Genomic DNA, 121,896 nt, shown 5'->3' with positions numbered 1-121,896 from the left:
CTGGGGAATTACGCAACCATAATATAGCGATTGTTTTTGATTCTATCGTTCTGAGTCACGTTGAGAAGTTTTAGAAATAAAGACCTAAGAAAGAAAGAAAGAAAGAAAGAAAGAAAGATTCTTAAGATGTTCTTAATGCTCTATCTGCCAAAAAGCCTTCAGACTTTGGAAAGATTTTTATATCGTGTGGTTGGAAATGCTAAATTGCCATGTCTAAATGTGAGGTTTAAGGATTAGCTTTGTTTTCTACTGTATATTGGTGTTAAACTATATTGGCAACCCCTGCAGGGTGTTTACCTGCTTGCAGCCACATGCTGGGATATGCTCCAGCTGCCAACAGAAATGACTGGTCTCATAAAAACAAATGAAAATCTACCAACATGTTGGCAAAATTAGCCCAAAGGCGTCCAATAGCTAGGAACTACTCAACGCGTTTGAAAGCATCACTCTTAAACACAAGAACGCTATGCTTCCTCATTGCACCTAAAGGATTTCTACTTATGAACCTTAAACCTCATAAACCCCATGAAGCAAGGTTAAGCCTATACCCATCTGCAAATGCTGTTAGGCGTCATAAATGCAGCTTAAGTGGCCTTTAATAATGGTGGGCTTTACATGCCTCTTGGGCATTTTCTCATAAAAAACCTGGAAGGTTTTTGGCAAATCGTTGTCTCTTATGGGCTTGTAAATCCTTCGCATGCTCCTCTGACCACAATGACAATAATGTCTTTAGAAGACTTTCTAGGCCTTCAACAGCCTCATAACCCTTAGATTATTGGCCTAGGATGATGCTCTGTCCCAAAATGCCCTGTTGCCCCTCCACGTTTTTCCTACAGACCCTTGTGTTCCTCTTTGTTACTGCACATCTAGGAGTATTTTTGTAATCAGCTTGATTTGATCAGCGAAGAAAAAACTGGAGAAAGAAAGATTCTGTGAATAACTTATGAGTGCTCCCAGCTCAAAACTGAGGCATTATGATACGTATATTAGTTCCACTGTTTTCCCATTCTGTGCCCGCTGTCAAGGTGGGTTATGCAACTGAACAGACTGAGACAAAGCAACTATTTTGGGCAGAACGCATGTGTTTGCCTCAGAGCCACAAAGGAGACAATGCCTTGCTTCCGCAAAAGTGAATAAAGTGACGTAGGAGAGGAATAGGATGCTAGGTCTCAGTGGCAGAAGGCTGAGAAAGGAAGCTAAGAAATCCTTCTTCACATCCTCAAGCTCTTCCTAGGGCATCGCAAGGGGTTTCCAAGCCAACCCAGATATGTAATCCCTCTAGTGTGCTCCGGGTCTGCTCAAGGCTCTGACCACACTTCAGCAGGGAAGCAGGAGAAAGTCAATCATTTTCCCAAATCACCTCAACTGCTGACTGTTCTATTCTGAGATATCCCTCAGGGACAGTCCAGATATCCTGCTAGGAAAGATCATTTTGTTCTTTTTATTAAACAGTCTTGTTGTCAGATACTATCCATTTGCCATTACCTACTGCCACTGCCTCAGTGGTCTCTGAAAAAGAGATGGAGAGTGTATCCAACAAGATCTCTAATGATGCCTCTTTTGCGGTGTGTGGGAGTTGTGTTAGGAAGTCTACAGAATTTTTTCTTTCCTCTACCTGACTATATCTTCAGCTGGGTTCAGTAGTTCTTGTCTCCTGCTGAGAACAGCCTTGGCAAGGCTCTGCATCCTTTTCCTGAGTCATCTGGTGGTTTGCCAAAAAGCAGCCCATCTCCATAGCAGCCAGAAACTGTAGCAAGGCTCAAGTTTTCCACATTTGCCGCAATCTACCAATCCTCAGATTACCTGGGAATCTCCCTAGAATACCCAAGTCTGAAATAACAACTTTTTCAGATTGATGGTTTTGTAGATACAGGAGGCTATTCCTCCTGATAGAAAGATGGTTATAGTTGTGAGCGGCTGCAAACAGGCAGCATCACAATAAGAGATGTGTTTAAATTGGCCATTTTCCAGGACATATTAGGTGCAAAAGGACACTGAAATTAAACAGTGTACATCATTGAGCAACTAATTCTCCTGCTAAATAATCCAGGATTCATTTTCCGTTGGGTTTTATTTAATTGAAACTTTTGAGCTGACTGTGGAGGGCAGTAGGAACCCATCCAAGATATGATATGATTTTAGATCTCACACTGTGGAGCTGGAGCGGTAAAAGTCTACCATTAATCAGTTTATTCTGGAAATGAATCAATTAAATGAATAATCCACAAATTTATGCCTAATGAGAAGAAACGTTGTGGTCAGAAATGTCCACGAATGACTCCTTTTTAGCAGTCTTAGCCACAACTGACATCTACTCAGACAGCAAAGCTCTGCAGCGTGTCATTTGGATATAATGTATGAATAAATATTTAATTGAAGTATTAACAACACTCTGAGATCTCCATGTCATTATTCTTGGCGTTTTGTTAAATTAAAAAAAAAAGAAAGAAAGAAAGAAAGAAAGCAAACATTTTTATTCAAAGGATAACTAAGGATAATAAATACTAAATTCATGTCCTCCAGGTATAAATCAACTGAGTAACCTCCACCACACAGCTAAGCAACACCACACAAATGAATAAATGACAGAAGGACAAAGAGCTACAAAGGGTAGAAATCACAGGACTGCTGAGGTGCTCTGGGCTGAAAGCAGTCTATTTCATGCTTTCACTGATGAAATATAACTCACCTTTCAGAGCGATGATAGCCTGCATTTAGAGGCAGGTCTTTATTGCAGCCATTTATGCATGCATACTTTTATAGCCTATCATATCTGTGCTTTCATGAATACCTCAAAGCAGGAATGGTAGATGCGCTAAAGTGCTGCTTATAATCTTCAAAAACACCATGGGAATGAAAGGCATGGGGACTGTAAAGTACATCCAGGGATAAGCTTGTTGTCGTTCCTTCAATTTTTTTTTTAGGGGTCCCTTAGCAACAACGGTGACCCGGCTGTTCAGGTTATACATAGATAAGTCTCAGAAGCTCCGCTATCGGTGATGCCAGGGTCACGAGATACAATCTGCGGGTCTATCAGTCAAAACAAGTTTGCTGCCTCTCCTCCTCCTCCCTGTACTGCCGCTTTAGGAATATTAAATATGCGAGGCGTCCCCCACTGCAGATGCAATGCTATTGATTTGGTGTCAATCCTCAAAGCCGCAGTAACATGATTTGGTATCAGCAATGGCTAAATGAGACTTCTCCCAGCAAGAATGGGAGGAGAGGTGAAAGGTTGTCAGGTTTCTCATTTGGAATGACTCCTTGTTTACAGGTAGCTTGATATTTGTCCATAGCCCTTTGGTTAAGGATTCAGTTGGTTTCTCATCTTGAGACAGCTGAGGCTGATTTTACATGGCATTTGAGTACATAGCATAACCTTGGCTACTTGGCTGTGTTCTTCTCTTCTCAAAAAAAAAAAAAGCCTTGAGAGTATTGAAACTGCAGAGATGAACCAGACATTAGAAGTGTTTCTCTAATTCTTTTAAAGTTACACCAGGTCCTGGCCACATCCCACTGGGTCTCTCTGGAGAAAGTCAAATTTTCTTAAAGCAATATTCATCATAACTGATTCTCCTCTAATGAGGATTCCAACCCCCTACAGTGCCCAGTGCTTCACCAGAGTCAGCAATGATCTTAATGCAATTAAGGCTGCAGCCTGACTGAGCCGCTTCGACTTTGCGACTGTTTGCCCGGCTGCTTTTTAAAAAATGTCGACAGAGCCAGATAAGCAGCGCTCAGGCGCTCGAGGCGCTTTCGCTGGAACCTATTTGACTTGCTTTACTTGGCATCAACTTCATTTATGCTGTTTGACTTTAAAGATTACTTTGAGCGAGGGACATCTGTGGATGCAATTTTAATACATACGTGGTTTCTTTGAATAAAACACATGTACTCACTCGTTTTTCTCTGCAGAGACACCTGCAAACTGTGGGGTGAAAACATATTAGACACAGCTAGCATGTGTCTGCTGAAACGGTTCTGAGGGTATTTTATTTATTTATTTATTGCTTGTCTGTGTGCAGATGAATAAGAAATACAAGTATAAGTGACTGCTTATAAAGAAGTAGCAGTCTATTTTATTTACAGTATGTATCTTCTTGGGCAGTTTTAAAAATGTTATTTTATTTCATTTTATTGCATTTTATGAGACGAAACATATAAAAGGCAGAGGAATCCAGCGCCGTTATCTGCATTGTGATGCTGCATTGTGATTCACCATGAACCCCTGACAGTGGCTCTGTTTTTGTCACATCTCTGGCACGGTTCCCACCTCACTGCTAGGAGCCCTACATCGCTGCGTGCTCTATTACAATAGCTCAACATTGCCACCAAGTGGTACACAGCAGCCATGACCCCGGTTTGGCAGAAGGTTAACAGCTCCAGATGCTTGCAGTCAGTGCAGCACAAGGGGACGGCGCTGCAGATGCAGGTGTCACTGTGGGGCTCAAAGAGACGAGCAGACGTCAAATAATCACAGAGCTTGGCTGCATTCCCAGTTTTTGATGAGCAGACATGGAATCAATGATCTGTTCATTAGTCCTACATGAGCAAATCTGAGAGTGATCTGCTGCCCAAAAGAAGCAAAAAAAAATCGATACTGCATGTGGATACTCTTTGCGCCACATCCTTCTCTCCATACATGATAATCTTTTATCTCTGGCAACTGAAACGAATAAATGCCAATAACTAGGAACAAATATGCCTCTATAGTCTATCAGGGGGCTGTGGGTCGAATCTTTGTCTAATTGAACATCAGCTGGGGGGGGGGGTCTTAGCTAGAATGTGTTTTAGCTTTCAGGCCCTCGAGTCTTTTCTTTCCTTGCAATCAAGGTCACAGTGTGAGAGCGTGAACAATGCACGAGGTTATTTCCCCCCTGCCTTCATTACTATACAATTAGCTGTGGTGCTATTCAATTTCCCTCATTTCAGACTTTGTAGATCGATATTGTTCAGGCTCCTGGCTAAGTAGCTGTGCTGCTGGTAGGGCTTTTCAATAGCTGAATGGGAGGCATCAGTCACTGAGCTAAAAGAGATGTTTGAGAGCTGTAGTCGGCGATGGCCACACACACACGCACTTTGATGAGCGGTTGTAGAGACTTTGCAAAAACAGTCTCACAAATACGGGGGACACTGGGTGATTTTTAAAGAGGAGATTGTGCTAATGTCAAGTTTGAACAATGGTTTCACTATCATCATTATCAAGGTCATTTATTTGCTTGTGTGGGGTCTGTTGAATTTTGCTTTGAGTCTCCTTTCTTTTCTGTATTTCATTCATTGCTTTAGTTTAAAGGTACAGAAAATGGGTACAAACACTTTTTTTGGTTTGAATATCATTAATTGGACCTTCTTGCTGGTGGAACAAGTGGCTACAGAAGCTGAATGTATCACAGTTGCACGGTAATGTGCTTAAACTTGAATGCAGCTACAGTACAAGGCGGTATTTGCCCCTTGTCATGCTTAAATGTTACAGACTATCAAACAAATTATATTATTTCCACTAGCCACACCCCAGCCTGATTATTGCTAGACCTGTTTGAATCAAGAAATGACTTAAATAGAACCTGTCTGACAAAGTGAAGAAGGCTAAAAGATCTCATAAAGCTGCTTTTCAGTAGCTGAATGGGATGTATCAGTCATTGATCGACATATGTTCGAAGACATCGTGCCACAATCTAAAGAAACTCAAGAACCAGTCTGAAAAGGGTTAAAGAGCCATTTCTAAGCCTTTGGTACTCCAACAAACCAGAGTTAGAGCCATTATCTGCAAATGTAGTGCACTGGTAATAGTGGTGAACCTTTCCAGGAGTGTAAACGTATACAAGAGCGCATCAACAACTCATCCAGAGGTCTCAAACGCAAAACAACATCTAAAGAACTGCAGGCCTCACAGTGTTCATGATTCGACAATAAGAAAGAGATTGGGTCAAAATGATCTAATACTAACACAGCATTTGGCAAAAAGAACATCATACCAACAGTCAAACATGGTGGCGGTGCTGTGGTGGTCTGGGGCTGCTTTGCTGCTTCATTACCTGAACCATGACTGAGACCATGATGGACCTGGACCATGATGAACCCATGAATTTGGCCCTCTACCAAAAAATCCTAAAGGAGAATGTCTGACCATCAATTTGTTCCCTGAAGCACACCTGAGTTGTGTCGCAGGACAGTGAAACACACCAGCAAGTCCAGCTGTGAATGGCTCAAAGAAATTGATTGAGATGTTTTAGCATAACTCCAAACTGGCCATTCAAAATCTTGTGGTGTGTGTGGCTGGATGAAAACAACTCTTCAAAGAAGCATGGGCCAAAATTCCTCCACAGCGATGTGAAAGACTCATTGCCACTTACTGCAAGGGCTTGATTGCAGTTCTTGCTGCCAAGGATGGCACGACCAGTTATTAAGTTTAGGTGGCAATTACTTTTTCACATAGCTTAATAAATTAGATCATCATTCAAAAAATTCATTTTATTTTTTTCTGGATGATCTCTGTCTCATTTTTTGATTTTGATTTTTTTTTGAGGATGTGAAATATTTAAAGGTCAAAGAAATCCAGATGGCAGCAAATACTTTTTCGTGACACTATTCTTGTGCGTGATAGACCAAGGTCAAAAGGCCAGGTTATCAACACATCACCTCTCCAATTCATCAGCTCATTTTTATTTGGCACAGTCCCTCATGAGAGCATTTAGCAGCATGATGACAGGAGGGATGAGATATGAGCCGAGCCAGTGGCTACAGAAAGTCTACAGAAAACACGGAGCAAGGGCTGTGCAATTAGATGCCACAACTGACTTCATCTCAGAGAATAATTACATGTGGCACTGACTCCGAGGCTCATTCAGGGCTGGTTATTAATGCCTATAATGGACAGGCAGCAGAGGGCACTGGATCATGGTCACATGAAGGGTGAATGAAATGTACAGTAGTACAGTAGTATCCTGTTTTGTTAAAAAGGACCTATTGTGCTCATTTCCAGGTCCATATTTTTATTTGTAAACTTGACTTGGGCAGCCAAATGAGCCATGGCTCATCCTTATTTACCTCACACCGGGGTGTGGTGCAGGCCATCAGTGTGAATCGAGTGACTTTAGCTCACAACCCTTTCCCTAGCCAACTGACAGAACGAGCTGTGTGCCCAAAAATGACCTTATTAGGGTTATCCACTGACGTCACACAGAGTCAAGAGTAGAAAATAAAGCTTTTGAGTCACATGGGTTGCTTGTATATACACTAATTGTATATATCCAACAGTTTATGCAGTACATTAAAAAACTAGGACCATAATAGGTGCAATATCTCAAAGACCTTTTTTTCAGTTGCTGTTAAACTGTCTGTTGGAAAACACTTGAATTTGGAATCGTAGAAAAAAGTTGCATTGATATTTTAATGAGCTGCAGGCCATACATGCTAAATTAAACTGGGCCGTTTTGTATTAAATGTGAGAAAGTGTTCTGAAGTTAAGCATCTTTGCAGCTAGTGTTAACTAAATGATTTCACACCTCCACTCTGCTAAACCTCTTTGTCTGTTTTATTGAGCTAAGCTCCTGTATTTTCAGTTCATCTTGAATGGACAGATTCAGACAGGGGAACAAAGAGCTCCCTTTTTATGAATTGTGAAAGAATATCTTTGATGTTTTACTTGACAGAATTGTTCAATTTAAAAGAAAATAATTTCTTCTTCACCAAAATCGCCAGCTTTCATTATGAAACATTATCTGTATTTATAGTAACAGCACAAAGTTTAAGTAAAATCAACCATCTTTAAGATCAAAGCAGCTGCTTTAATTTAAAGTGTTCTCTGCTCAAGTAAAAGTAGAGAAAGATTTATGTGAATACACCTTTGATTCAGCATACAAAGTGAAAAGAGGACTAAAGCAAGACAAATTTTACTGTTAGTATTATTATTATTATTATTATTATTAGTCACAGAATCTCATAACAAGAACACATATTAGAAAGATGCCTGCTGCATTTAATACTGAGGAATCATGTAGAAACAGACCACGAGGAATAGCATGACATCGTTCCGAATAACAGCAAACATCCAATCGTCAGGCAAGGAGTGGCACAGGACAGGCATATTTGGTTTTTTTTTCTTTGTTTTTTTACCATAAAAATAAATACCAGCAAACTGAGGAGCCTCATTCAGTGACAAACTGGCAGTTGAAGCGAACGCCACTCAAAGTCTGAAGTCATCTCTCCACAGGCACCAAGAGACAGAAACATTTCCTCTGTGTGGAATTTCAACACATCATACTTGCTAAATAAACGAAAAGTTGGCGTGCTACGTAAAAAAAAAATTACAAATTTAAAAATAGAAAAAAATATCTGTCAGGAGAATACGAGCAAGAAGGAAGAAGCATGCAGATTATAAACAGCGAAAATACAACTTGCATGGAAACTTCTCAGGAAAATGTTTTTAGAAGCTGCTGTCAAATAAAAACGGCTCCAGTTCTAATCTTGTTCTTTTGATTATTTCATTTATTTTTTCTTTAATGCTCTCAATGCATTTACTGGGAAAGAAAAATGGGCTTCTTCATCTGACAGCAGCATTCCTGTTTCTGCTACATTCACAGTACTGCAGGAGGATGGGTCATCTGTCACTGCACTGGTACAAGACAGTACTCTATACTGAAAAGAACACCAACCGCAATAACTATAGTTACTGATATTCAGGTAAACGTGACGAAGAACAGAACATTAATTAAAGTCCATCCTAATTACAGCCATCGCCACGGTTCTTTCAGCTGTTTCCTTTGCTGCCATTGTCATCCACTTGGTCCGCTGAAATGTATTTCAAAACAACAAACAAGAGGAGAGGGGGGGAAAAAGTTGAGCTTCCCACTTAAAGGAGACTGTAGCTTAGTCTGGGTGGCAGCTTTACATTCTTGGCAATAACAGCACCTCTTTTATGTTTTAAAGAAAAGAAAACTGCGCCAATCTGCAGTGTGCTCAAATTTACACTCCACTGATGTGAACATTTCACCAAGAAAATACAATTTTGTGGATTTTCTTTTAAATATATATAGATATAGATATATATAGAGAGAGAAAGAGTAAGTATTTAGTAAGTATTTTACAGTAACACTCGTGGCCGACACAGAATCAAAATGCACATCTTTTTTTTTCATAGAAATCATACAGAGACATTCAGTTCACACTGGTCGTCACATTCCTGTGAGTCGGGCAGAGAGGAGTGCTGCTGCAGCGTGTGTCCACCGTGTGGCAGCATGTAGGTATCCTGGATCGTGTTCAGTGCAATTTCTCCTCAGCGCTGCAGGTTGTAAATCTGACACACTGTAGCACATTCTCCGTCTCGCTCTCGAAAGGGGCTGATTTGGCTTCTCGAACACCGACCGTAGGAGGGATTCTAAAAAAGAGCCAAAATCTGTCACCGGCCTGTTCATCAAAACCACTCTTCAGTTCAAGACTCCTGCAAAGATTTGTCGTACACTGACAGTCAGACGATGCTGTGTAAAGGCTGTGGGAAACTGTGGTAACGGTGAATAATTGCACTGTCTCTCTTCAAGGGAAGACCACGAGCTAAGCAAATCAGGCACGAGTCTGACATTCCCTGTGTGTAACTTGGTGTGAAATACTGTGGAAATGTGCACGATTTTATTGCACTACATCTGTAACGTCAAAGACGAGTGACCTTACAGGAGTAAATATTATCATTATTATTTCAGTATTATTAATCTCCACATATTTGTTTACTTCTCACAGAGATCTCCAGGATGATCTCCAATACCATATCTGGTTCTTTTTTATGCACTCTGATACTTTCTGTTTTTGTCAAACTCAAACTAGTTTCACTTCTGTGGGAATAAGCTGAGAAGAGAAGTGAACTTTCATTTGAGGTTTCAAGCAAGAAAGAGATTAAACGACAACACACTGGTGTGTTTTCTGTGCGGTTGCATGGGTTACGTGGCTTTAACAGGAAGAGAAATGAGTTATGCCAGCAAACTGGGAAATATGTACGCATATTTGAAGGTAACCAGCAACTCTGTAGCTAATTAATTAATGCCACACAATTTGTTATTTGTGAAAGAGCTACAGGTTGATAGCCAGGCTTTTAATGATTACTGTGGTAGCTGACAGACTGTGTCAGGTCCTGCTGACTTTACAGACAACAAGAATTCTTCCAGGTCAAAATGGAAGCTATGAACTCATTTAATTAATTAGGAACACAACTAATCAGCGAAAACATATAAAACAATTATCTATTAAACAGCAAATAAGCGGTCAAAGTGCACCTCTCTCACCTGGTTATAGATGGACATCAAATACTCCTTCCTCCACTGCCTCTATATCCTCCTCAGCAATTACTAGTGGGAACAGAGAAGGGGAGGGCAAAGAAATAAGTGGCGGTTTGGTCAGCCATCTGGAAATGCAAAGCATCGCCTAAAACCCAGAAATGTGCGGCCTTTGTCTATTTACCATTCCCAATTCATTCGTCTGGCAGCATTGTGCTGCCCACTGATGGAGCAGGTTTGCACTGATACAGAATTGAGCCAGGCAGGGCGCCACTTTTGCTAATGTCTGATGAAAACACTGCCTTTATGAGTCACTAGCCTCACTGTGGTGGACCATTTACATTTCCATTGCAAATTACACTCTATTGTTGGAAGAAAACCCTCCAAATGTCAGCTCTCCATACACTCAAAGGAAGACAAAAGCCCCCATCAAAAAGTGGAGGTGTTGCAGTGGTGACATGAAGTCAAAATTCCTCCAGGCTACACTTGTTTATCTTTGATGCCTGCGATGGGAGATTCTATTTTATCAGCACGAGGGGTCAAACTTTAAGGTCTGTACACATATCAAGCTAGCTGGTACTGTATTCATTCCTGTGAGAAACAAAGATTCTAAAAACAAGTAACTTGATGCTTGAAAAATACACTTATTCTGTGGGGGCTTTTTGCTTATGCCTGTAGGCCACAGCCAGCAGCAGGTAGTTGCATAAGGACCATAGATATATATATATATATATACACACATACATACATACATACATACATACATATATATATATACATATACATATACATATACATATATATACATATATACATATACATACATATATACATATACATATATACATATATACATATATACATATACATACATATATGCATACATATATACATATATACATATATATATATATATATATATTTGTATATACTAGAAATAGGAGGGCTAAATACGTATTTAGACATGTGTAGGGGTCCATTTCAGCAATCATCCTCTTGGAAACATGAGGGATGCTAGCTGCATGTAGATGCATCTTACCAGTGTTCTGCAGGCTGGGTGGGGTGTTAGCAGGAGGAGGGAAGCTGTAGGATCTGGCCTGGAGAGCTGGCGGCGCTTCATGGCTGATGCTCTTGGTCCTCTTCCGGCACTCAACAGCCAGCCGGCTTCGGCAGGCCTTATGGCAGTTGACCCCGCAGGCTGCAGTGGGAATGTTCGCACGATGGGAGAAAGATGGAGGCAGGGACAGGTTTCGGGAGAGGAGGAGAGGACGGGGGGATCGGAAGGGAGGGAGGGACAATCGGCGAGAGAGCAGGCGAGACAGGAAGAAAGGATGAGAGGGCCAGGGGCGAGAGGAAGATGGAGGTGGAGAAGAAGGGTCAGACAAAGGGACGGGTGCAAACTGATGAAACGGGGCAAACGGGAGAGCTAACGGTGACAGTAAAGTGCTTCGACATGCTGTACAGACACACGAACACTGGCACATGCACACGGTAAGGCCGACTGTGCCCGACAACAGCTCTGTCAGCTGTGGGTAGTCTACAAGGAGAGGAGTGATGGGTCACCCAGCAAGGCAGCAGGAAAGCACCTGAGTTACTGGAATCCACGGCAACAGAAATCTTTCCTGGTTCATTTCTTCACTGTCACTGGTGGAAGTCACCTGACTTTAAATAACTATAAAGTGTGCAGATAAGCATCATATCAAGAGAAGAAAACAGTAACAACCTACATAGTGGCAATATAACTAATTTTGATCATACTGGATTTTTTTATAATGCTTATTTCTTTAACTCATTATGAATTTTTCATTCTAAAATAATTATCACAGATATTGTCAGTTCCCAAATAATGACACACACCTATCAGTCTTTACTTAAACTCTCATGTACTCTCATGTCTTTCCAATGTATATGAACCTATAAATGTTGCTACTTTTCCCAGTCTTTATGCTGTGGTGAGCAAAGCAGCTGGGGGATGACAATTCAAATTTAGCAGGAAGATCTTAGAGCAGTCTTAAGGTCTAAAGCAAAAGAAAGAAGCTTACTTGCTAAAATGTCAAACTGATAGAAAGAAGCAAAGATGTTTCTGTGATATGGATGTTAGAATGCTGGCATGAGCACAGCCCCACATCTGTTCAGACAGTGAGAGGTTTCTGATTCAAATCTCAGTAGCTGACATCTACTACCCCATTACACACACCAGACAACCCACACACATCAAGAGCGCTCCTGCACTGCACTGCACTGCAGTGGGTGATTCATTTCAATTATGCGCCTGCCGGTCTGTCTACCTCCCTGAGTTTGGGCTAACAATGGTAATGGGGATGAATGGCTGTGGGGCTCTCTCATTGACTTCCCCTGGTCTCATTAATGGAACAAGCCAGAACTAAAACTCTCAGTCAGGCTCACAGAATGCACTTCTGTAGAGTAGAGAGGACACGGGAGAGTGTGAGGGTCAGTGGTATGTATGTGTGTCAGTATACACAGAGAAATGCATCAATCTCTTTGTGTGGATCTGCTTGTGTTATTTTTTAAAGCAATCACATGCTTGTCTTTTAATAACAAACACAAGTTAAAGATTTAAAGCTCCTTACATAACTTGCCTCATTCACGCAAGCACTTTTTGCTACACTTTTTCTATGTACCAGTCACACAACAGAGAGCAACTTGGTGTTAACATCTTCCCCGAGGATGTTTGACATGTAGACTGGAGCAGCTAGGGATTGAACCACCAACCTTCGGATTAGCAAATGACCTGCTCTACCTCTCCTGAAGTACTAATCCAAGTCTCCCATCCAAGTACTAACCAGGCCCGACAAGATCGGGTGTGCTTAGGGTGGTATGGCCGTGACCTAGTCAACATGGCGTCATCATGAAAAATAAGAAATTACTATGCCTTAAAGCTGTTACACTAATTCAAACACAAATACCTGTATTTGTTAACACAGGTGTCCTTTTGTTCTCCTACTTAGACCTCCAAGGCTCCAAGAGAACAACAAAGCATTACATCCTGCGATACACAAGGACTCTGCACACAATACAATACTACTGTGAGGTTTCTCAAGCTGTCATTGCATTAACACAATACTTAACTTCTTCTAAAGAATGAGATATTCACGCTTGTGCAACCAAATAACTGAACAAACTGTGTAGGCAAGGCTGACTGAGAAATCTTTGCAAAAACCTGACATGGAATTTAGTTTATGCGACACAGAAAAAGCAGGGAAATGCCATCTATGAAATATCTGCCCTAACTTTTCTCGCTCAGATGTTTGAGCTGTATCCAATCACTCCTTAAAAGACTACAGCAGATGGAAACTAGGTTTATTTGCATTTTAGATCTGGCATCATGTCCAAACCTTTGCTTGACATCTGGAGAGCAACATATTTGTTGCAAATTATTTAGAGAGTTTAACGTCTGCAGATCATCACTCTGCTTTACAACATCAGCACGGACCACCAACAGCATGTCCACAGAAGCGGGGTGGACAAGCTGCAAATGTGTTTAAGAAGGTAGCCGGCCTCTGTGTATGTGCATTTGTGAAATGAACCAGCTTCCTCAAACACAGGTCCACTTGGAGGCCTGAAAGGGCAAATAATTCTCCATTGTGTATAGTGTGCTCTCCGGTGATGGAGTTTATCCAGCTGCTTAAGCAGAGGGCTTTGAATATAATTAAATGTGTGATATGTTTGATGACATTTACTTAGCACTCAAAAATCTGTGGAAGGTGCAACAGATGGGAATCGATGGCTTCAAAAAAAAGGCACTAATTCCTTGAAGCCTGTACCCTTCTAGCTAGAACAAGTTTATTTGTGCAGAAAACAGCGAGCAAAAGCTGAACGAATTCCTCTCTTACCTTTACATTTGTAGCCTTGCTTGTAAAATCCCCAGATCTGGAAAAAGAAAAGAAAAGAGAGGGGAAAAGGAGTGGGGTTGGGCATTAATCCTGATTTTATTTTGTTTAGGACGCAAGGCACTTTATATAATGAGGTGAAGACCCTACAATAATACAGAGAAAACTGCAACAAACAGGCAACTATGAGTAAGCACTTGGCAAAGCGTGGCAAGAAAGAGGTACAATGAAGCAAAGAGACATGTAAGGTGTGAGAGCGAGATAGAGGGAAAGAAAAGGGGGAGAGAGACGGGAGGCCGGCTGGACAGAGGGGGTGGAGGGGGACCGAGATCAAGCGGGATGCAGGGAGCGCACAGGCAGTGGGGGAACAATGACATGAAAGAGCTGAACTGGAGATCACACACCGCACTGGCACATCTGAGGAGGCACAAAATATCCTGACCTCTTCACGTACACACATACAGACACACACAAACCTACATGAATGACAGCAAAGCCACATACACTTGTAGGTGCACATTGACACAAAGAAAGTCTCTCTCACACACACACACACACACACACACACAGCCAGAGGCTTTAAAACAAAGAGAAGTTAGTTCTGAGCAGAATATCCAAACACAACTATCATCACAGCCCCGCCTACGCTGACTGACCTTTAAAGCCTCTGTAGACGCTAAAACACAACACACTACAAACAACAGCTGGAAACATGCTGGTTTTAATTTAAGCTTTGCCACCTCTACTGGCTGTAGTTACACATTTGATATTTAAAAAAATGCACTGGGAGACGTTTATGTTTCTATTTTTGAAATCATTTCTAATGCCTCACTGCTGAGTTTTGAACCAGCACTGACAAGCAGTGTGTATTTAATTTCTCAGGTATTTTAAGGCAATCAAATAGGAAAGTTCAAATAAGGAGAGACAATAATATGTTGCAGAAACTGTGCTGTCTTTAATGCCCAGACTGTAACAAAACTCAAATGTCATTCTGTTCCTGCTAAATTGCTTAATACAAAAAAAAGTGACAGAAGGTAAAATTTGGCTTTTATACGCCGAGAAAAGTTTCCATTTATCATTCTACTGAATTCCCATGAACCTTTTTTTGTTATCGCCATTTTATTTTAAGTATTTTCAAATGAGAGAACAAGTTGTTTTCTAAGGACACACTGACATCGGCCATTATTGTGGAAGAAATAACAGAAGAAAATGTGCAAATTTGGAATTGGAATCACTTTATCTAGACAAGCTCAAAAGTACCCTATTTTTTTTTTTGTCTCTAGTGGAGGACGGGGGTTAACTGATCGAACTAACATTTTAGTCTGTCAGACAAAACAATTTGCAGTAATGTATGTAATGCACATAAGTAAAAAAAGAGCACACATCCCACCCTTTCCATGTGCACACATGGAAAAACAGGGACAGGGAGAGCAGCAGCATGACCCTGTGCAGGACGCAGCAGGCAGGAAAGCCTGGTGGACGGGCACACCTCTTTCAGTCGCTGTCAATTATGTTTAAGGCTGTGAAATCATTTGCAGTAAAGCATCACTGTTCACTGTAAATGATTCTCAGAGTAGACGCGTCCTTCTCGGCCTCTTGCCAATATTTTTTATTTTACATCTTTCAGAATCAGGCTCAGGACTGGGAGTTAAATTGTACATGTAGTTTTTAACATCCATTATTATTTTTCAGTTTGTAGACCTTTATGTTAGTTTAAGAACCTGTAACCATATCAAACACATAATATGAGGTCAATATACAATTAACCCTGCAAACCAAAAGCTCATCGACAGCTCCAAACACTTAGTTTCAGACATTACATACTCTTACCAAACTCTGCAGTCCAGCAGGATAAGGTCACCCACACATGTCCATACTACGCTTGTTTAGAAATGCTAGTTTGCAGTATGAGCATACATGCATGTACAAAATCCATAAAAGGAAGACTTTTGCGGTCTGTACCTTGGAAATCAAGTATATACTGCATAAGACACACAGCCTGGAAAAGATCTGTGACTGTAATGAGATATTTTTATCTTTTGTCACAAGGTATGAACACTCTCATAACTCAAAACAGAATAAGAGATGCAGCACGCGTCAAAAAGCCTCGATGCATCACTCTGTGTAATTTCTCTTCTAAAACATGTTTGAATCTTTTCCAGAAGCTTGCTGTATCCTCCTGAGATGGAGAAGCTTGCACACGGTGCATTGTCGGCCTGCTTCTGTAATCTGTAAGCCAGTAATTAAAATAAAAGACCAAAGAAGAATGCAGGCACCACAGCATCCTTGTGTGAATACCGGTCACTGGACGCTGGTGTTTACAGAAGGCCCGGCTGGAATTGTACAGCATGTTTGAGGCAAGTGTTGAAAAATGTGCTGCAGGAAAATATTTTGTTTGCACAGGAGCCAAGAGGAAAGCAGACAGATGAGGAAGTGGTTGGTGTACAGTATCTACCTCTGCCACACACACACAGATATATCCAAAGGAAGAGGCAGACTGCCAGGGTCCTTATCTTTCCCTGCTCTGTATTCTGAATTTCCCCCATGACGATTTAAAAGTAACAGACTTTCCCCAGAGTTTAACATGCTGCTGTGTACATGTGTGCATGTTTAATTTTAATGGAAACACATACGGTTGGCCGTACTTCTCTCTCGAGAATTGGCCCGCTTATAATGCAATATAAAGAAATTAATGTGATGTCATCTCAGTGTCTCTACTTCAACGTTAAAGGCCTGTTCTCATTACAGCTTAGTCACTGTCTGTGTCTCAATAACACAGAGATCCTTGGGGGACTTTTGGGAACGTTGAGGGCCAGAGGACGCACACTCACACACCCTTAACACTGCCACAGACGAGGGTTATCATCTCACCCAGTTAACTTCCTCTCATATTTCCCAGAATGCAACTTCAGCAGTGTGTGGCTGCATGCAGCTCAAAGGGATTGCACTACCCTGACCTGACAGGAGGAACCTTAAAGAGTTGTGCTACCGCGGCTTGACAGTAACAGCCAAGACAAATAATGAAGTGCATGACACTGGGGCATTTATAAATCATACAGTTGAGTCAGTGCCTAAAATCAAGTTTTTCATGGACTGTGTTTCATGAACATTTTAGGATGGGCTGAGGTCAAAAGCAGAATTATACACAAGCTGAAAAGATGGCTACTGTTTAAGTTTTAGGCATAGATGTTTACTCACAAAGCCAGCACAGTGTTCACAGAACGTGGGCTTGACATAGGTGGTCTCGGTAAAAGTGTGGATGAAACCCATCTTGCAGTTCAGCAGAGAGCTGGCTTTCATAAAGTAGTCTATCATCTCTTCCCTGCTGATCTTCCCGTCTCTGTAAGAGGACGCAGAAAGAGATGAATGTCATAGAAAGCAGATTGTAAGTTGGCTATAAAGTGCTTATGAATAAAGCTACAGATTCTCACTGGTTCTTGTCCAGTTCTCCAAACTTGCTGAGGTATGGAAAGTTGTTCCTGATTGCTTCAAATTCATCCCTGGAGATATTGCCATCGCCATCTGTGTCAAAGTTCTTGAAGACTGACTGAAAAGAAGAAAGATGTCAAGTAATTAGGCTGTTTTAGGGAAAAGTGATTACTGTGATTGCCTGAAAAATAACACAATAATTTATGTATTTAAAATTTAGATCCATAGATTTGTCCATGCATGAGCTCTGCACCAAGTTTCACAACATTTTTCTTTTCCATCTTTGGTCATATATCTGCATTTCACTTGTTTATTGTGTAGTTTTGATAAATTAGCAGTTCTGATACTAACACCTATAACACCTCTCAGAGCAACCTAAAAGTATAGGTATAGTATAAGTATTCCCCTCCCTAAAAGGCAGAGAAACCCACAGCATCACAGCAGGTCACATTTATTAAATAATGTTGATTGTCTTTAAACTTTATAAATATATATATATACAGTAGATAGAACAAAGCTAACACTTTGACTGGGTGACAGCCAACTTAACACATCTGGAAAAAAACATTTGCTGAAACAGAATTTTACAGACAGAGTAGATCTGTCATGCAACTCATTTGCAGATGTGCATTTGTGGGAAGAAGTTACCAAAACACATACGCCCTTTTTATGGTTTGTGCTCTTATCAGAAAGCAAGACTAAAAAAATACACTCTCTTCTCAATCTTTGACAAGCCCAATAAAATGTAGTAGATCAGACTCATGCAGTCTAAAAGATGATTTTATAATCCAGCAGTTTGATAATGAAGAGCACTGGTGAGCGTTATTGTTTTTAAATTAATCATTTTAGTGGTAAAAGCCTAGAGATGTATCAGTTTTTTAACTTTTGATCTCTGACAGTTGTGGTGGTGAGTACAGCCACAGCTCATTTTTATCCTTATCCTTGTAGCACCTCTCAGGTTCTGAGAGATGTGAATATGAAGGGAGCAGAGAAACTCACTTCCACCATCTTCTCTATGTGTTTCTTGATGATCGTGGGGTCAGCGCTGGGCTTCACTGAAACGGCCCACTCATCAATCATACTGGGCTTGGGATCAGGTGCGGGGGCAGGGCTGGAGTTCTGCTACAGTTGATGAGAAATCAGAGCCCATGAGATCAATATTAAACCAGAGAAGTGAAGCAAAGAAAGCCGCCACGCAGGGCAGAAGTCAGGAATAACCTCGGTGGATCAGAATGAAAATACTTTTTGAAAAAGATTTCCAGCGTAACAATTCTGATATTTTAATATCTTAAGATAAATATTGTCTACAGTATATTTGTCTGAAATGCAGGCAATTTTAGACTGAGGTTCAGAAGGTATGCTTAAAATCACCATTATCTATCATAGCAAGTCTGTAGAAAAGCAATATTAGTGCATGAGAGGTGAGGGGCTGGGGACACACGGGATGAGTATATCACCATGCTGCTTACCACTGGCTTGCGTGGTTCCCTCTGTAAAGACATCTGATAGATCTCCTCTTCTGTGTGGTATTGGTCCAGAGACACCTGCACAAACAGCCAATGTGAAAAAGGCGCATGAAAAAATTCAAGTAATTTCCATTTATCAGGTAAAATCAGGTATTAACACCAGCAGTTATTTCAAATAAGAATACTTTTATTTCTTAAATGTAAAATACTTTTTCTATAAACATCAAAAGTAAAGATTTAAAGTTTTTTATAGAGTTACATTTTGGTTCATACCTTCCAAATCAGTCCTACAAAACCTAAACTAAAGGCTAAAATATTGTTTGCTAGCTAAAAATATGACATTTTGAGACATCAGTGGTGTACGCTAGCAGCCTGTGTCTAGTTAGCTATTAAAGTATGAACTGTGTTAGCAAGCTACTGGAGTTAGCTAAGGCACTATACATATTTAAAATGGTAAATGGCCTGTATTTTTAAAGCGCTTTACTAGTCCCTAAGGACTCCAAAGCGCTTTACATATTCAGTCATCCACCCATTCACACACACATTCACACACTGGTGAAGGCAAGCTACATATTTAAATGTAATGAGAGGGGAAGACCCAAAAGTCTTTCACTTTAATGTGCAGAAACATCATAGCTTAGAACTAACATTTGAGTTTGGAAAGCTTATATAAATTTACTTTTTGGTTCTTTGATCTGTTAGCAATTTGCTGCAACACTTAGCAGCCTGCAGCCATTTATTGTTGCTAGCTGACGGAACTCAAAAGAAGTCACCTAATATTTCAGCTGCAAACCATTTCAGAACACTTGTCACCTGCTATATATAGTGATATAGAGTAACTGCATGCTTTCGTTCTGAAAAATATATTGCCACGTTGTCTGAGCGCACACCATTTATTGCAATCTTTTGCTAATTACTCCCCACATACGCACATTGAAACCTTTTATTTAATGGGCATTGATCCAGTTTCTTGTATGGTGCAATAAAATATTGGATTTTTTAATGGAGGCAAAGGTTGTCATCACTTGACTTGTGTTAACTCTAAAGTCACATGATGTCAGCTGAAGTAGCTCCATTAAGTGACTTACTGTCAGATGTAGTTCAAAGCTGAGGATAGTCAATAAACATGGATCTATATGCATCTGTTAATTTGTAAGTTTAAAGACAATATATAAGCTTAATTACTTTATATTGTGAAAATTTAAAACAATAGCAATAATCCAAACACCTAAATCCAGGCATCTCATAACAGCAATTTGTTGAATATAAATGTATTCACATATAGTTTCTGAACACATTTGTCGAGTATTTAACACAAAGACCCTTTCACACAGAAACATGTTTCTCAGAAGACCTGTTAAGCAGAGTCATGTCTTGCATACACAGCCATTATAGCAACAAGTGAGAGAGCAGCATCTATTTTTTGCACTTGTAAACACCATAGACATGTGGCATATACGGTCTATGGTTAACACATTTAGGTCTGCTGCTACACGTACTCGTCTACTGCATCCACGCTTGGCCTCGTACACTTTTGTTTTCCTTAAGTCCTACTCTCTCACTGTACTTGTGTGTCTTGTGTTTTAGTCAGCTGGGACAAAATTGCTAAATTATTTTCTTTTTATTGAACCGTGTCATTTCGAAGAATTTCAGACATTTCAGTGAAAAGGTTCAGTTGCAAAGCTGCAGCAAGTACATTTGAAAAGCTGAAGAGAAAAATAACCAGCGTGGTTTGCTTATTTTACCTGTCTAAAATAAGGCATGCCTTCCCCTTTTCATTATTTTGAAGGAGTTATTGACTTGCTTTCCATCTTATCGCTGCAAACCCAGCAGGCCTCATGCTAGATCAACTCCAATAAGCACTGGCATAAGATAATTGGATATTGACTCTGTCCAGCAAACTTTTCTCTTGCCTCTCAGCTCCAGAAGCTGTTAAGTTATTTTCTTTTATTTTCACAGGAGAAAAAACGAGAAACCAGCTGCAATCTCACAGCAACACCTGCTACCAGTAATTGATCTCCTAGGATTGTTTAAATTCAGAAAGTGCTCAAATTCAGGAGATTCCTGTCTGCATCTGCCAAAAATACTGACATACACACACTGGGTTGTGAAGTTGTAAAATGCCACTACCACCTCAGCTTTCAAACTAAAGAGCAGGTAGCAACAATTAAGGTATCATTCTCACTCACTGTTACATGATATTACAGTACATCCACTTTATTTCAAGTGGATGTGTAGTAAAATATTTGCTTAAAATATATTTCTTTATACTAACTTATTTAGTCATTGAGGTAAATCCAAAACATTGCCTTTTGTTTAAAGTCCAGTTATATTTTTGGCTGAATGCAAAGCAGTTTAGTCTGTTTTCCCTGGGTAAATAAAAACAGCTGATGATATCCTCACTGCTGTATATTTCCTGTCTGCTACTGTGCTCTCTAAAAACCCTCTCATTTCTCTCTCTATCAAAATGTTTGTCAAACCACAAATTATGAGCCATTTCCTTTTGTTGTTGCCGAGTGCCACTAGTCAAAGCAGATGTCACTGACTGGCACCATGGTAACATTGGTTACAGTCTTGCATTAGCCTGGTGGGGAGGTGTATACTTTTTACTTATTTTTTTTTTTTTGGGGGGGGGGGGGGGTTTGTCTTTATTATTGTAAAACTACAAAACAGCCCAGTCCAAATGAATTGCTCCTGGTCTCAACTAGTTATGTGTATAAAGCAAACCTGTCCACAGAGTCTTCCATTCCAGCCACTCTGCCACCATGGGCCAGACCAAAGATCTGTCAAAGGACATCAGGGACATGATTGCAGCCCTGCACATGGCTGGAATGGGCCAGAAGACCATCAGCAAGAAGCTTTGTGGGAAGGGAAAAGCTGTTGGTGCAATTTCTCAGAAATGGAAGAAATATAAAATTACCATCAGTCGCCTTTGATCTGCAAGCTCATGCCTCACGGGGTGAGGATGATCATGAGAAAGGTTGTGGATGGGTGAAGATGGGTTGTGAATGGGTCTTCTGGCATGACAGTGACCCAAAATATAGTCTCCAGACCTCAAACTGAAAAATTCAGCATTGGTTCAAACAATTAATTCCGCCACTGTATTTCTGTTGATCTGGATAACCAAGTAAGAATCGTATGAAAATGAGGTTCAAACTACAAGTCATGTCACAATGTCACTATGTTACAATTTTAATTTAACTGATCCTAAGCAGGCCTTAACACAAAGGTCTTTGTTGTTTCTTTTTACCCAAGCTTCACCTCTTCACTAAGTTTTATTTAAGCCTTTGTATCATCTTGCTGGCAAGTATAGCAATACACATGAAAACAAACAGCAGTGAACGCATGCCTCCTCCTCAGTTCTTCCCTCAGTAAAGGAATAAATACAGCTGAGCTATTAGTACAGTGATCTCTTAGGAAAAGGGCTTTCTTGAAAAACTGTTCAGATTTCAAAGAAGAGACTGCTGCTACTGAGATCCCCTTGGGTACTTTCAAAGCTAAAGCAACCTGACAGGGAAAGCTTTTTAGTCTAAAGGAATAGACATGAGGTTTCAGTGCAGGTTAACAACTTAAAGTTCAGTGAAAACGATGCTGCAGGGGTTACAACTCTCTGTCCCTGATAAAGAACAATGAGTCACTTTAAACAGTGGAACTGGGCTAGCAGTGTTACGAAAGTGAAAACAACAATGCTGACTTAAATGCCCTCTTTAATGTTCTCTGCACCCAAACGTTAGCATTAAAGCTAATGTACGATGTCTTTTTCTTTTTTACCCATTTAGTTTTGTGAATTTTGCTCAGCCTGTGACACATTTATTTCTTCTCCCGCCTGTACGGCTGTACAACATCATGTAAGTGCAAATGTAAGTAACCCAGTTTGTCTCGCTTCTGCTTTATCTTGCTTTTCATTTTCAGTGCATTTCCAATCAAACCCTTAGTAACCATTTCTCTGTTATGCCACTGTGGACCACATCTGTGAATCCCATTTGCTTTGTGATTGAAGGTTCATGTTTTGAATCTTTTCCTCTACACATGATCTCTGACTTTTGTCTGTGCACAGATTTTGTCCCAGCTGGCTACAACAGTCTGTCTGACCACGAGCCAGTCGAATCACAGCAGAACAAAGTCAAACAGACTGCCTGCTTCACTGGCTGGAAATAAAATGCTTCCTCCTACTACCTCCTCACAGCCGTCTGGTTGACAAACAAATGCCACTTCATCATGACTAACTTGATTCGGGACCTGATTTGTCTCTTATTACCCCTTTAACTGCTTTCAGTAGAGGTAGGTAATTGAAGCCAAACATTTCTCTTGGGCTCGGAACAAACTTTATACCCACTGTAAGTAAGTTGAGCAGGTCTGTGTTGGCATCGACGTTAGGTGGCGTGGCCTGGATGAGCGCCAGCTCTTGAAGGATAGCGTACAGCTGCTGGGTTTTTGCCAGGTTGACTCGTGTCTTCTCTTTGTCGGCCCAGTCTGGCAGTGCCACATGTACGGCTATCAGATCTTTCAGGTGCACGCCAAGAATTGGGAATCGGAAGCCGGAGCATTCAGAAAAACGCTTGCGGTACTGACTGTAGTTGCCACATGATGTCACCAGTTCAATTAAGTTGTTAAAAACCTGTCGTAGAGTGAAAGGAATATAGGTTTGAGGAGCAGAAAAGATTGATTTGGAAGCATCACAAATGTTGTCGAAAACTTTGCTCCAGATGGACTTACATAACTGTAACTCGCCCAACTGTTGCATTTAACTTTCTAGTCATGTGGCTCAAATTCATAGTTCTAAAAAGACACTGTGTAGGAGTAATGGGCACAGACAGGGAGCTTGGTACCGCTTACACAGAAGATGCTGAATACTCAATCAGGAAGCATTATCACTTATTAGCTCAGCGCACAGACATGCAGCGAACATTGAATTTGTCTGGTAGTGCCTGGTTGCGGTTGCCAGAAATAGATGACAGATGGCTGCAGCTACTGCACCTTGTTGGTCTCTGCACTGATGTGGGCCTGCGTGTCTTTGAGACGAGAGATGGAGCTGTTGCTGAGGCCGCCCACTACCGCCATGAGTGTATTGAAGTTCTGCAACTGTAGCAGCTTCTGTGAACGGAGGAGGAAGAAATATTAGGAGTGAGGGTGAAAGAAGAGATATTTTATGAATGTGCAAGCCACTGCCAAGAGCAAGCTGGCCAATTTTTTTTTTTAAGGCGGAGAGAGAAAAAGATAAAGAAGGGTGGTATAAGTTAGGAAAAAAGACTTACAGGCAGTCAGAAAGATGCAGCTATGGAAATAAATGGTTACAGGGTGAAGAGACTTCTGGGTTAGATACTGAAAGAGTTTAGCAGGCCAAATACACATCCACACATAATCTGAATACCGAGAATTTAGTGAATGCTCTAAGCTGTCTATGTCAAAGTTAGTCTAACTCTTTGTGAATGGCGCTCTGTGGGGCTGCTCGCTGCCCTTCAAACTGCTGGCATCTCAGTGAAAATCAATGAGGTCGCTGCTGCGTGGGAGGGCTGCCAGAGGGGATCATTTGATTCAGCTCAAACAACCTTTAGAATCAATTTGCAAAGCAGTATGGAAAGCAGGCCATCATCTGCAGAGTGTAGCTGCACCACGCATACATGTGTTCATCAGTGATGCCTGGGAAAGGTTTCACTGTCAACATGCCACACCTTTCCCTGTCACCTAAGAGTTAGCACACAGTGGACTGGTGATGCGGTATGCTTATCAAACGCAGGTGGAACATTCACAAAGAACACAATGTGCAATAAACTGAAGGCAGCCACGTTTACAATTGAATTTTTAATGCAAGTGTGCAGTTGAGAAAAAAACACTAATGAGCATGAGTCATTTGTGATGGGCTCCCAGTAGGATGCCGAAATGGGACACAACCAGCAGAGGGAAGCTTTAGGAAATGTCAAGTGCAATAAGACTGCCTCCTGTGCTGCCTCTGAATACATCTGAAACCAGCATGTGTTTGCCCTGGGATACATCAGAGAATATCAAAGTTTGTGGCATTTTAAATGGGCGGAAAATGATTGAGGAAATTTTGTGGAGGGTTTGATCTTCTCAGATGTGTATGCTCTAATTTTGGCCCACTCTTAGCCTTATTGGAGGACTTTGGGGCATAAATCGCCATTTAAGGTCATGCAAAGCATCTTAATCGAATTTAAGTGCAGTATAGTTTGTTTCAGTCCTGCATAATCCTGCACAAAGTGTGCTTGAGCTTCAGTGCACAAACTGATGGCCTAATACATTTGACTCTTCCAAAAGGTTCAAATTTTGTCTTGTCAGTCCACAGAATATTCTCCCAAAAATCTTTGGGATAATCAAGATGTTTTTCAGGTTTTTTTGTTTGGTTAGTTGGTTGATTTGGGGGAGGTTTAGATAAGTGAGAAATCGGCCTCTGTGTTCTTTTTGGTCAGCAGTGGTTCTACCTTAGAGCGCTTTTTTTCACGGCTCTGTACATTCAAGTGAGGAACTAGATTGTGTTAAGCTTTGCTGATGCATTGGACACATGTTTGCAAACTGGCTTCATTCACGGCACTGCCCCAGAGTCTGAATAAAAAGAAGTTGAAATGTGTGGAGTTGGTGTAAGGTGTTTCATGGGAAAGATAGTTACTTTGGTTTTAATCATTAACTGCATAGACAGCCATGCACAATCATCCTAAGAGGACCAAAAAAAAAGGGAATTTAACACTAAGCATTGGCTTCATTAAAATGTCTGCACAGATCAGCTGAAGGTCTGTATTCATGAATTCATTCTACTTAATAGAGCCACAAATTAACCTTCACCAAACAGGGTTAGCTGTGCAGCTCATGTTACCATGGTTATCTGCTCTGGTTGAAACTGAGCCAGCTTTGTATGTGAGGATGTTCTCAGGCACAGCGGTCCTTTGACGGTCAAATCAGAATCAAGCAGCAATTTCCAGGGATGAAAAATGAAGCAAATGGGAAATATGAAACACTGCAGTTCCTATAATGGCCACTTGAAGCTGGCTCTAAAAGTCAGATTTTACAGAATTAAAAAGCATAGCCTGGGACAGAGAACTGTTTTAACCTCTGCGAATCATTTCTCCATCATAATAACTGTAAGGAGGGTGAACAGCTTCTGTTAAGACTGACAGCTGGGCTTGTGGATACTTTGATTAACAGGTGTGTTAGTACTTGTAGTTGGAGATACTCAGTCTGTGGTGTGTTTCACCTCCTGTAATTCCACTAGCTCAACTTGACATCTGGGTGATGTGAGTTTTGATTAATCTAGCTTTATATACACACTAGCATTCTGAATGTGTATACATTTGAGCAAAGTAAGTATAATTGCATTATCTAACAGCCAGCAAAAATAAAATGAAGCCTAATGGCAAGTCATTCTTTTCAAATAACTGAAGAACAAAGAGTTCTCTGGTGATGGCAGTGAGTCAGCAGTGTGGGGATCACCACCGTTATTATGGAGGATCTCATAACAAACGAGAATATCCACCTAGCAGCTGGAAGGCTGTTTCAATCCACAACCACAAAGGCCAATGTGTATTCAACACAACAAATGTCATCAGAGCACATTACAATTCATCCAAGGGATGCACACTTCAGTCACTGCACTGCTTTAATATTGTGGATAAGGAAACACGCTTTTTATTTTTGATTAGTATCAATCCAAATTAAACCACTGACAAATATAAAAGAGTTTAATTGGTGCACAGAACATCATGTGACCAGTCGAATAGGTCTAGTTATGCTAATGTTCTGCGTACTGCTTTTTGAGAATCAGAATGGCAGGCTGACTGGCCAATAGACACTGCTGTTTGATGCCGATCTTTGGATCGGGCTGCACAGAAAGAGCTCATGATCCACCTTCTGCACAACCGAACTTTAGTTGTTCATCCTGTCCTCACCTCTAAAGTATCCAGCTCCCTGAAACACTCAAACAACCTTAAGTGTTCAGTTTGAAACACTTGGGAGAGCTCTGCTGGGCTTCCCCTGATAAGAACCCTGCAGAGGTGTTAGATTGCTGGCGTACCCCAACAGAGAACATTATGTGCGTCTAGCATGTGTTCTGCTGAAGATGAAATAAATGGAGAACGGGAGTAGACCTAAGTGACTCATAAAGATGAAAACAAACCCACACTAGACTTGCAGTAAGTAATGAGCATGCATTCACAGAGCACTGCAGGCTATTAAGATGAAAATTCTTTTTCTGCACTTTCTATGGCTGACTGAAGCTTCCTCTTAACGGCTTAGATGACTGAGTTGTTGCGTAGAGGGAAAACTCAGCCCATCTGGCAGACCGAACCAAGCGATAACATCAAGCTGAACTGAAATCAATTACAGAGAAGCCCGGGTGCCACTTAAAGACATGCGTCTGTAGTGAAAGGATGACAGCCTCCAGACATATGGTTGGAAAACCATACAGGGCAGCTAGCTGGCAGTTTCTTCCAGGAAATTGTGGAAGTATTAAGATTAAGTGAAGATTAGGATTAGAGCGATCATGACATGCAGACAACCATAACGCTATAGCGAATGAGTACAGAAACAGGAAGGTGGGCACAGTTTTCAGTCATATTTCTCTAGTTGGAAACTAGATTCCTCCACTACAAAACATCATAATAATATTAATGAGGCATCTAAAGAAAAGCAATTTTAAAAAAAGAAATAATTGCAATAATTCTGTCAGTCAAGTGTATCTACAACTGTTTTGTGTCTGTTGTCTTTTTTGGCAAATGAAAAATGTTCAAAATACAAGTTTATGGAGGTGGTAAGAGAATCTTTAAGCATAACTGTACAAAGGTAAACAGAAAGAAAAATCAGTTGTCTGTAGCATATGTGCAAAATAAATATTTCATTTTTAAATATCACCATTACCATAAATATCATATTTTCCTGAAACCCCCTAAACTGAAGGCATGACTATAGGGCAACAGGTCAAGCTTTATGCTAAAAACTCTGCTGCAATTTTTTCTACTCTGTGTGATGTAAATATGAGAGGATATTTGCAATATGGTCATGTCAGACACGCAGCTCTTTTTGCATCACAGAAGCCCACCCACTGTTTCCAGGGGTCAGCCAGTCAGAAGTAAGCTGACTGAAGCTTGTTTCAGACGGTGGATGAAGTCATGGACTGCACCAAGACTCAGCATGAGATAAGTAAGGATTATTTGGTACTGTGAGTCACAGAGAACTACTCTGGTAAACTACAGGAACAAAAAAAACATAGATAGCTAGAACTGAGCCCAAAGATCTCTTTTATTTTTAAAAGATGCAAAATTTTCCCCTGGCAGCAGCATTATCTCACTGAGCAGGGAGCTTGGAATGCTAATACCTCCAATGCCTTTTTTAAATTAATGTTCCCTTTTTCACACAGTTGTGCTGCTAATGGGAAATCCTAGTATATTTTGCATTTGTTTGCAAGTCATAAGAGATCCTCGGTGACTTTTCCACTTCTCTCTGCGCCTCCCGGTTTTCACAGTTGCTTCTAAATCACCTTTCCTGCTTTTTTCTCTCTGCCCCCAACAATCACCCACTAATACTCTCTATCCATGAACCCAGAACCGCCAAGCTTTCCCGATTGTAACAGACCCAGCAGACAGACCTGTGCCACTCGGATGAAATGGGAGATAACAGCAGCTCTCTGCGGGGCGGTGGGCTTGCTGAGCACCATAAGCTGGATCCATTGTGAGACGCTGTTAAAGAGCGTGATGAAGCGCTCTAAGATGGGGTTATCCACCGTGCAGCCATGCATCACAAAGCTGTGGTAGTCCTGAAACTAGAAGGAGAAGTAAAGCATTGAAAGTCTTTATCTATTTAAATTACAGTACATCATATTCACATCCCACAGCAATTCTGAATTCAGCAACAGAAAATGCCTGACAACAAACATATATGCATAGGCCATTCTCTTGTTTTGTATATATTCCTCTTGATCGTAGACATTTCTCTGTTTGTTATTTCTGCTGCCTTACTATTTATATTTTACTCCTGCACAGTTGGTGTAGAGCACCCATAATTCTGTTGTACACGTGCAATGATGATAAAGGGCTATTCTATTCTATTTTATTATTTTCTATTAACTGACTGATTATTATGCCCTCCAGTTTTATTGAAGTTCAACAATAAGGCACCTTTAAAGGTGTAATTTGAAATGCTACTTTCAGTCCACAAGGGGTGATCACAGCAGGTAGTTCTACATGTTTGATACAGCAGAGTTTTTGACAACCTTCCTGGCAAAAATGTCTCCTATGTCCATACAGTAAACCTGGATATGCAGTTGGCTAGCTGAGCACAGAACTTTAAACAATGAAATAACAAGACTGGATACAAAATACAGACACAGTCTGAAATGAAAAGTACCGTAAGCCTGCATTATTTCTAATAGTCAAAGCAGGCGGAGACTCATCTGTTTCCAAAAAGAAATATTATACAGTATTTATAACCTCAGCAGATACTTTCCCGATTCATTTATGGTCTGATTTGTTAGTTTCAAGTGTCTAATAGAGCTGCATGTCCAAGTCAAATTTGGATTAAAATTGCCACGAGACAGAAAACAATTAAGGTATTGACAACTTCCTATCACATGAGCATCTAATGCTGTATCAGTCCGATTAGCCCCACAAACACTGGATGACGCCATTACGTCTGTCTAATACAATCTATGGGAAACAGCAAGCCTGGTTTATGAAATTATATTATTATATTAACTGTCTGTAATCAGTCAAATACAGACAAATAATATTGTGTAATTACAGCTGTACTCGTTGTTAGATCCTCATTAATTCAATTTTTTGTTTCCTTTTAGGCAAAACTCTATTTTAGCAGAGCCATGAAGACAAAGACAAAAGAAACGCCATTACCACTGTCCCTACTGTGCCACGAGCATCATCCCACTGGAATAAATTATCAACAAAAAAAATGCGTTTAATTCTGCACAGACCCAGTCATTTCTTTTGCCTCCTGAAATAGCGCTCAAATTGAACACTATTTCCAGTCACTAAATATAATTACTGCCCAGTAAAAGTTGATTTTAACAACTATTGCTTAGCAACTGCAGTGAGCCTTGAATCATGTAAACACAGAGTTACTGGAGAATTTAAGAGCTGTAAACATCACAGTAAAAAAAAAAACAGAGCCATGGTCACACTGACCAGGATCTTGCAGAAGGATTTGTATTCCAGATAGGTCAGGTGTTCAGCCAGTTCACAGGAGTCGAGGTGATCAAACAGCAGGGACATTTTCCTCTTTTTGGACACAGATGGGACACGCTGGGTCACCTGCCGCTTCCATTTATATGACGGCCTGAGAAGGGAGAAAAAGCACAGTTGTCTCTTTTAAGGTCTTTTGGAACTGCACCATAAAAAACTACATAAGGATCACTTTTATAGCTGCTGCAAAAGTTACAGCTGGCCTTTAAGGGCTGTTGGGGAAAAAAAGGAAAAACTACCATGAGAAAATGATGATAGTACATTGTGTCTACAATATAAAAAGCCCTGAGAAACCTCATATTTGTAGACTGAACTACAACTCTCCAACTATTGCTGTAGAAGTTATTTTTAGAAGGCTATTCCCCTGCTTATTCTAAGATATTCCGGCATAGAAATCAAATCAGCTCCACAAATTAATTTCCTTGGAGCAATAAAAGAAAGCGGAGCCATATAGAAGTGGCATTTCTCAGAAAAGGACAGGTCACTGGCCCTGCATAGCACAGCTCAGCAATTTCAAATAACAGGCAATAAAGGGCTTGCTGACATAAACATCGGCAGATGGGGACACTCATTCAAACTGTCAACAACACACGCAGCATTCAGTGGCCTATTCACTCACACGCTGTCCAAGTCAATGAGCTGACTCTGCCTCTCATTGCCCTCAGTGGTCAAGAGGTCTTTATAGTCTTTGATCTGGTCTGCCAGCTCCGGGTTCAGATTGAACTCTGCGGGAAACTCAGAAATCCAGTACCTGGAAGAAAGAATAAAGGGAGAGAGAGAGAGGTGAGCGTGATGGCATACACTGAAAGGACTGGGCTGTGGTCAACTCATAATTTAAAATAGCATTATAGTTTTGGTATTTGATGAAACAAAGCACCTAATTGGAGCACATGAAGAAGACCATAGAAAAAACTAGAAAGGATAAAAGGATAAATGGAAATGACACTTGGAAAGATCAAAGATCTCTTAGAAAAAGGCAACGAGACGAGCAGGAGTCAGAAAAGATGGTTTGTTACTTGACGAGGTGGCATATTTTTGTTCGGCGCTCATCGGTGCAGCCATCCTCTTGAGATCTGATGCTTAAGTCAAGGTGCAACTGAGCTGCTCCTCGCAACACTACAACAACTTCTTCAAAAATCTCATTTAGATTTCACAGAAGGGGAACAAAGTCTGGCACTATTTCCATTGCTCTGTGCATTATGTGTGAAAAAAGATATATTCATAGGCAGCATTCTTAGAAAAACACTAAGCAAAAAAAAACATTTGTCACTGATGTAAGAACACTCAGAGGTGAAGGATACTTGAGCACCAGCTTCTTGGCCAGGTCAGCTGAAGGGATATACCAAGGGTGCATCATGAGGAACATGCGGACCAAGGATGCATCCTTCAAAGTGCCCTTCTCATCTATGAGGAAAAAACAGGGAGTCACCTGTCATTAAGAAGATACCTCAGCATGTTCAATTTGTGCTTGTGTTTTTTTATTCTACTGCCTCCCTTTACAAACAGATGAATAATTCATATAAAAGAAATAATACTTAAATAACCAACCAAAGGCTTTGATGCAGGCTTCCACCAGCTCGTCCACAGTGGCAGACTGTTCCGATAATATGGACTCCATCGTAGCGGTCCTCTCAGTTTTCCCCCTCGTTTACCTCTCTGTGGTTTGAATCTGTTGGCTCTCACTGAACACAAAAGGAGATGAAAAGAGAGGGGAGTAATTATGAAGTAAACACAGGGGAAGCAAAACTTACTCTGGCTACTGCAGCACACTTAAAATAGCTGTGTGGTTAGTTCTTCTATATCCTGTTCAGCACTGCAGAGTGGCATATTCATTGACTGTTTGCATTGCATCTAGGGTAAGGATGATGGCATTGTCAGTAAGTTAACTGGGACATGTGCCTGTCAGTGTCATCTGATATGATGGTTAAGTATGGCCAAAACACATTCATGGTGTCAAAGTGCAAAATCTGCAATGAACTCATTCTACTTATAGAAGCACCTTTTAAGTGACCCAATTTTCGGGGTTAACAGTTTAAAGTTTTTGCAGTCTGTTAGTGTTGTGTGTAGGGAAATGAGTTGGTGAATTAGGGCTTTAGTTTACAGGGAACAGTTGCACCAATCAGTCTTTACCAAGCCTGGTCCTCACTGCTAAGGCCAGACTTAGAAGGATCTTGATATCAGGACCAATCAAACATAAACCTAGTCTTAACCACACCTATAGTGCATTACTGAATATGAATAATTAGAATATCAACATATCCTAATTAGCAATCCAAGCTGGCAGCACTGAATTTAAACAGAAGTAAAACTTTTAACTTTTAATTCGTACTGCCAATCCTGACTCCCTAAATAAGTCGTACACAGAAAACTGATCAGGTTCTATCCATGATTGTGTTTTTTAAATATTATGCTGTATTCATAGTGATACCTGCATGGATCTACTTTGCTAAGAACCAAAACAAATCCTGCTTTTCCTGCCTTTGTCTGGAACCCACTAACTCGAGAAGGACATCACTTCCAAACAAAGGTTTCTGGAATGCAGTACAAGTCTTAGCTATTTATATGAAGGCTCATGTGACTATCATTATTGTCTAACAGCAAGCACTGTGTTCCAAATTTGTCATATTTGTGGCAACGATGAAGGAATAAACAAAAAAAAGAAGGCAATTTTATACCAAGAAGCCAGGGATTATACTCCATTTGAAGTTCTCATGAGACATATACACACTTGAGCACAAAATACCTTCAGCTGAAGAGCATGAAGGCTACTTGTGTAGATTCTCACCCACAACAAGAACACAGACTTCTATTAGGGCCATTAGCATCTAGAATGCCAAGATATGACCCACTGCTGCAACTGCTCCAGTGGTTGGTCATTTGCTTCTCATTGGCCAGACAATTGCTGTGATTACTTCTATTAAGCACTACATAAAAGGCCTTCCAGATGAATCCATAATTTTTTGCAAAAGAAGCCACACTACTACCTTTGAAACTTGGGTTTGGGGTCAAAACTACATCTGAAATAATAATTTCTTGTAGTCTGTTCCAAACTATTTGATGAGCGAGTTTTTAGCCGTTCATCTTGCAAACTGCAAATTCACAATAGTAGATTCCTGCTGACCAACGTTATCTTTGACTACAGCCTCATAGAAAATGTTTTATATTTTGATACACTGGTGGCAAAATGCAGAAACAATAGGTATTTGGACCCATGTGTGTAGTTTGTGATATAATCATTTTTAACAAAGATCTGATCAAAGCATGCAATCAAAGAATAAGAAAGCAAAAATGGACAGAGCAGCTGTTTTACTGTCATACAACACAAACACGCATGTCGATATTCAATTTCAGGTTTGAGGGCCATTCTTTTTTTTTCAGAGTTGGAAGATTAGGATTGTACATAAACGTACACTCACTGTATTCTTTTTTGCAAAGATTCACTTAAATCTTCTTTCTTCCCCATTCTGATGATAATTTTCAACTTCAGCAGGTCATCTTGACCAAGCTGGCTCATTAGATAGTCATGTTAACAAGCAATTAAACATGTTTACCCAAGGATACAGTCCACTGCAGCGAGTAGTCAAATGGCTGTTTACACCGTTAGTAGATGACCAGCTCTACTTCCTAAACTACAGACGCCCAATTTTTACACGATTGATTATAAAATATGACCCTTTTAAAATTGTTTTGCCCAGAAGTTTACATAAATATTTGCATTACATCTTAACCAGCTGAACAAATTACTGCTTCGATAATAAATTGTTTTCAGACTGCGGCAATGCTAGTTTTGTATCAGTAAAGAATCAGATCTATAATACTGGCTGACTGTTTCGTCAAACTAAAATCAGTTTTTACATTTACACACCAATTCTATGCTTTATAACTGCACTTTGGAGCCAAGCATAATAAACAGTTTTCACCGATGTGTGTGGCTTTTCTATCAGACAGATACTAAGCCACAAGCCCAATCAGCAGGAAACCACTATTTATCTTTTCCTGACATGCTGTATTGCTGTCTGCAGCAGGCTATAAAAAAGTTTGATGAATATTTACGACACAATAGCAAATATTTTGACATGCGTTTCATTCTATCACATATTCATAGGAAACAAGCTAAAAATTTGCATCTGTGCTTTTCTTGATTTGGTAAGGTCTGGCTCCAAGTAACCATGGTAACAACAACTTAATGACCAGTTACTTTTTAACAACATATACACACACCTGAGCACAAAATACCTTCAGTAGAAGAACAAAAAAACAATTTTGGAGTAATCCCATATTCTTTACTTGTGTCTCGATCAGCAAAATATACCATCTTCCAAGTTATGACATGATTAATTGGTCAAATGTATCCATCCATCCATCCATCCATCCTTCCATCCATTCATTAAAAAAACTAGTAATTTTGATTCATTATTTTCAAATTTCAGTTTAAATTTTTTATATAGCCCCAGATCAAAACATTGACGGTCCAGTGCAGTGAAAAAAGGATTTGCCTTCCCTCCTGATTTCTTACTTTATTTCATATTTGTCACACTGAAATGTTTCAGCTCATGAAAGATAATTTTAGTATTAAATAAAGATAACCCAAGTTAATCTAAAATGCAGGCAGACAAAGGGCTCCAAACCTACCTGGCCCTGTGTGAAAAAGCAGTTGCCCCCTGAGCCTGGTTGCACCACCCTTGGCATCAAGAACTCCAATCAAGCTTTTGCGATAACTGGCGAGGAGTCCTTCACATCACTGTGGAGGAATTTTGCCCCACTTTTCTTTGCAGAATTGCTTTCATTCACCCTCATTGGAGAGTTTTCAAGCATCAACAGCTTGTTTAAGGTCATTCTTTGACAGTCAGATTTTGACCAGGTCTCTCTGAAATCTCTGTTTTGTTTTTTGGGAATTCTTTGAGGCTTTCTTTGGGCCTGAACCTCCAGGCGCAAACTGATGACAGTCTCCTGCAGGATTTTCTGGTAGCAAAATTCATGGTTCCTTCAATTACAGCAAGGTAATTGAAGGAACCACCTTCCAGGTCACGAAGCAGCAGTGGACGATCACACTTCTACCGTGTCTGACTGTTGGTGGGATCTCCTTTTTATGAAATGCTGTGTTATTTTTATGTCAGATGGTTCTTCCCAGTCTCTTTCTTATTACTGAATCATGAACGCTGACCTTAACTGAAACAAGTGAGGCCTGCAGTTCTTTTAGTTGTTCTGGGTTCTGAAGTAATTTTGGGATGGTTCATCAGGATCTGATATCTCTTAGCCTATTTTACTGTGTCAGACTCGACTCAATTCAATTGAAATTATTTCTAAATTAAAAAATAAAAAAAGGGTGTGGCTGTAATCAGGCCTGGGTGAGGCTAGTCAAACTAATTTCATGATAAATATTTTTTATCACATAGGGCCCAATAGATTTGAATAGCTTTTCTTTCCTGACTGAATGAAATTATTATTTTAAAAATATTTGATATTTACTCTGGTTGACTTTGTCTAACAGAAAAATTTGTTTGTGGTCTGTAACATGTAGGTGTGAACATTTTTTCATGACACTATAAGTGTAAAAGTGACACTAAGGTTAAGCTCAAGTAACAAAGTTAGGTAACAAAATCCCCAACAACACACTGTGCACTGCTGTAACTTTATTTTAATGTGGTGGCTCTGTGAGTGTGAGAAGGGTGTGATGTGTATGTATCCATTGTGCCTGACACAATGAAGCCTTTCACTGCACTGTCTCTGCCACAACGCGGTGGGTGGACACACTCAATTACAGGCTTCACAAGCTGTCTCAGCCACGTTCTGCAGGGATGGTGGGGGAAGCAAACGTAGAGAAAGAGATAGAAGTATAATCCTCAACCGCAATTTAAATCATCACATTGTTAGGGCGATCAGCCACAGTGCTGATCAGTAGGCAAGATTAAACTGCTGAAACGATATGGTCAGATTACGGGAAGATAAATGGCGAACAACTAAAAAGGCTTTTGTGTTGCTGTAAATAGATATGAAAGTTTCAAGGTGGGTTGCTAAAGTCACCACAGGAAGTAAAGCAGTGTTGCATGTGAGTATTAAAACCTCAGCAAACAAACACCAAGACCTGTGATGCCTAGCTCAGAAAAAGGAGCCTACACTCCATCAGTATCGGTTCTGTGCACTGGCAATTACGTCTGCTCGCATGTCATGAATATAATGAGAATGAAAATTGCCTTGAAGTCAATTGTTTCCTCACTGCAGTAGATAAGCCTGAGGATCATCTAGGTTTGAGCTGAGATGGCCTTGCCTGTGAAAAAATGTGCTCTTCTGTTTCACTTCTGCATTTTCAGTGTTTATTACAAAACTGTCCATCCTCAAAACTGAATGAGGACCTAAAACCACTTTCTCCTTCTGTGCGGGGCCCATCTCTCAGGGGCTAAACAAAAAAAGAAAGAGAGAAGCAGAGGTGTTTTAAAGTGTCACCAACGCTTTAGCAGAGTCTAGTCTGGCGCTGCTGAACACACTGTGCCCATCCTGATGATGATGGTATCTTCCCAATTAAAGTGAATACACCATTCATCATCCTGCTGACAGGAATGCTTTGCCATTACCCAGAAAACAATTTTCTCTAAGTTTTTATATGAATTAAGACTGATTTATCTTAAACAGGATCCCTCCTCCCTTCTTTTCTAGACATTCTTTAAGTGTTTTTCCAACAGCGTCTTTCTAATACAGTCCCGATATCTGCAAAGCGGTGAATTGATTGTAAAGAAGCACACACTGCGAGAGCTTTAGTGTCATCCTTGGTTGCCTGGTGACGAGGACCCGGGGCCATCGATCAGGCAGATTAAGGGGTGGATGGGGCTCAGCGGGGATAAAGGGAAGTTGACGGGTGCCTGGTCAATCCTGGCCATGCAGAATCTGCTGTGTGCTGCTGGTTTACTGGGCAGTGAAAAAGGTCACATCCTCCGGCTAGACGCAGTCAGACCCCCTTCAGACTACTGCCTCTCTCGTTTTCAATATCACGGTCACAGAATAACAGGCGAGCTGCTTTTCAGCTATTTCTCAACTTTACACCAATGCTTTTGAAGTTTGACCCATAACAGTGAATTCACGCTGACATATCATTGTTGCTACTGTTTAATAATTGATGACTCCTGTTGGACACATTTAAAAGCACCTGAAATATACATATAGTTAAAATAATGAGGTTAACATAACTAATAATAACAAATAGTGGTTTTATAGGATGTCTGTGAAAACTGATATTCCAAATATGACCGCGTCTCTTCTGCTGCTCAAATGCAGAGTTTATGAGCTGACTTAAACTCTTAAAGCAGCAGAACTCTTAAAAGGAGCTTATGCTAAACGCACACATTTTTTTCCAGCTATAGACATTAGAAGAAAACCGAGAGCTTAAATCTTTATTGACTTTCCCGTCTTAAAGTACTGACTGATGATAAGGCATTGACAAACAGGCAATAATCATGTCCATCGTCTTATCGACATTCCCATAATGGACTCAATTCCATGCTGATAAATGCTACATGCTAATTCACAATCATTGATTTAGTTCTATCCTCTCTCCTTGGCGTTTGGGAAAAACAAGTTTTTTGTGGATAACAGTTATAAGAAAAGAGACACAATTTTAACAGAATTTGATTCTTTATTCAAATTGTCAGTGCCATAGCAAGACTGATTGGACAGAGTCCCGTTTTTCAAGTACATTTGGGTGGATTACTACCAAATTGTACATTTTGGGCCTCATATTTTGTGTGCTTACAACTTTTGTCACAACTTTCTTTAAGCAGACACACAAAGATGACCTCGGCTCTATGTTGTGTTTGGTGTGAAGCTTCAGATATAAGCATGTGACATACTGAACACCATGGCAGACACATTATTAATTAATGGAGCACATTGTCATGCTGATGCTGCTTATAGCTGTCAGTCTTGTATAAACCTCAGTATATGAAATAAATAAGTCTTCTACTAAAACTTTAGCAAATATATAAGAGCTCTGAATTTGAGGCTACCGTGTAATAATTGTATATTGATGTTTCTTACTATTGTGTGGAAGAAATGCAAAAACAACAGTAAAACATAGTTTGATAGTCTGGTCACATACTTTATGAATGACTTAAATAGCTACCGCGTTTTAAAGAAGAAAAAAAAGAGGCCAGATTTCCTATAAAACCTTTGATTATTGACACCGCGCGGGCTTTTCCTCTTATCCGCCTCCTTTTTACTTTTGCTGTTCCATTTTCCATTTTTGTGAACCACTTACTGGTGGGTAATGATGCTAAGACAGTTTTCCTTTCATCATATGTTACAGCTAGAAACTGTAATAGCATTACGTTTAGATTTCCACTAACAAATTTGGCCATGTAAAATGTAACATAACAGCAGGCGCAGGCAGACAACCTTTTCTAATGATATTAGCTTTAAAAAAAATGTATATGATATTAAATCATATCTTCCTGTCTTTGACAGACTGTAATACGCATGCAAAAACCACTTCTTCATACACACCACCCTTGTTTATTCCCCTACATCCCCCAGTTGTAGTAAGGGTGTTGCATGATGGGACAGATATAGTTCTTCAGAGTAGCTGGTGGAAGGCTTCTATTTAGAGACCGTAGGGTACTGAGAGCAGGAAGGGAAACATTTCCCTTTCCCTGGACACGCAGAATGCCACATCAGTGGGGGGGCACCGGCTGCAAACTGAGATTAGCAGCTACAGTTGCTCTTTAGGGAGGGAAGGGGTTGAAGCAGAGGGAGGAGAGGAGGAATGTTTGAATGGGTGATAAAGAGAGAGACTGGGAGGCAGGAAGAGTGTGCTTCAGCTCAGTAAAACACAAAAAGATACTGTTGGCCGAAGGAGGAAAGAGATTAAGTATAGAGGGTTAGTACTGACAGAAGACACAATGAGATATATGAAATTAAAGTGTAACTGGGAAATTTCTATAGGCACATGGAAGCACTCATGCTAATGTTTCTCAAAAGATTGAGAAAAGCAGCACTTCTTCGTAATCTTAAAATAACAACGAGGGGAAAAGGAGAAAAATATGTAAATGTCCTCCCGCTGGGAGACAGCAGCTACCCACGTGGGATGTTGTGTTGTGTCCTTTAACAAATAAAGTCACGCATCCTGCTCCAAATCTGGCTCAAATTAATATCTTATATCTCCCATTTCTGACTTCAAATGAAAAACGTAATGCAGGAGACAGAGAGGGCATCATGGCTGATTTCATGTGTTATAATGTATGCCTCCTGCCACCACCACAATGCGACAATGCATCATTGTGTCAGATTGTTTTCACTGCTTTGTGTTCAAGCTTCCTGCTCAAATATGGGTCCTTTACCAGATGTAAAAGTTTGCTTCACAACAAATACCGGAAGGGTGTGCTGCTATGTGTATGTGAGATGTGGCAACTTCTTCTGTTTGTCCACACTTTTCTCTTTTTTTGCTACCTTATTACAAACACACTTGTACAGAGCGGGCTTGAGTAAGTGCTATGAATAATTTTTTTCACACATATTTCCTCTATATGCTAGAGTTTTTCCTCACTCTGTCATTTATCTCTCTGACACACAAAACTTCCTTTTCAAACCTCACTGCGTGATGAGTAAAAGATGAGGCCACATGGTGTATTGTGTGAAAGGCCCAATGTACATCATTTTATGGAATTCTGCATTTGGGTTTGATTCCTGCCAGCTGTCTATTAACTTCAGAGCATGCCTCGGTCAGGGTTCGTGTTCTAGTGTTCTGCTGAAGTCAGGGATAGCACTTCCTGTTGTTGCAAAGTGTTCCATCTCCAATGGCCAAATTTTAAATTAAAAGGGAAATACATTCATTCATATATTTGCCAAGAGGAATTTGCTCTATTTGCATGTCTCCACAGTTAATATGAGGATATTGCTACCTATAGTTAGCTTACAAGGGTTTAACTTTTTATGACCTTGAATGCAGCCAGGCTAGCCTTTTTTTACTGATCAGAGAAGTTCTGAGTCTTCTAAACAGGCACATTTGCACTTTTGTCAGACTTTTATGTAAGAAAAACTTTATGTGAAGCGGCCCCAAGAAACTACTTAGCTTAGCATAAAGAATAAAATAAAACAAAGAGCTATCTTAACAGACGAGAACCTCTAAAGCCAGTTAGTTGTGTGATTGTGTTTTCCCTTTGTGCAACACACAATCGTGTAATCCCCTGTTTGCCAGGCAATACTGTCCATCTTTATTCAAGGCTATGTAGCTGCAAGCTGTTACATACTATATTTACCTTCTGGAGCAGGAAAATACGTTTGTGGTTAAGGCTTTCTGTATTTTTTACATGAGGTTAAAGTTAAACCCTAGATTAAAAGATGTAAAACATGGGTGTAGTCACAGTGATAACACCCTCTGGTTAGTGCATAAAAGCCTCAACCTGGGTGTTTTTGCTGTCACTATCTTTTCAGTGAAAGTCATTAGCCAATAAGCATAACCATGCTTTTTCGCTCTAATAGTAACCTTAATTTGCAATATGAACTTATGAACTTTGACCTGGAAGTAGTGACTGAGTCTATTGGGACAAAGTTTGGTGGTCACTGGACAAGGTTAGTTTTGCATAGACTTTTAGAGAGCCGGAAGTCTTGTTGCAAAAAGAGCAGTTGCCCAAAATCTAAGAAGCTTTCCTTCATAAATCCTGTCTAACACAAAGCCTTGAATGTAAACGTTGACCAACAGTCAGTAGTAATGTGCTATACTCAAGCAAGAAATCATCCAAACAAAAGAAAACTGAAAAGTATTTTTTAAGCCGCTTCACCTTCACAATATAAATCTCAGCTACTTATATTGCCCAAAGGTGCTGTTTTCCACCCTTGACTCAGAAACAAGGAGGCACAGCTGTGCAGCTGCTGTAAAAACTGCTTCTGGTTAGGGCCACATACCAAGTGATGCTGCATGTTTTAATTCTCACAAACTCCGATCTTCGAAGAAATGCCTGCGGTTTGCAGAATGAGGCACAAACTGCAGTTCTGGAGGCCAATTTGTTCTGTTCGCAGTGTTTATCTGCTTCATTTCCTCCTGCCTGTCAGAGATGTGCTCACTGAGCTGCACAGTGGTTTTATACAACAGTCATTTTGAACTAGTTGTGAATGCTGGGAGTTTCACATTCAAACAGCCACCCTCCTTTTTACCCCCGCAGGCTTTTTAACAGCCCTGGCTAGTTCCTGTTTATGTATTCCTCCCTAAAACAGCACACATCCATGAGCACACCACAAAGCCCTCAATTTCCTGTAGTCATAACACACCAAATATTATGCACATTCAGACAAAAAGCTTGACAGATTACAGACTGTAAACAGAATGAGTGGGAAAAACAAAGGTAGAGACTACTTGATAGCAGATGTGGGATAGCAGGCACTTTCGATTCCGTTTCTGAAACTGAGGCACGCCTAACACCTGCTCAGTGCAGAGCGACCCCACTCAGCCCAAACTTCAAATAATGGTGATATTGTAACCACCTGCTAATTTCTCTAGTAATCAGCTTTGGATTTGCCCACAAATGCCTTTCACCCTATCTGATTGAATTCAAAGCCTCAGCTTGATTTATAGCTCTTCAGGTCTGACACTTTCCCACCCCCGCTACCTTCCCCTCCTACAGAATGTCTCCCTCTCCTCTGCTGCCGCCTCTCTTTCCTGTGTTCCTGCCATACCTTTTTACAGAGTACGTGGCCTTTGCTGCAAGCTGAAGAGTTGAGTAGGGAGCAGAGGAATCCAAATATCCCAGATGACCGCTTAATTATTTGCAGACCATTTGCAAAACAGTTTGTGAAGGCTGATACATAATTAGAAGTAACCCTGTTCACATCTATTCACAATTAGATCCTTAGTTGTCACAATTTTGGGATTGCTGTTCTTCTGCCAAGTTAGTAGGAGTCGTACCAAGTCTGATTCCAGCTCTGCCTACGCCGCGTGCCTTTAAATTCTCCTTTCAGGTATTTAAATCAGTTAAAAGCATCACCGAACAAACAGCTCAAAAAAAGACTTCAACATTCAGGCGGCCTCCGTGGTGGTAATCAAGGAGGATTAAATTGAATTAGCTAATAAAAAGCAAACTCGAGAAGGTAGAGGACAGACAGAGCACAGGACCATCCATGATGGCAAATATCCAGTGCACATGTCTGAGCTGCTGCTCATTGTCTGCTCTCTGTAATTATTTTCTTCTCAGCTTGATTTTCCTCCATTCTCTCCCCCCCCCCTTCTGTTTTAGTTCTTGCCTTCCTCAACTCACCATCCCTTCCTCCCTAATTTGTTGCTGTCGGTCCTTTGGCATAAAGCAGCAAAGCTTTTTACAATACAACCAATTATAGCTGGCTTTCCTGATAAGTGCACCAGCACTGCAGGTTGAGGTGGAAGGAGGCAGCTGGAAGTGATGCTAAATATCAAGGGTGTCTGCTCCGCAGGCCAGAAGTAATTGCACTGCAGCAGCAGAGGAGAAAACGAAAGAACAGAGATGCAGAGATTTCCTATTTTAATCTCTTCCACTCAGTTTTTTCTACACTCGGTTTTTTGGAGGCACTTTAATCCTTGAAATCCCGTCTTTTTAAAGCGCTCTACCTTTCAAGTCAAGCACCACTTCAGTGTTTGTGTACATGAGATCACAGAGGCCATGGGTGACTTTGAGGTGACTGATGATCAAATGAGCCAGCATGTGACAAAATGGACTTTGGACTATTTTTTTTTTATTATTGATTTGTTGGTCGCTGACAGAAGTGTGTAAGTGGGAGCCACACGCATGATGGTTGATGCTGAATGTCTGCCTCATTTGCATTCTCTGGATGAGCAGCTGCTAATCTGGATGAGCAAGTGCACAAAAGCAGGCTTGTCCAATATTCAAAATAGCAGCGGGAGCTACATCAGCAACGTGTAGCTCCAGCCAAATGAGCTACACACTGAAAACACTGAAGTGACTTCTCTGTTTTAGCCTCTCACATGCAGCAAAAAAACATCAGTAGGGATTCCAGCTTACAAGTGAAATCCCACGGCTCTGACACCACGGCTCGGGGTGGATAAAGCTGGGGTGAACTTGGCGAAGACGCTGCAGTGTGAGTAAGCGTCCACACACTCCGAGATGCCTCCTAATCCCTGCTGCTCTGCACGCATTGGCACGAAATCACCTTGAATCATTACATTTAAGACAGCTGCAGTCTGCATAAGAAAACAAGTAATGAAGAGGTTGACTGAAGGCTGAGAAAGCTACACCTGACCTGTCACTCGTTTGACTCACCACTCGGGCCTGCTGAATCACAATCAGCTGGGATGTGGCCTACAGTGTTGCGTTACAGTCGAGGTAAATTCCTTTCAATGCAGGTATTATTACATCCGTTGGTTTAGTAGTAAGCAGCCAGTAATCCTGAGACTCAGTGCATGTACAATATAAAGCACACCTCACTGTGCTGTCAGCTCTGAAAGATGCATAAGGTTTAAAGAGAAGAACTCAGCTAGAGCTTTGGCATCTTGAGCTGTAACTGTGCGTGCCAGCAGACCTCTGTTAACCATCATTCTCATGCCAGCTGAAGCAGGACAAAGATTTCAGATTTTAGAAATAGGCATCCCTCTACCCCCACCCCAACCACCGCCAGTGTAGCTGCAGCTCTAAGCATCTCAGCTTTATATTGTGGTTATAGTGAGTCTATTAATAGCCACAAAGATAATGCATTTCTTCATTCATTCTTACACACAGCCGCCAACGCTTGTTGTTTGCAAGCTAGATATACACAAACACACAAGCACACAGTCAGTCATACACTGGGCCCTGTGAATAGCACCATCACTGTCTGAACACTGTTCAACAGGTAGATGTATCTGCAGCTGCAAGTCTGAGCCCAGCAGCATTAAGTTCACCTCCTTTTTTCCATAATGAATCAACGTGAAATTATCAGACAGACAATGCAGTTGTTGATGGTGCAATCAGGCATGCCCATGCGCAATTTCACTGTTGCAAAAGAAGTAACACTTGCACTCATGCATTAGTCAGCCTATCGAGGTTGTGAAAGGTTTGCAACAGAACCAGAAAAGGACGTGTAACGTTTCACGCTGGCAGATTTCTTCAAGAAATAGGTGCCTTAGTTGAGCTCCACCTTGCAGATTAAAAAGGGGAAAAAAAGTGGCACCAGTGTTGTATTAACAAGTAAATAGGAGATTTCTTACCTTTAGAGTTTGAAGCGTCCCATGCTCTGAGAGGAGAGGCTGGAGTGACAACAGTTGTGGAGTGAGCTCTGGTATGGGAAGCGTTACATCACCGGAACACTGTCGAACTCACAAAGTCTGTTCGGCGACCGAGTGTTAGAATCGGCAAAGATGGGAGCCCGCAAGAAGTCATCAGATGATAAACAACTGGGGTCCGACTTCGGGGGGTTAATGCTGCTGCTGTGAACGGGCCATGCGGCTGTCTCCAAGTTCTCTACTGGCGCACTCGGAAGCACGTTGTGGATGTGATGCGTGTTGGTGCAGCGGAGGCAGCCGAGCTCAGTTATCTGCTCGCAGCTGGAACGCGTGCCAGCCTTCTAGTGTTCCAGCTGTGCAGCTCACAAACACTGCAGAGCCACAGTCCCGCCTATTGGTAGTATGACTGCAACACCGCCACAACCTGTCCACGGGGCTTTTCATCGTCTGATCGCTTTTCTGAGAGATCGAGGCGTCCTATCATCCGGGATCACATATTTATTAAATGTGGACGTGTGTTACCTGAAAAAAAACTCATGAAAATGTAAATGTTTTGGTGAGTGAGTGCTTTTTAGCAGATGATATATGATGTAGTTGGGGTTTTTTTTTGCATTTTGGTTTATGCGTCGAAAGGTCAAAAGTCCTCCCAAAGAGCCTTCAGGATATTTGTTATTTTATACATAAATGTATTCATTGAATTATTTATTTTAGTCACATTCCTACAGCCCAGCTACCTGTTGCTGTAGATCACAGTTGTGTCCCTTCATTACGTCACGCGTTGCATTCAGGTCGCGCAGGAATAAGTATAAACAACAGAGAAAACATTAAATACTAAAAATACAGTATTTTGCTGAAGTAATTTAAGCACAGCCACCAAAAAAATTGTTTATTTGATAAGATTTTTTAGTAATATTTTAAAAAAATCTGTTAGACAGTATTTTATAAATAACCGGGACGACAGGTATAAATAATAATATAAAAGTAATTTTTCGTTTTCTTCTTATAAATAGAAAAATAATCAGTTAAATAAATCATACCACGTATTTTGATGTTAAGTCTAACCTACTTTCTTCATGTTCGGGTTTTACAGACCAAGGTTTAAATAATGCAACAAATATCGTACGCTCCGGGGTACAAGTTTGATGTTTCCGAAAACTATGAAAGCAGCATTTCATGATTCCGCCCCACCAGGAAGACGCAGAGAGCAAGAACTAACCATAGATGCGTTTAAAAAAAGAACTTTTCATACATTTTACATTAAAAGAAAAGAGATAAATACTTCGAGGTTAGCCACACTTAACCGAGGTGTCTAATTACGAATGTATGCTAATTAGCTGTAGGCTAGGTTACACTGAATAGAGCAGAAATACTTTCTGTGGTTGGGTTTTTTCAAAAAGCAGAAATGCATTGTATGGTGTATTGAAATAACATACGTACAAGTATATCATATACATATATATACATATATACACATATATATAGATATATATCTATATATCTATATATATAGATATATATATATATAAGAGGCTGAAGAAGTTGCTTAGATTAGTAACCAAACGTTTCTCACACTGAAAATCTTACGTCCAGATGATTGCGCATGCGCCAACACAACATATGAAATTGCAGTTCGGTGAATAGTGTATGTTTTATACTCCTTCCAGCTGAAAGGTAACATTCGACTTCATAAACCAAAAATAACTTTCACAATGATCTTTTATATATAGTTTGAAATCCGACATATTATTGAAGAATTTCAGAATATTCTTACTGAACTAAACTTAGGTCCGTATGCATTCATTATTATGTGTTATAAGCAAATTCTTTAAAATGAACTAGATGAGGAGTTTTTGAAAAGTTCTGACAAATTAGGCCGTTAACACTATATATTTAGTCCCCTTTTAAAAGTATACAAGTTCAATTTCATCACGCGTTTTGTTGATTTATTTGTGTGTTTGTTTTTTACATTTTTATCGTAATGTTAATGTTTTAAAATATTACAAACGGGCCGGATGTGGAGCCGCTCTTTCTCAACAATATTTCAACAGTATTGTCATTTCATGGAATTTCCCTCTCTTGGATCACTCTCTTACAGGAACAGGGGTGAGGAGGCCAAGAGAGAAGGATTTTTTTTTTCCTTTCCGAAAACAGCTAACTGCGTCTGTTTGCCACAATGGACAATCGAGAGGTGGGAGATTTACTGGACGAGTGCCTCGGGGCAGCAGAAGCAGCAGGTCGGCAGTCCACCGGGGTTTCTGAGGCAGGGCCCACCACACATGAGCGGCTGAATTACTGCAGCTGCAGAGGTCAGACACAAGATGGTGCTGTTTAGTGTTTTTTGAGCATGTGAGATACTCAGAGATTTGGGTCAGGATCAAAGGTGAGGTGGAATTATGCTTGCATAAGCTCTGTACAGCTCTGTAGCTTCCATGGCATGAATTTGACACTTTGTGGTGTTAAGCATGTGCCTTTAACTAATGTGGGCTGGTGTCTTGCATCTTATAGGGTCAACACACACATACTGTTACATGTCACTGCTAAACAAGGGACGAAACATGCTCCATTTCACTTAGATTTTTCATATAAATGATGTTTTGCTGCTTATTTTAGAATCTTAGACCCAAAACTGTCCAAGGCAGCTTAAACTAAGTCTAAGTAGATTAAGTCTTCCTTTTGGGAACTTCCTGTTATTGGTTCAAACAGCAGTACATTTCTAAACAGCAATCCATCCAGCTTTCCCTTGTGTTGCGTTGCGTTGATGTGAATCTTTCATGCTTTTTTTTGTATATACTTTTTCTAATGGTGGATGCTAATATTAACCATGGTCAAAGTTCCAAATAAAGAGGTCAGTTTGTGTACTAGTAATCCCTGTGTAGCTTGAATGTAGTCACTTTAGGTAAAGATATTCTTTTGTGAATACATTTTGAAAGCATCAGTGTATATTAAGCCCAATACTGTTTGCTCAGCTGGATTTTATTTCCTGTAGACTCGCTGTGTGCTGAACTGGCCTCCCTCCTGCAGGAAGCCATGGACATGAAATGGCCTTTTGCACCGGAGAAGTGGCAGTATAAGCAGTCTGTCAGTGCCACTGACAAAACCAACCTCAATGACCTCATCAGCAAACACTTGTCTCAACTACTGGTAATAATTAAATAATAACCTATTCAGCTTGGCACCCTGTGGTGTCATTGTAAATAAAAACATAAGCACAATCCCAAACGTTGTGTTTACTGTGTCTGCCAGGATCTCCTGAAGGCCTGCATCAGAGCTGAGGAGGCACACTGTGCACTGGCAGTTGTCTTCTTAGTGGACCGTTACCTCTACTGGACTGATGATTCAAGCCGTCTGCTGAAGATTGCCAAGCTTCTCCACAGACGCTACCCCGAGACCCCCATAGCCCCCCAGCTGGTCATACGGCAGGCCAGGGTCTATTTTAACTCGGGTACAGTGCAGTGAAAGATTGGGATCGATGCTTTTAAAGTATTTTTTTGTCTTCTCATCTCTGTGTGATATCAGTGACACGGGATTTATCTAATATGGTAATTTCAGCTACGCCGTGAGCACAGCTGTTCAAATCTTTTGTCTCCAGGGGGCAACAGATCAGTTTGGCATGTAGGGAGGGGTGAAAGAGCTAAAGCAGCTTTTTTTTTCAGACAGTGCTGGACTAAAACAAAATAAGAAAAACATAATTTTTTTAAACCATAAATCAAAGCCGTTCTTGGAGAGTGAAATAATAGCAATTTGGAGCTGGAAACGACTATATAAACTCCTGTTTGATACATGTTAGATTATTGTTTGGAGAAATTATAGTGATTGACGTAAACTCATAACCTGGAAATTGCACATGAACGGCTCTCACTCCTTAGTTATTTTTGCCACATTTCATTAAATAGTTATTTTAAGTAAGGCTTGTGCAGACCTGGGTAAATAATCATTATCTGCCCCACAGGAAAACTGCAGAAGGCAGAGTATATCCTGAGCAGCCTGATTAACAACAGCGGGACGACAGGTAGTTTCCTGTCTGTTCCTTTTCACGGACATTTATTGAGGATTAAACTGAGTCCACAAAGTAAACAAATAATGTGCCTTTATCTTTTATGTGCAGGTCATTGGATATACCACTCTGAAAGTGACCAGGTGCTCGTGCAGGCTGTGAGTGTTCAAGTGCGTGGCACGATTTTGCAAAAGCTGGGTAAGATCACTTTTGGGAAGTGAAAGATAATTGTCATTATTTTGTGATCATTTTTTATTGTCTTTGTGTTGTGTTTTAGGCCTGTGGTTAGAGGCTGCAGAGCTAATATGGGCTTCCTTGGTTGGGTACTACTCGCTTCCTCAACCTGACAAAAAGGTACCACAGACAATACTATCAGCTGGTTGCCATAGTTGGCATAGTTGGTTGAGGTTTAAATCAGGGATGTCAAACTCATTTGACATTGTGGGACACTCTGCTTTATGTCAGCTTAAGTACACATTTTATCTCTGGGATATTTTAATATCAGCAAAAGAAGTGTAACTTCTACATGATGAAGAAATGCTGCTGTGTGCTTTAATTGTAAGAAATAAAAGTGTAAAATTACAGAAAAGATTCTGTTAGCTCATTGGACAAACTTTCCTGTAATTAAAAATGGAAAATCTTTGTTAACTGACAGAATGTGCTTTGTTTTTATTTTTACTCTGAACACACTGTAAAAATACTGCATTTCTATAGTAGATAATGATTGTGTCATTTAAGTGTTTATCAGATATTTGTTTTACTTTGGTGTTGTATAAATGGCCATGATGAAGCTGTAAAATCTATGAAAATACATTTAAAATATAAAATTTTTGTCCTCCTTCACATTTTCCAAAGCCATTCAGTGGACCAGATTGAAGTCTTTGACACACTGATTCTGGCCCCCAGGCCTTATGTTTAATGTTTGACTATCCTGGTTTAGATGTTAGTCGGCCCAGTTTACACACTGTGATAAACCTCTGACCTGCAACTCTGTTTATTTTATAGGGTATTGGAACTTCCCTTGGTATACTGGCCAATATATTGGTATCAATGAATAATGAGGACTTCCATGCCTTTAGGACTAATCCAGATATTGATTTTGTAAGCCCGCCTCACAATCTCCATTCATTAGTTGGTTTTTCTAAAAAAAAATTTGCTGCATTATTTATTCTGTCCATTTTTTCAGACGTTACTTGGGGATGGAAATCATCGTCTTCTCTCAGCAGCCCAAGCAGCTAAGATGGCAGTGGTATACAGTCAGTATACTTCACTGTATGTTTTGACTAATGTGGTAAGTTACTTCTACTGAATAATCTCTGTCTAGTTGCCTGCAATTGACCTTTAGAGTTCTAGTTTATCAGCATAGATTACTGACGCAGATAACTGAAACTTCCCCAGCATACCTAATTTGAACTAAGTTTTATTTCCTGCAGTGACAGAGAATCCTCATAGTCCAGCAAAAGTTTAATGTCTAAGCAAGTAGTTATCAGGCAATCCTCCACTGAATGTGTTTGCTGTTTTGTTGATAAAATTGAAATTTCCTTCCTGCAGACTTATTTTTTTGAGTCTGTCTAATTAGAACCCCGCTCAGGCATGAAATTGGTACTGCTGACTGATTAAATAATAGATAAATAATAATGACAATTATTATTATTGTTATAAATAACTATGCAAAAATAATGTATGTCAGATTTGTAGATAGTCTTGTTACGGCTCAGTTACACCAGAGTAGTCTAACAGCAAACACCTTATGAATTTTTTACCTCCAGAGATGACCCTAAGTGACTGTGTTAACTGTCTGATCACAAAACAATTGCACAAGTTGCCTGGTGGGAGGCAACCTGTCTCCAAACAGTTGCGAACAGACTCAGACTGCCTGCAATCACTTTCAGACACACTGTCAAAGGTCTGCAAATAACTGCTGTCTAACTTATAAACACAAACAGCCAAAATGTTGCAATCAGTATGAGTCAGTCTGCTCTGATAAGTGCAACTTGTCCTGACTCAACTCAGCTGCTTGTATTCTGGTTGTAATCTGATGATATTCCTATGTAAAGGTAAGGTTGCAGAGCGCCTTTGTCATTTTGCAGTTAATCTGCCACCCTGCAGCAACTGCGTCACTATTTGAGGAGGAATTTCCATTAGGTTCTGGTTGGACTCTTAATGTTAAGTAGTTACTGCAAAATTCTGGTTAACATGAATTTCTGTACTTATGTACTAAGGTTGAAATTCATTGCAAACCATGGCACATGTTTGCAATAATTTTGGTTGTTTTGTGGTCTTCAACTACTGTTTTCTCTAGTGTGACTGCAGGATTAGACAACGTATCCCCTTGAATGCAATTCTCCATCAAAAAAAGGGATTTTTAAAATGTTAATTAACTTCTTAACGATTTTTAAAGCCTGTATTTAGCCTGTGATAGTTTTTGTTTTTGCGAAACTAAACGCTTAAACGATTTTGAATTCAGTACCACATTAGAACTGAGTGTTAACTACTGTGGTTAATCAGCTTGTCTTTCAACACTACCTGTGTTTGGGAACTGACGTGGACGGAAAATAATTTTGTTGCTTGATAAAGCATTTTACTTTACTTGAGCAAGACGGAGTCACCTTTGCCATATTTTATGTTTGATAACGTGTCAGGTGATTCTATTAGTGACAGCTTAGGACTCTTAGCATGCCAGTTAAGCAACCACAGTGCTGCACTGTGCCGCTGACATACCTGAAGAATGTGGTTTGGCCTTTTCATTCTGAAATAAGCGAGGCCTTCCTGAAAAGCAATGTGTTGCTCCAAAACCAAAAATTATATTGGTCCATACAAGGGATGTTTCAGTATTCTTTTACTGATGATAACCATGATATTTAGAGATGAATTTGACTAATGCTTCTTAATCTGTAATTGTGGTTTTTAGCACTGATAATAACAGAGTAAAAATCTGGTGTCTGACAGCCTTAGTTCAGCATAAATGAGGTCATACCAGAGATGCAAGTTTCACATGTGTGTAGCCATGTCATTGCTTTGAATAGTGTCCAGATCGCAGGCTGGATGGTTCCTCTCCTTTTAACCCAAAGGATGCAAAGTCAGTGATTCAGTCAGAAGATATATCAGAAATATAAATTTTGATTAGTCAGTCAGACCACAGGAAAGTTTTCCCCTTTGCCTCAGTCCCAGAGGTAGGGGATATTCTGGATCCTGGTTTTCATGCATAGTTCCTTAACCCAGACAGTGGTTTCTGCTAATGTGTAATAGTTCAAAGATCACAATCATTCAGTACTGGTTTCGACTTTTTCTCCCAACTTTTTAAAATGACCTTATTTTAATATCATCATTTTGTTATGTCTTGATATGATATTTTCAGGTAAATAGAGGGTTTAAATGATTTGTCAACTGTTGCATTTTGAGTTTGCTTATATTTACATACAGTGACCCAACTTTTTTGGGGATGTATAGCACTGCGCAAAACTCTGAAGCCACCCCTCATTTCTTTATATTTTACTATGAAAATAGGAAAACCTGCAGTGAATTATTTAAACACATGTAAACATACATGGCAATATAGTACAGAGGGCGAAACAATACAATTCCACATTTATTCTTCAACACAGCCTGCACGCAGCTTTTTTCTAATTTGTTTAAGGAATTTTCGGGAACAGCTCTTCAGCGTTCTAAAAGGACGTTCCAAAGCTCTTATTTGGATGCTGGATGGCTTTTGTTCCACTGACCTTACAGTGTTTCAGTAATCTTGAGGTTTGGGTTCCATTATTTTGACAAGCTCACCAACACCACTGGCTTAAATGCAGCCCCAGCGACAGAGCCTACAGATGGCTATAGACCCTCGCTGTTGTACCTCTCTCCTGGCCTACTCTGTACAAATTGATGACAATTTGAACCAAAAATTTCACATTTGGATTTGTCACTCTGGTCGCCACTGATTTTCAGTGCAGTTTGTGTGTTATTTCCATTCCTATTCCATTTCCATTTTTGATGAGCAAACAGTAGCTGGATCCACTAGTGGGCTAGATGTATCCCTCAGCTCCTATGTCAACTTCTTGCTGGATTTTTTCGTATTTCTTAAAGATAAGACGTTCAGAAAAAGTTCATCCACTGTAGATAGTTTTTTAGGCCTGACACTTTTTCTCTTCTCCTCCAATTCTCAGTTTTTTTAATCACAAATCGCACACCATGGCAAGATATGCTAAGTAAAATAATAATATATGCCTGTCGAGCTGTGTTATCTTTGGCCTTTTTCGCAGAATTAACCAAAATAATGGGAACAAATTATGTGTTTTTGTGACAGACTGCTAATAACAAAATGCCTAAAGATACAAAATTGGTTCTATGATCATTTTTCTGTTATGTGTAGACACAGTACTAGTACATGCATTGAGTTAGGTTCTTCTTAATGCTTGAATACTGTCAGGTACAAGAACGGCACTGAAAATGAGTGAGTAAAGAAATGAGGGGTGGCTAAAGACTTTTGCACAGAATGTAGGATCGTAAACGAGATCTTTCCTGTGGTTATGTAATTCTTCCTCTGTGTTTTTCTTTAGACAACCCAGGGTACCTGCTTGCTATCATACAGTTTCTCTGTGGAGTGTCCAGATTCTCAAAGACAGTCATTTCTCCAGCAGGCACAAGAAGCATTTACAATTGGCCTTCTCACCAGAGCAGAGGGTGATCTGGTAACCAGCAAGCAGGAGCTTCATACCTTTCTAAAAGCTGCCTATTCCCTCACTGTCACTCACAAGTGGCTTGGAACTCCTTTGGAGGTTGTAGCACAGGCAGTTCAAGCTTGTCAAAATGCTTTATCTAGTTTTTACAGTTACTGCCATGCTGGTACCCAAGACAAAGACAGCCTGTGCACTGAGATCATGCACCTGGTCACCCAAGTCAAGCTGCTGCTCCGAGTGGAGCCTTTCCTTAATTCAGACAAGGGGTCTTTTGTCCCTGACAGCTACAGAAATGTCAAAGACACCTCTGTAAATTTTACTCTTGCAGGTTTCGCTAAGATAATGAGGCGGTTCCAAAAGTATCACGAGTCACTGTGTGAGACCACTAACACACACTGTAGGGATGCTAAAGATGAGATAGAGATGGACAGAGGAAGGCTGTGTATAACAGCGCTTTGGACAACCACTGGCACACTCAACACAGAGGCTCAGGAAGGCTCACATACATCCAGAGTGCATATGCCTCAAAAGCCTGAAAGCACAGATATCCTTGGCTCCTCGTGGCAGGAAGTGTCCATAACAAGTTCAGGCTCTCCTCAGCCCAGCAGAAGTTATACAGGAAGCAGTGCTATTGGACATAGAGAGGGAGCGACCAATCAGAGCTGTCTACCCACAGAAGATGATGAAGAAAGGTCAGACGACAAGTCACAGTCTCCCCATGAAAACAAGAAGCGAAACTTACAGGGTTGTAACTCTGGTGTCAGTTCTGCACTACCTGCCACTTCCTCCTCCAGCATGAGCAGAGATTCAGAAAACTTTCAGATGATAAAAGCTGAAATAGAAACGCTGACCTCTGAAGAGGACGTGATGTCTGATGCTGCTGAGGCAATAGCTGAAGGAGTAGTGCAGTCCTTATCCCAGCTATCTATAACATCGTCTTGCTCCCTTGGGGACAGTTTCGGTTCCCAGTCATCATGGGAAAAACTTTCAGCTGATCTGAATTCTCCCACATACAGGAAACCACAACCAAGTAGTATTTCCAAAGCAGGAACTTGCCAAAACAGCGATTCACCAGATTCAGATGGGAGCTTCTTCATTTGTGAAACGGTCGATTTTGAAACAGATGATTCCCCTTCTGATCACATGAGCAAAAACCAGAAAATACATGCTTTATTAAAACCACAACCGATCAAAAGCCCCAAAGTTTACCAAAATGCGGAAACTGAAGTACAACCTGCAACAAACAGCACTTTAGCAATGCAAAATAATCAATCTCAAGCTGTCACAGAACTGTTACCTGACACTGAAACCTCTACAAAGAGTTCATTTGGAGTCCTGGAGGTGAACCAAAGTTGTTGTCAACAAACTGAGGTGCAGAATGTGCCCCAGAAGAAGAACTCCATGTGCTACAGCTGCCTAGACCCAAGCACTGTAGCTGATGCTGTCCCTATGAAACCATTCTTGTTGTCACAATGGGATTACCGAGCCCTTCTGGCTGGCATTTGCAATGATTGTCTGCTGAAGAGGTTGCACAATGATGAGAAAAAATTCAAGTTGGAGCAGTACAAAACTGCCCACAGTAAGTTTACATTCCTGCTATTCCTTTGTCACCATCAGTACTTTCGTTGAGCTACAGAAGAACTATGGCTCTAGGGTGTCAGCATCATTCTGTCACTCTAGATAAAAATATCTTAAATGTAAAATATATTATGTATGATCACGCGTTGGATGGATTACTGTGAAATTTTAAACACTCACATTCCCCGTCCCCAAACGATATATTCTACTGTCACTTTCCCTGTAGTGATGTTCACATTTGCTGTTTTGAGTATGGTGTCTCAACAGCGACTGGATGGATTCCAGCAGAGTTTGGCACAGATATTTATGTTCAGCACTCGTGATATTTCCATTGCTTTGATTTCGTTTTGCACCATTTTTTTCCAGCTCCCCTTTTAAATTTATACTTGGAATCTGATTCTATAGTTTTGCATGATTCACATTTACGACATTCCTTATTTTCTTTCTACACTGGGCTGCGCCTCACTTCATACATAGCAGTTCTGACTCCTTTAAGCCTCCCTCACTTTCTTCTGATTAGCTGCACTCTCATAAATAGGAGGTTTAAAACCATATAAGTAGGACTTCTGTGCTCACACCCAGATCTATATGCTATATATATCATACAGATCTGGCTATATAAGAATTAGACCAATTACCACCTTCACAGATGGCTTGGCTTTAGTTTCTTATTCAATGGGCTACATCCATCCATTTTCTTCCATTTATCTGGAACCAGGTTGCAGGGGCTGCAGCCTAAGCAGGGAAGCCCAGACCCCCTCTCTAGCTACCTCCTCTACCTTATCCAGGGGAAACATGGAGGCGTTCCCAGACCAGCTGAGAGATATCATCTCTCCATTGTGTCCTGGGGCTGCCCCTCCCTCCGGAGCTCACCCAGGAGATGCCAAGGAGGCCTCCTTATCAGGTGTCCAAAGAACCTCAGCTGGCTCCTTTCGATTATGAGGAGCTCAGTCATCTAGGAGAGGCTCTGATTAAACCCGCTACTCTTCCACATCGAAAGGAGCCAGCTGAGGTGCTATCTCTAAGGCAAAGACCAGACACCCTACAGAGAAAGCTTATTTCAGCCACTTGTTCGTTCAGTGTCTACCCAGAGCTCGTGACCATAGGTCTATGTCCCCATTTAAGGGACTGAGATGATCATTTTTTCCATGAAAATGAGCACCAATGAGTTCAGCAGGCGGGTAGCTTTTATATATCAACCCCAGCCTCGTCTTACAGAACAAAAAAGCTTGTAATTGTCTGTTGATCTCTATCTAGGTGCTCTCCATTTAAAGTTCTCCAAGGCCACTGGACTGTGGACAGCCATGGAAACTTGTGTTTACATTGGTGACTCAATGGGGGAGAAGGGCGCGCAGAGAACAACAATATGGGTGCAGTTTTTACACCAGGAGGAGCGGCTAAGCAAGTATGGTAGCAATCTTGGTTCAACCTAAATATGGTGACTTGAAGTCTCATCTTTTTCCTGTATTTGTCCTTAGTTATGTGGGGAAAGATTACTTGAAGCCAAAGCTGATCCAGTTTCCTCTGAAAGATGTGGAGCGACAGATGACAGCCCAGTACTATGTGACTGAATTCAACAAAAGTCTCTACGACAAAGAAGTTATGGCTCAGATCTTCTTTATTCCGTCAGAAGCATTGTTGGTGAGGGACTGCTGGTGAAGAAACACTTATTTAAAGGAATTCAAGATAACAAATGTTGCATTCAAAGTGCTTAATTTGTAAAACATCCAGAGTGTGGTACAACCTGCAGCAGATTGACATGTAATACTTTCAGTTTAAAGCTAGAAATCTGTTTTTGTGACAGTAGTCGAGCCATTATTCTGTTGGTTATTAGTCTAGGAAGCGCTATGATCTGCAAATTTTTAAAATTCAATTCTGTGTGGAAAATATTTATTAAATTGGGCCAAAGACAGAGAACCTTAATCATTATTCACTGAGTGTAAACCAGACTGTATACTGCCATTTATCTTTTTAAACACAATATAATAGTACAGCAGTGTGTGTGCTGAGAGGCAATCACAAACCCAAAAGACACATAGAGCCAATGGATTACTGAGATTAGTAACATTTAAATACAATATTGTTACTACCAATAGAATCCAAACAGTCTTCAAATGTTACAAAATGTCTCTCTTGTTTTCCGGTGATCAGATTTTGGATGGAGATGAGATTGTGGGCTGTGTAACCGTGGAGCCCTACATGCTTGGAGACTTTGTCAAACTGACCAACAACACTGAAAAGAAGGAGAAGATGTTCCATGCTACAGAATATGGCCTCGCATTTGGACACTTCACCTACCTGTTCTCTGGTGGCCAGGAAGTCGTTGTAGATTTACAAGGTGTGTGACATCTGCTGCTTATCACTGAATGTAATATTGTCACATGACAAAGATTAGTAGTCATCCATTTATTTTTCCACAGGATGGGTGACAGCCAACGGCAAAGGACTGACCTACCTCACAGACCCACAGATTCACTCCACCAGGATCCCTAAGGGTCCTTCTAACTTTGCTGCCAGAGGGCTCAGTTTGTTCCTGAAATATCAACATGGACCTGAGTGCAATCAGATTTGCCACCTGCTCAAACTACCTCCACTGGACCCAAACTCAAACGTTTCTCCTCAAAAACTTTGAGACCTTGGACACTATTTATTGCTATCCACAAAAAATTGAAAATTAATTAAGGGGCTTGTTTTGGCAAGTTTTTGGAACTGACTTTCACACTGCTTTTCTTTTTTTAAAATGTACCGATAAATGCATTGTGCACCCTTTTCTTGGAATACTAGAAGTGTAACAAATTTACAAAGAGCTTTTGGGTGCTACATTTAGTTACAAGAGATAAGAGATCATCCTTTTATAAGAGAATGATCTGAAAAGATAAATGCAACAAAATTATTTATGTGGTTTCATTACTGTCAGCCGATTATCAAACAGTTAACATCTTAGGCTCTTTTCATCAGGTGGTCAAAGATCTCACACCTGACAGAATTTTCTTTTATTGTACCTTTTTTTATTATTATTGGAAGTCACAAAAACCATGTGACTGCAGTCACAAGGAAACATGATTTGATAAGAGAAAAAATATTTTTTAAAATATGTTATCCATCACTGTCTCCTCTCTATGAGTGGATTGCTGCCTAACTGGAAAGGGAGTGAATCACCTGATGCTGTTTGAAGTCGTTTTGAATGCTATTATGGAAGATTTTAAGTAGTCTGTCCTTTTACTGGGATATAAAAACATGTCATGTTAGCTGTTAAGCTTATTTGCAAAAGTAGTTAGCACTGTCGGCTCATAGCAAGAAGAGTCCTGGGTTCGGATCCAGTCTGGGACCTTTATTTGTGGCGCTGTCCCCCGATCCACTCCTTTTGGACTGAAAAATGATCCAATATCCCAGGCTGTAAAATCCCTCTATTGCTGTGCTTGCTCGGTAATGTTGCACAACTTGACAAAATGTCTCATAATGCACATCCGCATAACCACACAATGCGTTCATGCACATGTGACTCCCACACAATTCTAATGACATATAAAATATGCAAATATGTGCAACTGTTGTATTGTCTTCTTTTCTTGTTTGTATCACTGCACATTTTGTCCTTTTGTAACAATATAGATAAAAAATTAATTAACTTTGATGATAGAAGCCAGCAATGTTTAGTGAACTGTAAAATCTGTGTAAACAGGCTACATGAAGATGATTATTGTGCAGTCTTCTCTACTGAAATGTTTTTGGTGCATATGGTCCAGTGAGCGAGTGATAGATAGATATTTGAAATAGATACTTTATTGATTGCACAAGGGAAATTGTGACACGATGAAGGGTACAGTCTACAATAAACAGACACATGACCGCTGCAGGTCTACACCTGTAGGTCAGACACCCTTGTAACTGTTGGTGTTAGTTCATTTTCCAAATGGAAAATGATAACAGTAGAAATGCTCTGCTCGTACACATTAAAAACATCTCACAAGGTGCATTACTGAGTCAGCCAAGAGTAGAATTATTAAGATGATGACAATGATGAAAGCAAAAACAATTCAGAGAATCTACACTGTAATACTACACATAGCATAACTTGCAAAGGATGTGTGTGTGGGGGGGGTGGGCTGTTGAAATTAATTGCAATATTAGAAACGCCTTCTTGTATAGGCTTATATATGTAATTAATGCATTTTAAAATAGTAGGTTTGTAAGTTTATCTAAAGCTGTCAGGTGGTTAGGTCTGCTGACAGGAATCACACACCTCTACAGTCACATGACAGTGATGTCATTCGTGAGCACATGTTAACCCGTCCCCATTCGGCCAAAATCCTGTTCGGGCTTTATGAGCTGCCCTCTTTTGTAAACACAGCATGCTTTACCCTTGGCCCACTGTGCGCAGCATGACACAGTATCACTAAGCACTGTTATGAATATTCGACTGGAAAGCGGTGTATTTTTGAAGTTTGTCCTCACTGTAAGTGCACTGTATGAATAGAGTGTATGAATAGAGTTGGCATAACATTATAAGCACCTACAGATAGAAGAATAACACCGATGGTCTCTTCATTGTGGCAGCCGTTAGTGGGTGGGATATGTTAGGGAGCAGGTGAACATTTTGCCCTCAAAGGTGTGTTAGAAGCACGAAAAACTGCAAGCGTAACGATTAGCGTGAGTTTGACGAGCGCCAAACTGTGACTGTTTGGAGACTGAGTCAGAACATTTCCAAACACTGCAGCTCTTGTGGGATGTTCTCAATCTGCGGTGGCCGGTGTGGGTATCTATGAAAAGTGGTCCATGAAGAGCAGTGGTGAACCAGAGACTCGGTCATGGACAGCCAAGGCTCACTGATAAAACGTGGGGACGAGCAATGGACGAGCTGCCGTAACTCAGATTAAATGTGGTTCTGATAGAAAGATGTCAGGATCAGAGCTGGGCAGTAACGCGTTACTGTAATCCGATTACTTTTTTCAAGTAACGAGTAAAGTAAGGGATTACTATTGCAAAAACGGTAATTAGATTACCATTACTTTCCCGTAGGAACGCTGCGTTACTGCGTTACTAACACGGTGATTTTTTTGCGAGAATGTCTCATGACAGTGACGTAAGCGAGTGCTACGTTTGTGACAACAGCTGTGTGCAGATCAACAATGGATAATATATCGAGTGCGGGAGAGAGTATGAGCGTGCAGCGTTTAAAGCGTGGAAGTACTGACCTTACTTTGAGTTTGATTCCATAAAAAGTGACAAAAACATTAGTGTCCGTTGTGCGTGGGAAGAAAACTTCTTTTTACAGCGAAAAAAAACCCTAAACTTCCAAGCAAGCACTGAGTGCGCTACCATGTAATGGGAAACTCACAGAGAAACTCGCGGATTCTTCCACTGACCGCCGCGGCACACCTGCACCAGGGTAAACCTCCGCCTACCCAACTCCTGCTTTACAGGTGAAAATAGAGCAAAAGGACCGCTAGTCTTTGATTTTATTTATTTTCTGCTGTGTTTTACTTGCATCTATTTGAAAGAGTGAGTGTAAACACACACACAAAAAAAAATTATGTGCTGGAATGTGCACAAAATAGGTTTAAATATTAAACAAATTTCTTCCAGTCAGAGAATGTTGCATATAATTAAATTTTTGCTTGATGCATAAAGTTAAAAGATTAAAACTAATAAAACAAGTTTTAAAAAGGGACTTTTCCATTTGATTACATTTTGTATGATGGATTATGTAGAAAAAGTAGAATTGGGCTGAAAGATCTATCGCTTTATCACCTACTCAGGTTGTAAATCGTGTTTTTAAAAAGTAACTAAGTAACTAAGTAATTAATTACTTTTGAAAATAAGTAATCAGTAAAGTAACGGGATTACTCTTTGGGGGAAGTAATCAGTAATTAGTTACTGATTACTTTTTTCAAGTAACTTGACCAACACTGGTCAGGATACAGAGTGCATCACACAATATTAGGCAGGTGGTCATAATGGGGTTATGTTTCACTTTGGTTGCAGAATTTGTACAATTGTAAGCATTTACAGTCTACACACACTCTGCTGTATGAGTCTCTTGCCCTTGAAAAACATTAACCAGCTTTTAATGTACAAAGATATTTCCTTTTATGGGCTTACACTGCGACCTCACCCTGACGACACCCAAATCTGAACTTCAGCCCTCAGATGTTGGTTGAAAATAAAACCCGGAGGCCTCTAGGCCTGTCTGGTCATCTGTCAGCATATATAAGGAAGTGCGGCTCTAGAGCAACAGAGACTTCGCAACTACCTGTGAGAAAGTCTGCGGATTCCTTGAAGATGAAACTCTTTGTGGTGTTAGCGTGCGTGCTGGCAGGCTGCCTGGCAGAGAAACCTCGCCCATGCAGTAAGTAAAAAAGGAAATCGGAGACGAGCTCTGTTGTGGTTACAGTGATAGCTCACTGTTGAGTTCTCATTGCTGTTTTCTCTTGCTGACTTGTAAATATTAATAAATAATTCTGTTTTCTCTTATTTCACGCAGAAAGCCCTCCCCTTCTGACTGGAGCCCTCACTGTTGTGAGTTTATGCTTTGTGTACTTAAAACTTTTGCTATTGCTATTAATTATGAGGGGGGAAAGAAGCCTCTGTTGTTGTTGTTGTGCATTAGCAATGTTTGATTGAAACATAAAATATTACCCACTGTTCACCCAAACATGTTTGGGTGAACAGTGAAGAAGTGTGAAGAATAAAAGTGTGTCAACCAGTGCATCTGGGATAGATATGTGATGAAAGAGCATGTGGACACAGTGCAATATGAGGGGCAGTGGAGATGACAACCTCTGTCCATCTGTTTGTTCTGTAAGCAAATTGATATTGGTCAGAGTTAGGAATGAGGTAGTCTTTGCTGTGTTGAGATACAAGTTCAGACATTTCCGTGCTCAGGTCAAGGTCCAGTAGCTGCTCTTACGTTAACCATCTTCAGTGCACGCTTTGATTGATGTTTATGGCGAGTGAGCATGCCTGACAGTGTGGAAAGCAAACAAAGAAAATGAAAGTTGTACTTGAACCAAACGTGCAACCACATTTAATTGTCATTCAGATTCTGTGTGAACGAGAAAGATGTCAACAATCTTGCAATCTGTTTCTCCAGTCCACACAGAATGAAAAGCTGTGGGTTTATGCCAAATACCTGTACGATGCATGGGGACAAAGGGTCCGGCTCATGGAGCTGGGGAACTACCAGAACAAGTCGTTCACCTATGACGCCCTGCTGCTCTTCAGAGAGGTGACCAAAGCAAACACAAGAACGTCTCAAATATTTGTTTTAGTGTGCAAATCACTGCTGATATGATTCTACTGAAGTGGAGACGCATGAGGCCAACAGCACAACATGTTATAAGAAAGTATTTTCTTTCCTTAATGTTTTATATATAATGGGAACTTGTAAGCATGTGCAACTGACGCAATAAAAAGCGGGCCATATTTTAAAAAACAAACAAAAAACCTGACAATGACAGCATATTTAATTAGTTTAAGGTTAGCACATCTTTCTCTTGATTAGAATAGATATTATGGTATAATTTTGGGTGTGAGCACCCATATATGTTATTTCTGTGCTAGGTTTTGATTGTTATTTCCATCTTCAGCAAACAGAAGTTACTGAAATAACCATCTTCTTTAGATTGAATCATATTGTATGTAACAGCAAAAGAAATTCTCATTCTTACCCCACAACTCATGCACCAGGCTGCCATGTATGAGATCGACGACAAAGCTCGTACATGCAAGAAAAAGCCTCTGAAGGCAGACTTCCATCCTATGGAAATCCCAATAAATTCAACTCTGGTGGACCAAGCCATCCTGGGCAGCTCATCTGGACCCGGTGAAGGACTCCTGGTCAACACCTGGACTGGAAATCTTCCTGGAAACACAGGTGAGTTGGCATCTAATGTTCAGAACTGTCATCCTGACTGTTTATCTGCACTCTGTTTATGGACACATTTCATCTCTGTCCTTCCAGGAAGGTACCTGACCACCTTCACTGAATTCGGATGCATTCCAGTCAACACTATGTACCAGACACAAGAGTATGGATGGATGGTGACAGGGTTCGTTTCCTCTCAAGTCTATAGTGTGAAAAATGTAGAATGAAATACGTTTGCGTGCGTCCAAGTAAAAGCTGTGTCACTTTCTTTGTGCTCACCAGCTTCTTCAACAACGTCGTTGGGATTTCTGACCCCGGTCAGCTCAACCCCCCCGACTTCTGCCCAACAGAGATGACGGTGAATGGAGAGCAGCCTGAAGATTTCACCAGCTTGTTATTTAAGCTGCAGTGAAGGCTTCGGCAGGTTTTTACCTTACGCAGTGCACTGAGATCACCAATGTTGTAAATTGGCATTATATAAATAAAAATGAATGGCATGTAATTGCATGTAAAATGCTGTCTCCCCCGTATTCCTGTTTGAAACATGGAAGACAAGTTTGGCCTCATTGTTCTTTATGTGTATCTCTAACCGGGATGAACTTTGCAATCTTTTTGGCATGCAGAAAATGATAAAGCGGTTCGACAAATCATCTGGTTTTGTTTTGTTTTGTTTTTTTGTTTTTTTGTAACAGGTTATTGCCTGTCATATTTGCTTTTCTTACTTCCCATTTTCTAACACTGTGTTGTGGCCACATGTTGCGTTCATCAATACAAATGTAACACATGAATGCATGCGGTGTATTTCTTGTTTCATGAGAAAAGGTATAGAAGGATGTATTCTCAAAATCTGTCTATTGACGCCAAAAAAAAACCCATATTAATTTGACCTAATCGTTTCAGGAGAAAAAAAAAGTCCTGGAGGATCAAAAATCTTTATGTTTAATGCCCACCTTGCTGGTTTCCAGTTGTTACTTGCTTTCTGGGTTGGTTCACCAGAGAGGTGACACTAGTCACCTTTACCAGCAGACATAGTTTCTAGCTTATTAAAGTAGTTTGTGTACATATGAGGTGGGAGTGGTTAAGGTTACAAATGCTGCTTTTTTACATCTACATGCAGTCTATCCTCTCAACTTTCTCTTCAGTCAGCCTTCTAGCTCCTCCCCTTGGTTTGTTAGTTAGGGGTCAAAACAGCTAAAACGCAGTTTCTACTATTAAAAGACATTCCCCTTGACTTTTATTCTCACATAACTGGTGTATTGAGAAATGACAAACAAAAAACTTGGCAGCGAAAACAGAATGGGAGTATCACCTGCTTGTTTTTTAAGGAAGTGATATTTTTGAAGCAGTATCATATGAGCAGCTGTTGCAGAGGAAAACATTCAGATCTGCAATCGAACAGCATGAAGGTCCTCGTCCTGCTTGTGTGCCTGTCCGTGGGCTGTCTCGCTCAGAGACCACGGCATTGCAGTGAGTACGCAAACTTTCTTCAGATGTCTCCAAATGCAGCAGTTCTCTTGCTTTAGCATCAGAACTGATGGTGACAATTTGTTTTTGCTTCAGTGTAGAATGACCAAGTTAGCAATGTAGCACATCTGTAGTGTAAATCCTCCAAAATCCTTCTTTAATTTTCACAGGATACCCACCACTGATGAGCGGAAGCCTGTCTGTGGTAAGTCTCCTCTCATATCCCTCTATTACATTTGAGTGTTGCAATAACAACTGATACTTAATGCAGTTGTTAGTTATTCAGAGTAATCTGTGAGAAGTAATCTGCAATGACGAACATTTGCCTCTGTTTGAAAGTCCACTGCAAATCAGAAGCTGCTGGCATTCTCCAAGTACATCTATGATGGACTGGGAGAGCGCATCCGCTTCAGACAGTTTGGACTCTATGACAATAAGACCTACCACCTTGATGTGCTTCTACTGTACAGAGAGGTAGCGACGGCACAGCAGTAATATTTGCATTCAAGTTTATCCTGGATACCATAAATGACTGTGTAATGGTGCCCTGTCCTCTAGGGTGTTATGTACAAAATAAACAACAAGAACCGCACATGCACTAAGCAGCATCTGAGCCCTGACTTCCACCCGCTGGCAGTTCCAAGAAATGCCACCCTGATGGGCCAGGTTGTGTTAGGCGCCTCCTCTGGTCTTGGACAGGGAGTCCTGGTCAACAGTTGGTACGGGGAGCAGAAGATGAAGACGGGATCAGGTACAATAAGAGGAAATGAAAGCGAAAAATTGCAAAGTCATGTGTTCGTTTGTAACACATGACATTCTCTTACATAAGCTTGTGTTGATCACAAACAAACCTGCTTGTCTGGTTGCGCTGCCTCGGCTCCCATGTGATCCACTTCTTGTTTCTGCAGCCAAGTACTTTACCACTGTCACCCAGTTTGGATGCATCCCCGTCAGTACTCTGTACCACACCAGCAGCGGTGACTGGGTGGTCAACAGGTCAGTGGGCAGAAGGCTTTTAATATTGTTCTAGAACTTTAATGCATGTTTCCAAAACTATTTGTCACGTTGTGTTTTTTTCCCTTAATATTTGCCAGTAAACACTGAACTGGGTCCCTCAGTAGGGCATTGCCTTTTTCTCACACTCTAAAGTCTCTGAGAATCTGTGATCCTGGTTGAAGAAAACTGTTGGCATCCTCTGATTCATTTTGCTTCATTTTTTTCTGGTTTTCAGCTTCTATAACAATGTCATTGGATTAGTCGATCCCCAAAAACTCAACCCGCCATTTTTCTGCATGAATGCTGAGCAGGGGGATGAAGACGAGCCAGTAACATTTCTCAGCTTGTTTAAAGAATGATTTTACAAATGGTGGTGACAATGATGATTCACTGAACTGCATTGCTGCCATTCATAAAGAAGCTTCATTTGGTTAAAATTCATGCTAATATTTAATCAGAGTATTTTCATACATATTTTATATTCATCAGATTGAGCAGCGTTTCCTCTAAAATCTATTTTTAATCACACTGTTTCTCTTTTTTGATATTTTCCCACAACAGTTTATCGGTTAAATTAGTGTTTTAACATTTATGTCGTAAGAAAATAAAAACAAATTCAGAAAAGTCGAGCCTGATACTTTGTTCCTGATACTTTTTTCACTGATCTGTACAAACTGCAGTAGGAGTGTGGCAATAATCAATACTCACAGACTAACAACGCAAAGACTAAAGGCCACTGGTATGTCCCACTGGGTGGCATGTTGGCAAAGTTCAGGAGTATCACACCAAAGAAGATCCTGAAGCTGAAGAAGCATTTTGTCATTCCCACTTCAAGAAGACTTCAAATGAATATTTTAACCTCACACCTTCCACAACAAAACTGGACAAATCGAGAAATAAATCTATTGGCATACAATCTGCTACTTTCCAGATGTTGCAGAGCATGGTGTAAGGGTATTGCTACACCGTGTCATCCACTGATTGACTGGGGGGGTAGGCAAACTGAGGGCTATCGGCAGTGTCTTGGGCCATGTGGTTGATGTGTGTGAGAACCAGTTTTTCGAGGCATTTCATGGCAATTGGTGTGAGTGCCACTGGCCTGAAGTCGTTTAAGGTGGACATGTCCGGTCTTTTGGAGACTGGTATGATGGTGGAGGATTCAAAAATACATGGGACTACTGCCTGACAGGTTGAAATTCATAATGCATTTGCAATTTAGGCACACTGTTACCTCCAAACAAGCATCCCTCATCATCATTTCTTTGTGGCGTTTCTCTCTGTGTGTGAGTACTCCAGCTTCTTCCCACAGAGGCATGCGGGTCAGTGGGGTTAGGTTGTTTTGCCCATAGGTGTGAGCGGTTGTGTTTGTGTTAGAGAGACACCTTTTCCACCCACCCACCCTCCCAAAAAACTAGAATTGGAAAAGTGGAACAAAATAGATGACCGAATGACATTTGTAATGTATTATGTAAAGCTGCCAGGTATTTAGATATTTCTCATAAATAAATCTGAGTAACATGAATTAATAAATCAGAAATAATATCTGAATGCGGGAGATCCATCACTGCCAAAAAATATTAATTTAATTGGACACCATTAATGTGTCTAGCTGATGTTTTTTCTTCCCTTTTCTTTCTTCCCTATTGTAGCGCACTGTAACTTTGGTACTTTGTACCTAGAGCTACTCTTCTTTTTAGAAAGAGGAAATGAGCGTTGTGGTCGCCACCTGGAAAACACACTGCCACAACATCACAACAACTTTGCCTACTTATCTCTCTATATATAAGTTAGATATATATATAGAAGTACTTCCATAATATGATCGCCCAAAACTACTGGACTTTAAACATTACTAACGTGTACCTAAAACTGCCGTCTCCAGGCCTGGAAATGTTTCTACTCTACTAAGCTGCATGTCTTTTAAATATTTCTCTAAAAGAGGCATATGTGTGATGTAAGTATAGAGAACATTTACTATGCAAATTGTATCACAGTGTTGTGTTCTGCTGGATGGGATTGAAATCCTGGATGCTGGGTGCCTGCTGGCCACTAGATGGCAGTGTGTGACAAGTAATGAAAGAGAGAGACTTCCAAATCTATGCAACTCAAACATGAAACACTGATTTACAGTTCAGAGATGATATTACACATAGTTTACTCATAGAGATTATAATACCATATCTATGCTATATAAGTTATTCTACAGCATGGAATATTTCTACTTATGTCTTATGAGAAGAAAGAATTATATTAATGACAATTGTGTTGTATTATTTTATTTATTTATTGGAGTAAAAAGTTACAGTTATAGAGCAGGGTGAGGGGTCACCTGGTAGCAGTAGTAATGTATCCCCCTTAGCTCTCCAACTTCCTGCACCCCAACATCTGCTGTCATCACTCCCGGATCCTGTGCAGCCGTCTCCAGCCAAATAAGCCTGGAGTCAGGGTCCTCATCAGAAAACTGGAGCAAGGACCCTGAACTCCGCAACACCCTTAAACACTGCTTCAAGACCAGGCTGGCATTTCGCTTCCCCTCCCTGGACCTTAACAAGGCATCAGTGGTCCCCTTGTCAATTATAAGGTCCACAGTACTAGGACTGAAGCGTTTATCAAGCTGTGTGCAGTCCAGCTCTAAGAACTCAATTTGAGAAGAACAGCTGTGAGGTTGAATGGCTTTAGCTTGAATGTGTTCCTGCATTAGTTTGACAGCTATGGGGGAAATGTCAGCACAAGTGACTTGGACGGAGACAGGAGAGTGCCTGTAGATAGAGGGTCCCAGTGCTGACGTACCACAGCCCATATCCACCACCTGGAGCGCAGCGTTTGGGCGAGACATAGTTTGCAAGAGGGGCATGATGAAGTCTCGGACAGAATCGAAACCAAAAAACCACTCAAAGTTTTTGAAGGTGGCTTTCCCGCTGCTGGTCTCGGTGTAGAAGCGGTCCCAGGTTGCTTTCTTATCCATGTTTTCAATCAGTTCAGCTACAGTGAAACAAAGATGAGACACAGGAGTTATCAGTAATACACAAAACATCGGTTATTTTAGCATGATCATGATTGAGCTCTTTTCTTAGGTTATAAATAGACACTAATAGTTTCTTTTGAGGAAGTTCCCTCAACTTTAATGTGATTTCCAAGTTTATACAACAGCAGTGTGTATAAGATACATTTATTCATTGCTGATATTGTTGTTAAGATGCACAAAATCTTTCAGTCAAATCCATGTGATAAACATGCTTTACTGTTTGGTTCAGCTTTTCGGAAGCTGCAGTTTATGATGTTGTACTGACAGGTGTTTGACTAAGTGTTGCCCACCCCAACTATAACAGTGAGGGGGGGTCTGCACAATTGTTTAGAATACACACTGCGGCTATGATTAGAGACTTAAAGCACATCTTTCTACACAGCTACGATGACCTTTAATGGGCTTTAATGTGTAAACTAGCAGCCGACTGTACTATAGGACTACCTCGTGGTACAACTGCTTTTTTCAGTGAATACGTCACTAGCTTGCACCCCCGTTACAGCAGAGTCCTTCGTCTCTGTGAATGGCTAAGGTGTTGTAGCTAGTTAGCTCATTAGTCTTCAGTCACGTGTAGCATGAAATGTCATGAACACATTTCAGTCAGGCTAGCCTGATATTAAAAAAATATAACATGTTTATACATACCAGTTAGAGAAGAATGATACCGCAAATAAGCCCCCAAAACTCTTCTGCCGGACAAAAACGACTTTAAAAACGGAGACATCTTGCCTTAGTTTCACTCTAACCTTTAACGTAAGAGTTCTCACTTTGGTATTTTTTCTTGGTACCAACAGGACTCAACGTCCATAAAATGCTAAAGAGCAAAGTATTTGCTACGTTATAGACGATCTTTGGTTCGGTTATGCTGCAGTGACGGAACTGCGCATGTGTGTGAGTGCAAGCGTAAACAACATACACCCACTTCGCCATCCTGTCAAAAAGCAGCTGTCCATGTACATCACTGACATCTGTATATTGAAAACTACATATCAAACTCTTTCTAGGAAACCAAAAACCTTTTAACATGTACGTTTTCTCTTGTAGGTCATATACAATTTATTACTGTATAGTCCCATATTCTTCTTTCTCCTCTCCCTCTAATTTGACCTGCAGGAATAATGTAATAATGCTTTCAATTCAAGTATGGTTATACCAGGTTCCTACAGATGGATGCAGCACAGTACTGACATCAAATATCCATCAACGTGCAGTGTTGTTTACACAAAAAGACTTAGAACGCTATTCTCAACTTTCAATATTTAACTGAAAAACAAAAATCATACTGACACAAGAAATAAGATGTAAATTGCTTTAATAAAACTCAATGAAACGCAGTGTAACAAAGGAAAAGAAACAAACAAAGCAAGTAGATAACATTTACAACCACAAAAGAAAAAAAAACCCTGTACAACTCTAAATGGTTGGAGTCACTTCTATATTTCCAAAGATTTTTTTTTTTTAATTTAATCATTTTGTCATGACTGAAGGTAAATTTGGGGGTTTGGGGCAAGAAGGGCAAATGAGGCAAGTAATGTGATTTTCTCTCTCTTTTTCGTTTTTTTTCCAAATACACGAGTGTAATCTCATACACAGATGTATGTTTCATCAGCATGGCTGCTGGTAGGATTTCTTGAATGCGCTGCTGCGGCACACAGCAGGAGATGCATGAGATGGGCTGTGGCCAGGAGTGCTATTTGTACAAGATGTCGTAATGGCCAGGTCTATACAGGAGGAAGATGCGGGGGTCTCCGCCTTCGGGAAAGACGTGGTGATTGACTGTTCCTCCCTCTCCTCTATCCATATACTCCACCAGAATGGATACGTCCAAGGCCTGAGCTAAGGCGATGATGTGAATGTGGTCACTTTCTTTAGACATTGGCTCTACCTCCTTGGAAAAAGAGAAGAAAAAAGCACATTAGGTGCGAGTTTCAGACAATAAAACGTGTTTTTTATACCAGAATGGCAAACAGTGTACTCTTTTACACAATAATGTCTGTCATAACAGTTCAACAGTTATGTACATTATATTTAAATTTAAAAGCAGGAAAATGATCTATGATCTATGTAGGGAAAACCTTCACCTGCTGGCAGAACTCCTTGACAGTGCGCCCACCCTCTATGAAATGCTGAAAGAAGGTATGCTGTCGCTGCAAGTAGCCTGAGGTGAGCAACCGCAGGTACACCACCACATAGTCTGATACGTTCTGGTCATTGAAGGAGCTCAGCAGCTCCTGCAGGCTCGGCTGTTTCTCACATAGTTCAATCAGGTCCATGAACTAGCAAGAAAAACAAGATTTACATATTTAGACTCATGTACTCAGGCCTCAGCTTGCCAACTTTCTATTTAACTGGCCAAAACATGTGCTCTGGCAGATGACCATCTAAAATTGGCTAGTCAATAAGGAAAAATCATTTGCACCTTAACCCTTTAAAACCGGTCAGAGCGGGCACGCTCCGTTTTGCGTAACTATTTTTAAATCCCGGTAGCTCTGCAACCACGTAAGCTAGCGCAATAATTTTTTTTGCATATGAAACCGGAGGAGTTGTACTTACATCTTATGCCATCAGCTTGTCCTAGGTCACAGTTTCTTTCCACATATAGCTTTGCAAAAACTGCATAAAAAGCACTTGCAGCAACAAAAACATAATATTCCAGAAACACGCTTTGCCGATCCGATCAGCTGTTTGTAACACTTCCTACGTCCATCAGTGTGAACTATCGCATGTCCGCCATGACCTGCCCGAAACCGGAAGTGACGTCATTTTCGCGGAAATGTAGTTTTTTACCATCAAGGCCTCATGATGGCCTATACTGGTGTTTTTAAAAGTTATGTTTGACTTTATGACTTTCTGTGTCGTTTCTGGGATGCTTAGGACTCATATTGAACTGCTGGAAATAGTTTATTTTGATGCAGATGCTGCTTTTTTGCAAATTTGCACTATAATATTTATTTTCGTTTTTCCTGCAGTGTATTGGTGTATTTCAAAAATAAAACTATGAAGACACTCAAAATAAATTTCCTGTTGTTGTAAACTATTTTGTGCAACTGTTTTGTATTTACAGTTTTGAGGGATAAGCCTCTTAAATTTCTCTAACTAGAAATATATGTTAAAAAACAAAAACGATTTTCAATTTTTTTGTAGTTTATTGCACTTTTTTACAATTTATGTAATTACTATGCACTTAATGCAGACATATTATTAAAATTTAGGCTATAATGGTTGTATTGATGTATAGCAACTTGAAATGCTCCCAAAAATGGCTCCACAGCATGTAAAAAATATAATATAAGCTCTGGCGGAATTGGTTCTATGGTAGATCTTAAAGGGTTAACCAACATAACAAATGATATGCTGTCAGTCAGGTTGAGGGTTTTACACCTCTTTTTTTAAGCTTATTTACAGCAACAATGCAAAAAAAAAAAAACAGACAATAAAACAAATGTATCTAACTAGATGGCATCCATTTGCATTTGCAGCAACTGCACAAAAACAGTCATTTAGGTTTGCCAGAATACTCACAGTATTGTGAAAATCTTCAATAGTAAACTCAGTGAAACCTTCGTTAACCAGATCCAGTTTACTTTTAGCTGCAACTGCTTTGAACCTGATGAGACAAAATGTGTATTTAAAAAGTAAAAATTGTAAATATTACAGCCGCCTATGTGCTTATCCAAATTTTAAAATATTGAAAACAGAACACAGTGTACTGCTCACACACACTCATACATCCGATGAACAGACAGAACAGCAGCAGAACGCATTTAAATCGTCTGAGATGATGATGAAGTGTGAATTTGAGTATAGACACTAACAGCCAGCAGAGCACACACAGTAACCACTCTGGCACTCACCTCTGAAGTTCTTTGCTGTCATCTAGCAGGGACTCGAGATGTGCAAAGCCAAAGGCTCTGTAGAAACAGTTTCCATCTGGTCGCGTCTTGCGAATGTACGAGTATTTTTTGTGCAGGTCCTGTAATAACAATAATTTTAAAAAATCTGTAAGACCAGATCCAAAACAGTTTTTGCGAATTTAAACAGAGAAACTTTGGATTGACATGTGGCTGCAGTAACCTGAGAGGTGCTGCGCTCTGACTGACCTTGATCTTGAGCTGATAAACCGTGTCATCCTCAGCGTACTCGCTCTGCAGCACCGACAGGTCCTGTCTGTCTGACACTAAAGGGTTACTGTTGGCTATCTGCACAACCACAGACACAAAATTGCAAATTAGTCATTGCAATCCATCTCAATACTTGTTTTTAGACTTTTTATTAAACAGTATGTCAGTGATTATGCATTAGTGACGTTTCTTTTTATGCTAATCATAAGCTCACAGCTGTGCACATAAAACCTGTTACAGGTCAAGGTCGGTGTAATTACTGCACAGATAGATTCTCAAAGAAATGCATCTCATTTGTGTTCAGAGTGCAAGTGATGCTTTTATAGCCCTGTCCACATGTCATCTGAGATTTCTGAAGTTGTAACTGTGAAAAAAATAAATAAATAAAGACAGTGGAATGTGGAAATTTGCTCATCCGGATCCCAAGAATAACGCGAAGTCATCTTTATTTCTTTTTGCTGTCCAAACTAAAGGCTTTCTTACCTCCTGCTGAATCCGGTCCTGTTGAGCAATTATGGCCTCATCATATGCTAGGCAGTTCACTCCTGTAAGACAAGGGTGACATATTTAAGAGGCTTCAGGAGTAGAGCAGTACTTAAATGACATACTGGCCGACATGGAGGATGGTAAAGCTGTGGCATTGAGATTTTAACTGCACATCAGACTAGAAGCACTATTTGAAACCGCAGTGTTCCAGTGATGCAAGGTGTGTACTTTAGATTTACAATACCATAAATGTAGTAGCATTTATGGTGCTATATACAGACAATAGCACTGTAACAGTTCTGAAACTGAGACTGAAACTGCCCTACAAACATCTACAGTATCAAAGCACAACTCCATCTTCCCAAACTGTGCAAGCTGTATGGAGGTGTTAATGTTTCGTCAAAGGATGCTAGTCCGAGAAAACTCTAATGTTTAAAAACTGATTAGGGTTAACGTCTTTAGTAGAGGGACCCTAATGTGATCTACTGCCCAGATCTGTGGTTTTAAAAAAATGAAAAAATTGAAAAAAGTACGAACTGAAAGCTAGTTCCAGCTTTTAGTGTTTCAGAAAGTTAGGATGCAAGCATTTGCTACTAGGAAAACAACTGTTGCACACATTCAATATTTGGATTGGATATTGATCAGATACCAACCGTGAAAACTGGACCGGCTATCAGTGATAACGAGCCAGCCCATTCGATTCATTTCTGTGTTGCTCTGTGTTTACTTTGCCACGTGTATCCTAGGGCTGTTTTCTTTTATTTCACTAAGAAATACCAAAAATTGTATAGAATTATATTTATTTATTCCTTTTTAGTTTTTTCAAAGTTAGGAAATGTTTTAAGTTGAGTCTAGTGTTTCCTGAAACATAAAAGAATACTTTCCAGTCTCTTGCTCACATTGATATAGATTATTCATTTAAAACTGGTATCCTATCGCTAGTCAGTATTAGCAGATAGCAAAGCTAAGGTATCGGTATTGGATGGGATTCAGAACAAGCCTATTTGGGCCATCTCTGACTGCATTCACTTTTACAATTGGTGTGTTTAAGCAGATGTGACCTAGTGACACTGTCAGTGTACCTGCATTGCACCTGCAATGCTGTGTGACAATGTAATACCCGAACAAGCCAGGGACTAAAACTGAAATAACTTTATATTACTTGGTTATTCTAGGATATTTTTAAAAATGCCTAGCTTGGATTTAGCAATCACAATTAAATGCGACTACATTATCTTGGATGTAAAAATAAATAAATAAATAAACTCGATTACCCGTAATACAGTGTAGGTAAGGAACTAGTTTCTTAATAAAAGTAACGGCGCCAGGTCCAACATGTCGTTTTGCTTTAAAGGTTTGTCTTTTGTCAAAAAGCCCTTTTAGCTCGGTGTTTTCCTTCTCACTGGCGAAACCACTGATTTTGTTATAATGCCAGACAGCTGCATGTAAACAAAATGTAATAAAATCTGGAATAAATCAATTGACAAAGACACACTTCCCCTTTCCGTTTTCATCACCTGCCGACACCAATAAGCAAACAAGAGCGCATTTAGCCCTTGGTCAGCATTTAACATGAAAACAAGTTAACCTACAAGCTAACGTCAGTCAGCTAAACTTGGCTAGCGCGACTTGTGCGAAAACAAAACAAATTTTAGCCACGACGACAGTCGCAGTTTTACAAACTAAAAATACGACGTCTTTTCTTTAATATTAAGTACACGTTTTAAGCATTTCCAAAAGTCAAAACCTCTGGAACTGTCACTCACTGCTGCCCTGACATTAACTAAACAAGCTTTTTTTTTCTTTGTGTAGCAGTGGCAGCTAGCTAACGTTAGCCCAGAAGCTCTGGCCTCTGTGTGCCCCTCACCGCTGCACATCAGCCAGATTCAGCACGGAGGAGGTAACGGCTGAAACGCTTTACAGATGCTCGTGTGAATAAGAGCTTTGTTTAGAAGAGAAATGACAGCGCACTTTGCTTGACATTTGTTGGTGTAACTGTTTCTCTCACCCTCCATCTCTCCCTGTGATGACTCTTGCTGCTCCTCCGCCATCTTAGCTGTTGAGATCGGTTTCCTCCCTCCGCATGACATCACTCGTCGCACACTTCCGAGCGCAGGCCAACGGTAAACTTACTTTATTTACTTATTTATTTATTTATTCATTCATTCATTCATTCATTTAGTTGGTGGGCAACCTTTTCGCATGAATAATGACTTTGTTAACAAAGCTAAAGCGTCGTACGAGGCTTCCAGTACATTCCATTGGCTGACGTTTTAACAGAAAATGATGCATTTATTTATATAATTACAGTATTATACCATATTTAATATACATTTATTTCTTTATTAATTAAAAACTTTAACTAAAATGAATAGAATATTTGGTAGTGTTGTCAAAGGGTTCGTGTTGTTGCTGGGATATAAAAAGCCCTCCACGCCATTATAACAGGTTTTTTTTCTGAGGGTCAGGCAGGATTATGAGGCAGGTGAAGTGTGCAGTCCTTCCACAAAACCATGGACCCTCACAGACCTGTACAGTCACTGGTTTGGGGTAATTTGTTTAATTGCAAACATGGGGAAAGTTATGCACTAATTCACTCTAAAATTAGAAGGGCTAAGGAGTTAGCAAATCCCTGCATAAGTTAGTTCTAAATGGCTTGTTTTTATTTATTAAGTTAGTGGCTGTTCTTTAATATCTGTGATGAAGGTAAAAATACCACAAACAATTCGTTTTGTACATTCATCCTCTGTGATTTTGAGTTGGCCCTTTCCTGTCAGTATAAAGGTGTTTAACTGCACATTTGATCTTAGTATTAGAAAAAGCAGAGCACTTTCAACAACATATCTAAATATAAATACATAAATGTAAGAAATCTCTTGCGTCTCTCTTTGGGCATACATTTTAAGAAATAAAAGTGTCAAATTACATTTCTAAAAAAAACTGGTAGCTCATTCTCCAGTCTGCCCTGTTATTACAAAACAAAGTTTTTCTTAATTCACAGGAAACATCCTGTTTTTTAAATGTATTAATTTATCTTTTTTGTTTTGTTTTGTTACTATGGATGAAAAAAGAGACATTTTGATAGTATCAGAATCAGTAGTTAAAAAAAATAACAGAAAGGGTCCTGCCATCTAATTGTTTATCTATTAGTTTTGATGCATGAATTTCCATAAGGGAGGGGAAAACATTAAGATGCATGGAAAAACTCCATCATATTTATCATAGCTGTCCAGTGGTCTGAACTGGAGTCTTTACCAGACCGATTTATGTTTGACACCCTTGCCCAACAGTACTCTTAGGAAAACCCCAACAATCAAACAAGCGCATATGAGTAAGCACTCTGTGACAGTGGGGAGGAAAAACACCATTTTAACAGGAACAAAGTAGGGCAGAACCAGCCTTGAGGAAGGCTGCCACTCCTCCTGCTGTGCCTGTGGTTTGAGGACTCTGACAGTTAGCATGACTCAAGGGGTGCTGGTTCATTTAAACATATTCATCCTGTGGCAACCAAGATGACTACATTAACTCTGATGAAGCAATTGGATATATGGACAATGCACAGTGATAGAAGCCATTGGACAGGAACTAAAAATATAGTAAATTATTCAGTGGCCAAGACGTTTCTTTAAGGTTTAGTTTGCTACGATAACTACAACAAAAGAGCAAAAACTGTCGGTATCCCAACGTTCCCACTTTGAGCACCGCAGCCATCATTGAGGAGCAATGAAGATTTCTTCAAGTGAAAAAACCCATCTGATGTGATGATGAAGCTCCTATTACAAGGAGAGCCTCTGGGAAAGGAGACCAGAAGTCCCAGGAGCTGCAGTGAAAAGGTTAATTAGCCTCCTAATTCTGCAATTAACAGTACCTACTGAGTGAGAGCACTGAGACTGAAGAGGCAAGAATTGGCGTTATACTTGAACATTTTTTGATTTCAGCTGTGAGGGCAGATGGGTTTAAATACCTGGGATCAACCAAAGCAACAGACAGTGAACATAGGCAGCCAAAAAAAAACCAAAAGGGAAGGTTTAAAAGTGAGACCTGCTGTGATGTATGATTTGGAGATGAAGTCGGGAGGTGGAGGTGGCAAAGATGTTCTTTGGGAGCAAGACCAAAGAGGGGGATTATGGATGAAGTAAAGGAGGACATGCAGACGGTTGGTAGAGACAGACTGGAGCAGCTCAAAGAAGAAGAGGACTACAAATGTAAAAAAAAAAATTGAATGAACAGGGGTAACTAAAGTGCTGTACACCTGCACCTTTAGAAAAACCACATACATTTATTTCAACCCATCAGTACTAGCTGATAACCATCCAAAGCTCTCCAAATAATTAGAAATCCAGGCAAATGTCCAAAAAGATCATCTGGATCACAATCTTTCATAGTTGGTTAGTTCTGCAGTTTGTTGCCTCAGTCAGGCCCCTGCACTTTCCAGCAGTATACATCAGGGGGCGCTGTCTGCAAATGCAACCCGCTTTCAGACATTATGGCTTCTCATTTGTTAGGTGCTGCCAGATAATAGTCACACATCACTTTAAGTTTGCCACAAACTGTCCCAGCACACTTTTTACACAACTAAAACAACATCAGACAAGTGTCTCGGAAAAAAGTCGTATTTACAGCAGATAACATAACAAAAAGGAAACAATACAATTATACAATAAAATGTATGTAACAAACAATATAATACTTCATATTTATCAGAATAGCAAACCTGTTATTTTTTTTCATGTTTTCCCTTTGGCACATTTTCCCCAATACTCATAACAGATATTTAAAAAAAAAAATGTGTACACAGATAAACAATACATGTTTGGCTTTTATGCTGCAATCAAAGGCTGTAACATGTCCCTGTGAAACTACTTTTGGAAAGACACGGTCCTCTTTTGGAGGAAATGTTCCAAACTGTACAGAGTTTGTGGCAACCTTTTTTTTTCATTTCTATGATCTGCTTTGTGAGAATCCAGGAATACTTACAGACTCTGATCAATTCTAACTATGTTTTCCAAATATTTGGCAGCTTTTCCAGATTCCATTGACGTTGACATTCATACTGTGTGTGTAAACAACTAAACATAAATGCACTCTAATGTATTAAGTGTGCATGCTTTGTATATGCTTTTTCATCTCTAATCTTATATATGTATACATCAGTATGTTTGCAGTACACATGTGCATGTGAAAGAGGCCACTGAGGCAGAAGGATGCGTGACCTGGCAGATGGATGCAGCACATTTTATTTGTTGTTGTTACTATGCTGTGTCTTTGTTACTTCAGATTTAAGTATTACAGCTCTATTTCAAAGGCGTTTGTAGTTTTCTTTGTTTGTTTTTTTTGTTCTTTGTTTTTTTAAGAAAAGGGAGATCACTCATGTATTTGTACAGATTTACAGATCACTACATGTAAGGGACATTAATCTTGTTTTGGCATTAAAGCTTCATCTGATTCAAACTGTCTCAGTGCCTACGGCGGCAGGACAGTAAGACAATATGAAGGTATGGGGATTGCAGGTGTGGCCAGAGATGAACAAGCCAAAAAAATCTGGATCAGGTCCCAACCAATGTCGTGTAAGAGAATGTAACACAGGCAGTTACTCTTACACTCACCACAACCAAATCAGAAGTCCACCCTCAACACAGAGCTGTTGCAATCTCCTTTTTAGATTTACCGACTTTCCCACAGCTTTGTTTACTCCTCCTGTATTTCCTGGTTTTTCCACAACAAGTGCTTTCGATATCCCCTCATAAGCTCGGGCAGCTGCATTCACCTGCAGCTGGTTAGAGCAACAGCTGTGTTGTGAAAGCTCAGAAAGGAATATCATCGGTGATGATGCTGAATTAGCTGCACTGGAAAATGTGTGATATTGTCTTTAGTTTCCAGTAGTTCTGCAAACATTTGGGGAATACACCCAAACAGCAGGCAGCAATAAGAAATGCCCTAAAGATGCTTTGGAGTCAACCGCATCCACAAAAGCAGTGCAGTTCTGTAGTTTCACGTATTATTTTCTCACCAGCTGTTAAACTATTTGAGCCTTGTGGATTATAGAGGCGTGGGGATTGACCGGATGGGGGCTTGGGATCCTTTTGTATTTTAACAGGCCATTACTGGGGTGGCAGGGCACGCTGTGACCCTCAGACACCTGAGAGCTGTTCGTCTCGCTGTCTTGATCAAAAGGTTGCTCTTGACTGGCAGGACCGCCCAGCCCTTCGTCCACTTCATCATCGTCGTCCCTTATGGGTGGGCAGGTGCTGCTCACGGGAGGGTGTTGGTGATTTTTGGTGATGCTTCCCAGTCGCAAACCCACATCCAGTGGGACAATGGGGCTGCCGTTCATCGACCTCAGAAAGTCGGGCGTTTGCATTCTCTGAGGCATTTGCGTGAGAGGAGGGTGGTAGTGAGTTTCCGGCTACAAAGACACAGAACAGATTTTGATTGCATCATCATCAGGTTAACTATGCAGTGGTTAGTAATATGGAGCCGAGGCATTCCACAGTTTGGCGAACTCAAGCCTTGACACGCACACTAAGACACACTTACCAAAGATAAAGAGCTGTTTTTCACATATCTCTCCACTCTGAGTCGGCTTTCCTCGTCTCTGTCCAGAGGCCTTTCTCTCCCCCTCCGGGAGTTGTTGTATATGGCTGGTCTGCCCAGAGAGTCATACGCAATTCCTCCTCCCCGACCGCCTGAGATAGTAGATCGGCTGTCACGGCACTGAGGCTGCTCCTGTTTATGGCATGGAAACAAAACACTAGTAACTATTATTCGACACACTGATTAGGTGCATAGATTGTAGCAATTCTATGCTCAAAACAACAGAATTGCTACAAACATTCTCCCCAAATTCACATAAAAAACACATTTTTTAAAGCATCCCTGATTATAGTTAGATCATTTACTTACATGTATATTAAAAAAAAAAAAAAGTGGTTTTAAAACAATAGCTTAGCATTAACTGGGGAAATGTGCTGTCTTGCTGACAGATGAAAAAAATTGGTATTACTGTATAATATCCCTTTAACCATTATAAAGCTAAACCTGGAAGTCTTCAATAAAGTCTTCTGAAAAGGAGTTGACATAATATTGATGCTAATAGTTTGATGTTAAATAAATAAATAAAAAATGACATAATTAGTTATGTTAAAAATAATAAAAAAATATATAAATAATAATAAAATACATTCAGTTTTAATGGAAAATAGTCTGTTATTTATTTGCATTAAATTAGTCACCGTTTTCAAGAAATTCGGAGGACAGTATTGATAATATATTGGGATAATATAAAAAAAAGGATAATAGATATAAGGGATTTAATTTTGGGCCCCAAACTTCACTCCAGGTCCTGATTGAATCAGGCCTGACATACAATTAGGCAATGAAAGCTTTAAAAAGTAGCTTTTTGGGCCTAAACGTTGCCTTGCAAAAGAATTGGGCTGTAAAAGACAAAAAAATGGGAATAGCCACATACAAAATGTTACTTTTCTTTTCTCAGTAAGCTGCATTTGATGACACTACAGATGAAATTAAATGGGTTTTCTGTTGTTTTGGGAAATATGCTACAGCGTATTCTTCCTGAAACATAAAAGCCTGCCACTCCCATGTCTTCATGCTAATTACAGGAGCTACAACCAGCAGTAATTTAGCTCAGGAAACAGAGCACTATTAAACCAGTCTGATCTCACTAAAATGTGAAAGGTAACTACTGACTCTTAACACCACATTACATAGTGACATATGTCTGAGCTAAACATTGTCATTTTAACTCTCTTTAAAAGAATCAGCCACTATTTTTGCCCTTCTGATAAAGTTGTAAAGACCAAATCATGGACTTATTATCAGCCTAGAAAACCAACTAAACATCAAATAAAAATGAGCATGAGGACAAGACGTATAAACACAAACTTCTTGGGTGAAAGTCTACATTCTTCTCCCCTCAATTTTGTTTGCTTTATACCTTATCTAAAGGAGGGAATTCATCTGTCCACAGTAACAAAATTTCTAACCTCCCAATTGCACTGTGCTACATTATGTTAGCAGTTAGAGTTGCTGGCTTGCAGTTGTAGTTGGCTGTAGTTTAAAACAGACCAAGCATTGCTGTTTGCAACTTGCTCGCATATTTACGCTTCACCAAGCTAACTTGTAGCTAACTCCAGCTCTATATTTAACACATGTGAGAGAGGTGTCAGTCTTCTGGCCTAATTCTCAGCATGAACTTTAGGGCCCATAGAGAGGAACAGAGATGTTAAAAGAGAAAAAAAGCTGTGATGCACTACATGCAGATTTGAAATGTTGAATCTCAGAACTTAGCCATCTGGCATCTGGCTAGTAAAGCCTCAGTCCCAGGCCCTGGCCCTGCATGCAGATTTATATAGATACGCAGACTGACCCCAAGGGAAGACAGGCTGTTCCTCAGTGTTCCCTCCACCCTCAGAGGGATGTTTTCTTCTGTCTGCAATCAAAAGAAACACAACAAAATTCTAAATCGTGAAAAAATCAGTGCATTCAAACCTTACCATACTATGCTTTGATTACTTTAAAACTGATGGTATTATTGATAGAAGATATGAATATTTATCTGTTGTGACTAACAGATACCGGTGGTTATATTGAAGTATTTGGAGTTAGTCAGAGTGAAATCTGAACGTTGAAAACAGGTTTGTGTGATACAAGTGGTCCACTGATTTGGATCAGTGCTGAGCAGTGTGTGAGAGAATAATCATGCAAACGTACCGTTCTCCTGGTGTCTGTACTCGTGGAGTTCATTCTCCTGATAGAGGCTTGTCTGGAGAGAGTGTGTATTTCCTCTCTGTGAGGAAAAAAAGAGAGAAAAATTAATTTCTAAATGGCACTGAGGCTTATAATGCCACGTGTGTTATTCTCTGGCAGCTCAAGTTATGCTAAAGCTTCATTTTTGAAATTTAGTTTTCATGCATATTTGTGCCTGCTGTTAATTTACAAGTCCCCCACACAGAGTCATTTAGCCTGTGCATTTTACACTTTATGCTCCTCTAATTTTACACGCTCCGCTGTTGTATCTGTCAGCTGGAATATTCTTAATAGCTGTGATTTGCCCCATTTTTATATATTCTTCTCAGCCTGCGGATATTATTAATTCATCTCATCTTTTCGCATCTTAATTAAACATCACATTATCTCATACTTTTTCTCAGTCAGCTGTCTCTTTAGCTTCTTGTTCTTGCGCTTGTGGTAACATGTGACAGCAATGATGATGGTGAGCAACAAGATTAGGAGCCCAATGGCCACGCCCCCCACAATGAACATCAGCTCCTTTTCAACACTTCTCGGCTTCAGGGCAATTTCTGTGAAGGTAGAGTTAGAAAGATTAGGATATGCACTTCTATACACATAGTTTATATTACTTTGACAAGTATGTTAATACTGCTGCCATCTACCTTCCACATTAATCTCCACCTCTGTCTTTCCAACTCCCACTTCATTCGTTGCCACACACTGATAAGTGCCCGCATCTGAAAGGTTAAGGGGTCGCCCAAAAGCTAGCGTTCCATTCAGGTGTTCGATGACGCCTTTCGGCAATTTTCCATCCTTCCTGTAGAGAGAACGTACGCAGACAATACTACATTACAGTGGATCCACACCAATGTATGTCACCTTCAATCTTGAACTCTCTGGACAGGTTGTCAGTCTGTTTGAAGGCTAACAGATAAGAACCCAGAGAGAGCCCATACAAACATGTTTACCCTATTAGGCTCAAGTGTCCTAAAAAAATTGCACTTTCCCTCCAATAAATGAGATAAATTAGAGTTTATTTGCTGAGTGTCCGAGTCGCTAACAATGTTAGATCCACTTCAAAGAAAGTTCAGTGACACCGGCTAATAGCAACAGCAAAAACAGAAGTGCTTATCACTGTCATCATGCAGAAGTGAGTTTCGCTGACTGATCGACCTGTATCAGACTCCTCTCACAAAGATTTATAACCTCCTGCAAAGTGGATGCTCCACCCCCAGCATTATAAGTTAAACAGTGATCCGGCAGCCTAGACTCACTAGATAAAGGCAGCTGGAGTGTTTGAGGTAACTCGGGGGCAAAAAGCGAAAATATCACAAAGTATTTGTCAAATATTTGTTTTTCTTATTACTGATTTATTTCTAAGTTTAGATATTATTAAAGTATACATAAAATATAGTGTGTACATACAAAAACAGTAGTAGAAACGCGCTAGCTAGCCACAACAGCTATGGGATATAAATACAACAAGCTTGCTAGCATTAGCTGATAACTGTCACTCCACCCTCCTGTCCTAAGATGATAAATAATGGCTGTAAACAAATGATACCAATAAATAAATAAATAAATAATGCCAAGGCTTCAAGGTACAGCCACCTGAAAGCAATGGGTGACTTTGGTGTACTTTTTTCCATCTTTTATAGTAAAGACACTTTCATAGCTTGCAGACTTGTATTATTTAGATAATAATTCAGTGGGACATGGCATGCTCGCATAATGATAACAATCAATTCCACAAGATCTTAAAGAAAATTGAACACCCCATCCACCAGCAACACTAATTATAGTTCTGTACCTTCTAGAAGAGAACTTAATGATATAGTAGCTGAACACATTGTTTATCTACTGTATCATGTCAAAAATCAAACAGCTACCTGTGGGGCTGAGAAATGCAGCCACAGAGAGAACTTATTCCCCACAGACAACCATGTTAAAATACCCAAATAGTTAGCAGGGATCTGTCTGTACATTGTACCGGAACAGTTTATGAATGCAGCTTGCTAACCAAGCGTCCTAGTATGAAATAATAATTTATCTCGCCATCTTCTTGGGCAAAAATGGTTACTCCTAGATCCAATAAAGTAGCGCGATAGAGACCAAAAGACAAACAACGAGGCTTCAAAGTGCAAAGCCCTGAAACTACTGGGTGACGTGGTTGCATCTTTTACATACAGTTAAAAAAGGACACAACTTGAACATTCTCAGAAATACATCTTCTTTTGTATAGAGGCCACTCTATAATGTAATCTATATTAGAGATGTCATAAGTGTGTTGCATAGAACTCTTGTTTCACAGAGTCGTCTCTGTTTAAGCAGAAAAGAGGAACCATATACTTGTACTAGTATATGCAACACATTTTCATGATAACATCTCACACAGATCTCACGCTGCTTCCTTTTCCTCCACCCTCCCCCCCCGCCTACCTGCTCCTACTAGTTAACTTCTGATAATTGCTCATCCCTTTCCCTTTTACTTCTCATCCCCCTCCTGCTCCCTCCTTCGTGTGAAACTGTCTCATCTGTCTGCTCTCGGCACAAGCCGGAACATGACACTGTGACAGCAGCTATTACTTCACCTGCCGCCATTTACTAACAGGTTTTCCCAGTGTGCTGTGTGTGTGTGTGTGTGTGTGTGTCCATATGAAATGCATATATGTAAAAGGTGATTGTGAGGTGATACAACTTGATGGGTGAACTTTAATATATATCTTTTCTCATGTGTTTGAATGAGTGTGTGTGTGTGTGTGTGTGTGTGTGTGTGTGTGTGTGTGTGTGTCTGTGTGTGTGTGTGTGTCTGTGTGTGTGTGTGTGCACGCGCATACACAGTCATTCATAAGTCTGTAAGCTTGTATACACGGTGTGTGCCTCTTAATCTTTACTCACAAAACCTCCTTTCATAAGGTATGTTCCTGTTTTGATAACTAATAAAAAAGTATTAGATGCTTTACTTTCTGTCAAAACAGCGAAAACATAACCAAACATTTGCTCTTTTTCTTGTTGTTTCTTTCAAAAACTTCAGATAGATAAACATATTTTCTGCGTGTTTTTCCCCCGTGAAAGCCTAACTGTCACATGCCTTGATTTAATCGGTGCCATTCCTCTTCCAGCTTTTCAAGGCCTGCATTTTTTCTAGCTACACCACACCCTGAGAATATATTAATGCATTGAAACAAACAGCTTAAAATGACAGCTGGTGACTCAAGCAGAAGAACTGAAACACCTGAGTCAAACCCTCAGCTGGCTGAAAGCAGGGCTTCTCCTGAATGAGCTGCCTTCCAGCCTTCCATTGAGGCCGCAGAAGCAGGAAGTGACAGTGAAATGAGGTTGTTTGGTTAAGACTACATCCACACTAATGCGTTTTTGTTTGAAAACGCATAATTTTCTCTCCGTTTTGGCCTCCCGTCCACACTGAGACGGCGTTTTTGCTGATGGAAAACGCAGCATTTTGAAAATGCTCTCGAAAACGCATACATTTGGAAACGGTGCTATTGCGTCGCAGTGTGGACACTCAAAAACGCAGACTTTCTAAAACAATGACGCATGTAAGTCATATGATGCAGTCATGTGACCAATTAAACTAAGATAGCGGAGGGCATTATACAGCAGTTGTTTTGTTTGCTCTGAATTTTGACAGACCCTATTAAAGATTAATATCAGTCTGTTCATGCTCCAGATAGCTTTTCTTCAAATTCTTTAACACTCACTTGCTTTTGCAACTTTGTGCTTTTGTGTTACTCGCAAAAAAATCACTTCACACAGCTAAAATCTGTTAGCTATGTGAAGTGCTGGAATAAGTTTGACAGATGTATGATGGCAAAAGCACACTATGAGGATTTCATGTAAGGCCTTCACAATTATCAATGCAAAAACACTGATGCTAATGATATCACCACAATATTTAAATATAATTCAAAAGTAAGTGTATGAACTGTATATTTTAGATATGTAAAATATTAAAATATACAATATTTAAGTTGATCTTAGTCCATTTAACTGGAAATTCAGGGTTAGTTTTCATAAATTCATAAATTAGACACAGACATTAGATTTAATGACATAAGTACGCAGGAATTATTGGGGAGGAAGCACTAGCTACACATTTCCATGAAAAGAATGTCAAAAGACAAGAAACTACCGTGATGTGTAGTCTACTGCCGGCATTGTGTAACTCCAGTTCACAGTTTCACCTATTCACAGCGGTGTCACCATTCCTCTTTCATTTTGCCATGTATGCACTTGTGCACATGCAGTGCAGTGTGTACCCAGCATAAGAGTATTACAGTAGTAATTAAAAGTTTTGTAAGTTTAATCATATTGTCTGGTGTCTTTCTGTGTGTTTAAGTAAACTCCTAATGTGTAAACAACATTGACTGTTGCTTCTACTAAGCATTTTCCAACAAGACTTGCTGTATGTAATAGTAACTAATACATAATTAGTAAGTAATAAAGTAACTGTAAGTTGGTGATGACCTGAATTTGCTTTCACCAAACATTAAATTAAAGTGGTGAAATCATGGGACACAAAACTGGCATCACAACTGGCACTTCTGATAAAAGTAACCATGACCAGACAAATCAGACACTTAGTCATACAAACAGCAGACACCCAGAGAGATAGGTGGATCCTACCATACCTGATCCAGGTGAAGACATGTGGTTTGGGGTTTCCTCCACTCACGCAACTCAAGGCAGCATACTCCAGACCCACATACCAGTTTCCATTGTAGCCAGATACCTCTGCGTGCGGCGGATCTGAGAGAAAGGATAATAATTTACCAACTTTAAACGCTTTGAGATGGAATAATCAGACTTACAGCTGATGCAAATATGAATGCAACATTTTACAAATAGTAAAAATCACTGCCACGGCTTAACGTCAGTGTAAGGCATTGTGAATGATAATGCATTAAAAATTAAGGAGGGGAAGTACTACTATTTTTTATGTATATTTAACACACTCTTCATCTTGAAAATGAAAGGTGAAGAGAGTTTTATAGATATAAAATGTAGGTAGTGTGAGCTAGGCTTGCTAATATAGAGAGAAATGTGTGTAGCAACACAGTGTTCAGAAAGTCTCTTGTGACTCTGAAGGGATCACAACAGTGATAAAAAACAGGAAGTGAGAACATCGGTCCTATTACTGCTTTAACTCTACGTATGCTTGTGTTTTTCATGATTTAAATGTGTCTCATTTCTGCACTACTGGATCATCTCAACTCTTTTGATTTTTAAAACATAGCCCAGTTTGGGTGTAATGTGGAGCGAAACTCACAGTGCACTACCAGCTGGTTTTTTAACCTGCGGGGTTCCGAGTAAGTCGGATGCCAAACCAGGCAGTCCAACTTCTTTCCATTCATGCTTCTCAGGGGGTACAGGGAGAAGTGAGAGGAGACTGCCCCGGTGTCTGAGGTGCGATTGACCGACTTCCCGTTCAGTTCGGTGTCCCAGGAGAGCTGAGGCAGGGGTCGGGCTACGGAGCGGCAGGTAGCAACCTGGCTGAATTCCTGTCCCTCCACCACAGTCACAGAGTCCACTGTGGAAATGGGATGAGCTGGAAGAGGGATGGTTACAGTGTTTGATCAGGGAGGAGATAATGATGGTTAGATCAACACACTCAGCAGCCAGTGTTGAAGGCAGCTGTACACTTAAACAGATATTTAAAGGTCTTTCTAAGTAAGCGTGTCTGGTCTTATGCAACATGCGGGTCGCAGCAAAAGTTTGCTCACTAATTAGAAGAGCGTGTGGCTACGTTTTTAGAGAAGAAATACAATACATAGTTTCTTTCTTTCCTTTTCCTCATTTATTAGTATTCAACAACTTTATGGTAACAACAGCAATAACTGCTTATGCTTAAATATTTAAAGCTCAAATAAGATTTGAATGCTTTCAGGGTAATAAAATTAAGTGAGCATAGTTTTTTTTCAGGCAGTCAGAGTTCATTTAAGTCTGCAGTCTTGTTAGATCAGCTGATAACAGCTGATCTCAGTGTTGACATCTCAGCTGATATACTACTGAGCAAATCTCATGTAAAGCCATTTATTTAAAGTGCTTTAACCTGCCTACAGTTTCTTAAAGCTTATGCAAGCAACCTTCCTCCACCCCACATCCTCTTGATACTGTATCTATTTTAATCAGCGCCATATCTGTTCAGTACTGTGGGATCTTGCTGCCGCTGCCACGGTCAGACTTTCCATGTGTGGTAAAGTAAAGAGGGACAAAGGTGAAGCTATATCACCAAATATCAATTATTGTAGGCAGTAATACCAATTTTCTTCAGAGTTAAGTAGAGCTGATGATGACTGATTTTGCTGTCGAATAATGCAGTTAACACTAATGATACCATTATAATAATAACGTTATTAGTGTTGATTAGCCTCCTAATGAGTTATAAGCAAATAATCAAGAGGTAGATTTTGGTCAGAATTCAAACCAAAGCAGAAAATCTTCAGTGCAACCTGATCAAGGCTTCTTTTTCTACATACTAGAGGAAACGCGTTGTTAGAGGTTGAATCCTAGAAGCACTTGTAAATTCTATATACTGATTATTACTTGCACTTGATTAGTTTTATTAATTCAAAAGTGTAGAACCATATATCGACAGTAAGACGATAAGATAATGTGAACGTTGGAAACACGACAAAATATACTTCTGAACAATAAACTTCAATTACAACCTTAAATGTAAAAACCTGAAAATACGACCACTTGTAATGCCTTATTAGGTGTTACAAATGCTTAATCGAGTGACAAATACAGTCATGAGTGTGTTATTCATATTTTGTCTGTGTTACTACATTATTAGTCATGTATTAGCTACGCCTTAGTAAACTAACAACCTGGTGACAATATGAATTAGTTTCCATCCTTGAGAAGACAACATACTATCTCATCTGTTGTGTATTGTATGCCAGAGTCATGGTGGAAGGACTCACTATGCACAAGGAGTGACAACTCTGTCTCAAAGTTTCCAAAGGGGAAAGTGCTGACATGGCAGGTGTACTTCCCCTCATCAGAGATCTTTGTGATCTTGATGACCAGAGACGAGTCCTTGGTGGGTTGGATGCTGTTAAACTCCACGCGATCGGCCCACGGTCCGAACGCTAAGGACAGACAGAGACAAAAAGAGAAAGACAGTTTAGGGAACCCAAGAGGAAGGATGCCACACAGAAAGTTAAATCCACCAAGTTCAAAACAAACCTCAGGCTTTCTTTTTAGCACTTTCAGTTCCGTACACATGTCTGGATCCCTCTCTTATAACTGAAATTACGTTATGGCGTGGGCCATAATGCCTTCTGTGAGCAAAGACTCCAATATCACTTAAAATTACACCAAACTATAAAAACGGTGCAAATATCAATTGAATTATTGATATCACGGTAACATTTTCAGCATCTCTGGCAAACTGCTTTCAGACATTTATGAGCTCAAGCCTTGGTGCATGACATGTTTACTGGGAGGAGAAACAAAGCCACTAAATAACTCTTGTCAGCTAAAACAGACGCATTAACTTGCAATACAGGGAAACTTTGTGAGGGATTGATAAAGAAAACATTTCCCACTGTGAGGAAAAGGGAAGTAACTCAATGTGACAATTTAGTTTTTAGCACTTGGCAGAGGACGTAAAGACAAGGTCGAGGGCAGAAAGAGAACTGGAGCTCAGACACAGTGCCAGTTACCTGTTTTTCCATTTACATGATGTGCGGTGATGATCTGCTCCTTGGTACCATCAGGTTTCTCCTGAAACCAGGTGACCTGCACCACTGTACTCTCGGCATCTGGCTCGTAGCGACAGGGTAGGATAGTCTTTTCCTCCGCCAGGGAAGTTAAGGAATAGTTTGGAGGAGGTGCCACAAAGTCTCCTTTTATCTCTGTCACTGGAAGAGAAAGATAGGACCATAAATTCATCTGATATAAGAATCAAGTACTTGCAGCTAATTGACGGCACGGTGGCCTGTTCATCTCTAACACAGTGACACCGAGCTTGGTACACTGGTCGTAAATACTAGAATTTGTCAATACGTCTAGAAATTAAGAATGACTGCAGGAATCCCATTACAAGTGCCACATTTTTTAAAAATTTTAACCAGAAAGTGGAACTCCTGAGACTCAGAAAACACAAGCAAACTCTTCACAGAAGGACTCTGCCTGGGCTCAAACCCCAGACTCTTTTGAAGTGATCTACAGGCTTTCTGAAGCTCTTTTTTCTTTGCACATTGACTGTCTTTTCAATCATTTTCAGTCGACTCCTTATTAATAACAATTTTAAAGGAATGCTTGTTTCTTTGTTTCTTCATTAAGACAACTAACAGCAATTTATTAATCACTGAAGCCACCTAAGTTAATAGAAGAACCAGGGTTGTGTCTACAAATAACACACAACATAACAAAGAAGCAATTTTAGCAACTTGTTAATCCCAGCCTGTGGCAAAAACAAAGAATTTTTTTCCAATGCCTTTTATTGAATCTACAGAAAATGCAAATGAAAACACAGCTTCATTGCAATTCTGCACCAACAGGCTGATTCCAGAAGAGCTAGAAGCCGAAATCTTGGCCTATCTCAGAATAGTGAACTGAACAAGCGGCAGCAGATGAAAATGAAAACCTTAACTGTTCGATCTTAATCTGAAAGTCACATCCATGAGAAACGGAAAAAATTCCAACAAAGAAGAGATAGGACCTGAGAGATGGATCTAAAATTTCTGTTTCAATATGTACAGAGAACATCAGGAGAGAGGTACAACATCTGTGCACCACTGCAGAGCCGCTGTCAAGGTTTGGGGCTGCATTTCAGCCACTGATGTAGGATATCGGGAATACTGATGGAATTATGAATACAGAAATGTACCATCTGGAAAGTGTCTGATTGGCATTGCTTCATTTTTCAGCATGATCCCAAACACACTGAGAGTGCAGCAAAAGCATTTCTGGATAGAGAAACACACAATGGAGAACTATCACCTCAACAGAGGATGAAACAAAAGGCAGCAAAAAGGGTTTTGAATGTCCTTCAAGAAGCCTGGAGAACTATTCCTGAAGCCAACATCAGAAAATTAGAAGAAAAGAAAGAGTTCAGGATGTGTTAAAAAAAAAAATAAAGTGACCAAATAGTGACTTTAAAGCTTGTTAGAAACACACAATCTCAGTTTTTTCTTATTAAATCTATAAATATACTATATAAATAATTCCATCTATTTTAAATTTTCCTGGCAAAATATAAAGAAATCACACTTTTAAACAGTGTTGTATATTTAAAAAGACAAGTCTCAGTTATATCTGCCAGTAACTACTGTAACTTGTGTGCTGTAGTGCTGATAAGGCTTTTAACTTGTTTTCTGTTTTCAACTTGCTACCTAAGGAAAAGTAAAAGCATACAGTTTTACATTAATACGAAGTTGCATCAGTTCTACAGTAACTTTAAACCAAAAGTCATTTGCGAAGCTGCTTTATGCTGTGCATCAAAAGACCCAGTTCAATTAAAAGCATAATAGTGTGGAAAATGGTGGCCTGGCTGTGCCGGAGTTATATATTATTTGAGTAAGCAAGCTTTGGTTATGTGGGGTGGCTATTTTGTCCGAGCACAGGAAGCCAGAGCTGCTTCTCGTACTGTCACGCTTTTCTGTTAAGCTGAGCCAACAAGCTGCAGGGTTTAATGCAGCTCTGATAGTAGTTTTGTCTTTTCTCCAAACTGTCTGGAAGGACTAAGCAACATTTAAAATGATTTCATTAATATAGTGTTTCAGGAGCAGAGTTTCGGTAGAGACAGGTGTGCACTAGTCTGACTGGCAGCAACATAGTTTTAAAAAATGGAAGTGTTTAAAGGCAACGGACGAGGTTTGAAGGCACAGAGTTAGTACAGAAAACAAGCTGTATATCATAAGCATGAGTCAGTACAAGTGAAGATATGTCGTATAACTAGTTGTTCAAGATAAGCTTTCAAAGAAACTAAATGCTCAGTGTCTGCACACAAACAAAGGGACCCCAGAAAACATAAAGTTAACACAAAGTGCATCGTATCACATGTCTCACTGTCACAAAGCAGCATTATTTAGTGCAAACCACAAGTTTACATAAATATCTTGTTGTTTTTTTTACTTTTCTCCCCTTCCTCCTTTCAGTTTGCTAACCTGTTTGGTCTCAACAGACTACAATCCTTCACATTACCTGCAATATGTGCAGCGCACTGTTACACGGTTTGAAACTGTATTTAATGCTTCTTTGCATTTGTGCATGTTCACCTTGGCACAATGCTAAAATAAAACTGAATTCAATTTTGTTTAAGTTTTGCCTATATGCACAATGCCTGCTGTCATATTGCTGCTCTTAGATCAAGCTGGAGTTGATTGATACTACGATGCCACCATTTCCGGTTGTCATCTAAAGGCTGAAAGCTAAAAAACAGCTTGCTTGCCTAATAAGGTTACAAGGTGTAGTTTTGTTTTTAATACTCATATATATCTGGAAACAAGAACTGAAAACTCTGGTTGTTTTCATTTAATCTTTTCAGCTGGTTTCTAGCAGCTAGAATAAGTCAGTTTATCCACATAAGTTAGTTTTCATTCGAGCTTTTAGTAATTTTCATTCATGGCTTCGTTCGGACGTTGATTCAGTAGCTGATGTGGTAGAATCTGTTCAGATATGTCCGTGGGTACGATGTGATTCATGCATTTACCAGCAGACCTGATGACTCTTCTCATCAGACAGGTGTGTTTTTTTTCCATGACTGTGTGTGCATGTGTCACCCTGATGTTTAAACCTACTTTGGAATCTGCCTGTGCTGCATTACTGGAATAATGCCCAGCCTACCCTGCTTTTATGGGATTGAAAGGTTTTCTTCAGTCTAGTGTAGCATTATCTGTTCATGTTAACTTTTTCCAAGTCATTTTTGTCCATGAATTACATGCAAAGTTCACATCTCATACAATATTAGGTTTTTGTTTTTTTAAGCATGCACCCCAAGTCTCACAAAGGATGTATAATAGCACCAATCTATAAACTTAAGGACTGATTCAGGCAAAATTATGATGTATTGTTTAAAAACAAAAATGTCCATGGCTGAAGCAAAGACAAAAAAGCCGTATAAATTACACAAAAACACACTGAAATGCATAAGTAGAAACTGGAAGGGTACTCAGAGTCATGACACAAAGCCCTATGTCCACTGTTGTGATTTAAAGATAAGAAATCAGGATCAGAATCTCTTACCTTTAAATCACATACACATCTTACATCTCTACAATGGTGAGAAAGAATATATGTATGTAGGTAGATGAGATGGTGACAGACAATAGCACCCAGCAAAGAAAGCTTAGAAAAAACAAGAGGAAGTGCAGCATCCACAGAAAGACTGCGGACACTTTTTAAAGTGTCATTGAGTTTTATTGTTGAGAAAGATAAATATAAATGACTTATTTGATAATAAATAAATTTGATGTCCATCTCTCAAAGAGTTCCTCCCCTTTCTGATCGCTGCACAGCTTATGGGCTAATGTGCAGTTTTTACAGAGACAAACAGTATATAATATAAACCACAGCCATTCAGACTTTGAGTAAACAGTGTCTGACAAACACTGTAAGAGTGAAGTAAGTAAGAACTAGCTTTCAGTAAGGTTTTCAAACAGATGCGGGTAATGACCTTACCTTCTATCTCAGATCAATCTGACTGATTCTGACTCACAGGCCTTATCCCCTTTGAGCTTTAAGCGAAAGTTTAAATCACTCAGACCTCTGGAGTACCCGTATAACATTTATTTTGTAAGTGCATCAGCAGCTTCTGACATTTTTTGCATACATTTGAGTAGTGATGTTTGTAAATAGTATTTAAATATGAAATGAATAGTGGGCCCAGGATAGAGCCTTGCGGAACACCTGTAGACAACATGGGAGTATTTGCATTTCTGGGTAAATTTAGCAACATTATATTATAATGTTGGGTGTTGTGTTTAAGTATATGTAGTAGAAAGTCTTATGAAGGCTGTGTGGATATTATTTATCATATCGTCACATTTTTTAATGACATATTTATACTTAAGCAGCACACATACACACACACACTAGGAGGATCCACAGAGTTCATATGAATGCAGCAGAAAGAAGCATATTGATCAACAGCAACCAGTTTTTCCAGAAACAGAAGCCAGGAGTGTTTCCTAACAGCTCTCCTCTATGTATTCTTGAGAAAAACTGACTATGCCTTTAGAGGTTGCAAAACATAGCTCATGAATATGCTTCAGATACTGTATTAGGCCTTAATAGGGTACAGGAAAACCAAAGTGTGCATCATGATATTTTTAAAAAGCCTTTTTTAACTTCCGATGCGTTTGATGTGTGACACACAGCTGCTTTATCGCTGCAAATAGTGGAGTACAGCAGTGCATAGGCAATACATTAAACAATCACAGCACAATAAAGGGGTCAGTAAAGGCAGGGGATAAAGATATATAGTATTAAAAGAATACAAAACATGTTTAAAAACATATGAGCACTTATCTTACCAAAGACACGGAGGACAAAGAGGCACAGAGAGAGTCTGTTCAGTAGAGATGTCATTCTCTCTGGGAGTTACTGTTAACTGTGCACAACTTTTGACAATTTCAGCAGTGGAAGAAAGCTCATAAGTCCAGGTAATACGATCCTAACTGACAGGCAGGCTCGAAGCATTGAGGCACGCTCATGCCTCGTACTGCCGGATCATCCTTGGAGATGTTTTTTTTTTGAGAACCAGATCCCTTTGAGAAATGGAAAAACTGTGCGTAACCCCGTCCTTGTGAAAAAGTTAAATCCTTTGAGTTTAGAGTCCTGTGTGGTTGTTAAGCCCACGCCATCATGTTTGCCCTTCAGAGGAAAATAAGGCGCAGCTTTACCTGTTTGGGATACACCTGTTTGAGCTACACCCCTCTCTCTCTCTCGCTCTCTTGCTCTCGCTCTGACATACACACACACCTAACAACCCGACAAGCCACAAACACACACTCACGCACACACAGCTGCGGGAAAAAAAGTCACCTTTCCGGTTTGGTAGAGGCAACATGACAGTTATTTTCTCGTCTTTACTTGCTCTGCTCAGAGGAGAGGCAGGTGAAAAGCAGGCACAAAGACGCTGTTTAAAAGAATGAATGTTTCGCTTTAATACTCACCCTGATACTAAACTAGTGCCTCCTCCCTCATAAAGAAAGCACATTAATCCTTTAATTTAAAGGGATCGTCACAAACATCAGTACTATGCAAAAAATTCGTGTGAAGACTTCCTCAATTTAAAAAGAAAAACACACACAATAAAACACCACCCCGCACATAATGGTATTTGTAATCTTGTTAATTTGCATACATGTAACTGGCATATTCACAGCTTGTTACAAAATAAATCTGAGCAGCTGTAACCACCTAAACCAACAGGACGCCAGCAGTAAAACTACTGCCAGCTACTAATCATTATTAGTATAGTATAGTAATGTTTTGTTTTATTAATTTGGGGTTTTAAATCACAAGGTTGGAGGCTTCTTGGAGACACAACATTTAATGTTAACATAAAACTTTTAATAGGTTTGGTGTGTATGTACATGTGACAGTTTTAAGGCGTCTACAGGCAGAAGTTTACTTACAAAATAACATGCATGATTTTTTTTCGATAGCACACAGGTGAGGACCAAAGACAGCATCGCTGCCATCCTGTGGTGTACAGGAAACAGTGCTCATTAAAGAGAAGCACGATTATGTTTTTCTGTACTCCTCAACAACGATTCAACATCTTAAACTGCGGCATTTTTTAAAACAGTCATGTCTTCTTCTTCTGTTTTTTTTGTTGTTGTTGTTTTCTTGTTTTTTGAATAGCAGAACTTGGGAGGCTAAAACTAAAACACACTATTTCTCATGTTCACACAAACGGGCAGCAAAAAAAAAAGAAGAAAAAGAGGAAGCGAGATGGACAGTACAGCTTGTCTATATAAAAAAAGAGTATATATTTATATATATATAAAATATCAAGCAAAAATCACTCTTTTTTCAGTTACTGGGTATTACAATATAAAATATCTCTGAAGCTTTACCGCTGTCAAACTGAGTTTGTGTTAATGTTAAATATACGAGCAATGAAAGTATGTCATGCAACAAGGAAAAAGCATTTCTCGCAATCTCCCCTTTCTGGCCTCAACTTCCCTGTTTGTGACTCCTTCCAAACTTCCTCTAGAATCTCTAAAAGCAAAAGGGAAATAACCCGTGATGTACAAAATCTCATACATTCTTGAGGACCTAAGCTGAGTATGATGTGCAACATTTAATTACAAAGAGAGAAAGAAGTCATTCGTCATATCACTTCTTCATGCCGATTGTTTCATATGTGTCCGTTGCATGAGGAGTGAGACCCTGAGGGGGAGGATGAGGAGAATTTTAGTCCATAATTCATTAAATATAATTATAATAATAATCCAGCATTCAACTATCTGCTGGTTTTCTTCTCTTTGACATGTTGATAGCACAACAACTCACCGTATATATGCCCTCTTCAACATTCTGACAAGGAAAGAGGAGAGAAAAATGTCAGATACAGTACAAATTAAAGAAATTGGACATTGTAATGATGGGGTTTTTTTGGTTCTTAGTAACTAGTTAGAGATCTGAGAAAAAAAATAGAAGCCAGTAAGCAACACATGAGTGGCTTAGGCGGTGCAGAGTTTGTGGCTAGCAATAGGAAATTAATAGACTTAAAGAGGGGGTAAAGCAGCACACCAGTTCTCATGAGAAAAAGAACACTATCTATCTCTGTATCCTGTGCAAGTCAGATTTTTGACAGAAAGAAAAAAACTGTCACTGAAGCTGCTGCTTGTGGATTAAATTTAGAACTACGGATATTTATAAAACTGTCTTGGCTTCATGTAAATGTTAAATGTCCACATAGCTAAAACCAGATTCTTTGGCTCCAAGTGACACCCTGTTCATTTTCTAAACCTTCCCAGAGCGACAGATGTCTACACGAGCTCGAAAGTAAGCTGAGTAGTAAGTCCTTAATAGAGATTTGGATTAAATATGTCATAAACTAAGTAGATGTGGTTGTATGCGGCTATGGTGTGGCAGCTTCATCCTTCAGTTTCTGCTCCATTTTCAGACCTCAGGGTTTGTCCACTGAGGTTTGACATGGCCAATGAGCTCATCTTTGTCTCTGGTGAAGTTCTGCCTTCTGGTTGTTTACCGAAACGCTGCTTTTGTGCTGTGGTGTGTTGCTGCTGTCTGCAGTTTAGACAGTGTGTTGCTTCTTTGTGCCTGTGTCAGTAAGGTATGCACTTGTGTGTCTGCATCCATTCTCACCCCCTTCGGCTTTCCTTTCCCAGCGGCCTCTTTAGCATTGGAGATCTGTAGAAGGCAAAGTTAGGGAACATTAAAGAAAAACTACAGTAACGTTTTAGTATAACCCTAAAGCTATGGTAAGCTATACGTGCATTTCCTGTTGTCACTTTAGAGTTAGCAACATTACACACGCTTTAGATATATCTTCTTTCGTTTGTCACAAATAAAGGAAGTGCAGTGCAGTAAGATAATGACCAAGTACTTGTGCTGCAAAAATAGTTTAAATCTAAAATCATCACTGTCAGCATGTAGAAGTACCACAGTCAAGAGAATATTTTTATAACCATCTTAAGAGTTTGTGTGCTTTACTTTGCTGATGATAGCCTACTGTAGATACATTTCAACTTTCTTGGATACAACTTTTATGAAAACTGTATATTAGTGTGGATGCAGGCTTCTACAAAGACATATACATTTATATCGTATGCAAACCTTGACTTTGCAGTAGAGAGCTGTCAGGATAATGCCGTACAGAAACAGGATGCCATCCAGGATATAACAGATCTGGGGCTCAGCAAGAGCCGCTGAGAAAACACAAGGGAATATCGTTAGCAGATTAGATTAGATCATATATTCATTTAAAATGATTATATATCATTGATATATCACTTATATCAGCGATAACACGGTTTTGTTGGGTAATGGCGCTGCCACCACTTTAGACTGAGAAACAGCGATGGCAGCCATGACGTGAGAAATCAGAAACCAAGTTCTGTGCAACTGCAGAATGCTGTCTGTCGGTCAGTCTGCAACATGTAACATGTTTAAATGTATCCATAAATACCATTCAAATAGCATAAGATATGGGGTATGTTGCCTTTTTTAATGTTGTGTCTTATCTGTGCTCTCAGTTGATCGACTACTGTGATTAACAAACAGCATGGGAGGAAAACTTCAAATATGCACTACACAGTACTCAACAGATAGTTTTAACTCTATAATCATTCAAAAACCTTTCATATTGCAAAAATTACAAGCAAACTGTCTACAAATAACTAGAAGGACTGGGTCGTATCTTTCAATGACCAACATCTGTCTGACTGACTATAGAAGATACAACAAAAGTCCTTAATGTTGTTATCTGTGCTCTCAGTTGATCGTCTACTAAAAGAAGTGTGACTAACAAACAGCATGGGAGGAAAACTTCAAATATGTGAATAAGAACCTACGCTACAATATTCAACAGGCTCTTCTCGCTGCACGTTTACCACATAATGGAAGCACCGAACAGTACTCAACAGATAGTTTTAACTCTATGATCATTTAAAAACTTCTTTTATCTTGCAGAAATTACAAGCAAAGTGTCGACAAACAAACAAAAGGACTGGGTCATATTTTGACATCACAAACATCTGACTGACTATAGAAGATGCAACAAACGGCCTTAAAAAGCATTGGTCTTACATTACAGTACTTTGAAGGTTGTGTGTAATTTCAATATTACACGATCGTGTCATATTCAGTCATTTATAATCTATAAAAGTGTTGATAAATCTAAAACTGTTCTGGATATAAGAAATTCAAGAAATTGACCTTTTTTAAAATAAGTGTTTTTTAGAATTGTAGATAATTATTGCCCAAATAATTCAGTTTTTGTACTAGTTTCTCTTTTTTTTGACAGCTACTTTGTTTTTCAAGGAACTAAAACTTACGTGATTACAAAGATCCCGTGTAACTTTAGATTGGGTAGATGAAAAGATAAGTTTTTTCTTATGACTCCAAAAACAGCTATTGGCCAGTCAAAGCACGGAGGGTTGGATTTCCTCAAATTTGCTAAATTCAGATGGAAAAGATGAGATCATAGGAAGAATTCGTCACAAAGTCTGAATGGTTTATAATTAACTTTTAATAATGGCTTTTCTTATTAAGGCCTCATTTAAATCTCCGGACACTGAAAGTATATTATGGCCTTTAAAACTTTGATGTGTACACAGTTATTTGCAGTTGGATGAAAGGATGATGTCTTCATTGTGAATTTCCCCAGACAGCTAACGTCATTTTGGTCTGTTCCTTCCTTTGTTTCGCTCTTCTCATAAATTCACTTCTCTAAAATCTCTGATCACATGACGGCTGTGCACACAGAGACTCGCTTCCAAACAGTGTGATGTAAAGTTGGACCACCACTAAATTTCTGCCACACGTGTAACAGACATGCTTGCTCTCAGGTGTATCCATTACTTTTGCATGTGATCTTAAAATGTTGCGGTTTATCTTTACTTTTTCTTGGCATCTTTGGTTTTTCATAAGCAGTGTTGGGTTCTTAAGAAATGTAAGTCGCCTGACGGCTATTGGTTTGATAGTGATGTAGTGACACTTTTTTCTTTCCTGACTTCTGGGGCATCAGCAGTGAGAATAGGATTTCAAAATAAAAATAAAAATGACTGAGACCCTTTTCCTTTTCTTCTTTTTGCATTAGAACAACAAGGTGCTCGTAGTTCTAATAGGTAGTTCTGATTATGGGGGCATCAGCAGTGAGCACAGCAATTCAAAATAAAAAAGGGAAATTACTGAGACCCTTTTACCTTTTTGCATTAGAACTGCGGGGTACTCAGGAAACATGAAGAGATTTTTTTTTCTTTAAGAATTTTATACAAGTTGTTGACTAGCTGTAGGCCGCTCAGATGGAACCAAGGTCACATTATTTAAGGTGCAAATGTCTCTTACACGGTTAATCTGTTCAGTTTTTTGAGACAAAAAAAATGAAAACTGCAAATGTTTAGGGATAAAAGTACGAAACTGTTCCCTGCTACCTTCTCACTTATGTTTAAATAAATAAAATATCTTTTTTCTTTAAAAAATAAATAAATAAATCTCATAATCCACACTTGCATAAAGACAAACCGACATTTGACAACCATTAAAAATTCAAAAAAAAATATCCCAGAATGATCTCACAGCAACTTCACCAGACGCATTTCCGTCTGCAAAATTAATGGCCGATTTAGGGGCCGACAACCTGTACGTGTTTCAGCTTAGCCTGTAAAAATGTGTTTATTTGATCCCATTAACTGTTGGTTGTATTTGATTAAAAACTGAACAACAGTGTGATTTTATTTCTCTTTTACTTAACAGAAAAAAAAAGAAAATTTTTGCACATACCCATCAGAGACACGTTTACCATATTTGGAGGGAGCTGAATTTGTTACATACGCAGAAGTGGCTGAACAAATGCAGAAGCTGCTACTGGCCATATAGACCAGCATCCACACCCCTTGCCACAAGCAACAAACTCAGCAGGGTCAGTTTCTCTTCTCACAGGAACTAAAATGTGGTAAATACATCTGCTGCCTACACTGAGCGGAATAAGGCCAAATGTCAGAAAACCTCAGTGTTCTCTAACTTTCGGTAAACAGGATAGTGTAGTTAAAAAAAAAATGCTGTTTAATTGAACAGCAGTGTTGAATCTAGTTAACCACATAATGAAAACACATCATGTTCATCCTGATTAACTTTACACCTCCGTTCAGCTGGTCGTACCCTAAAAACTGTTCATTTTTCTCGGAAACTGAAACAAAGCGCGAGATCTCTGGACATTAAATCTGGTGATATAAAAACAAGCGTTCCAGTATTTGTGTCAACTCACCAGCTCTCCCAAAACACATCCACAGAGGAATGGCCACCAGCATTTGGTTCCTGCACCACCCAGCCATGATAACACAGGCTCGACACGGATAATCAGCTCCTTGAACAGCGAGCAAACACGACTGCTTGGTGCGTTTTTTTTTTTCCGCTAAAGACTTCGACTACTGCATACCCAGCTTTACAGCTCAGAGGGGAAGTTGTGGTCTGAGCTCTAAGTCCATTTGTCTCAGATCTCATCAGACCACTCCCCCTGTTAACACCAACCAAGAGGAAAGACTTCACTCAGGCGTCGGTGTCTGCTGTCATCTTTAATACTTTATTTGTTTTCAGGTGGCACAAGAGCGTGGAAAGAAAAAAAGAAAAAAAAGAGGGTGTTTTAGACTTTACGAAGCCTTAAGATGTCAACTTATTGCAGTGGGACAAAGAAAACAGATGCGTTTACTGTTCAGACATAAAATATTTATTAGGTTGATTTGGGCATTGTACATGAATGGTGATAAACGAAGCCGCCTGTCAAAAAGCTCACTACAGTGAAAAGAGAACAGGAAGAGAGCCCGTCTGACAAGATAGTCGTGTGACAGAGAGAGAGAGTCCTCGCTGGGGAAGCGACACATTAAGAGTATCGCTTTAACGGTCCACCTCTCCAAACACTATGTCCTGCGTACCTGCAAGAAGATAACACTCGATGTGAAGCAGCTCCGTTTGCACGCTCCCTTCTGCATGTCTGCAAGTATTTAAGTTATTGTGACATTCTCACCAATGATGGCCACCACATCTGCCAACATGTGTCCTTTGGCCATTTTATCCAGACCGGCCTAGAAAGAAGCAAACATGAAGTAACATTTAGTGCAAGTGAAGCTTCCAGTATGCACGAGAGCACAAAAGTTGTCTTAATTCATGAGATTATAGCCTCAAGTTATCACAGTAACGACTCAATTAGTGTGTTTATGCAACTTTAAACACATTTTTAGCCTTGTAAACCCAAATTCTAATGACGACGTTCAACTGCATTAGCTCGTTTACCCATGAGCTAAGACGAACAGGAAGGAAGCTGAGGAGAGCTTTGGACAAAAAACAAAAAACAACTGCTCCATAACGCTTAATAAAATATAGTTAATGAACTCAAAGTAGCCTAGAGGACAAGCCATTAAATGAGCTGAATAATTGATGGTGGGAGTATTTAATATTTCACAGTGTCGTGTGAAATTTTTAAGTACGCACCAAGTGAGCGAATCCAGGGGCTTTGATCTTGCAGCGATAGGGTCTGCTGGAGCCGTCTGAAACCATATATACACCAAACTCTCCCTGCAAGCCACACACACGCACACACACACACACACTCCAATAAGCATATTACACCACAACAAAGTCCCATCTAATTAAGACTCAAAAAGCCTTAGTCGTACACTTTGATGACTGCACAATTTGTCCTTATGCTCTACACTACACTGAGTGCTCTCACCTTAGGTGCCTCTACAGCTGTGTATGTGGCCCCTGGGGGGACCTGGTAGCCCTCTGTGTATAGTTTAAAGTGGTGAATCAGAGACTCCATGGACATCTAGCAAAATAACACATAAGTTTGTGGGGGGGAAAAAAAGCATAAAAAGAAAAGAGCATCAGTGTATATTGAGGGAATGTTAACATTACAACAGTGAGGGGAAGTACAGGTGGTTTCCAGCCTTAAGTGCAGCCAAATTTAATTGAATTTTACAATAAAACTGTCCTAACTCTGAAAAAGGACACGAAATAACTCGTGTGTTATTTCAAGAAATTGAAATAACACACGAGTGATGAAATACAGAGAAGTACGTAAATAGCCTGCAGGCTGCACAGTGAATGCAAAAGAGGAAAGCTCTCTACTCAACACACCTTCATCTCAGACCTCTTAGGCGGAGCCACTTTGGCATCATCCACCTTTATCTCGCCCTCTGGCATCTTGTTCATCGCCTGGTGCATGATCCTCAGGGACTGCCTCATCTCCTCCACTCTGCACAGATACCTGAGCCGCACACATACACACACAAGTAGCAGTAAACCACAGGACTGATGTTGCTCTACACCACTACACGATATACACCTCAAACGCTCTGCAGAGAAGGTGGAGGGCAGACGTTAGCAGCTCAGTCTGGCATCATCATGCTCAGAGTGCATTACACAACTACAGTACAACAGTATAGTATAGTACAGGAAATCGACCTGAAGGAGAAAAAAATAGTTCCCAGGGCCATTTTGACTGATTAAAACAGAAGTGGATGTGTTCCACTCGTGCCAGTGAGACTGGTGAACCACAATGTGCTTTGTACGCAGCCACATGTTTAGTCACTCCAAGAGGGTGATCAGAAAATAGGTCAAACTCTGTGGACAAACGAGGTCGCCAACTTCTGCCGTCTGTGAGTGACGACTCATTCTGATTATTTATGCTGCATTCATGAAAACCAGGAGCATCAAGCTCTCACCGTGTAGGCACGTAAACCAGGATTCCTTTTAAACACAGTTGGCCAATAATGTCTCTGAAGTTTTCTGTTGCTAGGCTCAACGTCTGAGTTTTAAACTGGGTGACATATTTACTGCTAAATTTACATCGTGTTGCTTTGATCAGAAACAGAGATATGCGCCATGGCAGCTGCCGAGTGGTAAGACCTGGTTCTATATGCAGCCTTTTGTAAAAAAGAAACAGATAAACTCACATAAATCACAAGTATTTCATTTCAAAAAGACTAAACTGCTCAATAATAAGAGACAGTAGAAGAATATATATAATAAAGAGACCAAATATTCTTCTGGCGTGCTCATACCCGGGCTGCTATAGAGAAGACTCGGGCTGTTTGTTTGGAGGAGTCTTACCTGTCATAGCAGTCTCCATTGCTTCCAATCGGAACGTCAAATTCCACTTCATCGTACTTGTCATATGGCTGAGACTTCCTCAGGTCCCACTTGATTCCAGACCCTCGTAACATGACTCCACTGGTGGTGGGAAAAGCAGAGTGATGCATTTCAAGGTTTACAAAAACATGTATTTCTAGCAGCTTCCAGAAGGAGAGTATTTAAATGAATTATGCAAACTGATTTCATAAGTTTGTGGCAGATTGCACCATTATTAAGACTGAAAACACGCGTTGCCCCTGACACAGCAGTGTCACTTCCCTTTAGGAGGGTTTGTTTATTCATTTAGAATGCTGATATATTGGTATCTGCATTTATAACAGCTGACTACTGTGCAAGTGAAGCCATCATTGTCATCAGTGTAACTTAATTTCTAATATGTCAGTGAACTTTCATTTATGGGTTACCTGAAACCGTAGTTGAGGGCCTCCTCAGCAGAAACCACTCCGATGTCCACAGTGCGATTCTTCCAGATACGATTGTTGGTCAGCATCTGCATGAAGGAAATCCAACATGAATGTCACTTTAAATTTACTGCATCCACAAGCTCCACACGCCCATCGTGCTTGAGCTCACTGAGAGCTTGTGGAGAATTGAGGAGAACATGGAGTCATTCACCTCTTCAACTTCATCAATCCGAATGGAGAAATTCTTACACCACTCATAGATGTCATCCATCAGGCCAAGGGGCAAATCCTGAAACATATTCAAATGCATCAATATTATACTGATCTTTAGATTTCATCTCTCATCTATCTATCTATATAATCTATATGTATCTATAGATAGATTTTAAAAAGCATGTTTAGAGAAGTGTTGAACTTTCTAGTTATAAAAATGTAATGAATTCTTCTCCTACCTGATGTACGCCACCAGGCCTGACGTATGCAGCGTGCATCCTTGCTCCAGACACTCGCTCATAAAACTCAAACATCTGAGAGGAGACAAGAATTAAAGACTTAAAGAGAAAAGAAAAAGAAAAAAACCCCACACATTTCCATGTACAGTAGTGTCACAGTTTCAGGATTAGTGGCAAAACTCAAACTGCTCTGTTGCAACACATACATACGCTGGATTAGACGGCCTATTTTAAAAGAAAAGCTACAATTGTATGTACCAGTCGATCGCGGTTATCATTTCACTGATGAATGCTGTTACAATCAAACCAACCTAATGTGTTTAGAATTTTATTAAGCCTGAAAAAACTCTTTCTAGCAGTGGCAATGTGATAACTATCCATTATTTAGCAAAGTGAAAATGTAATGTATTCTAACACAATTCACTGAAACATCAATGTTTCTATCATTTTCTGTCTATGACTCAATAACCAAATTATTAGAATATTTCACTTTGAATTTAAGTCAGTTACTTTTCATATAGTATAAATACTGTGTGCTGCTCAGTCAAGTTCAGTACACATAAACACAACGATGGCGAATGCTGCTGACTTGACAACTGTCCAGAAAGCACCATTTAACAGGAGGCTAAGCCACAGAAGGTCACTGCGGATGATGGTGGCTGTTCACAGAATGCTGTGTGTGCAACAGGGATGACTGCAGCGTTGAGAGGATTCTCAAAAGAAGTTGATTCAAAAACTGAGGGGTTCTTGGGAGAGACAACTGAGACTCTCAATGAGTAGACTGAGGCTCGTGCCACTGCAATCAAGTGTCTAGTCAACAGACACCGAATGCAAGATATTTGAAGTTCAGTGTGAAGTTTCTAGACTTTGATTATTCGGGGTACCATTGTTTTATCAGCATATTAGTATTATTAGTACTTTATGCAACAGTGTAGCCGTAGATTTTGGAGGACTGCGTATTCCACCTGTTGTCAGGATTTATGATGATGCAGTTTTCATTTCACTAACACCAAATCCTTTGATGACCACTTACTACTGTGTTTGATTGGCTGGTAACTTGGCTGAAAACCCCTTAGTGAATCTGTGGGGTATTGTCAAAAAGAAGATAAGTAACACTCTGACCTAAAAACACAGACAACCCGAATCTCACTATCAAAGCAACCTGGAATTAAGTAACATCACAGTGGAGCCACAAACTCCTCATTTCATGCTACGCTGGATGCCGTAAACCAGGATTCTCTTCAGATCATCACATTGTATCGCCAGCAGAAGATTCAGACTCAAACGGTTGACTCATTTTACAGTCCTGTCATTTTTGGGACACTTTCAGTGACTCAGTGAAAATGTGAAGTCAGACGTGGCCCACATCCTGACTCATACACAGGATATTGTTGAGTAAACACCTGAAGAGCTGGAGGTCACTGTGCCACTAACTGATGAGAACATAGCTACTGTTTATGAATCAAAGATACAGCGATTTTGGGAGCAGGCTGGACTCAAAAAACTAGAACAATCCCCAGATTAGAACCACAGTACACCTTGTGATTGTTGTTCCGTTACCTTCTCTCGCTCCTCGAACATCCAAAAGAAGGGAGTCATGGCGCCAATGTCGAGAGCATGTGTGGTGATGGCCATGATGTGGTTCAGGATGCGAGTCAACTCTCCATACAGCACTACAAACGACACAGAACAGAGCTCAACAAACTGGAAACAGGTTCCAGCTGCTCACTGGTGAAGTTTTACTTTACTTTGAGTTCAACATGTTCTGTTAGCGTCCACGTAAAATAAAATTTAAAAAAAAAATCTACTTAACCACTTCAATGCTTCTTGAAATTAGATTGGTGATTACTTGGTCAAACAATGAATTCAATCAGATAAAAAAAAGCTCCAGGAGCACTAACTGAGTGCTAGAACAGATGGTCTGTTAGCTCTAGATAGCTCATATGTCAAGTTAACTCTTCACAAATAGAGCCTAAACATTAAAGACAGGTACACAACTCAACAGTCAACACAGTAGTTGATGCTTTTTGTTGCCAGACACGACTTTAAAGTGATCCTCTTTGAAACAAAACTACGACTCTGATCCTTGGTTCTCATTGTTTCCTGTTGAGGAAGAATCCAAGCAACCAACCAGATAGTTACTCTCCACATTGGAAAATGTAGTCTTTTCAGATCTTCAAGTTCATGTACGTTGTGCAATTGTGGCTGCCTGATCTCTACCAGAAACCTCATTTGTTCCGTACAAGGCTAAAGGTGAGAGGCACATGTCTGTGGCACAGAAATACACTGAGCATGACAACATCTCCGTGCAGCTTATGCTGTGAACTTTGTAATGGACCAATAGAAGACAGTAGCAGCGCTTATGTTTAGTTAGCGCCCCCTAGTGTGTCATTTTTAACTGCATCTTAAAGCAAAGGGTCAAAAACAAACATACCAGACAAAGAAAACTGCTGTTGGAAACTCAAAAAAATGTAAACGTTTGTTAAATGCTCATGAAATCAAGCTTTAAAAGTTTTTTTTGCCCAGTGAAGGTCTTACACTTCCAGAGAAAACAATGCTGAGCAAGTACCATGAAAGTGCACAACATTAAATAGATTCATCTTACAGTAATAACAATAATGTAATGTATACTTTATTAATCCCCATAGGGAAATTACTCCTCTGCATTTAACCCATTCACTCAGTGAAGCAGTGGGCAGCCACCAATCCAGCGCCTGGGGAGCAGTGTGTAGGGACGGTACCTTGCTCAGGAGTACCTCGGAGTAGCCGTTTAGTGGATTCGAACCCCCAACCTTCCGACCACTTTACCCACTATCCCTGCCCCTTGCTATATTTATATTTATTGCATTTTTATTTGTATTTTTTTCTATTTTCTGACAGACTATTAAGTCTGTCAGAAAATAGAAAAAAAAAAAAAAAACAGTTTCCTTCAGCTAAATATACAAACTAAAGATTAAAAAAATGTAGATATGAGTACATAAGTGCAAACTACATTGTAATAATTTATCAAATGCAAATTTGGCATTAATAGTGGTTAAATAAGACTTCCAGAATAATGTTTTTTAAAATATTTTTTCTTCAGGAGTTTTCATATTTGACCACTTATGCTCAGTACCTCTGATCCACTGTGCACGGGGTGGGGCCTGGATGTTGAGCAGCTTCTCCACAGCCAGAGAGTAGGCTTGCTCATTACACATCATGGAAACATAGTCCAGGCGGTCAAAGTAGGGCAGAGCCTGCAGCAGAACGTGTTTTATTTAAATGAGGATGGTTACAAAAATAATACAAACTGCCACTACACTTACATGCATACAAAATAATTTAACAGGTATATAATGGCTGGAAGTTGGCGAGTACAAAGACCACTTAAGTCATCCCATTGTTCAGTACCTGCAGGTATGTCTTATACTCGATTAGCTTTTCTGTGCCACGATGCAGCAGGCCAATGTGTGGGTCACATTTCTTGACAGACTCCCCGCTGAGCTCCAACACAAGACGCAGCACACCGTGAGCTGCAGGATGCTGAGGGCCGAAGTTAATCGTCAGGTTGGACACCTCCTTCTCTGCAGGAGGATCTTTGTCTGAAAAACAAAGAGCATAAAACAGCAAACTAAAGTTTGACCAGTCTGACAGACCAGCGCATTTGTTTTCATCAAACAAATAACCATAATGCGGAACAAGCTGCCCAAACTATGAGCACATCTTAAATCAACTGCACTGTGGAAATAGAAACGCGTAAGTCAGACACTGAATACCTGCCTCCCATCTTAATGAAGGCTGGCAGACAGAAAACACAGAGGACAAAAGTGGAAAAACGTCAAAAGTTTTACCGTTCTGTCTCTGCCAAAGTCTGACATGATACATTTAGACTTGGACTGTGTTCAACTCTCCCGCAGTCTTGGCAGCTCATTATTTTCCCTTTCAGTTACAATTAAAAGAAAAAAGTAATATTTGAAACGAGTAGATGTTAGTGAACAGCAGTCTTTACCATTCCATGGGGGCGGTGTCCACTTCTCATTAACAGCAGTGGGGTACATGACTGCACCAGCGAACTGCTCCGTCCACTCCACATCTGGCTGCCATTGTTTCTGCCTGTGAAACACAGCAAGGTTATTTTTAACGCGATGTAGGTATGAGGCTGGGTGGCGACCTTTATCAGTGCTAACACGATCCTGCAGTACAAAAGGGTGGTGCCTCAGGCTACCTGCGTGCTGCTTAAAGCCTTAACCTCATTATCAGATGTTATTTGGAACTGAGCCTGCCAACCTGAGGACTGATTGTTAGAGGTAGCTCATTAAGGAAACATGCAGAGATGGAAAGTCTTCTTCATGAAAAACAAAATATGTCAATGATTCAGTAGTTTGGAAGGCCACCTTTTGCAGAACTTAGGTCGAGTAATTGTTTTGTGCATCACTTTATCAGTCTCTCATGTCATTGTAGAGGAATTTTGGCCAAGTTTTCTTTTTACAATGTGGCTTCAGATCATTGAGGTCTGCAGGCTCTCCTAAGATCTCCCGACAGTGTTTCAATGAGGTTGAGGTTTGGCGAATCTCTACAGACCTCCATACTTCAATGGGCTTCGGATTAGCTAAAGAACAGTGCGTAAAGACCTTCATGGAATCGGTTTTTATCGTCGAGCAGCTGCATTGCGTGGTATAAAGCTCTCCATCCCTGGAAACTAGAGCAGTGGAGACGTGTTCTCTGGAGTGACCAATCACACTTCTGTCACTCTGATGGATGAGTCTGGGTTTGGTGCTTGACCGGAGAACGGTACTTGTGTGACTGCACTGTGCCAAGTGTACAGTTTGGTGGAAGGTGGATTATGGTGTTGAGTTGTTTTTCAGGAGTTGGGCTCGGCCCCTTAGTTCCAGTGAAAGAAATTCTTAATGTTTCAACATATCAAGACATTTTGGACAATTTCCTGCTCCAAACTTTGTGGGAACAGTTTGGGGATTTCCCCTTTCTGTTCCAACATGACTGTGCACCAATGCACAAAGCAAGGTCCATAAAGACAAGGATGAGTGAGTTTGGTGTGGATGAACTTGACTGGCCTGGATAGAATCCTGACCTCAACCCGATAGAACATCTTTGGGATGAACTAAAGGAGAGACTGAAACCCAAGCCTTCTCGTTCAACATCAGTGCATGACCTCACAAATGTATTTATGAAAAAATGATCAAAAATTCCCATAAACACACTCCTAAACCTTGCGGAAAGCCTTCCCAGATGAACTGAACCTGTTACAGCTGAAATTCTGTGCAGACATAATATTAAATCCTACAGATGAATTTCATATGTTTGTGAAGGCAGATAAGTATGTATGGAAACACTCTTATCTCATGCAAAAACAAGCGCACACTCAAAACTACCATCAGGTTTATGAAATGTGTGCACCGGCCTATTTTGGTCTTGCCATTGTGTGTATGTAAGTAAATCAGAATCACTCTGAACCAGCAGGCTTGTGCACTCTGCATACTGCCAAGGCCCCATGTCTACATAGGGAAATACGCTGAGCTCCAGGTAAGTGGAAAAAGTGGTAATAATGCAAGAAAGAAGCCTTCACTTCTAATCTGGTAAGAAAGCAGGAAAAAGTCCAACTGAAGACACTGAAACAACTGTACGAAGAGGAAGCCAGAAAAGGTACAGCTTTCCAAAGACTTTGCATGAGAGCAACAACAGTCCCCCTGAGACACTCAGTGTGGCTCAAATGAAAAAGTCTGAGGATCAATCTTGACATGAAAAAAGGACTATCAAACTACAAGGAAAGATGGAAGACAGGTGGAGGACAAGGAGCCCGTGACAGTCTGAAACGTGAAATGCAATGAGAAAAAAAAAAAAAAAAACACAGATCCTCCAGAATATGTGGGACAATCCCAAAACTGTAAGTGATGTCATTCAGCAAATCACTGATTTGTGCGTGAACTTACATACTATTATTAAATGATAATTAAATCTTGTGGGGGGTTTCAGAAGCAACTTTGCAAACTTTTTCTCTGGGAACTGTCATGAATTTAAACACTTAACATGCTAACTCAGGCCTGTACAGTCTAAGATGGAGCTCTTGGGATTTTCCAGTTCCTCTGAGCACTGCACAGCCTGACCATGGATTGCATTCGTTGGGACTTCCACCCCTGGAAAGAATGTGGCGTTGTATTAAGACACACCTGCGTGCTCTAAAACTAGCAAACAGCAGGTGGTAACATTTGCGGATCAGTTATTCAAATGCATTTGATTAGCACCATCTGGCTGCTCTGTGCCCTCCTAACTCCTATAGAAGCAGTAAGCATGTACATGTTTTTGACAGCACTGCATGAGTCCTGTAACATACAGCCACGGTAATAAAATAGCACGTATTAATGCTGAATATTGCAAATATACAGAGGCATAAATATGTCAGTAACTAGCATTGCATAATGCTAGTTACAGGTTTATGTCCCCCTGAATTTGGTTCAGAGACCTTCTGAAGCCCTGAGCTGAGTTAAACATAGCGTACTACACCTCCAAAATCATCCAAATTATCTATTTATTTTCATCCTTGTGCCAAAACCTTTAATTTTCTGTCTATGCGTTAAAACCATTTTGACCTCACTGACCATGAAACACCGATGTAGTAAACACTGACACATGCTGACAGCAGATCTCCAGTTAACCCGACAGTGGGAGATGCTAACCTATCCTCTAAACGAGCTGCTGAGGGCACTCGTTATAGCCAAGCAGCCAATAAATGTGTTTTCCATTTAGTTTCATAGTACTAAACTGCACAGGGCGAGCCCTGCTATGTTTTATAGAAGCAAAGCCGGATTATGTAGCGTTTTGCTAGCATGAGCCTCTCGGCATGCATATCTGTGAGGAGCTAAGCGAAGACCGTCATGAGGACAAAGATAACTCGTGGAGTCACGGTTTGTCTTTTTGCTATCATACCTGTTCTGCAGCAGCGCACAGCCAGGGCTCAGCACATTATGGCATAATAACAATTTTGTTGAAGGACGTCCGAGTTTGCCAAGCGACCTCAACATTGTGGCCGCCATCTTGGCTGTTAGACAACCTCCGGCCAGTGACGTAGAAGTTTCCTCTTCTGTAGTCGTGGTGTCGTGTCTGCCACCTGTCGGTAAAGCTCGTTCAATTCATTGTTTTCTATTTTTATGTCTACGAAGATTTAAAAATATAAAGAATTATTATTATATATATATTATAAATATCTTTTATTAAATGAAAGTAACAATTTAATATCATAACTTACATTTTTACATCAATAATTCCACTTCTTGGATCATCTACATGCCCAGTCCTCGGTTTGAATCCAAACTGAGGTCTTTTAAGTGGATTTGTCATGTTCTCCCAGGTACTCTGGCTTCCTCTCACTGTCTACATGCAAGTGGTTAATTTGTATTGTACTGTATCTTTATTTTGAACATGTTAAAATAGTACAAAAACAGAAAAACAAGACAAACAAACAAAGCAAATCAAAAGGAAAACAAAACATTAATAATAATTAAAGCTGCAAGCAGCGTTATGAGGGCCCTCGCACCCCCGGCGCGTCGAGCCACGCCCAACACCTGAAACCAGCACGTCCGATCTGATGTCACATTGATGGAATTCATGCATTTAACCACCAGCTAACATTTCATCTTATTCAATCATGATTAGTTAGTCGTCCCACTAGGTGGCGCTCTAACCATTACTGACAAATGGCATAACAAACATTTCCGAGCTCGAGTCTCATCATGCCTACGACCTTTGGGAGAGATTGAACATTGTGTTTTTGAGTGACAGCAGATTACTGCTTTTTGGCAAGTGATTGAAACTCCACGTGCCGCCATGACCACGCCGTTTCCCTGAACGTAAAAAGCTTCGCAATTTAACATCACAAAGGTTTTCATATTCCACACACTGGAGATCGCGTCAATCTGATGAAATCCCTTAGAGGAGTTCGTCAAAGTACGAGGCCTGAAAAGAGGGGAAAATGTCGCCAAAATTACACATTCATTTTAAAATGGCTGACTTCCTGTTGGATTTGGGATATTGCTCCAAGAGACTTTTTTGTACATCTTGATATCTTCTATAAGCTTACCAGGTTTCAGACTCATAAAACACAGAGCAGGGGCTGATGTTTTGAAATTTTGTAGGGGAGGCTGTGGAGCCATTTTGCGCTATTCAAGGAAAGTGATCACATAACAACAAAGCCTTCATCACATTGAAGGTGTGGGCCAAATTTCAAGACTTTTTAAACTTTCCAAGCCCCTCAAAAGCTACTTCATTGTTCATGGTAAACCGCGTTGCCACCAGGGTGCGCCGTTCAGTTTAAAGTCACAATTTTCGCACGGAAGCATCATGAAGGACTGATGGTGATATTCACCGCTTTTGAGGTGGCCACGATGAACCTGTGAAAATCAGTACAACAAAATTAAACCCATGACATTTCCTGTTGCCACTAGGTGGCGCTGTGCGTATTCCTGACAATGGGCACATCAATCTGTTCAGGGCGGGTCTGAAATCACGCCTGTAAAGTCTGGTTCTGATCAGACTGGATTTCATTGAGTTATACTTATTTGTTTCTCCATGGCGAGACATCAAAGTTCGCCATTCTGCTGGGGTCACACCCTTTTGCGAAAAGTCACAGTTTTCACTGTAACCCAAGACCAACTCCTTAAGGCTTTCCTGGAGAAATTTGAGGCTGCAGATGTCATCCATCACAATACTGTACCCCAAAGTTTAAAACATGACATTTCCTGTTCCCACTAGGTGGCGCTGTCCCTGATGTCAAATATGGCAGTTGAAATATGTTCAGGGGTGGAGCCTTATCATATGTGTTCACTTTGGTCAAGGTTAGAAAATGTATGACAAAATAAGAGACAATGAGATTTTCATGGCGAGTCATTGAAATTCGCCGTGGCGCCACGGCCTCACCGTATTACAAAAACTCAAAAGCTCCGCAATTTAACATGGCCCAGGTGTGTAGTTGACACTGACCAAATATGAAGCTTGTATGATCAACTCCCAAGGAGGAGTTCGCGAAAGTACAAGGCGTGGAAATGGTAAAATCAGAGCCCAAATGTGACATTTAATCCAAAATGGCGGACTTCCTGTTTTGTTTAGAACATGGCCATAATAGACTTTTTTGTGCGTCTACTAACGATAGATATGTGTTTCAATTTTCATACATGTAGGTCATACCCACACCGGGGGCTCGCGTTTTAGATTTTTCTAGGTGGCGCTACTGAGCCAATTTTCCCTGGTCATGTCTGAGGACATTAAAATACGTAATTTTTCACCAGACCTGACGCGTGTGCAAAATTTCATGAGTTTTTGAGCATGTTTAGGCCCTCAAAAAGGCCCTTGTTTTACCTGAATAATAATAATAATAATAATTAAAGCTGCAAGCAGCGTTATGAGGGCCCTCGCACCCCCGGCGCGTCGAGCCACGCCCAACACCTAAAATCAGCACGTCCGATCTGATGTCACATTGATGGAATTCATGCCTTTAACCACCAGCTAACATTTCATCTCATTCAATCATGATTATAGTCGCCCCACTAGGTGGCGCTCTAACCATTAATGACAAATGGCATAACAAACATTTCCGAGCTCGAGTCTCATTACGCCTACGACCTTTGCGAGAGATTGAACATTGTGTTTTTGAGTGACAGCAGATTACTGCTTTTTGGCGAGTGATTGAAACTCCACGTGCCGCCATGACCACGCCATTTCCCTGAACGTAAAAAGCTTCGCAATTTAACATAACAAAGGTCTTTAGATGCCACATACAGGAGATCGCGTCAATGTGATGAAATCTCTTGGAGGAGTTCGTCAAAGTACGGTGCCTGAAAAGAGGGGAAAATGTCGCCAAAATTACACATTAATTTTAAAATGGCTGACTTCCTGTTGGATTTGGGATATTGCTCCAAGAGACTTTTTTGTAGATCTTGATATCTTGTATAAGTTTACCAGGTTTCAGACTCATAAATAAAACACAGAGCTGGGGCTGATGTTTTGAAATTTTGTAGGGGGCGCTGTGGAGCTATTTTGCGCTATTCAATGAAAATGATCACATAACAACAAAGCCTTTAGCACATTGGAGGTGTGCGCCAAATTTCAAGGCTTTTTAAACTTTCCAAGCCCCTCAAAAGCCACTTCATTGTTCATGGTGAACAGCGCTGCCACCAGGGTGCGCCGTTCAGTTTAAAGTCAAAATTTTCTCACTGAAGCATCATGAGGGACAGACGGTGATATTCACCGCTTTTGAGGTGTCCACGATGAACCTGTGAAAATCAGTACAACAAAGTGTAAGACATGACATTTCCTGTTCCCACTAGGTGGCGCTCTGCGTATTCCTGACAATGGGCACATCAATCTGTTCAGGGCGGGTCTGACATCATGCCTGTAAAGTCTGGTACTGATCAGACTGGATTTCATTGAGTTATACTAATTTGTTTCTTCATGGCGAGACATCAAAGTTCACCATGCTGCTGGGGTCACACCCTTTCGCGAAAACTCACAGTTTTCACTGTAACCCAAGACCAACTCCTTAAGGCTTTCCTGGAGAAATTTGAGGCTGCAGATGTCACCCATCACAATACTGTATCCCAAAGTGTAAAACATGACATTTCCTGTTCCCACTAGGTGGCGCTGTCCCTTATGTCAAATATGGCAGTTGAAATATGTTCAGGGGTGGAGCCTTATCATATGTGTGCTCTTTGGTCCAGATCGGACAATGTATGACAGAATGAGAGGCAATAAGATTTTCATGGCGAGTCATCAAAATTCGCCGTGGCGCCACGGCCTCACGGTATTGTGAAAACTCAAAAGCTCCGCAATTTAACATGGCCCAGGTGTGTAGTTGACACTGACCAAAGATGAAGCTTGTATGATCAAATCCCAAGGAGGAGTTCGAAAAAGTTCGAGGCATGGAAATGGCAAAATTAGAGCCAAAATGTCACCTTCACGTCCAAATGGCGGACTTCCTGTTGGGTTTGCGTCAATGGGCCCACAGACTTTTTTGTTCGTCTTGGCATGATACACATGTGTGCAAAATTTCATACATGTAGCTCAAACGATGTGGTCGTAGGGCTGCATTTAACAAGGCATAGGTGGCGCTCTAGAGCCATTTCCCAGTGCTCATATGTAAAACCATTAAAATACGTAATTTTTCACCAGACCTGGCATGTGTGCAAAATTTCATGAGTTTTTGAGCATGTTTAGGCCCTCAAAATGGCCCTTGTTTTACCTAAATAATAATAATAATAATAATTAAAGCTGCAAGCAGCGTTATGAGGGCCCTCGCACCCCCGGCGTGTCGAGCCACGCCCAACACCTGAAACCAGCACGTCCGATCTGATGTCACATTGATGGAATTCATGCATTTAACCACCAGCTAACATTTCACCTCGTTCAACCATGATTAGTTAGTCGTCCCACTAGGTGGCGCTCTAACCATTAATGACAAATGGCATAACAAACATTTCCGAGCTCGAGTCTCATCATGCCTATGACCTTTGGGAGAGATTGAACATTGTGTTTTTGAGTGACAGCAGATTACTGCTTTTTGGCGAGTGACTGAAACCACGTGCCGCCATGACCACCCCGTTTCCCTGAATGTAAAAAGCTTCGCAATTTAACATCACAAAGGTCTTTAGATGCCACACACTGGAGATCGCATCAATCTGATGAAATCCCTTGGAGGAGTTCGTCAAAGTACGGTGCCTGAAAAGAGGGGAAAATGTCGCAAAAATTACACATTCATTTTAAAATGGCTGACTTCCTGTTGGATTTGGGATATTGCTCCAAGAGACTTTTTTGTACATCTTGATATCTCCTATAAGCTTACCAGGTTTCAGACTCATAGATAAAACACAGAGCAAGGGCTGTGGTTTTGAAATTTTGTAGGGGGCGCTGTGGAGCCATTTTGCGCTATTCAAGGAAAATGGTTACATAACAACAAAGCGTTCATCACATTGGAGGTGTGTGCCAAATTTAAAGCCTCTATAAACTTTCCAAGCCCCTCAAACACCACTTCATCTTTCATGGTGAACTGCGCTGCCACCAGGGTGCGCCGTTCAGTTTAAAGTCACAATTTTCGCACTGAAGCATCACGAGGGACCCATGTTAATATTCACCGCTTTTGAGGTGTCCACAATGAACCTGTGAAAATCAGTACAACAAAGTGAAAGACATGACATTTCCTGTTGCCACTAGGTGGCGCTCTGCGTATTCCCGACAATGGGCACATCAATCTGTTCAGGGCGGGTCTGACATCATACCTGTAAAGTCTGGTTCTGATCAGCTTGGATTTCATTGAGTTATACTAATTTGTTTCTCCATGGCGAGACATCAAAGTTCGCCATGCTGCTGGGGTCACACCCTTTCGCGAAAACTCACAGTTTTCACTGTAACCCAAGACCAACTCCTTAAGGCTTTCCTGGAGAAATTTGAGGCTGCAGATGTCACCCATCACAATACTGTACCCCAAAGTGTAAAACATGACATTTCCTGTTCCCACTAGGTGGCGCTGTCCCTGATGTCAAATATGGCAGTTGAAATATGTTCAGGGGTGGAGTCTTATCATATGTGTGTTCTTTGGTCCAGCTCGGACAATGTATGACGGAATGAGAGGCAATAAGATTTTCATGGCGAGTCATCGAAATTCGCCGTGGCGCCACGGCCTCACGGTATTGTGAAAACTCAAAAGCTCCGCAATTTAAGATGGCCCAGGTGTTTAGTTGGCACTGTCCAAATTTGGAGTTTATAGGACCAAATCCCAAGGAGGAGTTCGTTAAAGTACAAGGCATGGAAATGGTAAAATCAGAGCCAAAATGTCACCTTCAATCCAAAATGGCGGACTTCCTGTTGTGTTTAGGACATGGCCATAATGGACTTTTTTGTGCGTCTACTAACAATAGATATGTGTTCCAATTTTCATACATGTAGGTCATACCCACACCGGGGGCTCGCGTTTTAGATTTTCCTAGGTGGCGCTACTGAGCCAATTTTCCCTGGCCATGTCTGAGGACATTAAAATACGTAATTTTTCACCAGACCTGACGCGTGTGCAAAATTTCATGAGTTTTTGAGCATGTTTAGGCCCTCAAAAAGGCCCTTGTTTTACCTGAATAATAATAATAATAATTAAAGCTGCAAGCAGCGTTATGAGGGCCCTCGCACCCCCGGCGTGTCGAGCCACGCCCAACACCTGAAACCAGCACGTCCGATCTGATGTCACATTGATGGAATTCATGCATTTAACCACCAGCTAGCATTTCACCTCGTTCAATCATGATTAGTTAGTCGTCCCACTAGGTGGCGCTCTAACCATTAATGACAAATGGCATAACAAACATTTCCGAGCTCGAGTCTCATCACGCCTATGACCTTTGGGAGAGATTGAACATTGTGTTTTTGAGTGACAGCAGATTACTGCTTTTTGGCGAGTGACTGAAACCACGTGCCGCCATGACCACCCCGTTTCCCTGAATGTAAAAAGCTTCGCAATTTAACATCACAAAGGTCTTTAGATGCCACACACTGGAGATCGCATCAATCTGATGAAATCCCTTGGAGGAGTTCGTCAAAGTACGGTGCCTGAAAAGAGGGGAAAATGTCGCCAAAATTACACATTCATTTTAAAATGGCTGACTTCCTGTTGGATTTGGGATATTGCTCCAAGAGACTTTTTTGTACATCTTGATATCTCCTATAAGCTTACCAGGTTTCAGACTCATAGATAAAACACAGAGCAGGGGCTGATGTTTTGAAATTTTGTAGGGGGCGCTGTGGAGCCATTTTGCGCTATTCAAGGAAAATGGTTACATAACAACAAAGCGTTCATCACATTGGAGGTGTGTGCCAAATGTAAAGCCTCTATAAACTTTCCAAGCCCCTCAAAAGCCACTTCATTTTTCATGGTCAACCGCCTTCCCACCAGGGTGCGCCGTTCAGTTTAAAGTCACAATTTTCACACTGAAGCTTCATGAGGCACTGATGGTGATATTCACCGCTTTTGAGGTGGCCACGATGAACCTGTGAAAATCAGTACAACAAAGTGAAAGCCATGACATTCCCTGTTGCCACTAGGTGGCGCTCTGCGTATTCCTGACAATGGGCACATCAATCTGTTCAGGGCGGGTCTGACATCATACCTGTAAAGTCTGGTTCTGATCAGCTTGGATTTCATTGAGTTATACTAATTTGTTTCTCCATGGCGAGACATGAAAGTTCGCCATGCTGCTGCGGTCACACCCTTTCGCGAAAAGTCACAGTTTTCACTGTAACCCAAGACCAACTCCTTAAGGCTTTCCTGGAGAAATTTGAGGCTGCAGATGTCACCCATCACAATACTGTACCCCAAAGTGTAAAACATGACATTTCCTGTTCCCACTAGGTGGCGCTGTCCCTGATGTCAAATATGGCAGTTGAAATGTGTTCAGGGGTGGAGCCTTATCATATGTGTACTCTTTGGTCCAGATCGGACAATGTATGACAGAATGAGAGGCAATAAGATTTTCATGGCGAGTCATCGAAATTCGCCGCGGCGCCACGGCGTCACCGTATTGTGAAAACTCAAAAGCTCCGCAATTTAACATGGCCCAGGTGTGTAGTTGGCACTGTCCAAATTTGAAGTTTATAGGACCAAATCCCAAGGAGGAGTTCGTTAAAGTACAAGGCATGGAAACGGTAAAATCAGAGCCAAAATGTCACCTTCAATCCAAAATGGCGGACTTCCTGTTGGGTTTAGGACATGGCCATAATAGACTTTTTTGTTCGACTCTGAACGTTATATATGTGTACCGACTTTCAAACATGTAGGTCATACCCATACCGGGGGCTCGCGTTTTTCATTTTTCTAGGTGGCGCTACTGAGCCAATTTTCCCTGGCCATGTCTGAGAACATTAAAATACGTAAATTTTCACCAGACCTGACGCGTGTGCAAAATTTCATGAGTTTTTGAGCATGTTTAGGCCCTCAAAAGGCCGATTCATTTGCCGAAATAATAATAATAATAATAATAATAATAATAATAATAATAATAATAAACAGAGCAGATACAATAGGGCCTTCGCACTGTCAGTGCTCGGGCCCTAATTAAAGCTGCAAGCAGCGTTATGAGGGCCCTCGCACCCTGGCGTGTCGTGCCACGCCCAACACCTGAAACCAGCACGTCCGATCTGATGTCACATTGATGGAATTCATGCATTTAACCACCAGCTAACATTTCATCTCGTTCAATCATGATTAGTTAGTCGTCCCACTAGGTGGCGCTCTAACCATTAATGACAAATGGCATAACAAACATTTCCGAGCTCGAGTCTCATCACGTCTATGACCTTTGGGAGAGATTGAACATTGTGTTTTTGAGTGACAGCAGATTACTTCTTTTTGGCGAGTGATTGAAACTCTACGTGCCGCCATGACCACCCCGTTTCCCTGAATGTAAAAAGCTTCGCAATTTAACATCACAAAGGTCTTTAGATTCCACGCACTGGAGATCGCATCAATCTGATGAAATCCCTTGGAGGAGTTCGTCAAAGTACGGTGCCTGAAAAGAGGGGAAAATGCCGCCAAAATTACACATTAATTTTAAAATGGCTGACTTCCTGTTGGATTTGGGATATTGCTCCAAGAGACTTTTTTGTACATCTTGATATCTCCTATAAGCTTACCAGGTTTCAGACTCATACATAAAACACAGAGCAGGGGCTGTGGTTTTGAAATTTTGTAGGGGGCGCTGTGGAGCCATTTTGGGATATTCAATGAAAATGATCACATAACAAAAAAGCCCTCATCACATTGGAGGTGTGCACCAAATTTAAAGCCTATATACACTTTCCAAGCCCCTCAAAAGCCACTTCATTTTTCATGGTCAACCGCCTTCCCACCAGGGTGCGCCGTTCAGTTTAAAGTCACAATTTTCGCACTGAAGCATCATGAGGCACTGATGGTGATATTCACCGCTTTTGAGGTGGCCACGATGAACCTGTGAAAATCAGTACAACAAAGTGAAAGCCATGACATTTCCTGTTGCCACTAGGTGGCGCTCTGCGTATTCCCGACAATGGGCACATCAATCTGTTCAGGGCGGGTCTGACATCATACCTGTAAAGTCTGGTTCTGATCAGCTTGGATTTCATTGAGTTATACTAATTTGTTTCTCCATGGCGAGACATCAAAGTTCGCCATGCTGCTGGGGTCACACCCTTTCGCGAAAAGTCACAGTTTTCACTGTAACCCAAGACCAACTCCTTAAGGCTTTCCTGGAGAAATTTGAGGCTGCAGATGTCACCCATCACAATACTGTACCCCAAAGTGTAAAACATGACATTTCCTGTTCCCACTAGGTGGCGCTGTCCCTGATGTCAAATATGGCAGTTGAAATATGTTCAGGGGTGGAGCCTTATCATATGTGTACTCTTTGGTCCAGCTCGGACAATGTATGACAGAATGAGAGGCAATAAGATTTTCATGGCGAGTCATTGAAATTCGCCGCGGCGCCACGGCGTCACCATATTGTGAAAACTCAAAAGCTCCGCAATTTAACATGGCCCAGGTGTGTAGTTGGCACTGTCCAAATTTGAAGTTTATAGGACCAAATCCCAAGGAGGAGTTCGTTAAAGTACAAGGCATGGAAACGGTAAAATCAGAGCCAAAATGTCACCTTCAATCCAAAATGGCGGACTTCCTGTTGGGTTTAGGACATGGCCATAATAGACTTTTTTATGCGTCTGCTAACGATAGATATGTGTTCCAATTTTCATACATGTAGGTCATACCCACACCGGGGGCTCGCGTTTTAGATTTTTCTAGGTGGCGCTACTGAGCCAATTTTCCCTGGCCATGTCTCAGGACATTAAAATACGTAATTTTTCACCAGACCTGACGCGTGTGCAAAATTTCATGAGTTTTTGAGCATGTTTAGGCCCTCAAAAAGGCCCTTGTTTTACCTGAATAATAATAATAATAATAATAATAATAATAATTAAAGCTGCAAGCAGCGTTATGAGGGCCCTCGCACCCCCGGCGCGTCGAGCCACGCCCAACACCTAAAACCAGCACGTCCGATCTGATGTCACATTGATGGAATTCATGCCTTTAACCACCAGCTAACATTTCATCTCATTCAATCATGATTATAGTCGCCCCACTAGGTGGCGCTCTAACCATTAATGACAAATGGCATAACAAACATTTCCGAGCTCGAGTCTCATCACGCCTACGACCTTTGCGAGAGATTGAACATTGTGTTTTTGAGTGACAGCAGATTACTGCTTTTTGGCGAGTGATTGAAACTCCACGTGCCGCCATGACCACGCCATTTCCCTGAACGTAAAAAGCTTCGCAATTTAACATAACAAAGGTCTTTAGATGCCACATACAGGAGATCGCGTCAATGTGATGAAATCTCTTGGAGGAGTTCGTCAAAGTACGGTGCCTGAAAAGAGGGGAAAATGTCGCCAAAATTACACATTAATTTTAAAATGGCTGACTTCCTGTTGGATTTGGGATATTGCTCCAAGAGACTTTTTTGTAGATCTTGATATCTTGTATAAGTTTACCAGGTTTCAGACTCATAAATAAAACACAGAGCTGGGGCTGATGTTTTGAAATTTTGTAGGGGGCGCTGTGGAGCTATTTTGCGCTATTCAATGAAAATGATCACATAACAACAAAGCCTTTAGCACATTGGAGGTGTGCGCCAAATTTCAAGGCTTTTTAAACTTTCCAAGCCCCTCAAAAGCCACTTCATTGTTCATGGTGAACAGCGCTGCCACCAGGGTGCGCCGTTCAGTTTAAAGTCAAAATTTTCTCACTGAAGCATCATGAGGGACAGACGGTGATATTCACCGCTTTTGAGGTGTCCACGATGAACCTGTGAAAATCAGTACAACAAAGTGTAAGACATGACATTTC

At 40.4% G+C, this 121,896-nt stretch overlaps 9 protein-coding genes across 12 annotated transcripts; 3 read left to right on the top strand and 6 right to left on the bottom strand.

Annotated features, from left to right (window-relative positions):
• Nucleotides 1-7,899: 7,899 nt before the first annotated feature.
• LOC146391653 (RAS guanyl-releasing protein 2-like) lies at nt 7,900-44,745 on the bottom strand. 2 transcript variants are annotated; one of them, XM_084924599.1, is made up of 17 exons: nt 44,356-44,745; nt 31,749-31,882; nt 31,502-31,604; nt 31,217-31,273; nt 30,820-30,951; nt 30,144-30,294; nt 28,595-28,768; nt 23,983-24,099; nt 23,342-23,623; nt 19,009-19,083; nt 18,539-18,658; nt 17,542-17,657; nt 17,309-17,450; nt 14,114-14,150; nt 11,299-11,457; nt 10,269-10,331; nt 7,900-9,373 (listed from the first exon to the last, which is right to left on the bottom strand). In XM_084924599.1, the coding sequence occupies exons 2-16, from the start codon at nt 31,816-31,818 to the stop codon at nt 10,273-10,275; spliced, it is 1,794 nt and encodes a 597-aa protein (XP_084780725.1). In that variant the 5' UTR covers nt 31,819-31,882; nt 44,356-44,745; the 3' UTR covers nt 7,900-9,373; nt 10,269-10,272. The 2 variants fall into 2 exon arrangements, with proteins under 2 accessions (XP_084780725.1, XP_084780724.1); XM_084924598.1 differs by having other exon boundaries at nt 18,539-18,661; nt 44,356-44,742.
• A 93-nt stretch (nt 44,746-44,838) lies between these two features.
• On the top strand, nt 44,839-58,160 carry alpk1 (alpha-kinase 1). Of its 2 annotated transcripts, XM_084924596.1 has the most exons (14): nt 44,839-44,926; nt 46,466-46,676; nt 47,357-47,511; nt 47,614-47,812; nt 48,320-48,379; nt 48,476-48,562; nt 48,642-48,718; nt 49,370-49,465; nt 49,551-49,655; nt 52,915-54,613; nt 55,870-56,017; nt 56,091-56,253; nt 56,764-56,950; nt 57,033-58,160. In XM_084924596.1, exons 2-14 carry the CDS (start codon nt 46,544-46,546, stop codon nt 57,242-57,244), a joined length of 3,321 nt encoding a protein of 1,106 aa, XP_084780722.1. In that variant the 5' UTR covers nt 44,839-44,926; nt 46,466-46,543; the 3' UTR covers nt 57,245-58,160. The 2 variants fall into 2 exon arrangements, with proteins under 2 accessions (XP_084780722.1, XP_084780723.1); XM_084924597.1 differs by lacking the exon at nt 44,839-44,926 and having other exon boundaries at nt 46,591-46,676; nt 47,392-47,511.
• A 2,646-nt stretch (nt 58,161-60,806) lies between these two features.
• Nucleotides 60,807-63,267, top strand: LOC146391651 (ependymin-like). The gene is made up of 6 exons (XM_084918984.1): nt 60,807-60,961; nt 61,097-61,131; nt 61,706-61,840; nt 62,302-62,488; nt 62,576-62,663; nt 62,762-63,267. The coding sequence occupies exons 1-6, from the start codon at nt 60,895-60,897 to the stop codon at nt 62,889-62,891; spliced, it is 642 nt and encodes a 213-aa protein (XP_084775110.1). The 5' UTR covers nt 60,807-60,894; the 3' UTR covers nt 62,892-63,267.
• A 386-nt stretch (nt 63,268-63,653) lies between these two features.
• LOC146391650 (ependymin-like) lies at nt 63,654-65,576 on the top strand. Its single transcript, XM_084924595.1, has 6 exons — nt 63,654-63,946; nt 64,114-64,148; nt 64,283-64,417; nt 64,502-64,694; nt 64,852-64,939; nt 65,175-65,576. The coding sequence occupies exons 1-6, from the start codon at nt 63,832-63,834 to the stop codon at nt 65,296-65,298; spliced, it is 690 nt and encodes a 229-aa protein (XP_084780721.1). The 5' UTR covers nt 63,654-63,831; the 3' UTR covers nt 65,299-65,576.
• Nucleotides 65,577-67,199: 1,623 nt separating this feature from the next.
• On the bottom strand, nt 67,200-69,169 carry cskmt (citrate synthase lysine methyltransferase). Its single transcript, XM_084924592.1, has 2 exons — nt 68,610-69,169; nt 67,200-67,921 (listed from the first exon to the last, which is right to left on the bottom strand). Exons 1-2 carry the CDS (start codon nt 68,686-68,688, stop codon nt 67,245-67,247), a joined length of 756 nt encoding a protein of 251 aa, XP_084780718.1. The 5' UTR covers nt 68,689-69,169; the 3' UTR covers nt 67,200-67,244.
• A 90-nt stretch (nt 69,170-69,259) lies between these two features.
• Nucleotides 69,260-74,700, bottom strand: LOC146391648 (ubiquitin thioesterase OTUB1-like). The gene is made up of 7 exons (XM_084924590.1): nt 74,580-74,700; nt 72,569-72,630; nt 72,065-72,163; nt 71,819-71,937; nt 71,487-71,571; nt 70,046-70,240; nt 69,260-69,852 (listed from the first exon to the last, which is right to left on the bottom strand). Exons 1-7 carry the CDS (start codon nt 74,659-74,661, stop codon nt 69,655-69,657), a joined length of 840 nt encoding a protein of 279 aa, XP_084780716.1. The 5' UTR covers nt 74,662-74,700; the 3' UTR covers nt 69,260-69,654.
• A 2,127-nt stretch (nt 74,701-76,827) lies between these two features.
• nectin4a (nectin cell adhesion molecule 4a) lies at nt 76,828-94,746 on the bottom strand. Its single transcript, XM_084924588.1, has 11 exons — nt 93,829-94,746; nt 89,014-89,211; nt 88,270-88,437; nt 86,610-86,888; nt 85,972-86,089; nt 81,985-82,139; nt 81,732-81,891; nt 81,302-81,377; nt 80,958-81,020; nt 79,109-79,297; nt 76,828-78,977 (listed from the first exon to the last, which is right to left on the bottom strand). The coding sequence occupies exons 1-11, from the start codon at nt 93,881-93,883 to the stop codon at nt 78,588-78,590; spliced, it is 1,851 nt and encodes a 616-aa protein (XP_084780714.1). The 5' UTR covers nt 93,884-94,746; the 3' UTR covers nt 76,828-78,587.
• A 102-nt stretch (nt 94,747-94,848) lies between these two features.
• fcer1g (Fc epsilon receptor IgFc epsilon receptor Ig) lies at nt 94,849-100,477 on the bottom strand. 2 transcript variants are annotated; one of them, XM_084924593.1, is made up of 5 exons: nt 100,257-100,477; nt 97,106-97,197; nt 96,635-96,679; nt 95,819-95,842; nt 94,849-95,695 (listed from the first exon to the last, which is right to left on the bottom strand). In XM_084924593.1, the coding sequence occupies exons 1-5, from the start codon at nt 100,321-100,323 to the stop codon at nt 95,642-95,644; spliced, it is 282 nt and encodes a 93-aa protein (XP_084780719.1). In that variant the 5' UTR covers nt 100,324-100,477; the 3' UTR covers nt 94,849-95,641. The 2 variants fall into 2 exon arrangements, with proteins under 2 accessions (XP_084780719.1, XP_084780720.1); XM_084924594.1 differs by lacking the exon at nt 100,257-100,477 and adding an exon at nt 99,773-100,240.
• A 215-nt stretch (nt 100,478-100,692) lies between these two features.
• ndufs2 (NADH:ubiquinone oxidoreductase core subunit S2) lies at nt 100,693-111,064 on the bottom strand. Its single transcript, XM_084924589.1, has 14 exons — nt 110,919-111,064; nt 107,986-108,089; nt 107,388-107,578; nt 107,113-107,233; nt 105,558-105,670; nt 103,998-104,072; nt 103,757-103,834; nt 103,546-103,631; nt 103,100-103,219; nt 102,125-102,254; nt 101,718-101,813; nt 101,477-101,560; nt 101,013-101,070; nt 100,693-100,920 (listed from the first exon to the last, which is right to left on the bottom strand). Exons 1-14 carry the CDS (start codon nt 111,023-111,025, stop codon nt 100,883-100,885), a joined length of 1,401 nt encoding a protein of 466 aa, XP_084780715.1. The 5' UTR covers nt 111,026-111,064; the 3' UTR covers nt 100,693-100,882.
• Nucleotides 111,065-121,896: the final 10,832 nt, after the last annotated feature.

This window comes from Perissodus microlepis, chromosome 3, assembly GCF_051167445.1.
Source record: "Perissodus microlepis isolate ML-2025 ecotype Zambia chromosome 3, ASM5116744v1, whole genome shotgun sequence".
Lineage (NCBI taxonomy): Eukaryota > Metazoa > Chordata > Actinopteri > Cichliformes > Cichlidae > Perissodus > Perissodus microlepis.
This window is presented reverse-complemented; position numbering and strand designations above follow the sequence as displayed.

Bases quoted from the DNA above. Each gene is read 5' to 3' on its own strand.
- cskmt (XM_084924592.1), bottom strand. From the start codon at position 68,688: ATGTCTCCGTTTTTAAAGTCGTTTTTGTCCGGCAGAAGAGTTTTGGGG. The intron at 67,922-68,609 runs GTATGTATAAAC...GTTTCACTGTAG, and splicing joins GTATCATTCTTCTCTAACTG to CTGAACTGATTGAAAACATG.
- ndufs2 (XM_084924589.1), bottom strand. From the start codon at position 111,025: ATGGCGGCCACAATGTTGAGGTCGCTTGGCAAACTCGGACGTCCTTCA. The intron at 107,234-107,387 runs GTACTGAACAAT...GTTCTGCTGCAG, and splicing joins AGTATAAGACATACCTGCAG to GCTCTGCCCTACTTTGACCG. The intron at 100,921-101,012 runs GTGAGAATGTCA...ATCTTCTTGCAG, and splicing joins AGATGTGGTGGCCATCATTG to GTACGCAGGACATAGTGTTT.
- LOC146391650 (XM_084924595.1), top strand. From the start codon at position 63,832: ATGAGCAGCTGTTGCAGAGGAAAACATTCAGATCTGCAATCGAACAGC. The intron at 63,947-64,113 runs GTGAGTACGCAA...TAATTTTCACAG, and splicing joins TCAGAGACCACGGCATTGCA to GATACCCACCACTGATGAGC. The intron at 64,940-65,174 runs GTCAGTGGGCAG...TCTGGTTTTCAG, and splicing joins GGTGACTGGGTGGTCAACAG to CTTCTATAACAATGTCATTG.
- alpk1 (XM_084924596.1), top strand. From the start codon at position 46,544: ATGGACAATCGAGAGGTGGGAGATTTACTGGACGAGTGCCTCGGGGCA. The intron at 46,677-47,356 runs GTCAGACACAAG...TATTTCCTGTAG, and splicing joins GAATTACTGCAGCTGCAGAG to ACTCGCTGTGTGCTGAACTG. The intron at 49,466-49,550 runs GTAAGCCCGCCT...CCATTTTTTCAG, and splicing joins CTAATCCAGATATTGATTTT to ACGTTACTTGGGGATGGAAA.
- nectin4a (XM_084924588.1), bottom strand. From the start codon at position 93,883: ATGACATCTCTACTGAACAGACTCTCTCTGTGCCTCTTTGTCCTCCGT. The intron at 88,438-89,013 runs GTAACTGGCACT...GTCTGTCCTTAG, and splicing joins TCATGTAAATGGAAAAACAG to CGTTCGGACCGTGGGCCGAT. The intron at 79,298-80,957 runs GTCAGTCTGCGT...TGCCATAAACAG, and splicing joins ACAGCCTGTCTTCCCTTGGG to GAGCAGCCTCAGTGCCGTGA.
- LOC146391651 (XM_084918984.1), top strand. From the start codon at position 60,895: ATGAAACTCTTTGTGGTGTTAGCGTGCGTGCTGGCAGGCTGCCTGGCA. The intron at 61,132-61,705 runs GTGAGTTTATGC...CTGTTTCTCCAG, and splicing joins TGACTGGAGCCCTCACTGTT to TCCACACAGAATGAAAAGCT. The intron at 62,489-62,575 runs GTGAGTTGGCAT...CTGTCCTTCCAG, and splicing joins AAATCTTCCTGGAAACACAG to GAAGGTACCTGACCACCTTC.
- LOC146391653 (XM_084924598.1), bottom strand. From the start codon at position 31,818: ATGGAGTCCATATTATCGGAACAGTCTGCCACTGTGGACGAGCTGGTG. The intron at 30,295-30,819 runs GTGAGTGAATAG...CTCCCTTCTCAG, and splicing joins CTCATTGACTTGGACAGCGT to GCCGTCATATAAATGGAAGC. The intron at 23,624-23,982 runs GTGCAGTAGCTG...ACTCTACGACAG, and splicing joins TCAGTGCAGAGACCAACAAG to GTTTTTAACAACTTAATTGA.
- fcer1g (XM_084924593.1), bottom strand. From the start codon at position 100,323: ATGGCTGGGTGGTGCAGGAACCAAATGCTGGTGGCCATTCCTCTGTGG. The intron at 97,198-100,256 runs GTGAGTTGACAC...GTGTTTTCTCAG, and splicing joins GATGTGTTTTGGGAGAGCTG to CGGCTCTTGCTGAGCCCCAG. The intron at 96,680-97,105 runs GTTTGCATACGA...TGCCTTCTACAG, and splicing joins CTCTCTACTGCAAAGTCAAG to ATCTCCAATGCTAAAGAGGC.
- LOC146391648 (XM_084924590.1), bottom strand. From the start codon at position 74,661: ATGTCATGCGGAGGGAGGAAACCGATCTCAACAGCTAAGATGGCGGAG. The intron at 71,572-71,818 runs GTGAGTGCCAGA...TTGTCTCATCAG, and splicing joins GACAGCAAAGAACTTCAGAG to GTTCAAAGCAGTTGCAGCTA. The intron at 70,241-71,486 runs GTGAGTATTCTG...TTTTCTTGCTAG, and splicing joins TTGAAGATTTTCACAATACT to TTCATGGACCTGATTGAACT.